This window comes from Haliotis rufescens, unplaced genomic scaffold, assembly GCF_023055435.1.
Source record: "Haliotis rufescens isolate VD_foot unplaced genomic scaffold, xgHalRufe1.0.p SCAF_11, whole genome shotgun sequence".
Lineage (NCBI taxonomy): Eukaryota > Metazoa > Mollusca > Gastropoda > Lepetellida > Haliotidae > Haliotis > Haliotis rufescens.
The window spans coordinates 25,445,662-25,567,557 of record NW_025963791.1 but is presented as its reverse complement, the minus strand read 5'-3'; the positions used below and the strand labels follow the sequence as shown (position 1 = coordinate 25,567,557).

The following is a 121,896-nucleotide window of genomic DNA, read 5'->3' as shown; positions in this document are numbered from 1 at the left end:
AAGAAACTTATGTTTTGGTCTAGGCAGTATGTATGCTTATAAACAACTTGGGTTATAATGAACTAATATTAGTGGTCCCTCTTGAGTTTGTTAAAACCAAAGTTTACTGTACTTGTTTTACTGATCCCCATGTCACTTGTTAGACATTTAACAAAACATAAAATAAAACAATTCCATAAAGGTTTTGTGGATCAAAATCTGAACAAGAAGTAATTAAATTGTTCTGGCCTCATATCAATTTGATCATATAGATTTTATCAGAAACATTACTGTTTTGTTAACAACTTGTTAAATAAAGTATTGATGTGAGAGCAGTAATTAAAGCTAGAAGCTTGGATGTAATAATGTTACAGCAATGGTCTGGTGCAGGTTGATGTCCCTTGTGGAAATGACATTTTTGTGGGAACAAGACACAACCTGTGGTGCTATCTCACTGCCACCCATGATGTAACAAACAAATACACACATTAATCACATGTTTATTTGTTGCAAAAAAACTGCAAAACAAAATAACTTTTGCTACCGGTACATTAAAGTTTGCTGCAAGAGCTAAAAATCTACATAAAATAATATTTGTATTGTACAACACAGTATAACGAATGAAATAAATAACATCAATAACAATTCTAAAATATCCAACATGAATGCTTGGAATAAAATAGACTAATAACTGAATCTTTATACTGTAACATGAAGCATATCACAAGGTTTGAACAATGTTTCGAAACTTGCAAATATTCTGTAGCTATCTCTATGTTGAAGGACTAACAACATAAAGGACAATGTAATATAAACTTATCCTTGAAGAAGGAGGAAAGCCCAAAGTGATGCAGGTCTCAGACATTTACCACTTTGGTGAAACCCACCTGTATGGGTATGGTGCTGACAAACCTAGAAACATAATCAGGGTGAACCGGGATTTGAACCATAGGTTTCTTAGACGACTGGGTCACCCATGCCCCCTACATGCTGCACACATGACAAACATTCAGTCACCATAGCAACATCATTCAGCATTCACTGTGTCAATGAAAAAGTAATGCTTGTAAAATGATTGTACACAGCTTATTCATTGCATGTAGAAACATCAACCACCAGTACCTAGAATACATACAATGGCTTTAAACAATAGCTACAACACCCCTTTTATCACACGAGAGTCATCTTCCAATATCTAGTGCATTATATCTCAATTCTGACCCGCCGCCTCCGTGGTCTTGTGGTAGAGCGTCCGCCCGGAGAGCGGAAGGTCCGGGGTTCGATCCCCGGCCGCGTCATACCAAAAGACGTTAAAAGATGGTACTTGTTGTTACCTTGTCTGGCGCTCGGCATTAAGGGGCTAAAACAAGGACTGGTCGGCTCGGAGTCAGTATACTGTGTCTGAGTGGGGTATTCATGTTAAACTGCGGCATGGTATCTCAGTGAGCTAGCACTATAAATCGGCATCAGTCCGGACTAGTACAAGCAGCAACAAACACACACACACGTGCATGCACATCGCTATATAAGTGCAATAATCTTGGACACGATGTTAAACCCAATTTCACCTCACCTCAATTCTGACCAATTTGCCATTCTGTCTGGGTCTGAGGTCGAATGACATGATACCATTATTAGCTGCCCAATCAACTTCCATGACTGAAACAAGCAGCATTATCACCAATACTTGTATCGTCTTGTTGCGTGCCGCCCCAGATATGCCGAGAAACATCTTGCAGCATAGTATTTACCTCCCCCTGGCTTAACACTCAGGAAAACATTATTTCCAATTAAAAGTTCAAATATAAGTGAGCGTCTGCCTGGAGAGCGGAAGGTCGGGAGTTCAATCCCCAGCCGCATCATACCAAAAGACTTTAGAAATGGTACTTATTGTTACCCTACCTGGTGCTTGGAATTCAGATTATAAAACAGGATTGGTTGGCTCGGAGTCAGTATACTGTTCCTGAGTGGGGTATTCCTGTTAAAACTGCAGCAAGGTATCTCAGTGGGCTACCACTATAAAATCGTCATTAGTCAAGACCAGTACAAGCAGCCACACACACACACACACACACACAGACATGCTTGCACGTCGCTGTGTAGGTGCAATAATCTTGCACTTGACGTTAAACCCATTTCACCTCAACTCAAACAGAAGTCTTCCAGCTCCATTCAACACATGCGGCTGTGATTTTGAATGTAGATCAGTGCTCACATTCAGCAATTTTATTTTGATTGGTTATTTACTTGAAGCTCATGAGAGGGTGATATTCTGTGCTAGGATAGTGATAAGTGAGATTCAAGACTGGTGGTGAATGGGTCGGGGTATATATCCTAACTGAATGAGGATATGATACTCTGGATAATCGAGGATTGTGCCAAAACGTCGTGTATGCCAACATCGGGGTATTGATCATCGTTTTCAGGACGTTAGACTCTTTACATATGGACAACAGAATAGTCATTGGCACTGCCACACCAGATGTATCAAGGATGCAAGAAAATAGTTTCCAACAGTGTTTCACATATACCGGTATCACCACCAGAATACGTCAGTCAAGCAAAAGCAATGCCTGTTGTCCACATTAATCATCAAGGAAGGTGTGCTACTCACTAGGGCTGGGACGGATAACTCGGGTACTCGGGTCGGGTGGGTACTGAGTAGGACCCGGGTAACCAGAGGACAACCCGGACAAGTGGTTAGTCACGTCATATATTGTTTAATGGCAAAAATTATCTCGAACTCTATGTTTACACTATAAGTGACTAATGTTGGCATTTCTTTCTGACTATACACTTATTCCTTCTGACTTTATATATTTGAATAAAGATAAAACTTCAGGCAAATTCAGTGTATGCATGACCAGATCGTTTTATACGAGTATCTAAATACATTTTGCCAGGGCTACGGTCATACTGTTCCCAATTGGACATATGGACCTATCCCTAAGACCTACAGCGGGTAACCGGGATGGGTCAGGTAATAGCGGGTTGGGTACCCTGGTAGTAAATTTGGACTCATCCCAGCCCTACTACTGACATATCATGATCATTACTATCAGGGGAAATCTTTACCAGTGTATCCCGGTAAACTAAGGGACACAACTCACACCTTACTCTTTGTGATATCAAATTTAACCTAGTAAAAGAGTATTATGATATGTACATGTATTAATATTAGGCTGCATATTTTTTTAAATATGTTTTGGTCAGATTTTTCTCAAAAGTGAGGAAGACGGGAAGTAGGACTTTTTCTTAAAAACAAAATTGATGAGGGAGGAAAACCTTCTTTTAAAAACACTTTAGTACAATGTCAGCTGTCAAGCATGGCAGATACATGATGTTGGAACTTTGAATTATTTTACTTTTTTTATTGGCAATAAACATGACTGATGCACACTGGCATGTCAATGCCCCAAAACCATTTATTTTTTTTCAGCCTTAATTTACAAATCATCAAAAGACATTCTGTCGTGACTTTGTGTACCGTACAACCTCAGCCTTTCTATCTCAAAGTCACCTTGTGGAACTCTGCATCATGATGGCCATTTCCAGCTGCCCGAAACCTCCCTGTTCCATCACCACAGACCCCTGTCAAACTTCATCAGGTCACAAAAGAGTGATAAACAGATTCGCACCCCACTCCAATAACAAACCCCCCATCTCCCATCATTTTATCACCCCATATACCTACATATGAACAAATGCACTATGTGCTCCCTTCCTTCTCTGCTGAACTGTAGCATACACAAAAGTCCTAACAAACATTCACGCTTCAAGTAAACCTCATCGGTCTACAGTTAAAGTACACAGATGCCTTGAACAATTGACCTGTTTAAAAAAGTTAAAAATGCACACCACTTCACATTTTGTAAACATTTCAATGAAAGTCTTAAAAAATAATTCATTGTGGCCTGAACATCCACAACGTCAGTCTTGTCTCATGAATGTCATCTGGCCCTATGTGTTGCTTGTTCTTGGCCCCAAGCATCCAACATGTTCTATCCCTCATTGCTCCCTGTAATTGTTGCACAGTTTTTACTCAAAACACACACTTGGGTACCCGGTAAATGGTCACTTCTTTCTTATCCTTTTTAAGCTTCTTCATTGTGCGAAACCCCCCACAGTCAGCCAAAAATAAAAGACCTTCATCTAGTGAGCGAGTGAGTGAGTATGGTTTTATGCCGCTGTTAGCAATATTCCAGCAATATCACGGCAGGGGACACCAGAAATGGGCTTCGCACATTGTACCCATGTCGGGAATCGAACCTGGGCCCTCGGCGTGACGAGCGAACGCTTTAACCACGAGGCTTCCCGACCGTCCCCCCTTCATCGTGTGACCTTGGTGACAAACACAATGTCTTAAAAGAAAAACAGGAGTACAGACATCATTCATCAAAAGATAAAAATGAGCTTTTCTGAATAAATGCAATGTTTTCATACTAACCAGATGCTACACAGTGTTTTAGCTTCCCTACCTTTTACAAACAAACAGTACTGGAACAGAGAGACAGTTGAAACAGGCTATAGTCTGTGCCCCGATACCCATGAGTTATCCGCCTTGGTTCGTACTCCCTCATATTCTTCACTGTAAGACAGCAGGAGCAGCATAGACAGTGGTGCCAGAACGGTAAGGCAGACTTTACCAGGTACCGATGGAGCAGTACCCAGCAACCCAGAATGTTTATAGCGGAGCTGAAACAAGATGTGGTCCTACCTCCTCAGGGCCAGTGGTGCTGAAAGTGGCCTTGTTCCTCTATTAGGGCACGGACAATGGCGTTGGGGTGGGTCAGCTGCTGGGCCAGGACAAACAGTCCGAAGCTGTGAGTCCCCTCGACGTCCTCAACAGAGATGCTGCATAGATAATGGCTGGCAAATACTGACGAACACACCTTCATGATAGTTTGAACAGAAACGTTGGTCATGGAGGGCCATTGTGGAGGACAGTGCATGGATCTTGTTGGCTGACGGAGGTGGCAAGTCAGGACTGGAAACAGGAAGGTACAGCCCCTGGCGCTGTCATTGACGCTGCTGGGACACCTGAAGATATTGACAGAGGGCTGGAACAGGACAGAGGGTGAGTTACACGTCATCATCTGGACCAACGATCTCTTAAATGTTGACCCGGAAGTTGATTCTTAGCGATGAAGTGCCAAGAAATATCAAGGTGACCAGGCCATGCACTGATTGATTCTGACCCGGGTGACATCCAGGGCATGAAGCTCACTAACCCTGGCTGCCTTGCCAATTAAGGCCAGATGGGAACCACAAGCGATCTTCAATACAGAGTTGAGAGCCTCTAGGTACATTGTAATTGTGGAGCAAGCAAGGTGATGGAACTGGTGTAGAAATAACAAGAAGTCAGCCACCTGGGGGTAGGAGTCCCCCACCATAGCTATGTGTCTGGACGTACAGAAGCAAGAACAGAGCTCCACTTGTGACCATAGAGGGAACGAGCCGAGGAACAGTGAGCCTTGGAGGCAGCTCCTCAGCTCAGGCCGTGAACCCCTTAGCCCTCAGTGACTTTGGAGACATGCCAGACATGCAGATTGTAGACATCAGGGTCCGGATTAGGCTGTCAGGGTTGAGCAGCAGATTCAGCCATGCCAGAAGGTGCAACATAGGTTCTCCGTCAAGCTGAAGGACACTTGGAAACCAAACTCTGGCTTGCCAGTAAGGCCCGACCAAAGCAGATTCAAAAGGACTGGTCTTGGCTGTGAATGATCTACAGAAGAAGAACCAAGGGAGGAAAAGCTTTTGCACACAGGGACAGGGAGTCTGAAGATCTGAAGAGGAATTCTGTTGATCAGAAGAAACAGGCGAAAGGCCTGCTCCAGCAGTCTAAAGTAAGATGACTATTCCAAACACGTCTGTCATAAGTCAGACAGAGAAGAATATGAGGGAGTACTGCCAAAGGCGGATAACTCGTGGGTAACGGGGCACTGGCTATAATCTGTTTCAACTGTCTCTCTGTACTAGTACTGTCTGTTTGTAAAGGAAAGGGAGGCTAAAGCACTGTGTAGCGTCAGGTAAGGCAAGGCCTATTCTTATCTCAATTGGCAACGTTTAAAATAGGCTACTAATAAAGGATTTCTGCCCCAAACCTTTGAGTCTAGTAGCCTGAAAATGGCGTTTTAGCATAATTTTTAGTACATTTTGGTGTTATCATATGGACTATTATTAGCTGAGACTTTTACTAGACTTGGACTTTTGAAATGTGTCTAAAGTCACAGACTGCAATCAACAAAATAGTCAAAGATAACATTAATGTTTACAAAATATGATTGTTTAGAAGATGAGATCAAACAGAGCAAATGTCTGATCATTAAATTTCCACCCCACCTAATCATCTGTCACTACAAGTCCAGATTCCAGCTCAGCTTCCATGGAAAGTTCTCCCATCATGTCTCACTACCCCTGCAGGGGCGGTCGGGTAGCCTAGTGGTTAAAGCGTTCGCTCGTCACGCCGAAGACCTGGGTTCGATTCCCGACATGGGTACAATGTGTGTAGCCCATTTCTGGTGTCCCCCGCCGTGATATTGCTGGAATATTGCTAAAAGCGGCATAAAACCATACTCACTCACTCACTCACTACCCCTGCAACCATGGGTCCTACTCTCCAGGGGCCTGGCTGGTGGGAGGCACCGGCTTGTGGTGCTGCAGGATCCACTTGGCAATCATGTCTAGTCCATGTCCAGTCTTGGCGCTCATCTCAAGGACGGACATCTTCTGGCAGTGAGCGAGGATGTCCTGCAGCCGAAACAGAGACTCCAGCTCCCCATGGCTCATCACAGTCGGCAGATCGCTGCAAGCAGAGGTCGGCAACGGTATAAGTTAGCTCTCACACACCAACCTACTGTCTGCTGAGGTCTTCATATGTGATATAATGTGTACAGTTGTCTGCTGTAATATAGATCTCATATTGCTGACTGATGTGTATAAAAACATCCTATCTCTTATGGTTATGAGAAAGCAAAGATGATTTTGCGAGAGTGTCAGTGTTCCAAATACCTGCCTGCCTGCTAGCCAAATGCCAGGGACTTTTAAATTGGGCTAGTAACATTTTGGTAAAGCTGGCCTTACTGTCTAGTTGAAAATTTTAGTCAATACATGATAGGCCTGTGTATTGTCAGATTTTTGTGTTTTCTCATGTCACACTTCAATATATTTTCCATTAATTCCTTGAAATAAAGTTCTTTAATCTGAAACTACTCAATCACAGATTTCATGACTGACTGAATCCGTGGTTGGAAACTAAAACAGGAATTGCTGAAATCCATCAACTGGATACCTACGTCTTATTGAGGATGAGAAGGACGGGCAGCCCCTGGGTATCTGCATGGGACAGCACCGTCAGCAATTGTATACAGGAGGCAGCAATCTGGAACCGGTTTGTCAGGTCCACCATGTACTGGAATCAGATTACACTATACAGAATCACATAAGACAGCAATCTGGAACCGGTTTGTCAGGTCCACCATGTACTGGAATCAGATTACACTTTAGAGAATCACATGACAGCAATCTGGAACCGGTTTGTCAGGTCCACCATGTACTGGAGTCAGATTACACTATAGAGAATCACATAAGACAGCAATCTGGAACCGGTTTGTCAGGTCCACGATGTACTGGAATCAGATTACACTGGAGAATCATATTAAACAGCAATTCTAAAGAACATTTGTAATGAACCATGCTGGGACTTCAGGGACTTCTATGATGACTGAATTTCATGTTTGGGCTAGTATAGTAGCCCACTCAAATGGCTTTAGCACAGGCTCTTGAAAAGGGAAAATATTTTCTATTTTCTCTTCATATTCCAATCTGCTAAATTGTTGTTCGTCCAAATAAAATACCACCTCTATGTCACATCAACTTACACACACCATCTTACTGTCAATCAAAACTGTTTTTCTCTGTCGGCCTGATCTGACTTACGATAATGGAGCCAGCTTCCTTGAAGTAATTGTGCCAGATGGGGACCATGGATCCTCCAAGTTCCCTCAGAGTGATCTCATCTCGTCGCCCCAGTGTTACTGAGGTCAGGTTTGTTCCCACCTGAAAGATTGTCATGCATGATATCCTCCTTTAACAAACTAACAGTGTTTTATATAAATCATGAAAGTGAAGGGGTCCTTCTTATAACCCTAGTATAGTGAGTAGTCATAAAAATGACCTCAAGGTCCCACTTAACACTTTTAAATAGAAAACAGAGTTCCCAAATTACCAAGTCATGCAGAGAAGTGAAATGTGTCCTGTTTTCTTATCCTAATGTTATACAATTTTTACTTCTGATGAGATCAAATAACAATATTTACTTCAGTTTAGAATGAGTCAATATGTCATTGTGTTGAGCTATGATTTCATCCTCACCAAAATATGCCACACTTTAAAAAGTATCATGAGCATATCGTTATTATTTGAATTAAAAAAATATAACATACGTTTAATGATTAACAACAAAAATGTGTGAAATATTTGAAATTGACTCCCCCTGTACTTACTGTTGGTATTGTCATGGGTGATATCTCTATCTCTGTTGTCACCTTCAGAGGGTAATCTACACAACACTAAGGAAAATAGTCATTTCATTCTTAGAGGGACATTCAGACCGTATTTGATTTGCCTAAGTTGGTGTACAACCCTTCACAGTGATGTACGAGTATGAATGTTTGGGCAGGAAAGCAGCTAGAAACAGGAGAGAAATACAGCAATAGGGCACTTATATCTCACCACAGAGTCCTATGTTCACGGTGACTATATCTGAGCATTCCATCATTATATATATATCTCTTGTTTTGTTTGTTTTTTAACAGTGCCCTAAGCAATATTGCAGCAACAAGACAGATATCTGTAAATAATCGAGTCTGGACCTGACAAACCAGTTATTGACATTATAAGCAACACCCCACATTATCGCGGTACCATGACATGCAATCAATCGAGTCATCGAGCATGACTACCTGATCCAAATAGTTGCCTCTTACGAAAAGCATAGCTTGCTGGGGACCAAACCCAGATTCCTAGCATGGCATGCTCAGGTATTTTCTATGTTAGATTTACAGTCTCTTTTCCTATCTAAGAGTTGAGTCATTTTCTGGCTGTGGGTCTATGAAGTTTGCAATTTTACAACTAAGGCAAATCACATCCATGGCATCCTGTGATCCTGGGTGGTGTTATAACCTTGTGATTATTCATTAAAGGTCTTGCTCTGTTAATAGTCAAAGCACAATGTGTGAAATTCCATGGTTAAATATTACGAAAAGCGGCTTAAAATATCATATTCACTCACTCACCAGCACAGCACACTGTGAACATCGAGGTTTGTTTTGTTGTTGTTTAACGTCGCAATCAGCAATATTCCAGCTATATGACGGCGGTCTGTAAATAATTGAGTCTGGACCAGACAATCCAGTGATTGACAGCATGAATGTCAATCCACGCAATTGGGATCGATGACATGTATCAACCAAGTCAGCGAGCCTGGCCACCCGATCCCGTTAGTCGCCTTTTACGACAAGCACAATCGCCTTTTAAGGCAAGTATGGGTTGCTGAAGACCTATTCTATCCCGGAATTTTCACGGGTCTAGAGGTAGTAAAGGATACTTTGTAACCTCTTCAAAAGAAGAGTTTTTCCAACACCCGATGAGCCAATGAGTAGACACATGGCTAGCAACTTTTTAAAACAAATAATTTCTAAAGAAATTGTAAAAACATAATAAATCAAGGTGACAAGCTCAACGAGGCCGTCTCATCACTTCAGAATATTTTACACCGGATGTTTACACCAACCTCGCTTACGAAAAGAAAAAAAAAATCTTTTAGAGTTAAACAGTTGACTATAAAGAATTTGTGAGCAATGCATATTTTGTGTCATGATCTACTAAAACGTTCAAATAATGTGTGAGAATTATTAACTGAACGAATTAAATTAGTTCAGCTTGTGAGCAATGTGTGAAGGTAAGCTCCAAACAGCGAAACTTATCGTTCTAAAGAGCGATCATCGGGAGGTAGCACGCGCTGACAAGGAGCGTGTCAGTGACCTATAACGCATAATACTTCCTTAAAAACTATTTCAAGTTATTTGGTTTTCTAACAAAGTTAAGTATAAAATACATACTCAAAATATCCATTCTTGTCAAATAACACGTGAACTTATCTCATATCGTGATATGAAACAATTGACATTCTAACTCGAGGCAAGTTGGGCCACTGATGATTTATATAAATATCTCAGTAGGATCACTTCTTTCATCTTTTTTGTTTTAAAATAAACTCGGACAGTAGCCTCAAGATATACATGTCTTCCTACTCATGTTACAGAATATAAATATAAATATGGCTCTATACTTTTGCCATCTGCATTTTTTGTGTGGAAGGAGAGTGCAAAGTGAAAGGTAAAACGTACTAACGGACCAATATTTTTAATCGGGGCTAATCCTGATATTTTCTAATATTGCATGTTTGTACACTGCTTTGAACTGCATTTCAGTTATATCACATACATGTCAGTTCACGTGGTAGGAAGCCCAATGTGACGCAGGTGTTATATTGACGTTTACCACTTGGACGAAACACAAGAATGGGTATTGTGCTTACAAACCTAGTATCATATATGATCTTGACAAATTATGGATAAGATCCCATACTCAGTGAATTCTGGGATGCCCAAGGGACGAAACTCTACACAGCGATGTGCGGCGCCCTGGACGGCTGGGCCACCTGTGCCCACACACATCTCACACATCTTGTAGCTAGTAGAATAGATCAAATGGACGCAGATACGATATGAATGCAAAAAACATAATATTAAATATATCACATTTCATATAATCATTAAGACTAACATGTTTATAGTTTTGGAATTAGCTATGTGTTTTATATTAACACCATAGATATGAAAACCACACCCAACCACCTTCCTAAACACTCATCACATATGCGTGAGTGTACATTGGCATATCCCTCAATGTGTACGTGACTTTAGCGTATACATTTTATTTTCTGCCATACGATTTCACCTTATTACAGTGTGTGTGTGTGTGTGTGTGTGTGTGTGTGTGTGTGTGTGTGTGTGTGTGTGTGTGTGTGTGTGTGTGTGTGTGTGTGTGTGTGTGTGTGTGTGTGTGAAGCACAGTCCTGTTCGTTCACATTTACGATACTCTTTCTGCATTTGAGATTATTACAGGCACATTGGCAAATGTGTCTGTTTACCAGCAGAAGCCTTTCAATACAGTCGTGAATAATACAAGTAGGAAGAATACAGTATATGATACAGCTGACCAGACAGACACAGATGACAGTGAGTCAGTGAAGAATATTTCAGGAAAACAAGATGTTCAGCAGCAAATCGGCAATTTTCGATCGAGCTCTTGGTAATTATTGTTACATTCGAATGTTTGTCTTGATCACGAGTGTTTTTATAGCTGTTTCAGCAGGTTCATTATTAGACAAAATCATTGTTCGTTCGGAGAAAGGCCTATTATCATGTTGAATAATGTTATTATTTCCGTCACATCTTCCTGTATGGCGTATCATAAATCTTTATAGAGACGTACAATAATATGTTGTTCAGATTATTATTTAAACTAATCAGTTCGAAAACTGCACCGGACATGTTTTTGACAGTCGTAGTATGAGGTAATGGTCAACCAGAAATATCATTGTCATTGATCAAAACTCATTGCTGCTGTGAATATTCAGAACTCATTATGAATTGTTACTCCAGTAAACTGAGTAAGGTGATATATCTTTATACTGATCTTTGAATGATTTGAAAGCAACTCTGATGATCTTTTTCTGAAGTGGTTGATATGTGATTGATATGACTGACTGACTCTGGTAATAACAAAGAGCTCTTCCTGGTTATAGGCAAGTGTAGGCCTATATAGCCAAAAGCTGTAATTTAGGGGTCTCAACACTGACTCAAAGTTGTTAATAATAATGCTTGAAATGCAGTGTAAAATACCTAATGGTACCTAGAACAAGTCTGTTTTTGGTCGCTCTTGTTTCACAATACCCTTTTCAGGTCATCACCCTTGGTTCAGTGTTTTTAAAATAGGTTTCAATATCTTGAAAGCCATGCATTCAGCATTGAAAATGCTTCATTTACATGTTCTAAGTTACAGGTTAGAAACCATGACATATTTATTTTTGCAGAAAAAGCTACTAGCCAGTTGCTTTTAGAACCAGACTGGGACTCCATATTGCAGCTATGTGATACGGTACGACAGGCAGATGTTACGTAAGAATATTTCTTTTGTTTTATGTAATATATTGGGAGCACCTTTAGAAAACAGTACCACAACTTCTCGTGAGGACGATCTCTGCCGTAGGTCACATGTCTCAAGACAAGCAGCCAGTTTTTGTGAGAATCCGTCGAACGCGAACCCGCGACCTTCGGATTGTTAGCCTGACAGCTAACCGACTGAGCTACATCCACACTGTTAAACTTAGTGCAAATTTACCTAGTCATGCCTATCACGTTACGGAACTGAACGAAAAGGATCGAATAGGTGACGGACACTTACGAAGGTTACGGGTAGGCATGTTGCCTTGTGACTCTAGTCTACGGACACTTACGAATGATCCTGATGCCATTTGGCACACTAGTCCCATTCCGTAATCTACAAGATACCGAGTGGTGAGGAATGAGCCGCTATGCCGCGAACTGAAAATGGCTCCAGATGTCAGACGTCGAACTCGCGAGTACACATGAATGATATGGTATTTAATAATTCGTCGGGTGATTTTTGTGACAGAAAAGTGTGGTAGGGAACACTGTAAGGATAATGTGGATAATAGTAAGGAACGAGGGAGGAATAAGCATGACTAGTGACGACACAACGGTGAGTTTTTTTTGAATCAGTACTGGAAAATGTAGCCGGTGAAAGTGGCTTGTGTGGATGTTCCAGGATAGTTCAGAAGCCAAAATATTCGACACAAAACCATTTCATCCTTTGTACTCGACGTTTTTGTGTGAAGAATATTAGGAGCCGCTATATAATCTATTATAGCCACAAAACGAGTACCTAACACTAATGATCGTAAAGGGGTGATTGATCGTAAAGGGGATCCAAGGGTTAAGGATAGACTTCGGGTAATCTAATAGCCACTAAACGGGTTCCTAACCCTAATGATCGTAAAGGGGTGATTGATCGTAAAGGGGATCCAAGGGCTAGTGATAGAGAGTTCGGGAGTAACCTACCCTAACACTGGCGACATTTGGATGTGTTCAGCGCCAATATCTAATATCCCTAAAAAACTGCATTCTTGAGCATAATAATGAAAATTAATGAACCGAAAAAATAATATATGTATATTAGTTCCCATTTATAACCATTTTATCCACTTCAATTACGAAATTAAAAATATATAAAAAATAAAAGTGCCATCGTAAACTAGCGCTTGCTCTAAAATGTGCAGCCGCAGGCTATAATCAGTAAACAAATACTCAAAACTCTCAACACCGCAGGGCGTATTCTATGACATTGCGTGTAGAGATGATAGAACACTGGGAGGAGCTTATGCACACTGGATGACCCCTGACGTCACAGGGCATTGTTTCGCCGGTGTGACTGGCAACAAAATACTACAAATTACGTCATAGGGTATGATCACGTGTTTGAAAAGTTTGTGGTACTGTATTCAAAAGGTAGGCCATATATTGTTGATATATTTGATCGAAATAAACATAACATGAAAAGTAAGAATAAATGTGTCATTCTGAAATGATATGTCCGCATTCATCAATGCAGTGTGGTATACATGTGTTGGTTACTCTTACAGTCCAAAGTATGCTGCACTTGCCATAAGGAAGAAGATCCAGTTTGATAATCCACATGTGTCCTTGTTTGCTCTACAGGTAAATATAGTAACAGAATCTGTTAAAATGGTTAATATGACAGCCTTAAGAATTCATTCTGCTCTGCGACAAAGAAGTATTGCTGAGGACTATAATATGGCTACTGATGCTGTTCCTCATCCGCTAGTAACATTGTGTTCTCATTGGCTAGTAACATTGTTTTCTCATTGACTAGTAACATTGTTTTGAGTATTTTATAACAAATGTTTTCTACAATGATTTGTTTAGTAAGATTATTGAATGATACTTTGCCAGTCCCTTTTCTTATGATACCATGAAGTTAGGTATATCACTTTGTGATTGATGAATTATTTGTGGGATGGAGGGATGTAAAGGGACACATAAGAGTTGTTTTGTGTATGATGGTAAGGCCTTTACGTCTTTCTTGTAATAATGTTTGATACCAAGGTATGCTTACGCTTGTCACAGTAGGTAACGATATGGATAGGGTGATCAGGCTCAGTGACTTTGGGTGTCTGCCATCATACCCCACCACAACACTGTGGAATGTTGTTCATAATAGCAATGACTGGTTTGGTGCAAACTAGGTTATTTCCACCGTGATATAGCTGCAGGTTTGTTGACTTCAGTGTTCAATGGTTGGAATAGGTGGCCTAGTCGTCTAAGGCTCTGCGATTCGCTGTGCAGAGTTGCGTCCCTTGGGCACGCCAGAAACCTATGATTGTGGGTTCAAATCCCGGTTCGCCCCGATTATGTTTCTAGGTTTGTCAGCACCATACCCGTGATCGTGGCTTTCACCGAAGTAGTAAATGTCTGAGACATGCATCGCTTCAGGCTTTCCTCCCACATCAAGCTGACACGCCGTGATATAACTGGAATACTGTTAAAAGCGGCGTTAAACCCAACTCACTCACACACAGTGTTCAATGACAAAAATAATATGACAAACAGTGGTAAATGCATTTATTTCCCCTTTAGGTCCTGGAGTCTTGTATGAAGAACTGTGGCTCACTTATACATGGAGAAGTGGCCACCAAAGAGTTCATGGAATTCATGAAGGACCAAGCTAAGGTGACAACCTATATTTCTGAATAATATTTTAGTGTGAAGTTTGCACAATATACAGCTTTTCCATTGGATGTGAGGTCGGTCACAAAATTTGATGTTCATACGCTTTTCACGAGACTGTATTCATGAAATGACGTAAACAATGATGGACTTCTTCCACATTCCTGGGGAAGCCCCTGGGAAAACTCTGGCATGAATACATACAAAAACGTTGTTTCCGATCATTTAGAAATATCCTCGTGACGACCAATCTAAGTAAACAATGCAAAGAAGTGCACATCCAAACTATCGTAGTATCAACTTGATCCGTGTCTAGATCTGGTCTAGATCTGGTCTAGATCTGGTCTAGATCTGTAACTGCCACAGGTTCACGGACAACTCCCAAAATCACTCCTGTCACGTTTATCGTGTCGGACATTTCGATGTCTTGTACTTGATGTAAATGTATTATGACGCACTGTAATTATGACTGAATACTGAGATGGTTCTTACAGACCTTTCTCATCCAATGATGACATTATTTGAATAATAGTCTGACATTCATATACTTTGGCCCTCACTCTATGAACATGATGAAGGTTCTTACTTCAGAGAACTCACACAAACTGAAAGTCAATTCTTCAATGACTGTAACAGTCCATTTGTGCATAATTAATTCATACTCCAAAATATGTAAGGTGTTTTTCACAATGTTCAGCACACAGAGACCCAAATGTTCATATCCTTATGACAAACAGTAACTATCATCCTGAAATGTTTGAAATTTGAAATGTTAAGCTGCAATCACATCACATCTATTGTGAAATGCAGTTGAGGGTTAATATTGATCTGTGTATTTGTTGCAGACAAGAAATGATCCTGTGAAGGCCAAGATTCTAGAAATGGTTCAGGTGTGGTCCCATGCATTTCGTAATGAGCCAAGCTACAAAGTTGTGCAGGACACATTTCATCTGATGAAGATGGAAGGTTAGTCACAAGTCAAATAGTTATTCTAGCCTTTAGAAGAATGAATTACAGTCTTAGAAATAAATGTTCCTCTTCACAAAGCATGAAATTGCACTGTTTGTGAACTAGTTACATAACTATGCTCCAGGTATTATTGCTATCAGAGCTGAAGTAACAAAATACCTGAAGAAAGAATGTGATTGTTCGGGTCAAGCCACAAGTCATTCAGATGAAGGCCGCTACATGTACATAAATATATCTTGGCTGGGAAAATGTGGATGCTATTGATGAGAGGTCTACCATATTTTCTTGAGTATAGTGTGCACTTTTTTTCCCCAAAACACAGCTTTGTAGAAGGGGGTGCGCATTATACACGAATTTATGAGTTTTGATGTTTTTCCCACATGGAAAGACATTACCGTGAGCACGTAACACCGGAAATACCATGTTAACAAATTCACACTGAAGTACGCAAATTATTCATGTAATTACACTGTCTGGCTATAAAAAAGTGTTCTTTGTATATCTGGACTTATGTTTGTAACTTATTTCATTAATTTTATTCAAAATTCCTTTTAATATTGTTTTAATTAATGTCGGCGAAATCGTGTGTGAAGCGATCGGAAGATCGCACAACTCACCATTATTAACAGCAACCACGGTCAGATTACTGCTATTGACGCCTTGAAACGAACTTTAGTTGAGAGAATGGATACATATATCATAAATGCCATACTTTGATTCGTTAAAAGTCATATTTGTTTTTGTTGGACGATTCTATCAACACGTAATTCTCGTGATCACGTGCATGGGAGCCTTGACGGTGACTGGTTAGACTGATTCCATGTAAAAAATAATACCAGCGATAGCGATCAGCTGCTTCGCTTAGGGTTATTATTATTTTAAATATGTTTAGTAAAAGCTGCATCTAAATTAACAAGATATTGGAATATATTATTCCTGGTAAAAAAATAGTGTCAGATACAACTTTTGCCGAACCTTGCATTAAAATCCTGTAAAGTTATATCATTTGGTGTGCCTTGACCAAAACACCGGTAGATTCCAAGAGACAACGTGTGTACAGCTGATTGCTGTGTCCGGCTTAGTTTACGAGAAAATACACAAGGTAATCTTAATCCCTGGATGTAAAACAATGCCTAGCTGAACACAAAATACAATTTAAACGGTAAATAAACATGTCTCGTGATTTTTTATCTCAAATTTCGAATTTGTACTGACGAAGTTTCTCATCACTTGTTTGTTTGCCGGACTTCGCTGAAGGGGTACGGTGTAATTTTTTTCTGCACATAATATTCAAGTTTCTTTTTTTCCAAAATTTTGAACCCGCTAGAGGGGGTTGCGCATTATACATGGGTGCGCACTATACTCAAGAAAATACAGTAATTTCAGTGTCTGATTTAGCCTTACAAGATGAGCCAGAAATTAGTCAGTTTTTATGAAAGACAATTTGTTGCAACAAAATTGCTTAAAATTCATGAATCCTGTTACATTTGTTAACACTGGTTAATATAGATGATTTGAAAAATACTGAACAATCTAGGTAAATGAAATTGACTGTCCTGGTACAGGTTAGCAGATCCGGATTATTAAGATTGACTGTGTTGTGGTACAGGTCACATGTTCCAGAATAATGAGATTTACTCTGTCGTGGTACAGGTTACAAGTTCCAGAATAATGAGATTTACTCTGTCGTGGTACAGGTCACAAGTTCCAGAATAATGGGATTTACTGTGTCGTGGTACAGGTTACAAGTTCCAGAATAATGAGATTTACTCTGTCGTGGTACAGGTTACAAGTTCCAGAATAATGAGATTTACTCTGTCGTGGTACAGGTTACAAGTTCCAGAATAATGAGATTTACTCTGTCGTGGTACAGGTCACAAGTTCCAGAATAATGAGATTTACTGTGTCGTGGTACAGGTTACAAGTTCCAGAATAATGAGATTTACTCTGTCGTGGTACAGGTTACAAGTTCCAGAATAATGAGATTTACTCTGTCATTGTACAGGTTACAAGTTCCAGAATAATGAGATTTACTCTGTCGTGGTACAGGTTACAAGTTCCAGAATAATGAGATTTACTCTGTCGTGGTACAGGTCACAAGTTCCAGAATAATGAGATTTACTATGTCGTGGTACAGGTTACAAGTTCCAGAATAATGAGATTTACTATGTCGTGGTACAGGTCACATGTTCCAGAATAATGAGATTTACTGTGTCGTGGTACAGGTTACAAGTTCCAGAATAATGAGATTTACTCTGTCATGGTACAGGTTACAAGTTCAAGAAGGGGCAGTCGGGTAGCCTAGTGGTTAAAGCGTTTGCTCGTCACGCCGAAGACCCGGGTTCGATTCCCGACATGGGTATAATGTGTGAAGCCCATTTCTGGTGTCCCCCGCCGTGATATTGCTGGAATATTGCTAAAAGCGGCGTAAAACCAAACTCACTCACTCACTACAAGTTCCAGAATAATGAGATTTACTCTGTCGTGGTACAGGTTACAAGTTCCAGAATAATGAGATTTACTCTGTCGTGGTACAGGTTACAAGTTCCAGAATAATGAGATTTACTCTGTCGTGGTACAGGTTACAAGTTCCAGAATAATGAGATTTACTCTGTCGTGGTACAGGTTACAAGTTCCAGAATAATGAGATTTACTATGTCGTGGTACAGGTTACAAGTTCCAGAATAATGAGATATACTATGTCGTGGTACAGGTCACAAGTTCCAGAATAATGAGATTTACTTTGTCGTGGTACAGGTTACAAGTTCCAGAATAATGAGATTTACTATGTCGTGGTACAGGTTACAAGTTCCAGAATGATGAGATTTACTATGTCGTGGTACAGGTTACAAGTTCCAGAATGATGAGATTTACTCTGTCGTTGTACAGGTTACAAGTTCCAGATTATTGAGATTTACTCTGTCGTTGTACAGGTTACAAGTTCCCTCAGCTGAAGGAGGCAGATGCCATGTTTGCGGCAGAGAAAGCTCCGGAATGGAAGGATAGTGATGTGTGTACCCGATGCAGAGTGGCTTTTGGCATGGTGCAGAGGAAGGTATGTAAGACAAATCCCTGATTGATTGAGAGGGGAGGTATGTAAGACAAATCTCTGTTGGTTGGGGAGGTATGTGAGACAAGCCCCTGTTGGTTGGGGGATGGTGAGTGAGACAAGCCCCTGTTGGTTGGGGGAGGTATGTAAGACTCCCCACTGTTGGTTGGGGGATGGTGAGTGAGACAAGCACCTGATGGTTGGGGGAGGTATGTAAGACTCCCACCTGTTGGTTGGGGGATGGTGAGTGAGACAAGCCCCTGTTGGTTGGGGGAGGTATGTAAGACTCCCCACTGTTGGTTGGGGGATGGTGAGTGAGACAAGCCCCTGTTGGTTGGGGGAGGTATGTGAGACAAGCACCTGTTGGTTGGGGGGAGGTATGTAAGACTCCCCACTGTTGGTTGGGGGATGGTGAGTGAGACAAGCCCCTGTTGGTTGGGGGAGGTATGTAAGACTCCCCACTGTTGGTTGGGGGATGGTGAGTGAGACAAGCCCCTGTTGGTTGGGGGATGGTGAGTAAGACTCCCCACTGTTGGTTGGGGGATGGTGAGTGAGACAAGCCCCTGTTGGTTGGGGGAGGTATGTGAGACAAGCCCCTGTTGGTTGGGGGATGGTGAGTAAGACAAGCCCCTGTTGGTTGGGGAGGTATGTAAGACTCCCCATTGTTGGTTGGGGGATGGTGAGTGAGACAAGCCCCTGTTGGTTTGGGGAGGTATGTGAGACAAGCCCCGGTTGGTTGGGGGAGGTCTATGAGACAAGCCCCTGTTAGTCCATGTTAGTCAGAGGAGGTATGTGAGACAAGCCCCTGTTTGAGCACCTTTTTGATCCGTCAGTACACGAGTTGGTGAAATCTCCTTGCTTCCTGACTAAACTGTAGGTTTAATGGACAACACATAGGGGAAAGCATAGGTATAATCGACAACACATAGGGAAAAGTATATTTACATACAATGTATTTGCTCAGTGATGCTCTAGAAGAAGAGACAGTAATTTTCCATTTTTGTCTATTCCCTTCACCAATGCAATATGTCTAAATCAGTGCCTATTCATCCCTTCTCCTCCACAGCACCATTGCCGCAATTGTGGTGAGGTGTTCTGCAGCAAGTGCTCCTCGAAGAGTTCCATCATCCCAAGATTTGGAATTGAGCGTGAAGTACGAGTTTGTGATGCTTGCTTTGATAAGCTCAACAAGTAAGTAAACCAATATCTCATGACCAAGAGTTGGTTTTGATCAGTTGTCTGCTTTTGTTTCAGTATTGCATAACGTCACAATAAATAAATCAGTAAATTTTCTGCCAGTATTTTTTACAAAAGACAGTATGATTATGTAGTGTATTTCTTTTATGTAAAATGTTCAATTCATTTGTGTACATTAACTGTTGATAGATAAAATTCACCTGTAGCATGTTTTACTTTGGCTGGACTATGAAATGCACACACCCAATTTTCCTCGTCAAATAGATATTTAGGGACAATAAAATGTATTTGGTATTGAGGCAGGTGGGAATGAAAAATAGATAATTAATTTATCATGCCCTGAGATTTAGACATGATGTTAACTTATTATCAGTATGTGCAAGATGTTGTTTCTGGAGCAGATCTTGAAAACCGTACAGTATTTCTTCACCAAACTGGGTCCAGTGATAGGTCTGGTGGTGAATTGGTGTCTTTTGATTGTTTAAGCTTTTGGAAAAAATTATTTTTTGAGTTTCCATTGCAAAATCTTTGACTTAGTTTGTAATTGGTGGTAGTGCTTGTTTCCGGAGCAGGTCTTGAAAACCGCACAATATTTCTGCACCAAACTTGGCACATACCATATATCGCTGTGTATAAGGCGAGTTTTTCGTACCTAAAATGAGGGGGTTAAGAAGGGGGGTCGTCTTATACACGGAGTCGAAGATCTCACATTTTTTTCCACTGGCGATGTCAACCGGCGTCCGATAGCCAGCCCAGCATTTGACAATAAAACTTCGCATTTCGTCCTTTCGAATAAAGTTTAACAATTTCTGCAAATAAAGTTGAAATGACCCTCCCCTCGATGCAGATTGTCAAACCAGCTGACACGGTAAAACAATCAACATCCGTGAGTAGAGAGCCGGAAGTACTGGTAAGCATTTGCATATTGCACATGTGACCTAACATGTGATAACCAGTGAAGCTGAAATCAATTCCCGCTGTTTTTACAGTTGTATTAACAACTGTTGGAGACAGTGTGAATAAGTGATTGTGGAATAAACACGCTGAATGTGAAGCAAATATAAGCCTAGTTAGTTACAAAATAGTTAATTGGCGATTAAATTACTCACCTTTGTCTCTTATATGTTATTACTTCATAAATGAATTTTATTTTACGGGCACCAATTTGGTGTCGTACCGTGTAAACACAAAATGGCAACATGTGCTGGAGTTACACACACGACCATTCATCGTAGAAAAAACAACGCAAGATAAACAAATTTTTATTGCATATATAAGGTTTGTGTGCGCACTTGTGATGTGCTTCATTCCAGGTCGTCTTATACACGGAGTATAGGATTTTGGGTTGATTTTGAAGGCGTGTACAGGGGGGTCGTCTTATACGTAGGGTCGCCTTATACACAGCGATATACGGTAGATAGGTGTAGTGATGAACTGGTGCCTTTTGATAGTCTTGAGTTTATTTTTGAGTTTCCGTGGCATCAATTTTGACTTAGACTGAAAATGGGTGGGGGTGGAGGTAGTGCTCATTTCTGGAGCAGATTAAAAAATACAATATTTCTTCACCAACTCTTGGCGTATAGATAGGTCTAGTGATGAAGTGGTGCTTTTTTATTGTTTTGGATTTTTTTTATCAATATTTTTCAAGCTTCCATGTTAACAAGTTTCATATAGTTACTTATGACAAGTATTTACCATTGCGGGGGATATCGATGGCTTTGTCCTCTTGTTGCTGAAAATAAGACCACAATGAATTATATTTGAGATTTTCATCACAATCCTTTTCAAAAGTGATGGAGGACATTTTTGTTCGAATTGCCATTTGCAACCATCTTGCAACATATAAATTGACATCACAGTTATCAGTAATGAAAGTGAAGGGGCTGGCATAAATACCTCATGATAAATCCTGTTGTTTTTTTATAACTTTATTACTTATTACAGACCTACAGCAAAAGCTGGCCCTGATGAACTGCCTCCCGAGTACCTGGCAAGTCCCCTGTCCAAACAGCCACAGGTATGGCAAGGGAAGTTCTAGGTGTAAAACAACATACATTTTGATCTTTTAGAGGGGCCTTATTGTTGCAGAAATTAAACTATTATGTTAAAAAAAGAATACAATTAAACAATAATCAACAAATGATATTAATTCAATATTTGTGTTTTTCAATTAAAATAATATTGCATTCCTCTTCTTATAAATTGTTGTATAATGTTTAAGCAGAACCCCACAGTCAAGACTGAGCAGGAACTTCAAGAGGAAGAAGAGCTGCAGCTTGCCCTTGCTCTGTCCAAGAGTGAACATGAGACCAAGGAGAAGGAGGTAAGAGTTGTCTCCCCTTACCAGGAAGTAAGTTGTGACAGGTGGCAGCATATTACTGCCGGTCTGCATGACAGATGTCATTCATGGGACAATAGAGAGAGATGTGTATAGACTCTATGTTCTTTGTCTTTCTAATGACTTAGAGCATCTAATAATGGTGGCTCATGTGACATGATCAGTACCGGTAGGCTTTTACAGTTTTTCTTCCTATTGATTGATTGTGTTCACATCATGCATTTAGAAAATAACAATATTTGTGTTTTTTGAAGAAGTGCTTTTATTTCATATATGATTATATATCTTCATGATTGTGCATTGTTTGCCATTGTCCTGAAGGAATTATTTCACATGACACACATGACACACATGACATATCTGAGCTGGTAGCAGAAAAGTAGGTCACTGATCTATTCTAACCTGCCATATGGCCCTTGTAAAAAATCTTTCACGATAACAGTTTACCTATATTAACATGGGAGTCATGATTTTTATCTCTTTACCTTCTAATCTTGTCCAATGTTCACATCAATCACTAAATGTATTTACTGTTGATCGAAAAGTTCTGAAATTAATTATCCTTAAACAGAAGTGATACTTGCGTTTTCTTTTATGTGAGCTTCATGCTGCATACTTTTGGACTTGAAAATTTGTTAGGTATATTTTCTTGATTGGCTAGATTTGGGTATTCATTGTGATGCAGCAAATACAAGCATCCCAGTAGGCAAGTATTTTAACTTAATTCTGATTGGCTTACCAATTAGGTTATTCTGTTTATAGACATTGGGTTTTCCAGTTTTAAACAAAGCTGATATCAGTCATAGTTTGCCCCTTTCAGATTTGAATATTCCGACAGTATAGTGCAATTAAATTATTAATTTTTATGGACTGAATGGTCTTGGATTGATCCCCAGCCGTGTCATACCAAAAGATGTTAAAAGATTGTACTTGTTGTTACCCTGCACTTGGCATTAAGGGCTAAAACAAGGACTGGTCGGCTCAGAGTCAGTATACTATGTGTGAGTGAAGTATTCATGTTAAACTGCACCATTCGTACAAGCAGCCAAACACACACACACATGCACATAGCTAGATAAGAACAATAATCTTTACTGTGATGTTGAACCCCATTTTACCTCACCTATTATTATCACCAAATAGTTTCACAAATTGTTGATTAAAACATATTGAAATTGATTATGGTTGCAAAATTAATACTCATGTTAGTATCTAACTGAAAAGACTTTTCACCAGTCTGTTTATGTAATATTACATGTATCTCTGCTTCACATTAGGATCAGAAACAAACTAGTGAATGCAGATGTGGTTTGGTTTTTGACACACACCAATGTTTCTCTCCCTGTATGTTGAATAAAAAATAAATTCTTGCCTTTATGACCAAGATCTTGGAGACTATTTGATTATTAAATATTTTGTCAAACATGGTTGTATCAAACTTTGATGTGTAGAAACTTACGGTTGTGTTGAATTAAAAAATTAGTCCCTGCGTTAGACAACGTTTGTGAAGGAGGTTGATGGTCAGTGTTTGGTGTTTTAGAGGGAGCGCCTGCGGCACAACTACTCCCTCTACAGTGGTGACGAGAGATCCTCCTCCCCGCAGTCGGGGAAAAACGCTCAAATGACACAGCCACCGGCGGTCAGTCAGTCAAGTTGACATTTCTTTACATTATTTAAGATCACAAAGTTCAAACAACACACGTTAGTAACAATAATCAACTTTTTCAGAGGGAACAAAAAGGGGTAAAGTGCATGAATATGTTCTAATTTTGATATTACAGAGGGAAAGAAAGTTGATTTAAATCACTTTTTGATGTCAGAAGTTCATATTCAAGATAACTCTTTTACATGATCAAAGTCCAAAGTATGTATCTAATCATGCTAATGTGTGAATGTGTGAAATGATAACTGTAACTCACAACAAGGGGCATGGTGTAAGCCTGTGGTGCATCAGTGACTTGTTCCAGCCTTTATATGCAGTGGTCAGCATGGATGGTTTAGTACTGCAAACATTGGTTTGTAATCTGACTAAATGCTGAGAAGTATGGATACCTTTAGGTCTGACACTTTTTTTATATGTGCACACACTCATTTAGACCTGTTCAGAGGCAGATGTTTGGTACCCAGGTCTGCAGAAAATGACAGTAAATGTCCAGTTAAAATAATTCGGAATCTTTGAAAAAAAAAGAGATTTTGAGCAAAACACATTTGCCTGCCAAAGGAACTTTGTTTGGAATCCTAGATAAACCTGGTGTAGCTAGTGGAATCTGATTCCATGTGTGTTACTGTTCAAATGAGGAGTTCAGTACTTCAACAACAATTAATTAGCTGCAACAAATAATTAGAACCTGATATATCTCAATTGTCAGCCATACCAATTGTTAAACACCCAGTTGTCATTGACAGAGAGATTGGTGACTTATTTGAGACACTCCTGCAACAATGGAACAACCCACACACCTATTGCAATAATAGACCAATCCGTACATAGTTAGATGGACAAGCTTGGGAAGCTGAACCCAAGCTGGTTTGTGGGCATTCTTTAAATTGCCAGTCATTTGTGTTAACAATACAATGATTTTAACCATATTATACTTATACATGTTAAATGTTTGTTTTAGTGTTTACTTAAATTGTCCCAAGCTGTGTAATTTTTTAATACTTTTCTTTATTATATCATATTCAAGTAACATTTCAGAAGGAGAAGTTTTGCAGGTCAACTGTTTTTTGTCTGATATCATGTGCTATCAGGCAGTGGGGCTTATTATTTCATATTTTATCTTTCTTTGTGGAATTAATAAGCTTAATTTGAAACAAGCTCTGATGTTTTAACATATCCAAAGTCTTTTTTTAAAACAGTTCACCTGTAGAAGGAGTGTATGGTATGTAAGAATACAGCTAGTACTGAGCAACTACACAGATAACTTGAATTTAATTCAACAATTCATTTGGCTATTCATCCAGGCTGTGACCTCAATTGACACGAGTGACATGGACCCTGAGTTGGCAAGGTACCTCAACAGGAACTACTGGCAGCAGAAGTCTGAGCATCAAGCTGTCACATCGACTACAACACCCTCTGCCCCCGTTGTCACCACCGAGCCCAAGACATCCACAGTTAAGACACAGGAGGTAAATGTAGAAGCCTGTTGACACACCTTAACTTTTGGCCATAAAATTTACATATTTCACTTTACATTTTAAAGTTTGTTGAATCCTTATATGGATTCTTGTCTAACCATTCACAGTCCCCTTTTGAGATTACAGTAAGGTTTGCAGGTAAGAATTGGTCCCAATTGACCAATATTTTAAAACTTTTCCTATCTCGCATAATGAATTTCTTCTTCTTCGATCCTATGTGGAAATGTGCTTGTACCATGTTTTCAGCTCCTAAAACAAGAAACATTCACCCGAACACCCCAGCATCCCTAAAGTTACTGATCTAACAACTGGGTCAATTACGTGCGTCTGTACATGGTTTTCTTACACGACCTGATCACTTGTGTTTCTCTGCAAACTCATTCTCTTTCGTAGAGCCATCAGGCTAGAGGAACTGAGATGAGGGGATGGTCAGGTGGGCATATGACATGTGAGATAGAATAAGAACATAAATATAAAATTTATACTAAAATGTCCAAATTTTTAAACTTATCCTATCTCACACTATACATTTCACTCCACGGTTGGATGGTTGAATGCGGATATCCTTGCCTATATAGACTACAACCATGAGATGTACACAAGGAAGCTGGAGCTAAACAGTGCAATAAGTAAAATTTAAGACACTGCACTGCCTTGTGTCTGGAGGACATGAACTCATGACAGGGAAAACACGATCAATCGGTGATACAATCCCGATGCGTTTACGAGTGAAACAGCATGAAATTGGGGAAACTTGCCGAACGTGTTTCACATATGTCATCTTTCACGTATGTCATCAAGTTACAGTGTACGAGAGCATATTATTGACCTAGTTATTGGTCAGTAGCTATTGGGATGCTGGGGTGTGTTCGGGAGCGTGTTTTTTGTTTTAGAAGCTGGAAACATGGTTCAAGCACATTTCCACATGGGGTCAAATAAGAAGGAGAAATGCATAATGTGAGACAGGATAAGTATAAACCTATGCCATTTATACTAAAATTTCCAAGTTTGTCATAAGACTTGACTAGAATGGCTTGAGTGGTCATTATCTGGCTTGGCTGATTGCATGTCATTGTGCACTGATGTCAGGGATTGTTCACGCTTGTGCTTTCAGTCACTGGGATGCCTGGTCAAGACTTTTTAGCACGTTGCAAAACAACAGTCACTCACTCACTTGTTAGCTTGCTAATCTTGGAATGGAGGAGACAATTCTATTTTTATTAATGCCAATACCTGTACATATCCAGTTATCATCTAATCACTTTGTGTCACAACCACAAGTGTGTGCGGAATGACAAACCAGCATCAGTTAATGATTGCAAACAGCATTTATTAGTAGACACCACTAGTCTGCAGGTCATTTAGGGCTAGTGGAAATAAGTAGATTTGGGGAGAAAACAAATAGTCCCTCTCGATTTCCACTGTTCTCTGACTAATGGACCACTATCCATCTGATAGAACTGTAACATTTCAGCAAATACAGACGTACCCACCCTACCAGAATGGTGAAACGGATGAGGATCAGGCACAGTTCCTCAATGCCCTCAACAGCAGCATTGAGATTTTCGTCAACCGAATGCGCAGCAACTCTCAGCGTGGTCGCAGCATTGCCAATGACTCATCTGTGCAGTCATTGTTTGCTGTTATAAGCAACATGCACCCTCAACTCATGAAGTACATACAGGAGCAAGAGGACCTTCGAAGTAAGGAAGGATCTTAAGGATGCTTGTGATGTGATGTGAAATTATAGTGTAGGGCTGAGGTCTTTTGGTTCTTGATTTTAGGGTTGACCAAAATTCATTTTGTATGTAGGGTGCATAGAATGCTGATTCGGGTTACTGGTCATGGAAATACCCTCACCATGCCAGTGAGATTGGCATGAAATAATTGTGTTTATAATGAAATTTTTTCCAATTTTTTTGTTGCGAGAAAGAATCTATTTTGTCACTATTCCCAATGATAGAGGTTTACTAGCTTTAGTGAGATACAATCTTATCCCTTTAAAAATCCATCAACATGGGCTTGACATTTCAAATGTTTAATGGAGATGTTATTGACTTACATTAGCATTGAACATAACAGTGATATTGTCTGGGTAAGTATGTTTCCAGATTATTGTATCATGGGCAATGATGGGTGTGCAGTAATGTTTCTGTGATAAAACCATTTGCAACAGTAGTCCTCCCAATGTCCAGACAGGGTTGCACTGTATACCTTGGGCATGAGTGTTCCAATTTGGATACTGAATTGACCTTATGACACTGACTACACCAACACTCTGTGCAGGTCACTATGAGAGTCTTCAGGACAAACTTGCTCAGCTACGAGATGCCCGTGAGGCCCTGGATGCTCTGCGCGAGGAACATCGCGAGAAGCGTAGACGTGAGATGGAGGAGCTGGAGCGTCAGAGACAGATACAGATGGCCCAGAAGTTGGAGATCATGAGACAGAAAAAACATGTAAGTCAACAAGGCTTTTAACTGCAAGTGTCAAACTTCAAGGAGTCTGAAACACTTCAGGGGAGGGTGGTTCAGTGGTGTCACTGGTATCACTGGCAGAGTTTGGTTCTTTTGCTGACATGATCCACTTGTCCTGGATTTATGTTAGTTTGACTGCTGGAAGCCTTCAAGCACTATGACAAGCCAACAAAGGATGATAATAACCATTGATTGGGTAGAGCACTTCTAGAGTGTTTATGGGAAGGTTGAGGGTTTGGTTTGTATCCAGGATGTTTTGTATGGTCATTGATGTAAACACTCAGTAACAGCAGAAATAGGAAAGAATGTTCTATCAACATCAAAGTGTTGTATATCAAGGAGCCTCCAGTGAAGTGCTATATGCATTTAATGACAATAAAGTCTCCTTTAAAATTGTCTTAATGCTGCAAAAATAGAACCTTTTCAAGTAATATTTTTATGTCATCATGTGATCGGAGTGGCGCAGCCATTAGATGAGTTCAACTTGCTATTTAACAACAAAAGACAAATGTTCTATTTTTCCTACTGGTTTTCATGATCTGTGAAAACCTATCGTGTTATTGAGGCAGATCGCAAGTTGTTCCAGGTTAAATAACACTTGTATGTTTATAGATAAATCTATCTGTTCACCAAATACATAAAAATAACAATTATTTCTCTGAAAGAACTTGCTGTATTGGATTGGTTACAGGAATACCTGGAGATGCAGCGACAGTTGGCCTTGCAGCGCCTGCAGGAGCAGGAACGGGAGATGCAGATGCGTTTTGAGCAGCAGAAACACCTGACCCAGATGAGGCAGATGCAGGCATATGGCTACCCCCAGGGCATGCCACAACAGGTAGGGGGCGTGGCTGGCTATGAAATATTGTCATAGCAAACTATGGACTTCCAGGACGAATTAAACTGAGTTTATTATTTTTTAGTTATTATTAATCACACCTTTAGTTGGTCCAGACTTAATTGTTTACAGGCCACACATAATCATCAGGACCACCTGCAGCTATTACAGGGGTCTCATTTATGTACAGAAAAGTGGCATGAGATGCTAGTGTTTTATTTGTAAAGTATGAATGCAACTATTGTGTTTTTTATGACCAGAAATCCATTGAGATGCAGATAATATTTTGACAGTTCATCATTGGTGAATTATGTATGTAATATACTTGAATTCAGTGCCAAAAAATCTACTTGAGTACATTATAGAATAACTAGATTCTGGACTGTTTCAGATGTATGGTCAGATGCCTCCACAGGGGGTCCCAGGCCAGATGCCACCCCAGGGAATGCCACCTCAAGGCCCCCCTCATCTTCAACAACAGGGACCGCCCCATGGTTTCAGCCCTGTGGGGTCCACTGAAGGCTCTCCAGTCCACCAGACTGGTGGCTACAACCAACAGGGGCCCAATATGATGCCACCCGGTGGAGGAGCCCCGCCTGCTCAAGGAATGTACATGCCCCCAAACACTCAACAAGCATACACCCAAGCAGGACCTCCCAACATAGGATATGCTCCGCCACAGGCCAGCATGGCAGGGGGTGGGGCAAATCTTCCTGGGGGAGGGGCAACAATTCCTGGGGGCTACCAGGCCCATTTACCATCTCAAACACAGACAGATGGAGTTCAAATGGCAGGTCCGCCACAGGGTAATTTTGGGCCAGGTCCTGGTGGGGTAGGATATCCTGATCAGGGTCCAGCTAGTATGCCCCCACAGATGCCGCCCTCAGGGGGGCAACAAGCACCTGCTGCCCCGGCCTACGCATCAATGCAACCTAATATGGAATACAACACTTACAACATGCAGAGTGAGTATGCTTCATGTTGTGAAATAATTTATGTCATCTTGTTGGGACAAGCAATAGTAAACAGAATTAAATAGATAATTGGAAGACATTGTTAATTGTAAAACACACCATGACTATATTTTCCATATTTTATTAACAAGACTGACAGGATTGGCTTGACAAATACGGCATTATTGATATTTGTTTTGATGAACTGAATGCAAATCTGTAATGTCTTTTTTATTTTGTTTTGTCCCTACATACTGACTGAGATTTTTCATCTAAACAATTTGTAAACAAAAATTGAAAGAATTCTAACCTGATTAACCTATTAACAACATGTTCCATATAAAGTTGTTTTTTCAAGAAAAACACATGATGATTCCAGTTTAGAATAGGTCCCCAGGAATCTATGTTGGTCGTACAAACCTACCAAATAGATCAGGTGGTCAGGCTCGTTGACTTGGTTGTTAGGTGTTATCGTACCCTGACTCTGTGGATCGTTGGCCACAATATCAATCACTGGATTGTCTAGTCCAGACAATTTTTTACAGGCCCCCATCATCTAGCTGAAATATTGCTGAGTGGTCATAATAAAACAAACACTCAAGAAAATACTTGTAAAGAATTTTGGATGATTGGGATGCGTATGTATTTATGCAAAACAATGTGACACCTAGGGTCAAAGTTTCAGTTTTGTGAAAAGAACAGAAATAAATACTTTTGTGCTCTGTTATTTTGTAAATGCATGGGTATCTTGTCTTCCTTGTTGTAGATGGAATGCCTTCTGTTTCAGACATGTCAGGAGCCCTACCCCAGCAGAACCAAGCTGTATACAACAACCCCCAGCAACCATACATGGGACCTCCTCCCCCACAAGGACAGTTCCAGGGGGGTGCCCCTCCACAGCAGATGCCCCCACAGAACCAGCCCCCTCCCCATCAGGAAAATGAGGCGTCGCTGATATCTTTTGATTAACATATTTGTTGCACTTGTGACATATGAATTGTTTGTTCCTATAGTGATATTGGACATGTGATCTAAGCAGATAAGATAAAGGCTGATCATTTAAGGGTATCTGTATATTTCATTGTTGCTTATGGTTTGTGAAATCTGGAGCAATTTAACAAGTCATAACTTGAACATGTGCAGCGAGTGCATGACTTAACAAGCAAAGTGAACAAATCAGTACATCTCTCTGATGGCAGTACGTCACATCACAGTCTGATAAAGCCGGCCAAATTTCTTTCCTTGATTTAAGGATGAGTTCCTCTCAGTTTGGATGTGTGGAATATTATTTCCTTTAAATATCAAGCAAAGAGCAAAATCAAAAGTTTGATCAGTATGTGATAAGGACTCGGCCGTTTCCTTTCTAATTGTTTCGCCTAAAAGGTGGTGTTATATGGATGTTGACTGTTGTTGACTGCTGTCAATGAAGTCTTCACTTTTGCTGCTGTACATCGCGTTTATGTCATGACAGTTTGTAAAATGAGCTGATTTTTGTTACATGATAATCATATGTTGTCTCCCTGAACAGAGATGTGTACAGCAGCCCTAAAATCGTCACTATTTAATTGGCTTGTACACACTACGTTCCGTGATCACCCTTACTTATGCAGTGAAGCGACAGTGTGTCGAAGGGGAAGGGACCTACGTAAATACTTCGAGTTTTCGGAAGTTCGACACAACCGAAAAATGATGTCTAAAGAAAGAATACAAAGGGATAAGCTTTTACTTCAAAACAACCGAAAGTTTGACACATCAAAGTTGGACACAACAGTGTTTGACTGTATTCGGATGATTGGTGTGTTGTGCTAATTTGTTATCAGTGTCTCTTGGGCACACCAGAAACCTATGATTGTGGGTTCGAATCCCGGTTCGCCCCGATTATGTTTCCAGGTTTGTCAGCACCATACCCGTGCTCGTGGGTTTCACCGAAGTGGTAAACGTCTGAGACCTGCATCACTTCGGGCTTTCCTCTCACATTAAGCTGACACACCTTCATATAACTGAAATACTGTTAAAAGCAGTGTTAAACTCAACTCACTCACTCACTAATCATCAGCTCTACACATTGCTTCAATGGCTGTAAGTGGCTGTAAGGGGGGCACGGGTGGCCCAGTCGTCTAAGGCGCCGTGATTCGCTGTGCAGAGTTGCTTCCCTCGGGCACGCCAGAAACCTATGATTGTGGGTTCGAATCCCGGTTCGCCCCCATTATGTTTCTAGGTTTGTGAGCACCATACCAGTGCTCGTGGGTTTCACCGAAGTGATAAACGTCTAAGACCTGCATCACTTCGGGCTTTCCTCCCACATTAAGCTGACACGCCGCGATATAACTGGAATACTGTTAAAAGCGGTGTTAAACCCAATTCACTCACTCACCCAGTGGCTGTAAGGTGTGCAAGAGGTTCATGGGTAGGGCTCATTGACTGCCGTGAGCAACACAGTTTTGTTGGATGAGCTGGGTGAAACTAGACCTGTCAGCACAGCACCTTATAGCAGCAATGTTTGTTCATGGTTTTGGATAAACGTAGGGTCTACAAGCCTGTGAAGCATTGACATTGGAGCCCAACAAACATCAATGGTGTACACTGATAATTTTTTAAGATAGTTTTGCTTTTAAGCCAACAAAGTCCTTTGGCAAGATAATTTCAGCAATAACAGAACATAATTATTGTTTAATTTATTCATATTTATCATGCTGTGAACACACCTATGTTATGTGACTTTTTTGTCAGGAATATCAAATCAGTTGTATCAAAGAAAATGACAGGTACGCTTCAATATGAATGAGATCTTCTTAACTTACCATCTGCTGTTGAAATTGTGCAATAATCAGTTCAAATCCTCACCGTGATTTATTAAAATCATGTGATAAAGAACATGACATGTACGGTATCTTCTGGGTTTCCATGGTAATCTGAAGGCATCACTGTTCAAAGTGTTTTGTGGTATTTTGATTTATGTTATGGAGTACTGGTATAACTGCTTGTTGCAAAATCATCCGATTAGAAATAATGTATGCGCTGATGTGATGCTGGAGGTACCATCTGCTAATTGTTATTATTGAGGAACAATTTCTTGAAACATTTGCTCCCATGTACATCTTAATTCCTTGTTTGAATAGGTCCACTACTTGTGATTGCCTGTTTGTATTGTAAGCAAGTGTGGCTCTGTATAACTATATGTTAATGAACTATTCCCTGATTCCTGTATCTGCATTTGACAGTCCATACTACTACATTGAAGCATGTACTTGGTAATAAAGCCATAATATGTTGTTAGGATTTTGTGTTGTGTACTGTTTTAGTTCAGTTTTAGTACTTAGAAGTCATGGAAAGAAATGACAACCTCCATCCATACATATGTGGGCAGTAGTGACAGCATACTAAATATTGCTGAAATAGGATCACTCCAGGTGAAAGTGATGGGTTTTTATGGGTCATGAGAAGCCTTAGAAATTTATTTTCTTTTAGTCTAGTCAGGAGGACAAGTGAAAACCTTATTTTACTAGTCCAGAGAATATGTCGCCAGTCCTGATTGAACAAGACAAAAATGTTTCTATGTTTACATTTTCTGACAGTTTTATTCAGTTCCTATTTGTTGCAAACTTGGAGCACTGAGAACTGGTTTGGAATTGTAGCCCTGAAGTGCTACTTGTCAATGAGTTTTACTTGTCCTCAGCACAATTTAGTAGCCATGGGCTAGCAGACTGGTGTCCACCCATGTCACTTAATTGTTTGATAAAAGATAGGTAAAAGTAATTAGGTGATGTGGGTTTACTATGCTTGACTGGATTCTTAAGGGGTTACCAAAAATTTAAATAAATAGAGGATGGCTTTCATGGCTTTTATTGTACAATGTGTCCTTTCATACTGTTACAAATAAATAAAGCACTATCAATCATACACATCTATTTAGAGTCTAGCTATCCCACATGCCAAGAAGTTGGGTAACTCTGTCGATATAGTCCAAAACAGATAAGTGGCCATTGATGAGTCTGTCCTTAGCTCTCAGCAGCCCCTGGTCGACTGCAACATAGGGACGTTTCTACGTGGTTGTCTAGGGTTGGTTTTACCTTGGTTCTGGATTGTTTGTCACTGAATCGGTTTCACAAAATCAAAGATGTTGGGGTGGCAGGTAGTCAAAGAGTGCAGTTTGTTATGCCACCCTTTGATGTTGATGGTCTTATGACCGCTGTGAGCAAAGTGGTTCCTTTTCACTTTATCCCAGTAAACACTCTTCCCAAGTTGTTGTCACATAGTCCATCAACGTAGTGACTATTTGTCCTTGTGGATTGTCGGCAATTGTAGCTAACCAAACATTGTCAATCTGGTACAAGGGGAAGCTTCTTAAATTCTGCATTTTCTCTGTAGAGAGTAACAATTAAGACCTAGATTTTGGATCTTCCTAAACAAGGCCTGTGCATAATTGAAAAAGGAGCCATGTATCTTGACATCTTCAAATACTGCAATAGCAGCATTGGCAGCAGCCTTCTCAAATTCAATCTGGTGGAATGCTAGGGGTTTCAGATTAAAATGATTTTCAGCTTCATTCTTAATTACCTGGAAGGCAGCCGTGTAGGAAGCTTCAGTCTTATTCGGTAGGACGCAGTAAACAAGAGGATACATGATGCCTTGATGTTCAGCATGGGGGGTGTAAACTTAACAGCATGGAGGAGGAGAAAGTACCATCAGCAAATATGGTCTCAGCTTCCCAGATTGTATGGTGTTGTGAAGACGAGAAGTTTGTTGTTGTCTCAGTGATCCGTGATGAGGAAGTTTTAACCAGCATCAGTTGTTTTCCACTGGCCTTCTAGTTTGATGGATGCTCGTGTCGTGGGTAGCTTAGGCTGATTCTTTTCTCTCACTCTGTGAACATAGGCGACCTCATGGTGTCAAAAGTAGGGAAATGCTGAATATCCTGGATTGGGATAATGTCGGAATTCATTCTCAGCACAGACAGTATATCATTGTGTGAAAACAAGAGTGCTCGACCACAGCCGAGGTTGATGGACGTGATATTGGCACCATCTTTGACGGTTATGTCGATGACGTTGCGCCATGATGAAGTGGCCGTATCCCGTAATGATGTAAGCGGTTCCTTACCGTTTTGGTGTGGACACGCCAAAGCCTAGGAATGGTCTGAGCAGTGGTCACTGCAGTCTGGAACCTGTGCCGGAGATGGGTCACTCGCATCCATCGCCGAGTACGTTGTGAATCGTGGAATGATGTTGTGCGGTTCATTAGCCGTTTAATGTTTTGAAGATCAAACGTCAAACAATTAAGCTTCCCAAATTGACAGCAGTTTTTGACATTCATGTGCTCCACGCATTTTATCGATATGCACATGCATAAACTGTTGCACGTGCCCATGCCGAGACCACTGACGTCACGCATGTGTTGAAATATCATTTCTCTTACCAATTACTGTTTTCTCATCTGTATTTGTGTACACATGTTGTTCCAATACATATTTTGGTTTCCTCTTTGCACAGTTTCATTTTATGGGTAGTATATATCATTATTGGAAGGTCAGTAACATTTGCAATCAGTCCTATTCTCAATCAATATACGATTTTATTATATTAGATTAGGTTCATTTTATTCGGAGTCTAGAAACATTCTCAATCAAGATACGATGATATTATAATAGATCAGTTTTATATTATTTGGAGGCCCATGTAGTCAAGATTATACCAGTATATATAGGAAAGCAAAAACAAACTATGCATAACGCAGTCACAGTGCTGGCACCCCTATGTGCTCAATAATGGACACTACCAACGTAAATCAATGTCAGTTTTTAGGTGAAGCGGTATATATATATACGTTCGTAGCATAGTTCTACGGATCGGGGAAGGTCCAGAGAGGTCGGCCAAGCACTCCCGACAGCATGGTGCGTCCCGTAACATTCGGGAAACTCAACCGATTTTGTCTAGTCGGATTACAATCGTGGCTGTGTCGTGACAGATTCTGCTGTATCGGATCAAAATCGTAACAATGTCCTGTGTTGTCTGGCACGTGTCCAGTGGATCGGGACGCTGTCGTGATGAACGGGCATGAATTGTTCATTGTCGTTTCTTGTCGATTGAGTCCAGATTGCGTCCAGGCCAGATCTTGCCGAATGCGAACCGTCTTTGTCGGTTCACTGTCCGGTCACTGTCAGATCTCTGCCGGATCGCATTCGGGAGAATCGGGACGCCGTCGTGACAGATTCGGTCGTTTTTTACCATGCGAAAGATACAAATCGGATCCGATTCGGATTGAGAACGGGAGAATCGGGACGAATTCGGCTGGAAACGGCTGAATCGGGACGCTTCCTGAACAATATCTGATTGTTCGTGAATTTCAGGCCACGAATCACGGGATGTTGATCAGAATTTTGACAAATTTTAATCGGGAATGTTCCTATCAAGGACGGCAGTAAAAATCCTGAATCTGCGACTGAGCCCTTAGTATAATAGGACAAGTTTCTGACCGAGACAAATCAAGGCTTACATCGTCTTCTTTACAATCATTCAGTTCTGTAAAAAAGTCGTACATATTGCTGAGAACTAATCTCACTATAAGCACACCTTTTAGTAAAAGATTTTAAAATACTCAAGAAAGCTTTAGGATTTTTACCTTTTGTTTCACGCAGCTTTTCAGTACATTTTCGTTTAAATTACCGATTTGATTGCTTTTGAATTTTGCTGTACCTGCCGATTATGATAACTTAAAGGGTTTTTTCAAAATTCCTATTGCTTTTATGATATCGTTTGGGAGCTGATTTATATACAGTTTGCATCGAACCATGGTTTGGGATTATTGTTATATCTTCTGGTTAAAGGTTATTAGCAGAAGGTAACTTATCACAGATTATATTTGTAACAGGTTCAACGCTGGATTATGCATTATCTACCTGGATGGAATTAATTTGTTTACATTGATCTTCAACAAAACACATATCTATTTGCTGGAGGAAGATATCACCTTTCTCAGGCTCCAACCTGTTGATTAGCTTTGTTCTATGAAAATTAATGTAAACATCGTGTTCGTCTCCAGTACTATCATTGTTATTGACACACGGAAATGAAAACTGTACACCGCAATGAATATCAGAGAATGCAGGGTCAAAGTCACATACTGTAAAACATTTAGAAAGGGGGAACAGCTCTGCAGTGGCTAAACAGGAGTATAGAACACTTGCATTTTTACAGGCGAGGGTCCCAATGAGGGTCTTCGCCTATATATATAATTAGTGGTTTTACATATATCTAACAGATTATTTTTATATGAATTGGTTAGTGACCCTTGAACTCCTGTCGATACTAAACCCTTTAGATGTGAGGATTTGCACACTTGACTGGAGGATATCTTCATCGATATTAGCACTTTTTTAAAAAGTCGTCAATAATAATGTTATCTGGAAGAGACTTAGTTCTAGCAATCATATCATATCACACAGACATATTTGGTGAGATTACTTACTCCAGAAATTTCCCACTCCAAGTCAGTAAAGTGTTCAGGGGAAGCATGGTTGATGCCTTATAGAGGTAAGTACGAGGGCTGGTCCCAAAGTTCTAAGCCTAACAAACAAAATCAACAATTATGAAAGTGTTTTTGATTTAATGTTTCAACATGATCTCGCTGCTTTTCAATACACTTCTCATATCGATAGTGAAGCTTTTCAATTCCAATCTGGGAGAAGTTTTCTGAAGCCTCCCTGAAAAACCCATTCACGTCATCGTTGTTGTCATAGTGCTTTCCACGAAGGTTTCAGGTTTGAAAATTGGCGGAAATCACTTGGTGCCTGGTCTGGCGAGTAAGGAGGGTGGGGAAGCTCTTCGAACCAACATTGTCGCACAGCAGCCTTTGCAAGTCGAGAGGTCTGACAAGAACTCCAGCAGTCAGCATTCCTCGCGTGACCATAACTTGTTGGTTGGTTGGTTGTTTAAGGCCGCACTCACCAATATTCTAGCTATATGACGGCGGTCTGTAAATGATCGAGTCTCGATTATTTACAGACCTGCGTCATATAACTGGAATATTGCTGAGTGCAGCGTTAAACAACCAACCAACCAACCAGAACTTTCTTCACTGATCTTGAAGACTTGGAGGTGTAATTCTATGGATTGGCGTTTTGACTCGGGATCATAATGGTAGACCCATATTTATCACCAGTTACTAATCTCTTTTTGAATTTGACGAAATCCTCCTCAATTAGCTCTAGATTGTCTCTGACAATGTCAGTTCTTTTTTCCTTTAGATCAGAATTTAGAAGGTTTGGCATCCAACTAGCAGATATCGCATTCATCTGTAAGTGTTCATGAATAATAGTTTCAATGGATCCATGGCTTAGACCTGTGTAATACGTCTACCAGACAGCAAAAGTTTTTTCTATGACCTTGATTGAATCTTCATTGATGGTAGTTGACGTCCAGACCTAGTCATCATCAAGGCTTGTTCTCCCAGCCTTAAATATAGCTGCCTAACGTTAAACAGTGGAATAGATAGGGCACTTATTCCCATACACTTGTGACATGCGGTCATGAATTTCTTGGGGACTTCATGCTTGGTACTCGGTTTTTTTCCATTTCTTGTCCATTTGAACCCCTATCACATTCATCTGGCTGTCACTAATATACAAACGGCCTCAAAAGACCAAATACAATTGCACTGACCTACTCAAACAATGTAGTACATTGACTAGTTCACTTTGTTATGGCCCACAGTTGAAAGTTAGTCAGGCTTAGAACTCACTTTCACATATACGTTTCTTAACTGCAATACTGATTCCGCCGGAAGCACGTTTTTGACCATGGTGCGTTCTGTTGTTAGTATGTATAGTGTAAAACCTGGTATGGGAATGTCAAGCGGGGGCTAGAGAGAGTTGCTCTGCTACTGACCACACCCTTCACAATCATGTATATATTAAGTATTTCTCCCCGTGAACACCCCGGTTAGAATAGGTCTTCAGCCACCCATACTTGCCGTAAGAGCCGACTTTGCTTGTCGTAAGAGGCGATACTTTTATCGTGACATGATAATACGTTTGTAGTCTTTATTTTTTCTGTGTAGCCATTTTGACTTTTTGTTGTTGTGGCCGTTCAAATCTTTCATGGCCGTTTTGACTATAGAGTGTGTCCGTTTTGACTATAGAGTGTGTCCGTTTTGACTTTACCCTTTGAGGCCGTGTTGACATGCTCCCAACCAGATCGCACCTAACAAATACACACATATACATCTACTTTATTTTTCAAAGTTGAAACTAGCCTCATTCTTTCTCATTTTTGTCTTCAACTACTAAGTATAAAACAGTGATCAACCTCAGGTAACAAAACTGTTTCAGGGTTAAGAGGTCTCGTTTGGTTGGACCTGCCAGTCCATTAATCAGAACACCAAATGTCATGGTATGGTAGTCTGTGCCAGACACTTTGGAGTCTTCACAGGGAGTTGATACAGGGGTTAATATGTTGACTATTATTAGTTAAACCTGATTGACTAGACTTTTTCATTGCACTGGTAGCTGAGGTCGCAGACAACACTGTGCTAAGAATAGATAAGTGGCCAAACGGATTTGAAGCTCTAGGCAGCTTCGGATATCATGCTCGAGTAATTTGTTTGCCATATCATGCAAGATAAAAAATAAGATTTCACAAATAAAGAATAATCTGATGTTGTACACCATTTCTCACAAGGGCTGATGCTATTCTGTACAGCAGACGTTTACTATCGCCTTTTAAGTAATTAGGCCAATATTTGTTCTGATAAATGTTCACACGTCAAACATCAGTTTGCAGTCATGAACTTGTTGGTGAAATGATAGGCAAGAACAGAGACTGTTGTAATTCTTGCCAAACGTTGGTGAAACTTCACAAATTTACTTAAACGGTTGTTACAATGTGGCCGTACACATGCCTGCGGTTATGGGCATATGTGCTTCACTGACTGAGTTGTCCAAGTTTGTTTAACGCCACACTCAGAATAGTCCAGCTACATGACGGCGGCCAGGACATGAATGAGACCTAACCAGACAATCCAGTGATTGACATCATGAGCATCGATCTACACAATTGGGATACATTTTCATGCATCATCCAAGTCAACAAGCCTGACCACTCGTTTCCGTTAGTCGCCTATAGGTTTACGGCCAGCATGGGATGCTGGGTGAGGTGAGGTGAAATGGGGTTTAACGTCGCGTCCAAGATGTTTGCACTTATATAGCGACGTGCATGTATACGTGTGTGTGTTTGTGTGGCTGCTTGTACTAGTCCGGACTGATGCCGATTTATAGTGATGGCTCACTGAGATACCATGCCGCAGTTGAACATGAATACCCCACTCAGACACAGTATACCGACTCCGAGCCAACCAGTCCTTGTTTTAGCACCTTAATGCCGAGCGCCAGACAGGGTAACAACAAGTACCTTTTTTAACGTCTTTTGGTATGACGCGGTCGGGGATCGAACCCCGGACCTTCCGCTCTCCGGGCGGATTGGATGCTGGGGATTAGTTCTTGCCCGGACTTTCACGGGGAGAGTTTTCTAAGTGAAGTCAGGATCAGAGCTACCCTGTGTTACATCTTTTGTGTAGCCTCATAGAACTCTTATAAAAGATCTGCAAAGTAGGTTTGATGTGACATGAAGGGGGACGAGGTTCTAGTCTGGTGCACAGTTTCTGCCTCTTTCTGACATTGCAATTAATACCATGAGAGAAATCGAGACGTACACTGTTCTTCTGTAATGAGGATAATCATTAACTGCCAAATGATGTGTATCATACGAGGGACTTTAATCATATTTGTTGGAACTGCCAATTAGCCTGAGCCTTGTTATACAACACATCCTCTCAATCGCTTGATATATTCAGTGGTGATAAAACCCTTTAGAATCATGTTTCAATCACTGTGGAATGAAGAGTACAGTGCCTGAATTTGTCTCTTAAAAATGGTATCAAATTAAAATTGGTGTAAGTATATGACATTGTGATTTAGGTGGGTTTGTCTTTGCAAATTAGCGACTATGCTTGTCGTAAGAGGCGACTAACGGGATCGGGTGGTCAGCCTCGCTGACTTGGTTGATGCATGTCATCGCTCCCAATTGCGTGGATCGATGCTCATGATATCAATCACTGGATTGTCTGGTCCAGACTCGATTATTTACAGACCGCCGTCATATTGCTGGAACATTGCTGAGCACGGCGTAAAACAACCAACCAACCAACAAACAAAGTATTCTCTCAAAGAGAACTAAAATAATGGTCATGGCAAAAGTCGGACATTGCAATCTGATATATTATACACAATAAGAAATGACTTTCTTGGATATATGATTTACCACATATACTGATGTGAAAGAAAACATGTTTTGCACCCAAAGCAGAATTTTAGTGCCTGTAGTTACATAACTGCGGAATAATTTTCAGATTTGTAATTTTCATTAACTGCACTGACTCGGCTTAAGTTTTACAAGATCCAGGTTTGTAGATGAGGTTGCAGATTCAATGATAGCCAAGCCTTGCAACAGAATGATTATCTATGAAATTGTGTATTTTAATGTTTCTCCAGGTGAAGCAAATTGATGATCTTCCTATTTGCTCCAGACAAATATAATAGATATATAAATCTTGGCTGATGGAAATCTCCAAGTGATGGAATCTATTTTACTTCTTAGCTGAAAATTAAAGTGTTTTGATTGATTGTTTGTTGTTTAACGCCGCACTCAGCAATATTTTAGCTATATGACGGCAGTATGTAAATAATCGAGGCCGGACCAGACAATCCAGTGATTGACATCATGAGCATCGATCCACGCAAATGGGATGCGATGACATGCATCAACCAAGTCAGCGAGGCTGACCACCCGATCCCGTAAGTCACCTCTTACGACAAGCATAATCGCCGTTTACGGCAAGCATGGGTTGCTGAAGACCTGTTCTACCCGGGATCTTCACGGGTCGAAAAGTAAAGTGAAGTAACCACTTGGTTGGTTGCTTATAATTTAAAAGACTGGCTATACAGACCCTGAAACAATTAATATCCAATACAGCCCTTGCAAGTCTATAACGTTTGGCAAATCTAGATTAGGCCTACTGCGCATGCTGTATTAGAAAATGAAGAAAGTCTCTGGGCTCCTTTTTATTATATTTTATAACTAAAAAAATATGTTCATTTCAGAGACTAGATGCTGGTCTAGATCGGAGTCGGTATACGGTGTCTGAGTGGGGTATTAATGTTAAACTGCGGCATGGTGTCTAAGTGGGCTACTGGCTAGCGACCAGTTATCGCCGAGGACAAGTTATCGCCAAGTCCCCGTTATAGCACGCACGAGATTGCTCTCGCTTTACTTTTGCTCGTTTTCATTAGAAGAGAGAAATATTTATCCAAATATGATGAACAAAACTGACTCTTGTGGAGAAATATTAAAAAACAAAACAAACTATCACCTTGCACAAATACAACTTTAGAAGAGACACTGATTTTTTTCCAAAGGACATAAATACGCACATATGCTAATAGTACCACACAAATCAAAGTTATTTGCACAGTTAACTTTGTACACAGAATATTTCAGAAATAACATGAAAAATATGCCGATAACTGGTCGGTGAACAGTAACACTATAAAATCGGCATTAGTCAGAACTAGTACAAGAAGACATACACACACAGACACACGGGCATGCACATCGCTAAATAAGTGCATTAATCTTGAACGCCACGTTAAACCTCATGTCACCTGGCCGATAAAAAAGTATATAGATCTAAAACATAACACCAAAACATGCGCCGCCCGGGAATCGAACCCGGGTCGCAAGAATGGGAATCTTGCATGATACCACTACACCAGCGGCGCTTCATGATTATGCGTGCATTTTTAATGATTTTAAACATCGCCTGTATGGCAACTTAATTAAGGGTTGTAATTAACTGAGAATTCATCAGATGTTATTAAAATAGTGATTGCATGGGTCGATTCACAATAAACCCATAAAACATCCACAAATAACGGCATGCATAATGTACCATTTGCACGTGAACATATTCTTAATTATACAGATTTTGTATCATTTTATCTCAATTTATGATTACAGGGGTATATCTACACAGTCATACCTTCATAGTATAAACATATATACTAAAAATGTAATAATTGAAGATGTACTAAAGATGAAGAAGAAGCAAATCTTCGTCTTTACACATGAAACCTGCAGAAGGGAAATAGCATCAACAGCGCAGAATGATGCGCAGACGACAGGCAGACGACAAGGGATGTATGCATTGTCGAGGGGTCCCAGCAAAATTGTTGCGAGTACCCGCAGAGGTAAGATTAAAATTCAGATTCGAGACGTTCTATGGAACGCAATAATGTCAGATATGATTCGTTGAAAAGATTAGCTTTCCGAGAATGTTTTGATCACACTTTTTGACCAATTTCAGGTCCACCGAAGCAACTAGATAGCCTCGAAAGTCGGGATATTTCATCAAAACGTGCTCCTGGAGAGCCCGTTATGAGGTGAGAAATTGAATACCGGAAGTTAATTATTCTGCGCGTTAGTTCATGTTAATACCACCACGTAGAAGAGTCGTTGTATTAAAATTCAAAGCAAAAACACTGCTCGTTCTGACCATCCGACTCAAGGTCGGGTTTTTCAAGTTCAGCGGGGATAAGAGCACGATAACGCGCTAAGTAACTCCACATATTTCACTAGCTTTACAAAAGTAGCATTTGTGCCGACTTTGGCCAATCTGGTGGGATTAGATATTCATAATAAGTACCCAAAGTATTAAAAGCATCATCTCTGAGAAAGCAAAATGGTGTTGGTTGTAAGATGATGATGAAATCACATCAAACCTTGCCATTGGTCACTCCGCGCACCTGGCAGTGTAACCACGCCCATTTTATTGTCGTGAGTTCAAATAGAGTATCAGTTTGAGCAAGTGTCATGAAACATGTATATCTGCTCTATGTAAATATGGTCAAGATAAGACTAGTGTGTAATAAACTAAAACAATAAAAGGCCGTCAGTAAAAAGTTGAAATAGATATGTTGTTTTCAGGATGTATCTCAGTCAACCTTATATTTTGAACCCCCAACGTAAGTGTTGCTTTGAACCTATTTCCTGATAATACTTCTTGGGTTTGATGCAGTTTGAAACATGTATATATGGATTTTTATCAGACCAAAAGGATTTTTACTAGACTCAGGCTTCGGACCAGTGGCTGAAGAGACAGACTGCCATTTAAGTGATATTTTCAAGAATCAGATTTGAAGTTTTTAATGAGAGTCGTACATGAACTTTTGCTGGAAGTGTATAACAACAGGAGCAGCGTTAGTAAGAGCTCATGATTTAATTGTATTTTAAATGCTAAATGACAAAATCTTCAATGTTCAGGAAACATCTCCTCAGGGCATTACATGTCAAAACCTGGAAATGTTACAAAATAAGTATTTTAAAATTGTGTACAATATTAAGCTTCTGATGGATTAATCCCAAAGTTAGAATGTTGATATCTTGATTATATGATCTATCTGCACCTGTTGTTTTCTGTAAAGAAATAGAATGGTGTAAATATGAACAAGCGAATATAGACTTTGATGTCCATTTGAGTTTTTAGTATGGTGCGCTCAACAAGATAACTTATAGATTGGTCTAGAAGTTGGTCAGGGGGTGCTTAATACGGCAAATACAGCACATGGATTAAATGTTGTTTCACAAAGGGGTACGGGTAGCCCAGTTGAAGGTTCCACAATACACTGCGGATTTGCATTCCTTGGGCATGCTTATGATTGTGGGTTCTAATCCCAGTTTGCCCTGAATATGTTTCTGGGTTTGTCAGAACCACACCTAAGCTTGTGGGTTTAGAATACTGTTAAAGGCGGCTTGAACTCACTCATGCAATGTTTTCGTTATGACAAATCCAAGGATGGGTACTATTTGTAAAATTTTAAAGAAAGGCATGCAGTAAAACATCATCTGTATGTGAATGCAAACAGATTACACATGAAATGTCTCATGTGAAAATCTGCATCCAACATGCATCATATATTTTTTCAACTGATAGATATTTCTTCACAAAGTGGATTTTGTTTCGGGTCCTGAAAAACAGGTGACACTTGCAAATGATCAGATTAAGACAACCTGTATCATATCTTTTGTTTAAACAGTATTTACATACATGTGAGTATTTTTAGGAAAATGACCTAACATCACAGCTTGAGGGCTTGAAAATAGGAAACAGGAGGGTATACAGTCAATCTGAACCTTTGGCAGACAATTTCTCATTACTGTTAACATCAGCATCTCTGATATAGTCTATCCACATGATCCAGATAAGGCACAATGTTTCTTGCTCCAAAGTTTGATGAATATTAGTAACTGAGTTAAGGCTATTTTTGATTACCTAGTTGTCTTGGATGTCAGCCTTAGAAATTGGCACTTGTCCTATAGTCCTTGCAAATTTGCCCAATAGGTAAGGTATTAGGACTAGAAGAAATTTGTCATTTTTAAGGGTTTTTCTATATGTTATCGTTATAAGGACTAGTGGACTAAACCTGAGTTTCTATTGCTGGATGTTGAAATAATTAAATTTTAATGAAAATTAAAGTTTAATGCTCTTTTTAATAACCACCGAGCCTGATAATCACAACAAACACAAATCACTGACCTGCCTAAAGCTTGAAACGTAGCAAACGACGAACACTATACACAGCTTCACCACTGCCTTAAGCATTGTATGCATGTCTTTGTTCTATTGTAAAGGCCCTTGGGATTCTGGGTTAGAATAGGGCACATTCCAACGACTAAATAGATCACAGAGCTACAGATAAGCAGCTTATTTGAGTCAAATACCCCCCCCCCCCCCCCCCCCCCCAATATCCAAAACCCAATTACTCAAATGTATAAAAAAACAGCTCGCATAAAAACCAAATAAAGCTTTTTCAGCATGCGTACAAAGGAGCTAATTTCCGAAACAGAATTACGAGCCAATTTACTTTCCGAGTCAAGCCTATATATTTAGAAAAGTAACATACATCTAAAACATTATTTCATATTTTTAACAAATCTTAAAATGTTCACTAATTTTGGGGAAAATCCATTAGAGTGATGAATAGATGAGTGAAAAAATGTTGGTAACCCAATTAGAAATCTAATAACCCAATTAGAATAGAAACCCTAGAGTAAAAACTCAATTGCTCAAAAAGTTATGTGGAGCTCTGGATCAGATGGTCAGACTTTGTGACTTGGTTGATTGTGTGTCATCGTACCCTGCTGTCCTTGATCGTAGCTCACAATATCGATCACTGGATTTTCAGGCCCAGAATCGATTATTTACAACAGGCCGCCATCATTTATACCGATAGCTGGAATACTCCTGAGTGAGGTATCTAACAACATACAAACAAACAATCCCATGTAAAAGCTGCAAGTCTTTTATTATATTCTTGTAACATTTCACAAAATTGACAAATGAAAAATAGAGAATTTGACCCACTGACCCTATTAAAAAACATACACACTCAAAGCAGGGTTAGAAATAGGCACTAGTCCAAAAGTTCTTGCCAAACTGCCCAATAGTTAAGGTATTATAAGGACTAGTAGATATTTGACATTTTTAAGGGCTTTGCTATATATCATCATTATAAGGACTAGTGGACCAAAAACGTTAGTTACTACCGCTGCTTAAAGGACCAAGTTTATTTTCATTTCGATTACCCTCTCAAGGCTTTTACTAGTTTAAGAGAAAAAAACCCTTAAACCAACTAAAAGAAAAAAGGGTTCTTCACTTACTTGGTCAAAATAAAGTTTACTGGACCTGGGCTTTGGACAATTGGAGTTTTATAACACTTTGCTGCTAGTCTAATATTGTGTATGATTTGATGAAAGTCATCTTTAATCATTAACTTGTTATGTTTAATTTCAGAAATTGTTTGGAGCTCTATTTATATGTTTATGAAGTTATTGCCCATCTCATCTTTGATGGTTCATAGTTATTGTGTTGTATTGGACACTTTTCACTGTTACACATACACTATGTTACATATCACTGAGCAGGGATAATACTAGGAGGGGCCCTTCTGCTTTTAGTATTAAGCCCCTAAATTTGAAAAAGGCCCAAATGGGGCATTTTGACATTATGTTGTATAGGCCAGTGTGGGCACAACTGGAGTATTTGAAATTTTCAGTTAATGGGCCCAAGGCATCATTGTCTACTCTACACATGACTCACCAGTTACCGTAAAACAAATTGCTTGAGTAACACTAATTTACTTCTTTTGCAGCTCCCCCAAACCTGTTTTTAATGTTAATGGCAAGCGTGCTCATGTAAATAGGAGCAACAGTGCGCCACAGGAGCCCATCTCTCAACAACATGAAGATATTGTAAAGTACCTAAATGATGGTAAGCATATGTCTTCCTTTTCTCTTTAATTTCTCCACACTTATATCACCCTTTCTGTACCTGAAAGTTAGAACTACAAGGATAGGAATAATGTACAAAATAGGTTTTGGTGGCTACAGGTAAGATAATCTGTGATATGGTTACCATTGGTGAAAAGGTGATCTCCCAGGAATTCGAATTCAAATGAGAGGATGGCCTTGTTGTAGTGGATTATCACTGTGCAGTTTCATCATTATTGTAGTGTGTGGATGATGCGATAGGTTGGTGATGATGTGCAACTTGGTTGATTGTGTGTCATAGTACCGATGGCATGTTTTTTTTGCATGGCAGTAATGAAAATTTCCTCTCATTGCAGCCTGGAACAAAGTTCGACATGAACTTGAAGTAGGCAAGAAATCAGAAAGAGAAAGTAAGGTTTATTCACATATATGATTTTCTTGCTTAATTGTATGATTTCTACACAAATAATGTTTGCACGCAATGTTAATTAAATTATATTTAATTAACTTTCTAAAATCGAGAACACCGCTTTTATTTTACTGTTGATTAGGACACCAGGTAATTTTTCAGCATCAGGGGTACTCTTTATTATTTCAATATAGGAGTACTGGCAAAATGATAGAGTACACTCAGAGTACTGAATGGAATTTAATTTGTATTTCATTTTAGATATGCACCATAGCATTGCTACTCTCGTGTAAAAAGGTCAATAAACAATACTTTTTTAGTTGTACATGTTGTACAGGTCAATAAACAATACTTTTTTCTTTGTACATGTATGTCTATTATATAATGTGCACCCACATCTAGGGGAAAAAATTGACAAATATGAGCAGAAGTTATTTACAATGTATCCCTTCAGCCAAGTCATGTCAACGAACAGGTGATAACAAACTTGGTTAATACAAATTTGAAATTTGAAAAAAAACATCACTAGACAGGACGAATTACCATTTAAGTTGTATTTCCAGTTCTACTACTACTAGGCAATGTTTTATATGTAGAGATTTAGATTACCGTGTGTATTTTCTCGTAAAATTAACCAGAAACAGTACTCAGCTCTACACACGTTTTCACACAATCTACTGGTGATTTGGTCAAAATTTACCCAATGATATAACCAAGAAGATTGGTGCAATGATCTTAAGAATTGTACTTGAAACTATTATTTTATCAGGAATAATACATTCCAATCTTGTGTTATTCTAGTTGCTGTTTTACTATAATTATTTAAAATAATAATAACCATAAGTGTAGCACTACCTTTGGTACAGCTGATTGCTATTGCCGGATATTGTTTATGTAGGGGACAATATAAACACAGTTCAGTCTTCCATGCTCGTGCTTGCGAAAAATCTATGTAGACATATAACAGTCAAACTACAACAAATATGACATTTAATGAGTCAAAGTATGGCATTTATGATATATGTATCCATTCTCTGTCATCTATAATTCATTTCAAGACATCAATAACAGTTATCTGACCGTGGTTGCTGTACATCACAGTATTAAAATAGGTTACGAACATAAGTCCAGATTTGCAATGAACACTTTTTGCTCATTTGTCCGGATTTGTTGACATGGTATTTCCAGTGTTACATGCTCAAGGTATTGTGTATGTAAAACCCCCCATCAAAACTCATTTTAACGAGTATATAATGCACACACCCTTTATACAGCAGTGTTTTTTTGGAAAAAGTGTGCACTATACTTAAAGAAAAAACTCTGCTTAAATTTAAAATCAGAATATAATTTTTTAGAATTACGTCTATAAATGAATGTTAGACATACATGTATGCTGTGATGCGTATGTGATATGTTTTCTAAATTATCCCCAACCATATCGTGCATATTTTGATCCGTACATACCCCAATACAGCCTTTATCTGGAGCCCTGTATCAAGTCAGAAAAATTCCATGAAATCTTCCCTTTTTTGTTTATTTGTATAGTCCTCTCTATTCTTTACTCTAAAAAACTGACTAGGAGTTACTTCCCTTGGTCTATTGAACCTCACTGAAATTTTATGATTTTGAAGTTAATGTTTAGAGTTTATTTAACACTTGTAAATTGCAAAATCTATTAGAATTTAATTTAATCTGTTCAGAATTATATCATGAGGCATCCACTTGGAATGTTATTTGGATATTTTAATGGTTAATTATTTTCAAATTTTGGTGTTCATACCTTGTATACTGAGCTGATGTTTTCTTTTACAGACGCCCCTCTGTGGTACAAAGAGAGGAATCCAAATCCAAGATTGCAAGGTTGGAGTCCTGTCTTGTACTTTTATGTTGGAAAATTTGTTCTAATTATGGATCTTTCATCCAATTTGAAATGATCTTTGCTGTTACAATGAATTTCTGATCTGAGTGTCAGAGGGGTTTCCAGACAGGCATGGTCCCCATTATCGCATGTTTGAATGAGGACTGGTTGTTTACATAGTATGACAAGACTTACCGTATTCGACGTAATAAGCGCCTACAGCGATATTTGCTTATATATTGGCTTGTGAACAATCCCAATTGGCACCCTTCTGATTGATCACTGTACACAAGACTTTTTGTTTCTCGTATAATACTCACTCATGTGTTACATGTCCCCGTAATTATGGGCAATTAAATTCTGAAAAAATATATCTGTCCTACATAAACATTTCAGGCTGTCAGCATAAACCACGAAATTTATCTTTAAACTCTGTTTTTTTTCACCAAAATAATATTCTAATAAGAGCCCTAATTTTGAGAGCGCCCTGGGCGCTTATTACGTCGAATACGGTATTATGTCTTTGCTTATGCTATCGACCACTGGTTTCTCTGGTCCTGCCTCAAATAACTGCATCGTTAAGCAATAATCACTCACTCAAGAGTCAAAAATTGGTTAATCTACAGGCCACCATGACATGGCCGTAATATAACTGTGACATTGAACTGAACTGATTATAGTTGTTTATTTCAAAATACACTTATAACATTCTTTGGAGCATCTTTAGAACACAGTACCACAACTTCTTGTCAGGATGATCTCTGCTGTAGGTCATGTGTCTCAAAGACAAGCAATCAGTTTTGGGTAGAATCTGTCGGACGCGAACTCAAAACCTTCGGATTGTTACCCCTACAGCTAACCAACTGCGCTGTGAAACTAAATGCAAATTTACCTAGTCATTCCTACGCCATTACAGAATTGAACAAAAAGGGTCAAACAGGTGACGGACACTTACGAAGGTTATGGGTGGTCATGGTGTCTCGTGACTTTAGTCTACGGACACTTACGAGTATTCCCGATGCCATTTGGCACACTGAAAACTGAAAAAGGCTCTTGGCGTCAGACGTTGAACTTGTGGGTACGCATGAATGATATGGGATTTAATAATTTCTTTTGTGATATTTGTGACAGGAAAGTGGTTGTAGGGAACACTGTAAGGATAGTGTGGATAATTGTAAGGAATGAGGAGGTATAAGCATGGCTAGTGAGGACACAAGGATGAGTTTGCTTTTGAATCAGTACTGAGTAAATGTAGCGGGTGAAAGTGGCTTGTGTGATTTCCAATAGCCAAAATATTTGACACTAAACTATTTCATCCTTTTTTCTCTCGATGTTGTGTGAAGAATATTAGGAGCAGCTATAGAATCAATAATAGCCACTAAATGGGTACCTAACCCTAATGATAGTAAAGGGGTGATTGATCGTAAAGGGGATCCAAGGGCTAAGGATAGAGTTCGGGGTAATCTAATACCCACTAAACGGGAACCTAACCCTAATGATCCCAAAGGGGTGATTGGTCATAAAGTTTATCCAAGGGCTAAGGATAGAGTTCGGGGTAACCTACCCTAACACCTTCAATACTTGGATGTGTTCAGCGCCAATATAATATTACCTTATAAACTGCATTCCTGTGCATAATAATGAAAATTATAGAATTGAAAAAATAATGTATGTATATTAGTTCGCATTTATCATCATTTTAGTCACTTGTATTATAAAATAAAAAATATATTAAAAATAAAAGTGCTATTAATAACTAGCGTTTGCTATTTAGCAAACTAATATTGAACACTCTCAACATTGCTAGGTGTATTCAATGACATTGCCTGTAGAGATGATAGATCACTGGGAGGAGCTTATGCACACTCGATGACCCCTGACTTCACAGGGCATTGTTTCCCTGGTGTGACTGGCAACAAAATAATACAAATTACCTCATAGGATATTGTCACATATTTTAAAAGTTTGTGGTACTGTATTCTAAAGGTAGGCCCATTCTTTATTACTCACCGCCTCCATGGTCTAGTGGTAGAGAGTCCACCCGGAGAGAGGAAGGTCCGGGGTTTGATCCCCGGCCTCAAAAGACATTAAAAGATGGTACTCGGCATAAAGGGGCTTTAACAAGGACTGGTCTGCTCGGTGTCAGTATACTGTGTCTGAGTGGGATATTCATGTTCAACTGCGGCATGGCATCTCCGTGAGCCTGCGCTATAAATCGGCATCAGTTCGGACTATTACAAGCAGCCACACAAACGTGCATGCACATAGCTTTAAAGTGCAATAATCTTGGACGCGACGTTAAACCCAATTTCACCTCACCTCACCTTTATTACACTGCATGAAGTTTAGTTGTTAAAATTATGTTTGTTACATTTTTTCAGGATTCAAGGCATTTGATCTGGAGGAATTTTGGGGGAAAAGAACACTGGAAAAGCTAGACTTGACAGAATCCAGTTGAAATCTCCACAGCTGTTGTTACAGTATTCAAACAAACTTGGCTGTAGATATTTTTAGCTTTGTCTTTTGACAACTAGTTTCCTCAAACTGTGAAACAGATTTTAACATGTAATTTATATTCTGTAATATAAACTTTTTGACAATTTTAATCCAATGTGTTGTGTTTATTTTAAGTTGTGAAAGATTTGCTGGATGATCAACATAAATATTGTCCATGTTGAAATTGTCATTTTATTCTGACCTGTAAACTGTGACCATTTTGATGACAATAAACACTTCAACATCACCATTCTGAGGGTTTGATTTGTATATCAAAATCAGATGTAATATCAGAGTGACTATGAGAAGTTGTAAAGTACAAAACGGTATATTTCAAAGTTAAAGTTGTATGTTTGTGAGTTAAACTTACAATAAGCATGTAGATTCTTCAACTAAGCAATCGGCTTCACACAATACCCATAAAGGGGATGCAGTGGCAGGAGGATTGTGTCACTGATCTTTTACCAGAATTCAGAGCTATGATGCAACGGTGGACAGTACTTCCATATCATTGTCACACACTTTGCTTTCCACGAATCTGGGTAGGTGTTTATGTACAATTTGTTCTGTTAAGTGGTCAATGAAACAGACCAATCAACGGAGGTTCTCTGTTTCCTACACATCTAAATGTGTCCGTCCTGGTGACTTGGTGTAGGGCTGAAACTTGACTACCAGTTGAGTATGTACATTTTGCGAATGTTCATAGTACAGTTAAAATATGTAATTGTCAAAGGACAAATATTGAGGTACATGAACATTGTACTAAAAATACAGATATTGCCGGAAATTATGTTTACTTGTCATTTGCTGGCAAGTACTGATTAAACATATTTTGTTGACATTATAATCTGGATTGAGGTAAAAATAAAGCACACCTTGCTTACTGGACCCTCTCCAGAAATAGGATGTTCAATGATGTGGCAGATGAGATAACATATTCTTCCATTTGAGCGCTGGAATTCATCACTTTCTTCTTCACTAATGTTGTCCACATTAGTTACGATCGATGCCCTACTCGGAATTGCGTACTGGCACCATGAGACCATATCAGAGTAAAGTAAATCATTAGATCTTTTTGTAGTATATGCAAAATAGCATGACGATTTCAGTACTCTGTTAATATCAGTGTAAATTGGCATGGATGATATATGAACAATGAAAACAAATATGGATATATGATCCTGAAATGAACACCTTAGCCCATCTGGTTTTTAAGTTACCCTCTGGTAATGAAAGTAACCTGTATTTGGGTTAAGTCTAACCTGTTGCCAAGAAAACAGCAAAAGGCACCGTGCAGTTCAACATGTGTTTGATACATATGGAAAGTTTCATTATAACATATGAATGAACGCAACGCGTATTTGAGTCCAGTTGACAAGGAAACACACACACAATTTTTCAGAAAAAAACAAAACAAAACATGGATATCTGCCAGTTCAGCATGTGTTAGATAAATCTGCAAAGTTTCGTAATAAAACATTAAACGGTTTCCGAGTTAAGCTTCGGAAACGAAACGTGACGGAAGGACAACACCCATTCCTATGTCCCCCTCCCACTTCTTGGCGGGGGATTATAATGGGGAGAGCTCCGTGCATAAACACAACCCGACGTAAAATGGAGGCTCGGCGTTTAATCGGGGACTTATGGTATACTGTTTCGAGCTTGTTGCCCTTGTATATATATATATATTTGCGGAAGTTGTGTGTCATTTAGATTTCTCAAATAATAAACCAATTTTATGGATGGCTTTGGCGTTGAAATTGTACAAAAACAGTTATTAATTATTTATGCGTAATCCTTTCATGAACCTTTAGGGCATGACCTTGATACTATTTAATTTCAAATAATTTGATGCAGGTTGTTGCATATATTCTCACACATACAGACGGGCCTCAGCGCCTCTTGATTCTGTCTCTGACAAATTCTGATTTAATTGATGACTGCTCCCCAGGATACCTCAAAGAACTGATTCAGCCCGTGAAGAAGTAAGTAGTGTCTATGCTTGTCGTAAGAGGCAAGTAACGGGATCGGATGGTCAGACTCGCTGACTTGGTTGATGCATGTACAACGTTTCCCAATTGCGTAGATCGATGCTCATGATGTCCATCACTTGGTTGTCTGATCTAGTCTCGATTAATTACTGATCACCGTCATATAGCTGGAATATTGCTGAGTGCGGCGTTGAACAACAAGCAAGCAAGTAAACAAACAAACAACATATTCAGCATAGGAACAACGACTCCTTATCCAGACACCAAAAAATTGGATGAGCGCTCTTCCTCTGTTACAAGTCCAAAGCTCTGGAACTTTATCTGAGTGCGGCGTTAAACAACAAACCAAGCAACCAGAAACAAAAAGACTCTCTTAATTTCTTCAGACGTCAACTTACAACCTTTTTGTTAATTCAATCTTATTGACGTTGACGTGACCTGTATTTTCCATGTCTTTTTGTAAGAACCACTAAGCAGATGTGTAGCTGGACGGTTAGACGATATACAAGTGCATAAAAAGGTTCAAACCATTCCGTCACAGGCGGTTTTATATTCAAGACGTTGACATCGTAGATCCTTTATTTTGTTTAACTTTCACTGCTTACTGCTAAAATGGACACACTTGGAAGATAAACCTACTGTGTTTTGAAACTCTCAAGGCAGATTCGATATCTCTTATTTTAATTTGGAACCGAATCCAATAGGTTTACCCCCATTCTACCACGACAGCGATAACGTTTTAAACCCGATAGACTGCGTAATCACACGTGTGTAAATAGGTATGCTACAGGCCAGAATTCGAGTTTTATCATATTTTAATTGATCAGAATCAAGTATTTGTCAATGTCATAGCAGACTGTCAAGTCACTTTCACTCGATACCAGCCGGTTATGACCTTTTCGCCTGGGTCGACGTAATCTGGCGTGGCATGTCCAGTGAACAATAATGTTTACTTTGTTTTTAAATAGATCTACCACCCGATCAAAGACACATTAACTACACCCTCGTTTGTAGTTTGTCTACCTCAGCCCTCCTCCCATTTGCAAGCTTATTATTTCAATGTAGCAGGAAATAAGTTCTAAACACCGCCCTATTACTATTTTATATTGTTGCATTAACAAAGTGGCACAGTAAGGCCTGGGAAGGCTGTAACTGGGTAACACAACTGGCCAAACTGTGAGTCACATGTTGGCAGAAAGAGCGTAACTGGCTACGTCTCTGGTTTTAGCTTACATTTTGTTTGTTGTTTAACGCCGCACTCAGCAATATTCCAGCTATATGACGGCGGTCTGTAAATAATCGAGTCTGGACCAGACAATCCAGTGATTGACACCATGAGCATCGATGGGCAACGATGACATGCATCAGCCAAGTTACCTCTTACGACAAGCTTAGTCGTCTTTTACGGCAAGCATTGGTTCCCGAAGACCTATTCTACCCGGATCTTCACGGGTCAGTTTACATTTTGTGTACTGTAATACCACTACGTTAGCCCTTTATTGTAGGGTGGGTGTGGGTGTGTTGTGAGATTAAGGGCTGGTGTCTGTGTGTGTGTAGCAATGCAGTCTTAGATATTTGCTCACATTGCAGCCATAATAAAAATGTCATTATGTTTGCATATTTTTATTACCCTTTAACTTTGAAGCACATGTTGCAAGTATTCAACAGACGTTCAGGTGAGCTACGGAGCTTGTGCTTCTTTTTCTCAGCCAATTACCGAGGACGTCTAATTGAGGATAAAACATGTCCGGAACAAAACAACACATTCATGAAATAAACCAGTATGTCGGGGATTTGTCACGCGACAGCAATTCAAAAGACCGAGCACACAAGTTGTATTTGAACAAACTAGATTGCATCAAATAGACAGTTTAAGGACAACATCTTATAGACAGTTTAAGGACAACATCTCAACATATATATATTAAAGAAGTTGTGTCTACTTCATCCGTCAACTTCAAAGAAATGCAAATCAAATACCTCAAGGACATTGTTTTCGTTGTGGAAATCATTTTCTTTTGACCAAGTCAAGCTTAAGAAGTCCCCTTTATATTTCTTTTTACACAGCTTTAAAAGGACAGATTCAGAGAGTTCACAGGTTTGATCTTATCAAAGGAAACCCGCAAACGATTGTTTGCTTGTGGAGGAAGAGCATCTTCGATTGGAAACTGCCCGTGCCCCGCGGAGTTAGTAGTGTAATTCTTTGATTATTATCGACAAACAATCTTATTGGTGTTGGTGAAAACTCCAAGATGGTCGCCAACATGGCTGTAATTTCTGATGATATCTATATATACTCAATATGTCAGGAGTATCTGGTCAATTTATACAGATATCTATAGTATTATATTCAGAATTAATTGCAACAATGCTGCATATAATTCAAACACAGTTTGCAGGCCCCCTGGTGGTAGAAAATCTAAGATGGCCACCAACATGGCTGAAATCTCTAATGATATCAATTTATACTCAATATATCATAGTTAACTGTTCATTGTATACACATTATTACTGTAATGTATCAAGGATAAATCGCAACAATGCTGTATATAATTCAAATCTGGTATGCTGATCCCCTGGTGGTGATGGAAGTACTAGATGGCCGCCAATGTGGTTGAAATCTCTAATGATATCAGACTATACTCATTGTATAATAATTATCTGGTGAATTTATACAAATTATCAAAGGATCATTGGCAATAAATCAAGGACGCTTTTCATTAATATATTGCAAGTGAACCGCATCCAAAATTACCCATAATCATGGGGGAATGGATTCATATCTTAAAAACTGGAATGTATGTTCAAGTTATATTGACATTGTTGCCATGAACCTATGATATCAACTTACTTCCTACTTAAGTATGGCCAGGAATATCAGTTCAATGCACGTGTTTACTGTTACATAACTTTGCTTCACAGCGGCACAGAGCAGTGTACTTTAGACCGACGGTTAACCTTTACAAAGTCTGTGCAAGATGCAGTGTTAGTTAATAACACTTGTGTGCCTGTGCAAGTGTTGTCCACTTGGGTCTCCACGTATCACTACATGTCCTCTCTTGTCCCCATACATGTCCCCCATGATAGGTTACTCGCACTGTGTGCTGTTGTGGAGCTGCCTGTATTGGTGGAATGTTTTCAATTGTAGATTTCATGAAAATAGATTTTGCCTTGCTTAATTGACCTTCCAAATTATCCAGTTGTGTAATACATGAAAACGACACACCGCGAAAGAAGGTGCATTGTGTTGTCAGAGGTATTTGACGGAGAGTCTGCTGATGATGGAAAAGCACCACAGGCACAATATGCAATATTCTTGTAGTGAAACTGGGGTTGAGGCAGCTGACGTCGGTGCACATCAACTTCTCAAAAGATCTTCTTTGTTCACTTCTGTTTCCTTATATTAAACATATGCCTGATGTGGACACATGATGAAGGAATCAGCAACTCGGCTTGAGGCAATTCCAGCAGCACAGATTGCAGTTGTCCATCCACTTCCTTCGGGGCAGTTTTCCACTCTCCACTACGAAGAAACAAGATATATCTAAAATATATATATATAGATGCAATCTACCAAACATGATAATTAAAGGTGCAAATTAGATTCACAGGCACTTGCATAACACATATACCACCAGGATTTACAACGAAATTGATCCGTGAAGATCCGGGGTAGAATAGGCGACTTGGCTTGTCGTAAGAGGCGACTAACGGGATCGGGTGGTCAGGCTCGCTGACTTGGTTGATGCATGTCATGGTATCCCAATTGCGTAGATCGATGCTCATAATGTCCATCACTGGATTGTCAAGTCCGGACTCGATTATTTATAGACCGCCGTCATATTGCTGGAATACTGCTGAGTGCGGCGTTAAACAACAAATACACACACACACACACACACACACACACACACACACACACACACACACACACACACACACACACACACACACACACACACACACACACACACACACACAACGAACTTGGTAAAATATTAACATAAAAATGTCCAAATATAAAACAAGCTAATGGTGACCAGGAAAATTGACACTACAACCTCCTCAGCACAGGTGATGGCGTGACGGACTACAAATCAAGAAGTTGCACGTTCGAGGTTAAATAATCCTTGTAGCCATTAATGTGTTGTTGCTGTATGCCTAAGAGTATTTCGCTCATGTAGGAAGCTGACAATAAAAGTGTAATTTTTACTCCTACTATATGATTACAACTTAAAACGTTTTAGTAATGGCAATACGAACTGATTAGTAAAGTCTACTAACATGTTTTAGTGGAATGGGCAGTGAAATTCACAAAGTTAGTAAACTATTTCTGTTGTCAGAGAGGCATAATAGTTCAGTTCACAACCAGCAACATGAGCAATGTTTTCTTGTTTGCATAGTTATCCGAACTTATAAAGTTGCCGCTCAACAATCTACAAGGTGAGTTTCATGTTTCTATCAAACTGTTTATTAGTGAACACATATGCTAAATAAATTGATTTACTCGCCTAAATCCCATTTAGCCACATTCCCTATGATACTGCTGAGACCGACATCGTGGATAGTCTCATTTCACTTGCGGACGTGTCTGTGATGTACTTCTGGTCTGAAAATGTCCCCTTGCGGTACATGATGATACGTTTGAACTCCATGCGCATTTGTCTGCTAGATATAATGTAGATGATAAAATTAGCGGAGGAGTTGACAATTTCAAGCCAAGCTGCAAGTATCCCGACCAGGTTGTAGACGTTGTTCCGAGTTTTGGGGAAGTTGTATTCGTAGTCAAATAGCTGGCTTAGGATATTGAGGGCACCAGGTGTCATGCAGAAGAAAAACAGAAGAGCCAGACCAAACAATGTCTGAGTGATGCGCTGTTCTGCAGGCGTCTCGTCACGATTCTGACCCGTCATCTGGGAGCGCGCAGACTTGGAGCGGTACAGGCTGACACTGATGGTGATGTTGCAGATGATGACAACAGCGATGGGGATGAAGCGAAGGAGGAACAATCTGACGATATACAGAGTTGCATAAAAGTCACGGTTCTTTCCGAACTCCGACATTTTGAGAACTGTGGTCATTTGTGTCGAATTGGGTATAGGGAAATCAGTAGGCACGAACTCCAGGGCATAGGGAACCAATATGGCTGCAACCAGAAGACTGCAGATGAATATTGAAAGTCCCATTGTCTTCCTTGACCAAAGTGATTTGATTTTCAAAGGGAAAAGGACAGCACATAACCTCTCTAGTGATATTACAACGATTAAAAGATTGGATATTCGACCAAATGCCGATCTTAAGTAGGAACCGAAATATGGAAATGCTTTTCGGGAGATATAAAGTCCGGGTTTATAGTCTAAAGCGATGGTGACTCCGATCAGACAGAAGAGTATCATCGCAATAAGGTGTAGAAAGTCACAGACAGTTATGGAGATGAGAACCATCTTGGTTGTGTCCCGCATCTTGTGACGTAATAAGACCACAAAACTGATGACGTTTCCCACAATTCCAATGAGAGCTGTTACAGGCATGATGGTCGTGTACATTGCAATCCGGAAGTTGACCATGTCTTCAGCAGGGATGACAAAGTAGCCGGCTGGATGTATTGACTTCTGCGTAGTCGTTGTGAAATTGCTAAGTTGAAGTTTGTCGGGTATGTGATTTAGGAAAGTTGACATCTTGATGGTGGCGTTTTCCAGGTTTTCCATGAAAATTGGGTGTTGGTCTTGGTCTGTAATATCAAGCAAGGCATTGTCAGACAGTGTTGTCCTAATGTTTTCGGTTGCAGCTGATAAATGGTTTTGAAACAAACTTTGAATTACGTATAACCATGTACAGTTCTTGCAAACTTCATACAAAACCTGTTCGGCAAGACAGTGTTCATCCATTATAAAACTTATTTGACAATACGTTGTTTACTCTAGATTTTCTAAAATTATATATATAAGTCTTTGAATGGTATTTAGGAGTGATACACATAGGGAAGAGAATTTATGAATGCCAATTTATTTATTATGAGGAACACAACGTTTCGGAGTATATACTCACTCCTTCATCGGGTGAATATGAAGCAGAGAACATATATATGTACCAGTAAACACAACAAAAGTTATAAGATAACAAAGGTGGATACTTAACAAAGGAAGCCAACAGAAATGGCAATATTGCCAGACAAACAAGACATTCATTATGAGAGATCTTAATGTCTCTTGTTTATTAAAAGGCAGCTTTTCGGCAATGTCTTGAAATATCTAGATGCAAGGAAATAGCACCTAAAGAAAAGAGGCACGTAGGGACTTCTCAGTACTAACCCGGAACTATGAATTACATCCATGACATATCCTAATAATTGATATTCTATTCCGTCGGGCACTCACTCACTCAGTATTGAATCGCAAAGTTGCTTAAATACATTAAAAGTGGAATAAAGAAAAATGTCCCACTGATAAAAAAACCCCGAATTGCCATGCAAGGAAATCTAGCATCCGCCATAATCCCCAATCGACCCTACCAAATGGGCAAAACTCACATTAATGTTTGCAGCTCAGAAGACATTGCACGGATATTTTTATATATTTAGTCGAGATCTATAATTTTGAGTTGAAACTGCGTAATTGACAAGTCATGTAGCGTTATGTTTATGTGTATGTTATTATATATTCATGAAGTACACGACGTTGATAGTGGTTGGAGCGGCTTGCTGTGTTAGAGCTGAAATAGGGTTTGAAACAGACAATGTCAGCCACGACTGATTGAGTGTGTGTAGTCAGCAACATTCTACCTATTATCACTGCAGCAGGATAATCTTCAAGACGAGGCCAGCCAACCACCACTACAGACATACATTTATGCTAAGTGATCTGGATATGACTACTTTTGTTCTCTTGTGCTGTTTTTTCTGACTAAAAAAAGAAGAAAATTTCCTTTCATTTTCACATGACGTCTGACAACATATATAATATATATACATTCGAAAATATATAAACTAGTATAAGAGATATGGGCTCAGACACACAGACACAGACACAATCACAGACAGACAGACAGACAGACAGACAGACACAGACAGACAGACACACACACACACACACATACACAGTATAAGATTCACAGGATAAATACACAAGCATTTCAGAGATGTGTCATGTAATCTCCAACAGGGCTGCAGTGAACATGTACAGCTACATGGGGGTGCGATACACGGACCTGTGTGTGCATTACCCACATGAGGCTGTGGAGGTCACACGGGGGAGGTATGTCATGCCTCACATTGCTGTGGAGGACACACGGAGGAGGTATGTCATGCCTCACATTGCTGTGGAGGACACACGGAGGAGGTATGTCATGCCTCATATAGCTGTGGAGGACACACGGGGGAGGTATGTCATGCCTCACATTGCTGTGGAGGACACACGGAGGAGGTATGTCATGCCTCACATTGCTGTGGAGGACACACGGAGGAGGTATGTCATGCCTCACATTGCTGTGGAGGACACACGGATGAGGTATGTCATGACTCATATGGCTGTGGAGGACACACGGAGGAGGTATGTCATGCCTCACATTGCTGTAGAGGACACACGGAGGAGGTATGTCATGCCTCATATAGCTGTGGAGGACACACGGAGGAGGTATGTCATGCCTCATATGGCTGTGGAGGACACACGGATGAGGTATGTCATGCCTCATATAGCTGTGGAGGACACACGGAGGAGGTATGTCATGCCTCATATGGCTGTGGAGGACACACGGATGAGGTATGTCATGCCTCATATGGCTGTGGAGGACACACGGAGGAGGTATGTCATGCCTCACATTGCTGTAGAGGACAAACGGAGGAGGTATGTCATGCCTCATATAGCTGTGGAGGACACACGGGGGAGGTATGTCATGCCTCATATAGTTGTGGAGGACACACGGAGGAGGTATGTCATGCCTCATATAGCTGTGGAGGACACACGGAGGAGGTATGTCATGCCTCATATAGGTGTGGAGGACACACGGAGGAGGTATGTCATGCCTCATATAGCTGTGAAGGACACACGGAGGAGGTATGTCATGCCTCACATTGTTGTGGAGGACACACGGAGGAGGTATGTCATGCCTCATATAGCTGTGAAGGACACACGGAGGAGGTATGTCATGCCACACATTGTTGTGGAGGACACACGGAGGAGGTATGTCATGCCTCACATTGCTGTTAAGGACACACGGGGGAGGTATGTCATGACTCAAATAGCTGTGGAGGACACACGGGGGAGGTATGTCATGCCTCACATTGCTGTGGAGGACACACTGAGGAGGTATGTCATGACTCAAATAGCTGTGGAGGAAACAAGGGGGTGGTATGTCATGCCTCACATTGTTGTGGAGGACACACGTGGGAGGTATGTCATGCCTCATATAGCTGTGGAGGACACACGGAGGAGGTATGTCATGCCTCACATTGCTGTAGAGGACACACGGAGGAGGTATGTCATGACTCATATAGCTGTGAAGGACACACGGAGGAGGTATGTCATGACTCACATTGTTGTGGAGGACACACGGAGGAGGTATGTCATGACTCATATAGCTGTGAAGGACACACGGATGAGGTATGTCATGCCACATATAGCTGTGGAGGACACACGGAGGAGGTATGTCATGCCTCACATTGCTGTGGAGGACACACGGAGGAGGTATGTCATGACTCAAATAGCTGTGGAGGACACACGGGGGTGGTATGTCATGCCTCATATTGCTGTGGAGGACACACGGGTGAGGTATGTCATGCCTCACATTGTTGTGGAGGACACACGGATGAGGTATGTCATGCCTCATATTGCTGTGGAGGACACACGGGTGAGGTATGTCATGCCTCACATTGCTGTGGAGGACACACGGAGGAGGTATGTCATGCCTCATATGGCTGTGGAGGACACACGGAGGAGGTATGTCATGCCTCATATAGCTGTGGAGGACACTCGGAGGAGGTATGTCATGCCTCATATAGTTGTGGAGGACACACGGAGGAGGTATGTCATGCCTCATATAGCTGTGAAGGACACACGGAGGAGGTATGTCATGCCTCACATTGCTGTGAAGGACACACGGAGGAGGTATGTCATGCCTCACATTGCTGTGGAGGATACACGGAGGAGGTATGTTATGACTCACATTGCTGTGGAGGACACTCGGAGGAGGTATGTCATGCCTCATATAGCTGTGGAGGACACTCGGAGGAGGTATGTCATGCCTCATATAGTTGTGGAAGACACACGGAGGAGGTATGTCATGCCTCATATAGCTGTGGAGGACACACGGAGGAGGTATGTTATGCCTCACATTGCTGTGGAGGACACACGGGGAGGTATGTCATGCCTCACATTGCTGTGGAGGACACATGGAGGAGGTATGTAATGCCTCACATTGTTGTGGAGGACACACGGAGGAGGTATGTCATGCCTCACATTGTTGTGGAGGACATACGGGGGAGGTATGTCATGACTCATATAGCTGTGGAGGACACACGGAGGAGGTATGTCATGCCTGATATAGCTGTGGAGGACACACGGAGGAGGTATGTCATGCCTCATATAGCTGTGGAGGACACACGGAGGAGGTATGTCATGCCTCACATTGTTGTGGAGGACACACGGAGGAGGTATGTCATGCCTCATATAGCTGTGAAGGACACACGGAGGAGGTATGTCATGCCTCACATTGTTGTGGAGGACACACGGAGGAGGTATGTCATGCCTCACATTGCTGTGGAGGACACACGGGGGAGGTATGTCATGACTCAAATAGCTGTGGAGGACACACGGAGGAGGTATGTCATGCCTCACATTGCTGTAGAGGACACACGGAGGAGGTATGTCATGCCTGATATGGCTGTGGAGGACACACGGGGGAGGTATGTCATGCCTCACATTGCTGTGGAGGACACACGGAGGAGGTATGTCATGACTCAAATAGCTGTGGAGGAAACACGGGGGTGGTATGTCATGCCTCACATTGTTGTGGAGGACACACGTGGGAGGTATGTCATGCCTCATATAGTTGTAGAGGACACACGGAGGAGGTATGTCATGACTCAAATAGCTGTGGAGGACACACGGAGGTGGTATGTCATGCCTCATATTGCTGTGGAGGACACACGGGTGAGGTATGTCATGCCTCACATTGTTGTGGAGGACACACGGGTGAGGTATGTCATGCCTCACATTGCTGTAGAGGACACACGGAGGAGGTATGTCATGACTCATATAGCTGTGGAGGACACACGGAGGAGGTATGTCATGCCTCACATTGCTGTAGAGGACACACGGAGGAGGTATGTCATGCCTCATATTGCTGTGAAGGACACATTGGGGAGGTATGTCATGACTCACATTGTTGTGGAGGACACACGGAGGAGGTATGTCATGCCTCATATAGCTGTGAAGGACACACGGAGGAGGTATGTCATGCCTCACATTGCTGTAGAGGACACACGGAGGAGGTATGTCATGCCTCATATAGCTGTGAAGGACACACGGAGGAGGTATGTCATGCCTCATATTGCTGTGAAGGACACATTGGGGAGGTATGTCATGACTCACATTGTTGTGGAGGACACACGGAGGAGGTATGTCATGCCTCATATAGCTGTGAAGGACACACGGAGGAGGTATGTCATGCCTCACATTGTTGTGGAGGACACACGGAGGAGGTATGTCATGCCTCACATTGTTGTGGAGGACACACGGAGGAGGTATGTCATGTCTCATATAGCTGTGAAGGACACACGGAGGAGGTATGTCATGCCTCACATTGTTGTGGAGGACACACGGAGGAGGTATGTCATGCCTCACATTGCTGTTAAGGACACACGGGGGAGGTATGTCATGACTCAAATAGCTGTGGAGGACACACGGAGGAGGTATGTCATGCCTCACATTGCTGTAGAGGACACACGGATGAGGTATGTCATGCCTCATATGGCTGTGGAGGACACACGGAGGAGGTATGTCATGCCTCACATTGTTGTGGAGGACACACGGAGGAGGTATGTCATGCCTCATATAGCTGTGAAGGACACACGGAGGAGGTATGTCATGCCTCACATTGTTGTGGAGGACACACGGAGGAGGTATGTCATGCCTCACATTGCTGTTAAGGACACACGGGGGAGGTATGTCATGACTCACATTGTTGTGGAGGACACACGGAGGAGGTATGTCATGTCTCATATAGCTGTGAAGGACACACGGAGGAGGTATGTCATGCCTCACATTGTTGTGGAGGACACACGGAGGAGGTATGTCATGCCTCACATTGCTGTTAAGGACACACGGGGGAGGTATGTCATGACTCAAATAGCTGTGGAGGACACACGGAGGAGGTATGTCATGCCTCACATTGCTGTAGAGGACACACGGATGAGGTATGTCATGCCTCATATGGCTGTGGAGGACACACGGGGGAGGTATGTCATGCCTCACATTGCTGTGGAGGACACACGGAGGAGGTATGTCATGACTCAAATAGCTGTGGAGGAAACACGGGGGTGGTATGTCATGCCTCATATAGTTGTGGAGGACACACGGAGGAGGTATGTCATGCCTCACATTGCTGTAGAGGACACACGGAGGAGGTATGTCATGACTCAAATAGCTGTGGAGGACACACGGGGGGGTATGTCATGCCTCATATTGCTGTGGAGGACACACGGGTGAGGTATGTCATGCCTCACATTGTTGTGGAGGACACAAGGAGGAGGTATGTCATGCCTCATATTGCTGTGGAGGACACACGGGTGAGGTATGTCATGCCTCATATTGCTGTGGAGGACACACGGGTGAGGTATGTCATGCCTCACATTGTTGTGGAGGACACAAGGAGGAGGTATGTCATGCCTCATATGGCTGTGGAGGACACACGGATGAGGTATGTCATGCCACATATTGCTGTGGAGGCCACATGGGGGAGGTATGTCATGCCTCAAATAGCTGTGGAGGACACATGGGGGAAGTATGTCATAGCTCACATTGCTGTGGAGGACACACGGGCCTAGATGTTTCTCCAATAGAAGCTTTTCCACAATTGGAGAAATATTATATTTTATGTATTATATTGGAGAAACATCTTGGCCCCTCAAAACCCGAATAAAAGAACATCAAATATCAGTCTTCAAAGATGACTCTAAATAAGCACTATCAGATCTTATCCGTGACCAACCAAGCCACAGCATCCAGTCGGATAAAGTCAAAACCCTCACCACCAACCTCAAAGACTTAAAAATCAGAAAACTACAAGAAGCCAACAACATCAAAAGACTCCAACTGTCAATCAACCGTGACCCCTGGCGTACCATCAACTCATCAAAGACCCCAGTCAGTCATAATACTTCTGTTTATGTTGCTGACTTCGCCGGTCAATTTACTACCCTTTTTGTGTACATAACAGGCTTCTCCACTCCAGTGTAACTACGTCTGATATCTACTCTACTGAATAAACACCGCCTCCTACCTGTATATATACTTGTCAACCATACTCTGTATATCAGCCTGATGGTCAGTCAGTATTCACTGCTGAATTGGAGGCAATTCATTATGCACTCAAATTCATACCGGAACGTCCGGGTGCAAAGACAGTCGTCTTATGAGACTCCAGGCCAAACACAGTCAACAATATTCTATACGAATATACAAAACTATCGGACCAAGGGCAACAGGTGGAGCTGTGTTGGATCCCCTCTCACATAGATATTCATGGAAATAAAAAAAACCAGACTCACGGACGAAGCTAGCTCTATCAAAGCGGGGATACAGCCTATTCCCTTAAGTAAACTAGAGATAAAAATAAAAATCAAAGCCTCTATAGCCCAAAGATTGCAAGCCCACTGGTAAGATCAGCAGATGGTTATACAAAATTCAACCCAAGATCCAACAAAAGCCAAACTCATACTCAAATGAAAGGAAAGTTGAAATTGCCATTTCACGCCTCAGACTCGGTCACAAAAGCACTATGATAAAGTTTGTTCATCTTGCAATCAGGCTGAATCCATTGCTCACGTGTTACTAGAATGTCAAGACCACGCCCCAGCCCGGGCTCGGTTAAAACAAGAATTGCAGTTAGGTACGCTATCTGTCATAGATTTCCTAAAGCCAAGAGATTCAATAGTGAAGGCAAAACTAACTCTATTTCTGAGAGATGGACAGCTACTCGAACGTATATAAACAGAGCAGCCAAGAATAAAAATGAAATTATATCAATATACGAAAATAGAAATCATATCAATACAAAAACAGAAATTATGTGAATACCAAACTCACAATAGATATGTGTACCCTACTCACACACACACACACACACACACACACAGTTGTTCATCTATAAATCTTATCCTAACTTAGTACTCTAACTTCTAAAGGCCTCTTAAAGAAACGTACGAAACTAGTCTAAGTAAGGATAAGATAAATGGACGAACAACTTAATTACAATTAGGAGCGACGTTTTGGTGTAGGCTCTAACACCGTTATCAAGCAAGTTAGAACCTACGACGAAACGTCGCTCCTGATTGTAATAAAGAAGTTGTTCATCCATATATCTTATCCTTACTTACTACTCCAACTTATAAATGCCTCTCAAAGACGAAATTAGTCTATATCGTGCCAACATCGGTATGATTTCGTTGTGACATCGCACTAATACAGTACCAAACTCGTGTTACATTCGTAAAAAGTTGACCGCCTCCGTGGTCTAGTGGTAGAGCGTCCGCCCGGGGAGCGGAAGGTCCGGGGTTTGATCCCCGGCCGCGTCATACCCCAAAAGACGTTAAAAGATGGTACTTGTTGTTACCGTGTCTGGCGCTCGGCATTAAGGCTAAAACAAGGACTGGTCGGCTCGGAGTCAGTATACTGTGTCTGAGTGGGGTATTCATGTTAAACTGCGGCATGGTATCTCAGTGAGCTAGCACTATAAATCGGCATCAGTCCGGACTAGTACAAGCAGCCACACAAACACACGCACGTCGCTATATAAGTGCAATAATCTTGGACGCGACGTTAAACCCCATTTCACCTCACCCGTAAAAAGTTCGCTATTGCTATCATTATATGACATTATAATCGGTTAACATGTAATTTGGAAGACATGGAAACTCCCTGGAACTATATGTGCAGTGATGCAGAAATAAGTGACGACATGTATATCTCCCATCTTCAATGTCACTTATGTAATCAATGGATGCTCCTAGATAGATGACTCCGTTGGGATTCCAGGTTAAATGATCCCAAGCAATGATTGGCTGATTGCGTATAATAGGACCACGGCGATGTTCACAAAAGCAGTAGATGGTATGTACAGTCAGGATTCGGTTCTTTCCAAGTCGCTGTCAATTAACATAGTGCTGAGGGCGACGTTAAACAACAAACAACAATCCCTAAACAGATTAAAATAACAAACGTGACATGGACGATTTCGTTCCTGTGTTGTGAACATTAAAGCTCACATAACCTTTGTTTCTTGTATTGACGCGCAACGATAACCGCTATTCATCGATACGAGGATGGATCGTACATCTAAACATGATGGCATTATTCATACGAAAGTGAGGTGGCCGTTAAAACAGTAATACGACGGCAATGAGTGGATATGCAAATGGTTTTACTCGCCTACGGGTTACGTACATTCATGTATGCCACAAGGGAGAGACTGTGTCAATAAGCTCATCTATTTATCTGAGAAAGCAATTCGGTCAATGGTGACAGCAACAGGATGCCGACTTGTTTTTGATATTTACTTTGTCCTTATCAGCTTGTAGTTGCAATTGATCATGATGAGGTACTGGACGAAGCATTACTGTTTCAACATCACGACAGTTGCAACTATTTGTTTATCGATTAGATATGAAGAACAATCTCTGAAGCTAAATCGAAATAATGCATAATATTGGGTAACATGCTTCTAGAGGCGACAGCAGAGTGTATTTTATAGATCTTTCTCGGATCTAGAAAGATTAAACACTCTATGAGAAAGGATTGGTTGAAGTCAAAGCAAGCAAGGCCCATCTGTATGCATGTTACAATAAACATACTTTATATGCTTGACTAAATGCCCGGGAGGTCCGTAAACAACTCAGATTAGGTGGTTATAGAGGCGAGTTAGTAAGTGAAAGGACATCATATTTCCATGTTCCATTCAATGCAATAGAAAATGTCCTGGCTTCGAGTTCCAGTTGTCAACAATTTGTAACCAATTAGATTGCTGTCAGCTTTTGCATTTCTTTTGCACTGAAATGATAGGAACTAACGACATCTCAGTGACAAATAAACAGTGACCATCTTGAAGCTTCTCTGTGGTTCATTAGATTCACAACTTCACATATCACTTCATTTACTCAAATCACTTTGTTTTCTACGTTTCTTGCTAACGCTGGCGTTATATAGGTCGCCGTTGCAAGTTTGTGTGTTTGCTGTTTAACGCCGCACTCACCAATATTCCAGCTATATGACGGCGGTCTGTAAATAATCGAGTCTGGACCAGACAATCCAGTGATTGACACAATGAGCATCGATCTACGTAATTGGGATGCGATGACATGCATCAACCAAGTCAGTGAGCCTGACAACCCGATCCCGTTAGTCGCCTCATACGACAAGCATGGGTTGCCGTAGATGTGTGTGTATACACTCCTGACTACGGTGAAACATACAACGTTTCAGTAATCATTAATTCCTTATCGTTATCTGCGGTTCTCTTGCATAAACTCGTATGAGAGGGCACGGGCGGTCCAGTCGCCCATGTTGCCCCAATACAATGTGAAGAGGGGAATCCCTAAGACCAGAATCATATGATCGTGGGTTCAAATTCCAGTTTACCCTGATTATGTTTTGAGGTTTGTCAACACCATACGTGCTCGTGGGTTTCACCAAAGTGGTAAACGTTTAAGACCTGCATCACATAGGGGTTTCCTCCAACTTCAAGCTGACACAGCGTGATATAACTGAAATAGCGTTCAAAGCGGCGTTAAACTAAACTTACTCCCTCTCTAGACCCGTGAAGATCGAGTTAGAACAGGTCTTCAGCAACCCATGCTTGACGTAAAAGGTGACTAACGGGATCGTGTGGTCAGGCTCGCTGACTTGGTTGATGCATGTCATCGCATCCCAGTTGCGTGGCTCGATGATCATGATGTCAGTTACTGGATTGTCTGGTCCAGACTCGATTATTTACAGACCGCCGTCATATTGGTGGAATATTGCTGAGCGTGGCGTAAAGCATCAAACAAACAAACTTACTCCCTCACTAAAATTGTTCAACTTCTCATATAGTAATATTCCTGTCACGCGTGTTCACTTCATACATAAGAGGATCTATCGGGTTTATTGGAATGATCACATATATCAGAAGCTATCAGAAACAGGTATTTGGCAGTGGCTGTTTACTCAGATGAAAAGGCAACAATAGCAACAAAACTAACCACCCCTTATGTGCAAAGATGCCCGATTCGTTTAGTAAATATTATAACCCGGTCACCTTCCGTGATTTGCTTCAGATTTGTCAAGTACGCGGCAATGGGATCAGTCATAGGAGTTAACAATGTTGAAACATGTATGTGTTTTTAAAGAATGGAACAGCATATCTATATCTTTAGGTAACAAAATGTAAATATGTCACCCTCTACTAAGGGCAGGGGCCTCTCAGTTCTCAGTATACAGTTACTTTATATGGGCCGATGGCCCACTACATCAAGAATGAAGATTGAAGTTCATTCATTAACGAAAACGATCCAAAATGTTCCAGAACGATGTATTGTCGGATATGTGTCAATTAGGATAAGTTGATACTTTTAACGCACTCCTTAATTATTTTAACTTTAAGTAATATAATTATGACGGGTATGCCGCATTTCTACCATATCTGTGTATAAGCGTCTATGCATAGTGTCTAGTCGTATGAATACACAATTTAAAAATACGAAACATGCAATGCCCATGGACCTCTCTTGATAATAAAACCTGCCAACGAAAACAGTTAGTAAGTAAATTTTGAAGGATGGATTTGAAAATCAATATAATCATGAATAAACAAATGAAATAATGTTTAAGACTTTCATACCTGTGGCGAACGTTGAAAAATACCAAATCTCTTCAAAATCTCTTCTCTCAGTCCCCTTTTGCCCTTGGGTGTTGTAATACTTCAGTGAACAATGGTCTTTATATCTCACACCATCGCTTCACAAACCAATCAGATCTCTAATCAGGTTCGACTTCACATTACTCACATTCGTCAGTCGTATAATGATACTGTTGCCAAAAACTTCTGACTTTTTGGTTCAATATTTATGCGTTTTTGCTTGCACATTATTTCCATAATTAAGTAGTTATTTCACGATTGATATGGTATTGAAACAAACACTGTTAAGTAGACCAGATGGATCAATATAATACACACCTTGTCCACGGGATCGATGTTGCTGACGGTGGGAGGTCGTTGTTATGATGTTTGTGACAATGTGCAAGAAGTGGAGATTCAACAGCAACATAGCCGTGACGCACATTTCCTTCTGTTCGTCGTCTTCAAGGATAGAGTTAATACTGAAACTGACAAACGCTGACATCTATCAAGTAGAGCTGTTGACTTTGTGGCCAAGCATACTGAGCCATGGAGGTCTGAACATGGGTAGACGGGATGACGGCAGGTGGAAGGAGGGGTGATCTGAACACGGGTAGACGGGATGGCGGCAGGTAGAAGGAGGGGCGATCTGAACATGGGTAGATGGGATGACAGCAGGTGGAAGGAGTGGTGATCTGGACATGGGGAGATGGGATGACAGCAGGTGGAAGGGGTGGTGATCTGAACATGGGTAGACGGGATGACAGCAGGTGGAAGGAGTGGTGATCTGGACATGGGTAGATGGGATGACAGCAGGTGGAAGGGGTGGTGATCTGAACATGGGTAGATGGGATGACAGCAGGTGGAAGGAGTGGTGATCTGAACATGGGTAGATGGGATGACAGCAGGTGGAAGGAGTGGTGATCTGAACATGGGTAGACGGGATGACAGCAGGTGGAAGGAGTGGTGATCTGAACATGGGTAGATGGGATGACGGCAGGTGGAAGGAGTGGTGATCTGAACATGGGTAGATGGGATGACGGCAGGTTGAAGGAGGGATGATCTGAACATGGGTAGACGGGATGACGGCAGGTGGAAGGAGTGGTGATCTGAACATGGGTAGATGGGATGACAGCAGGTGGAAGGAGTGGTGATCGGAACACGGGCAGATGGGATGGCAGCAATGAGGATGACGGCAGGTTGAAGGAGGGATGATCTGAACATGGGTAGACGGGATGACAGCAGGTGGAAGGAGTGGTGATAGGAACACAGGCAGATGGGATGGCAGCAATGAGGATGACGGCAGGTGGAAGGAGTGGTGATCTGGCCATGGGTAGATGGGATGACAGCAGGTGGAAGGAGTGGTGATCTGAACATGGGTAGATGGGATGGCAGCAATGAGGATGACGGCAGGTTGAAGGAGGGATGATCTGAACATGGGTAGACGGGATGACAGCAGGTGGAAGGAGTGGTGAACGGAACACGGGCAGATGGGATGGCAGCAATGAGGATGACGGCAGGTGGAAGGAGGGATGATCTGAACATGGGTAGACGGGATGACAGCAGGTGGAAGGAGTGGTGATCGGAACACGGGCAGATGGGATGGCAGCAATGAGGATGACGGCAGGTGGAAGGAGTGGTGATCTGAACATGGGTAGATGCGATGACAGCAGGTGGAAGGAGTGGTGATCTGAACACGGGTAGATGGGATGACAGCAGGTGGAAGGAGTGGTGATCTGAACATGGGTAGATGGGATGACAGCAGGTGGAAGTAGTGGTGATCTGGACATGGGTAGATAGGATGACAGCAGGTGGAAGGAGTGGTGATCTGGCCATGGGTAGATGGGATGACAGCAGGTGGAAGGAGTGGTGATCTGGACATGGGTAGATGGGATGACAGCAGGTGGAAGGAGTGGTGATCTGAACATGGGTAGATGGGATGACGGCAGGTGGAAGGAGTGGTGATCTGAACATGGGTAGATGGGATGACAGCAGGTGGAAGGAGTGGTGATCTGGACATGGGTAGACGGGATGACGGCAGGTGGAAGGAGTGGTGATCTGAACATGGGTAGATGGGATGACGGCAGGTGGAAGGAGTGGTGATCTGAACATGGGTAGACGGGATGACGGCAGGTGGAAGGAGTGGTGATCTGAACATGGGTAGACGGGATGACGGCAGGTGGAAGGAGTGGTGATCTGGACATGGGTAGACGGGATGACGGCAGGTGGAAGGAGTGGTGATCTGAACATGGGTAGATGGGATGACGGCAGGTGGAAGGAGTGGTGATCTGGACATGGGTAGACGGGATGACGGCAGGTGGAAGGAGTGGTGATCTGAACATGGGTAGATGGGATGACGGCAGGTGGAAGGAGTGGTGATCTGGACATGGGTAGACGGGATGACGGCAGGTGGAAGGAGTGGTGATCTGAACATGGGTAGATGGGATGACAGCAGGTGGAAGGAGTGGTGATCTGAACATGGGTAGATGGGATGACAGCAATGAGGATGACGAAAGGTGGAAGGAGTGGTGATCTGGACATGGGTAGATGGGATGACAGCAATGAGGATGACGGCAGGTGGAAGGAGTGGTGATCTGAACATGGGTAAACGGGATGGCAGCAGGTGGAAGCAGTGGTGATCTGAACATGGGTAGATGCGATGACAGCAGGTGGATGGAGTGGTGATCTAGCCATTGGGAGATGGGATGACAGCAGGTGGAAGGAGTGGTGATCTGGCCATGGGTAGATGGGATGACAGCAATGAGGATAACGGCAGGTGGAAGGAGAGGTGATCGGAACACGGTCAGATGGGATGACGGCAGGTGGAAGGAGTGGTGATCTGGCCATGGGTAGATGGGATGACGGCAGGTGGAAGGAGTGGTGATCTGAACATGGGTAGATGGGATGACGGCAGGTGGAAGGAGTGGTGATCTGGACATGGGTAGATGGGATGACGGCAGGTGGAAGGAGTGGTGATCTGAACATGGGTAGATGGGATGACAGCAGGTGGAAGGAGTGGTGATCTGGACATGGGTAGACGGGATGACGGCAGGTGGAAGGAGTGGTGATCTGGACATGGGTAGACGGGATGACGGCAGGTGGAAGGAGTGGTGATCTGGACATGGGTAGATGGGATGACGGCAGGTGGAAGGAGTGGTGATCTGGCCATGGGTAGACGGGATGACGGCAGGTGGAAGGAGTGGTGATCTGAACATGGGTAGATGGGATGACGGCAGGTGGAAGTAGTGATGATCTGGACATGGGTAGATGGGATGACGGCAGGTGGAAGGAGTGGTGATCTGGCCATGGGTAGACGGGATGACAGCAGGTGGAAGGAGTGGTGATCTGGACATGGGTAGATGGGATGACGAAAGGTGGAAGGAGTGGTGATTTGTACATGGGTAGACGGGATGACGGCAGGTGGAAGGAGTAGTGATCGGAACACGGTCAGATGGGATGACAGCAATGAGGATGACGGCAGGTGGAAGGAGGGGTGATCTGGACATGGGTAGACGGGATGACAGCAGGTGGAAGGAGGCGTTATCTAAACACGGTAGACGGGATGACGGCAGGTGGAAGGAGTGGTGATCTGAACATGGGTAGATGCGATGACGGCAGGTGGAAGGAGTGGTGATCCGAACACGGGCAGATGGGATGACAGCAATGAGGATGACGGCAGGTTGAAGGAGGGATGATCTGAACATGGGTAGACGAGATGACGGCAGATGGAGGGGTAGGGTGTGGATCTGAACATGGGTAGATGCGATGACGGCAGATGGAGGAGTAGGGGGTGGATCTGAACACGGGCAGACGGGATGACGGCAGTTGGAAGGAGGGGTGATCTGAACATGGGTAGACGAGATGACGGCAGATGGAGGGGTAGGGGGTGGATCTGAACACGGGCAGATGGGATGACGGCAGGTGGAAGGAGGGGTGATTTTTAAGTTGGTTTTTCAAGTAACTTCAAGCGTTAGCAGATAAGAGCTACTATTCCGACAAACAGGTTAATTGATTCACAAGAAAAACGCAAATAATGACAACTGAGTTGATGAGAAAAAATGACTAAATCGAAAATATGTTTGCCGTAAAATGCTCGATAAATAAGAGAAATCACTGGGGAGATCAGTCATCATATTTACAGAAAGAGCATCTGCATATGGGGCCCGATCAGTTCCGAAGAAGCCTAAAGAATACACTATATGATTTAACTTTTCGAAAATAATTCTCCAGACAATTCCAGACACTGTAGGCCTCATAGGTCAGTTAATTCCTGCCTGTAAGAAGATTGCTTTAAACGTATCACATTTTGTTAACAACGTTGAATGTCAACAGAATCAATGTTTATATCTCCAAAAGTAAAATTATTTATAGCAGAGCGACTTTTCTTCCCTTCCTACTTTCTTTGTTTAATAAGATATGTAACAGTGGATGTTTTCCAGACTTATGCACTAAGACAATTATTATCCCGTTGCATAAAAACTACGACATAAATAATCCCGAAAATTACAGAGGAATGTCATTACTACGTTCGCTAGGAAAGATTATATACGTGCATTATATGATAGACTTACAAAATCGGCAGGTGTTATGAGTAAAATTTCTAAAAATCAATCAGGTTTTCGCCAAAGTTATTCGACTATGGATAATATTTTTTACCTTATGTGCAATTATTGAAAAATGTTTAAGTAAAAAAGAAGAAGAAATTGTATGTAGCTTTTATTGATTTTAAAAAGGCCTTTGATTGTGTCAATCGAGCAAAGCTATGGAATTTATTGTCTTCCTATGGCTTAAATGGTAAAATGCTGAGGTCATTACAAAGTGAATACCGATCGTTTTAAGCATGTGTAAGATGTAATACAGATTTCACAGATAAGTTTGATTTGGTTTAAGACAAGGATGTATGCTAAGCCTTATGCTATTCTCATTATTTAAAAATAAATTATCTACAGATGTTATGGGACACGGAACTCATTGGATTCGACTCTTTCCAGATATAGTAGAAGTATTAATGTTGTTATTTGCTGATGGTGTATATATGGCTCCTGATACTATATGTGGTTTACAGCGTCAGATAAATATTCTAGATTCATATGCAGGTAATGGGGAATGGTTGTTACTTGCACAAATCAAATGCTGTTGTTTTTAGAAGTGGAGGAAACGTATCAGTTGAAGAAGTGTGGTATTATAGAGGACACGTTTTAGAAGTTGTTGATACTTAGATATCTAGGAGTAGTCTTCACAGGTAAGTTCAGCCTAAGTAAATCTGTTGCTGATCTAGCCCTACGTGCCTAAAAGGCTTTATTTGAGTTACTCACTACAACTAGAAAAATATCTATTACTGCCCCAAAGTGTTCTTTAAGTTATTTGACTGCCAGATTCTTTTGTATGCATCTGAAATTTTGGGGAGCAATAAATTTGAAAGTATAGAGAAAATCCTCCTACAACTTCTTACAAATAGGACCACGAACAACAAATGCTATAGTTTATGGTGGCCGACATCCAATGTATATCAACTCACTTGTTCGTAGTGTGAAATATTAATGCACCAGGACCGCCTCCCCCAAAAAGCGTACAACATGTTATTTATGTAGATAATGTAGGGCATAAAAACTGAGCTTCAAATATTAGATGTCTACTATTTTCTCATGGTTTTGGTTTTATTTGGCTGTCACAAACAGTTAGAGTTAAAAAAACGACGTTTGATAAGTATGTTGAAGGATTGCGCTATTAATATGTTTCATCAAAATTGGATATCTACTATTAATAGCTGTTCAAGATACAAACCTCTATTGAGAATGTAAAAAGTTTGTTAGAACCAGAACGGTATCTTTATGCAATAAGCGAATTAAAGCTTCGAAATATTTTTGGGAAATTTAGTGACAGAGTTGGGTTTAACGTCGCTTTTTAAAGTTTTCCAGTTATATCGCGGCGTGTCAGCCTAATGTGGGAGGAAAGCCCAAAGTAATGCAGCTCTCGAACGTTTACCAGTTCGGTGAAACCAACGAGCACGGGTATGGTGCTGACAAACCTAGAAACATAACTGAGGCGAATCGGGATTCGAACCCACAACCATAGGTTTATGGCGTGCCCAAGCGAATCGCGGCGCCTTACTCGACTGGGCCACCCGTGCCCCCTGTGAAGTTTAGAGGGAACTATTACGGTTGAGAAACAATGAAGGTAGGTGGCAAAAAATCGACATATGCATGAGAAACTGTCCTTTATGTGATCGAGGTATAGAGGACGAATATCATTTTCTACTTGTATGTGCTACTATTGATGCTATTAGAATTAAATATCTACCAAAGCCTTGTATAACTAATGTAAATATGCATACTTTTAAAAAGATAATTGCCACAAATGTCACAGAACAAAAAAAATCACTATGCCTGTTTATTTATCATGCGTATGAAAGAAGAAAGTATTTGTTAAACAATGTTTAAAATTATGTATTTTTCCTCTACCATACTTGTAAACTGTTATTTGTATATGGGCCTATGGCCTTCATACTGAATAAAGTTTTGATTGATTGACAGAGACGAATTTGACAGTCTCACTCTGAGAGCAGTACAATGTATTGTCATCTGCATAATTATATAAGAAAGACTCACCAGAGAACATCATCACCATTCATAGAAGAAATAGTATATAGAACAGGGCCTAAATTGACCTGTGGTGCATCCTTAACAATATGGACCCGGCAAAAGTGACTTTTATTATACAGTAATCCCACAGGTGAGGTGAAATGCTCATGACATCAATCACTGGATTGTCTGGCCCATCCTCGATTATTTACAGAAAGCCGTCATGTAGCTGAAGTATTGCCGAATGTGGCGTTAAACAACAAACAAACAAAAACAAACATTCCGTTGCCTCTTACGACAAGCATAGGTTGCTCGGGACCTATTCTAACCCGCCATCCGGGGTTTATAGCCTGTTGTTATTCACTGACTATGAAACGCTTCAATGGCGATATATATGCGATCAATGACGATGCATCAATACACATCAATCAAACTTTTGCCTGGTCTGTTAACTAATTTCAGATCGACCTGAAATACTTATACGAGATTACATTCAATAAAAATGTCACCCAAGGTAATTGCAATTAATTGCATGATCGGACAGAGAAAATTCATAATTCATTGCATAAAGGTTAGGTCGATCCAAGACATCAAGGTTAACTTATTACTGGCTGATTACACCAATATAGACGACTATTCCTACATCGTAATGATGCAACGTACACACGATAATTAATGAGAAATCAGAAATACCTGGTAGCCCGGCCGAACCCGACTTTTCTTGGCCCTTGGCAATCTTCGAAAAAGTGCCTGAAATGTCGGTTCAGTTGAGGTATATGAGCGTAGGCGATCGATGTCTAACTAACTTTAATCAGGATGAGGCTTTTGAAGGTAGGGGTTAATGAACCGATGAAATATAGACTTTAGAAATATAGGGCGGTTAAAATGACAGATTTATGACAAACTTGTTCCTTAAATATCTTCATTGAAATACACATGAATCCAGTCTGACTGTGTGAGAAAAACACATAATTATTACTGTGTCATGTCTGCGTCATTGATGAATGATGTGTGATGTTTCTCTGCTTTCTCTTCGTGGTCCTTTTCTATCCTTTGTATCACTCCAGACGATGTGGTCAATTATTTAAAGGCTTATTGCAAACAATTCAATGTTTATGGGTTGTTTATTCGACACATTCATACTTAATATGTCCAATGTAATATATTAAATATATTTATTACTTTAAAGTAGTGTTGTCATGATATATCTATACCTATTTCCACGTGCATGGTCTTTATAGTCATATATCCCCACGTCACACGTTTTCGAGCCCCTAAACAATACGTGACCACGCGCATTATGACGTAATCAAGGTTATGACGCTTCAAACCCAAAAGAAGACAAGAAAGTGTTCGCCAGTTGCAGCTAAGTTATGTCGCGAATTAAGATACATGAGAAAGATATCCAATAAGTAATGAAAACTTACTTTTTCACTAAAGCACATTTTTATCAAACTCGATCTGATTATAATTTTGTATCAGAACAATTGTATGCACCGACGGTGTATCGTCTGCTGTTTGTAGACTTCCTGTCTATAATGTCATGTGACTGATCATGTTTTGCACCTATTTTTAACTTGACTAATGAAAGGGGACGAAATCATGTGGCGCCTGATCGACTCTTCTCGCCCGGCAAGGCATTATCGCTTAAAATTAACAAGACATGGTCATTTGATCATCCAAGTGTTAACAGAAATAAATGTTCTCAAAGTAAGACTTAATGTTAGTGTATTTTTTATTAGACATATGATCACAAATACTTCTTACGGGCTCGAAAACCCATAACATGAGGATATAGTACTAAAAGAAGTAAAAAAGCACACCCGATTTGTTCATATGACTTTAACAGTTAATCTAATAACTATGTCTATGTAACGGTTCTGAGTGAAAATATGTTGTTGTATGGAGTCTTGATGAACCAGATATTTTTTTCATTCAAACAGTGATCCAAAATATGGTTTTTAAAACACTTTGCTGCAAGGCAATCCAAGCATTGATATATCTTTGTTACAAAATGAACAGCTCTCTCTATAAAAATCTCTTTGAATTCAGCAATGTGTTTCTTGTTTGATCTGTATATATTGTTGACAATGAAATTGCCTTAAATATCCGTGAGATAACTTCTATATCTCTGTCGACTGACGATAACTTATATTGCCATTCTCAAGATTGGCAAGATGGAAACAAGAGAAACAGAGAAAAAAAAGATTGAACAAACACTGAACACAATCTGAACAAAGGTTGATTAAATACTGAACTTAACACTGGACAAAGATTGAATTCCTTACACTTTTTGTGAATAAAATATTTTTATACCAAACCAAGATTGAACACATCTATTTCTAGTTAACTACATCAATATCCTCATATGCATTTCCGCATGAAGTTGCAATAATATGTTGACGGAAATTGTTGATGCAATGTGATGGACAATAGCCGAAGCTGGTTTCCGTATGAAATCGCCCAAGTGTGTATTTGCTGTGTAATAAAAGAAACACATTCTGGCTAATCCTGATTCATAGTGAACTCTTTCAGCTTATCTCGGCAATCAGCTCGCCAATAAATCACTTTGTCAATACATGGACTCCCAAGCAGTACTTCTGTAACTGGCGCACCTGCACCGCGGACTTGTTATTGAATAAAGTATGCGTGATGGAGCGATTTGGTTGACAAATACCAAGGCCACGTTTGTTCCTGCGTAGAATACAATTCCTGGCAAATCATAACCAATTTACATGTACGGTACACATTTCCACCATACAAATACAATATATATAGCCCCGTTCATATGCTGGGTACAATGTGTGAAGCCCATTTCTGGTGTCCCCTGCCGTGATATTGCTGGAATATTGCTAAAAGCGGCGTAAAACCATACTCACTCACTCACCCGTTCATATGCACAATAATACATATGTACGTAATTATACCATAGGTGTAAATTTACTCATGTGTGTAAATAGTATACTAGTAATTTCGTCCTCATGCACAGACGCATCGTGTGTAATTTTAATCATTTCACATTTGACCATCAACATGGAAACACTTGTAGCACTTCATAGAAGGAAACACAGATATTTTTCATATATCGTATCAACGGCAACAGCTCTTGGTTTTGATAGAGCACGGCAAATATATCGAACATAGAGGAGTGAGTGATTACGAAAGGAACATTTGATTAACTTTGTCAAGAGTTCCAAGACTTTCTTGGAAAGACATCAAGTATGCCAACCCGTGGATGTTGATCATTAAGTTGGAGCAGCAAAATACAAGTTAGCGTCATCAGTAGAGTAGAGAACAGCCGTAATGCCTTTCCCAAGTCATTACCATCAAACTGCTCACATAAGTAATTTTGCTTTGGGTTCATATGATCTAAATACACACGAGACAAATATAAATATGTACTGTTATATGAAAGTGTAATTTATTGTTGAAATTGTATTACATTGTTACTGTTAAGATTCAGTCGAAATTTATCAATAATTAGTTGTCGGGAATGTATTAATATCTAATTTAAGCAGTGGTGTGGAAGTTACTATATTTGGATGCTTTTTGGAGTCAAATGTAATATGGTTGGTTGGTTTGTTTGTTGTTTAACGCCGCATTTAGCAATATTGCAGGTATATGACGGCGGTCTGTAAATAATCGAGTCTGGACCAGACAATCCAGTGATTGATATTATGAGCATCGATCCACGCAATTGGGATCGATGTCATGAATCAACCAAGTCGGCGAGCCTGACCACCCGATCCCGTTAGCCGCCTTTTACGACAAGCATATTCGCCTTTTACGTCAAGCATGGGTTGCTGAAGACCTATTCTACCCCGGATCTTCATGGGTCAAGTGTGATATGGAATCTGCTTGAACAGTTAGACTAATCAAGCATGTTATAGAACCTTGTAGAAGGTATTTAGTGAGGTGAAATGGGGATAATTGGACTTACATAGCGGCGTGCATTCACGTGTGTGTGTGGCTGCTTGTACTAGTCCGAACTGATACCGATTTATAGTGCTAGCTCACTGAGATACCATGCCGCAGTTTGACATGAATACCCCACTCAGACACAGTATACTGACTCCGAGCCGACCAGTCCTTGCTTTTGCCCCTCAATGCCGAGCGTCAGACAGGGTAACAACAAATACATTTTTTTACGTCTTTTGGTATGACGCGGCCGGGGATCGAACCCCGGGCCTTCCGCTCTCTGGGCGGACGCTCTACCACAAGACCACGGAGGCGATCAGAAGGTTTTTAGGCTATATAAGGGAGCAAGTGCCTGGATCTCACATTACATAAAGACCAGCGGTTGTGTGAAGATCACTTTTCACCCTGGATATCCAGCCAAAAGTCCTATTTTGAAAACTTGACCACTGTAGCTGCTAGGTGAAGATTATTATCACTGACATTTTGCTACTACCGCTGCTATTATATTTAAAACAGAATACTGCCCTTGTTATTTTGCTGTCATTGAATTTGGTACTGCCTCTTTAGTGTGCACAGCCATTGTAATTACTTTGCAGTAAGTTGTAATGATTTGGAAACTTAATACAATTTTTAATTGTATGACATTTTTGGGGGTTGGTTTCAAGGTTTGTCAGCACCATACCCGTGCTCGTGGGTTTCACCGAAGTGGTAAGCGTCTGAGACCTGCATCATTTCGGGCTGACACGCCGTGATATAACTGTAATACTGTTAAAAGCAGCGTTAAACCCAACCCACTCGCTATTTACATACTTGTATAATGTTTCATACCTCAATGTTTGTACAAATACGAATATTTTATGTTAAATTTTGGTTTTAATGTCAACAATGTGGATATAAATTATTTACAATGTGATGAAAGAAATGATGGCAATAACACCCCCCCCCCCCCCAAGTTTTTTTTCTAATAAATTTTGTCTAATAAATTTTATTAACAGGGCTCAGTCTCCAATTGCAAAGAAGTAATATTGTTTAGTTATTTCAGTTTAATTGTTTCGAGAAAATGTTATTTTGTGTAATATAATGTCCAGAGAATGTTTCTAAATTTGGCCTAAAAATGTATCAAAATATATACCTAGTGGTAGCGAATGATAAGTAGAAGTGTCCTAGACCTTGACCCATGATCGTATTTATAGACATCATTAACCTTTCTCAGCCAATCAGAACACATGTTGGATGGCTTTCATATCACAAACATGGCATAGGTAGTGTCATTTCTGACACAAGTAAGTGATTACAAAATGTACTTGTCTTGTCCTGTTTGTCCGAATACAATTAGGACACAGTATATTGCCTTACACCTTTCAAACAATTACAATATTCTGTAGTATGGGCTTTGAATGACGGACAAGATGTAATACTGTTATACATAGATTGAATAAATCTGAAATATTTACTTTCATAATTTCATATTCAGTCAACTTATTCCATGAACCAATTCTTCATATACAATCAAACGCCTTTGCAATCTCAATAAAATAACAAAACATCTTTTTCTTTGCTTCTTCAACAAATGTACAATACCATATAGTGTAAATATGTGGTCGCATGTTGAATACCCCTTTCTAGGTCCAGTTTGAATTTCTGACAAGGTATGAGACGATTCTAGGTATGCAGTTAATCTGTTATCAACAGAGGTAAATAATTCACTTATGCAACACAGTAATGTAATAGGTCTGTAATGTTTCGGATCAGTGTAGTCACCTTATAGATGGGTCTTACAATCCCTGGCAGCCATGTAGCAGGGTAATATTCCGTATCAAGCATTCTATTAAACAATTTTATGTACACATGAATCATTGGTATATAGAGCATTTAATATATTCATAGATGACGTTATCTATACCACTAGACTTAATAGGTTATAAATGCTTAACATTTTCAGACATAATAGGTCTATCCTGAATCTCATTGGGTTATTTTAAATCGATATGTACAATTTTATCAAAACCATCATCTTCATTCATTTCCTCATACAGTAAACTACACAAATGGGCATCTAATTTTAGTTCGTTAGAACCGTAGTTCGTTAAAAGCATATGTACGGCATATTGGCCGGCATAAAAAAAATACATATCAGTCAGTTCGTTGTAAGCGTGTTCGTTTTAAACGTAGTTTACTGTGATAATAAATTATCAATTTAAATTTATTCTGCGGTGCCACACGCGCACTGACACTTGTGATTATTAACGAACTTGTGTTGACAAGTCTGGAGTACACAACAAAGACATAGTGATTTTACTTGCACATGGGAGATTAAACCAGAGGATAATTCATACTCTTAAAAAAGTAGGGGTCATAAAATATAAATGTTGATATCAAGTATCAGAACTACAATCACATACAAAAACGTTTGTCCGTAAACTAATAAGCTAATCTCCATGCTCGACGGCCACGTGTTGTGCCGCTAATTACAAATCGTCATATTACCAACAGACCTCCCGATTCACTTTGCAATTCCTTTTTAGGCGTGGTCGTGTCTGGCACATCGAAATGAACGCGAAGCCATTGTCAAACTGAGACCTCATGACATTTCATTTTGTGGAAGCCGCAGTGGTTGAGTGGGTGAGATCGTTGACTTTGTGTGCTGGCAATAAGGTGCCTTACTCTGGCAGTGTGGGGGTAGAATCGCGGATGGGACTCAAACCCCAAAAGTACTAGAATCTGTACATTAAAAAAAAAAGTGTTTTCCTTAATATAACATTTGTTACATTTGACCACTTTCTAAATGACATTGAGTGTTCATAGTTTTCGGCCATGGGAGCCGTGCCAATTTACACTTATCAGAGGGATCTAGACTCACGGTTGTCGGACTTTCATTTTGTGGAAGCCTCTGACGCAGAGTGGGTTAGATCGCTGACTTTGTGTGCTGGCGATTAGGTGCCTTGCTCTGGCAGTGTAAGGTGGAGTCCCGGATGGGACTATAACATTTGACACATTTGACCACTTTCTAAATGGCATTGTGTTCACATACTGACACCATGGACGAATCAGCAATGCCCATCTCTAGCAGCACAACATCAATAGAATGACATTGCCAGCAATGGACACAGATCTTTCTCACATGAAACACGTCATGATAGGGAGACATGTGCGTCAACGACATAGGCCGCCGATCACGTTGGCTAAACTTGGTCAGGCGCTGCGTGAGGAGTGGGACAGACTCTCTCAAATCACCCTTGGGCGACTCATACGCAGTATGTCTCGTCGAGTTTGACAAATCCAAAAACGTACTCCAATACCGTTGTCAATACCGTTTTTTGTGTTCCTAATTCGTTCACTAGTATCATAGCACATCTAGAAACTAATATCTCTTACAATTTTGGAAATTTCCAGAAATTTACGAGTATCCCCTACTTTTTAAAGTGTATATCTATGGTCTTGTTACAGTACTACATATGTTAGATGACTAGGGGTGGTTGGTTAGGGTTGGTTCCATGGTCGCACGTAATCAATGATGCTGATTATGAATCTTCTCGACAGTCAAGTCAAAAGACAAAACTAAAAATATATTGATTCTAAATTCGGTTCCGCAGCAAATACTCTGTATGTATGATGATGATGGCAACTATGTGAGGGGTTGTGCAAAATCCACCTCGCGAAAATTTGTGGATAAAAAAGAATTGGTGAGGAAAAGTTGGTGTGGGTGTCTCTTCTTCTCCAATTTTATATCGTAAACCGAAATAAAGTATAATACGATGCTTCGTTAGCTTCCGGAAGTAATCAAGCCTTTTAACGCAATCTCGTGCATGTGCGAGAAAACACAGCGACATGTCGTCCTCATATATCCTGGCTTCCACATAGAGAACACACAAATTGACAAAGTAGACATAATTTATGGATAACAACTTCTTCAAAACTGTAAAAAGCGACGTTTTGGTATAGATTCTCATACCGTTGTCAAGCAAGACTGAATGAAATATATGTAGTAGGTGGAGGAGTAACAGTAGAGGATTAACAGTAACAACAATTGCATACATGTGTGGGATAAGATGAGTAAATAATGACAACAGAAGGATAATACTGTCACAACATGATGGATAGAGATCACGTAGGTAGAAGCCAATGGGACATGAAGCCAATTAAACAGGACAAGTGATTATTGCTTAATGAGTTCATAGTAGGCGTATGGGATGAAATAGCCTTGATCTCTGTTGATTGATGGCTTGTGGCGGCGAATGTGGACTGCTTCTGTTAATTTTCTTTTAGTGAAATCATGGAGGTTGTTGGAGAGGACTTGGACGTTGTCCCAGTTGATGTTGCGATTAGGACAGTTGTAGATATGGTCCGAGATGACTGATTTACTGTCTGATTTGATGGTTGAGGTTTTGTGCTCTCTGGAAGGGCGCTGATTCGGGTTTAAGGGTCGCAGATCTGGGTGTGGGATGGAGTATAGAAGAGATGACTTCGTCGACGAGATTAGGTGGATAATTGTTGAGGTGGGTGAAGACTTGGCGGTGGTGTTCGATCTCAGGTTTGGGGTCAGCAGAAGAAACGTTGATGGGGCTCGTTTGGTGAGGGTGCCAGTCTTTTTTCTGAGGGGATGGTTGGAGTTGAAGTGGATGTACTGGTCGGTGTGGGTGATCTTCCGGTAGACACTGGTTTGGATTCTGTTTGTTAGAGTTCTGGAGACGAGGACATCTAGGAAGGGTAGTTTGTTATTCTTTTCTATTTCTATGGTGAACTGTACTCGGGGGTGTTGTTGGTTAAGATGTTGAAGTAGCAGGGTTGGGTTTGGGTCTTGTTTTAGGATGACTTTCCTATACCAGCTAATAGGTTGGATGGGTGAAGTATGTCATGTAGATTTCAGCTAGGATAGGAGAGAGTGGGGATTCCATGGGTAGGCCGTGTATCTGTTCTTAGTACTCGTCGCTCCAGGTGAAGTGGGTAGAGGAGATACAGGCGGTGGTGAGGGCGATGATAGATTCTGTGGATAGGCTGGTTTCAAGAGGAGTTTCAGTGATGCGACGGCGGAGAGTGTCATCTATGGGTACGTTGGTGAAGGGGTCTACTACGTCGTAACTGATGATTTGATCTGGATCGGTGATGTTCTTGCGTTTGGAGCAGAAGTCCGTGCAGTCAGAGATGAAGTAGTCGGCTGTTTTTTCTAAAGGGGCAATGATTCTGGTGAGGTGTTGGGCCGTTTTGTAGAAGACAGTATCTCGCGGACACACAAGTAGACGGGCTTCAGGAGGGTTCTTGTGGATTTTGATAGTGGCTTTGGCATAGGGTGGTTGGGGTTGATTGACGGAGAGTGGGTGGTGAACTACAGTCAAGTCTCGTTAATCCAACACGCGTTAATCACACAATCAGCTTTATCTGACACTAATGATGGGAACCGATTTATCAGTGCTATTTAGACCCGTTAATCCGACAGTCTCATAGACATAGACATAGTTTATTCCATAACTAACCACACTCGCACTCCGACTCCGACACACCCAATTTGCAACGAATTAACGAAATCACTCATTAATCAGTCTACTTAATCCGACACAGTGATCAGCGTACTCCGTGGTCATCTGCCCGCGAGTACACAGTCCGTGTTTTGTAGCTCGTATCACAACGGTTGCAGAGATAAACTTGCTTAACAATAAATGCTGTAAAATAAAGAAAACAGGATTAATCACATGCTTTGATTACCTCATTCTCATTAATACCAGATGCAAATTCTCGCTATCGCCGAGGACATCCCATTACAGGTCACGTCAGAACAACCTTTCGCGAACTATGACCGACCAATGAAATGACTAACAGGAAGTCAACGTTAGCCACTTAGAAAGCATCTTTCTTAAGCTTTGCGGTACCAGTTTCAAAATTGCGACTTCCATTCCAGACAATGCTTTTTAAATGAATTGGAAGAAGTCATACAATCCGTAACAGTTGTTGTGTGTTGAGCTTTAGAGGTTGCATGATTAGAAAACATATTCCGCTAACAATGTAACACAACAATATGAATATTTCATTTTTATATTTTTATTACTTGTTTGTAATTACGGGCTTTAGGGGGGTTCTTGTGGATTTTGAAGCTGGCTCTGGCATAGGGTGGTTTGGGGTGATTGACGGAGAGTTGGTGGTGAAATACATGTACTTGCAATTGTATAATTTCAAAGTTGTCTTTTAGTTGTTTGAGGAGGGTTTTATGTTGGCGAAGGAGTTTGGCAGTTTGGTCCTTCTTGATCTTGGAGTAGATGGTGGCGTCTTGGAGGATGTTGTTTACTAGCTCATGGAAGTGGACAGTGACCATGAAGACTGTGGCCTAGTCAGCAGGGGCAATCTCGACGCTTCCACCCATGTGTTCTCTATCCATCATGTTGTTACAGTATTATCCCCTCTGTTGTCATTACGTACTGATGTTATCCCACTCATGTATGCAATTGTTGTTACTGTTAATCCTCCACCTACTATATATATTCTGTACAATGTCCCTCATTCAGTCTTGCTTGGCAGTGGTATGAGGATCTATACCAAAACGTCGCTTTTTACAGTATTTAAGAAGTAGTTATCCATAAATTGTGTTTACTTTGTCATCCGTCAACTACTAAGTAATACCTATCAAACAATTCAACACACAAATTATCAAGACAAGAAAAAAAGGAGAAGTTCATTTCGCCCCAGAGGAGGAAGGTGTTTAGAGACTATCACCCCTTCGTGGTGGGCCCTCATTTAATTTCAGAAACGGGGACTGATTTAGAGGCCACTCACATTCAAGAGTGACGTTCACAGGACGTGTCCACTCCAGCCCGAGGTGAAGAGGACAGTCCAGTGGAATCTCAACCAAAAGGTACGTACGATTTGTTGATAGTTTGGAAGACAAATTAGTCTGTACTTTATCAACTTTAGTAGAAACCAACTTTATTTCAGAGAGCAGTCTTTCAAAGTCAGATCTGCCAAACCCGTTGACTTCCTTTGTTTTGCCCCACTGTTTGTTCTTGTCTCAGGACCAGGATTAGGTTCTATGCCAGAACATAATAACAGTATCTGCACAACACATTTTAGACACTTCTGGGTCAAGTTCAAGTTGAAGAAAAGGTATCGCAAGATGATTCTGCATGTAGAGTTAAACTTCTGTCTGCTAAGGGTTTGTCAGTATATGATTGAGTAGTTCGTACAAATATATCATCACATGTCCTTCCACAGAGATGGTTGAGGATGTGTCTCCTGTTTTCGTTGTATGTAAACACTTGTAACTTGTAACAAATCCAGACATTTTGCCGACACTAAAAGCTTCAAACGTATCACAGAAAGAGTGAGTGAGTTAATTATTGGTTAACATCGGCAGTATTTCAGTCGTGACGAAAAGTTACACATTAATAATACATATATTTCGACTAAATAAAAAGCTGTCGACAATGGACAGTACAATAACTAGAATATCACAGATTCGATTTAAAACTAGTTGAGAATTAAAAATTAGAAATCAGTAAGTATTAGTGAACAACACAATATAAAAATGGGCTAGAGATCGTCAGTCACTGAAGGGTGATCACCATACTAGGGACCATTGGGACATATAGTACCTTTGCTTCCTGCATGGACCCCAGCAAGATTCCAAGATTCATATCATCCTTCAGTCACTGGCGATAGTTTATCAATTAAGTCTTAGATTAAAATGACGAAAATACTACGTTTAAGAGTCTGGCATGCATAAAAATACTTTGAATGATGTTGAACTTACATACCCTCCAATAATTTTACGCTACTTCACCCCCGCCTCGAGGGTACAGCCACTAACGATCTAAGTTATTATTTTTGGCACTACCATTATATAAAAAACCTCATCATTATGTACATCAAATTTAATCCTATTTCCTTTAAAAAGCACAATATTGAATGAGAATTTACATGACAAAAAATATTTATCACCAAAGTAAGTATGGCTTCTAGTCAGATTAATCAGAAGAAAAATAATCTGAGTGTCATCGTCGGGTTCGGAAAAAAGAGAATTTGGTTAACAATATACAAAGATAATGAAATCCCCCGAGATGAAACTTTTGTTTGTAAAACTTCTCTTCTTGTAAGTTGATTTAATGACACACTTGTCAAGACCATCTACCAACATCCTGAAAACCAAACAAAATAAATCAGATCATATGGGTCAAAACGCATCCCCGGGCTCCTTTTGCCTCAATAACAGTACCATTGGATAAGTAAACAACACGTTATTACTGGGTCTCGAACTGTCGCATTTCAACTCCCAAAAGATACATGATGCCAACATGTTTTGTAAGTGCACAAATGTTTTGGATATAATCTTACGTTTTCTCACAATATACGCATTGAAATAGATCAATGTATATATATATTCCTTACAGCAGAATCACAGTTTTTCATATTTTTAGAAACGTAGCCTCACTAATCGTACATATGGCGTCAGCCAGGTTTTTGGCGCTTTTTGACTTCTGCTCCCATTGGATGATCATTTAAAATCACGCCATCTGACGGCAGATAAGGGGCGGTAACGCTTTCTCGCTTTGCCTCTTAGGCGCGCTTTTCCAATAGCGGATCTACTGTCATCACCGGACGGGAAGATACACCCACTGATAGAACAAAACACACGCACACTAGCGGCATGGAACGTATCAGGCCACGATATTTACCAAACGGAAGTTCTGAGTCAGCAGCAACGTTATTGTCGAAATGTAGACGACAAGGTACTAGACAAGCTTATAACAGCTTTTGGAATAAGTGGAGTGGTTGGCGTAATGAAAGGTAAATTAATCCATTTCAAACCGCTGTGGCAGATGTAGTTAAATTTCTGAGTGACATGTGTGATGAAGGCTAGTCATACAGTGCTATTAATGGATTTCGTTCGGCCATTTTATCAAGTCATCCACGAATAAATGACACACTGTGGGTCATAACCCAGACGCAATATTAAATGATAAACCACCAGTTCCAAAATACAGTGAATAATGGGATGTGAGTATGTGAGTTTAAATTTAACGTCGCATCGGCATTAATTCAGACATGGGATGTGAACAAAGTTTTAGAACATATTACCAGTCTAGACGCTAACGAAACTTTGCCAGACAAAGCACTGACACACAGGTAAAGCTAGCAATGCTGTTTGCTCCACCGAATTCTAGTCGAAATCCATAGGTAAGGTGAAATGGGGTTTAATGTCGCGTCCAAGATTATTGCACTTATATAGCGACGTGCATGTGCGTGCGTGCGTGCGTGCGCGCGCGCGCGCGCGCGCGTGTGTGTGTGTGTGTGTGTGTGTGTGTGTGTGTGTGTGTCTGCTTGTACTGTCTGATGCCGATTTATAGTGCTAGCACACTGAGATACCATGTCGGAGTTTAACATGAATACCCCACTCAGACACCGTATACTGACTCCGAGCCGGCCAGTCCTTGTGTTAGCCCCTTAATGCCGAGCGCCAGACAGGGTAACAACAAGTACCATCTTTTAACGTCTTTTGGTACGAGGCGGCCGGGGATTAAACCCCGGGCCTTCCGCTCCCCGGGCGGACGCTCTACCACAAGACCACGGAGGCGGTCTCAGAAATCCATAACATCCATAACAAGCGAATGGATGAATCTCAGAAACACCAACTGTTCATTAGTTACACTAAACCACACAAACAAGTAGTCACACGTACAACTAGTTAAAGTCACTCTAACTAGTAAAAGAACATCAGGGATGAAGCGGGAATAAACGCAGAGAAATTCCAAGCACACCCCACCAGAGCAGAGAGTACATCCAAAGCTAAGTAACATGGAGGAAATTTTGAAATGTGCAATTTGGTCAAAAGCACCTGATTTTCAGAAGTTCTTCTATAAGACTGTTAAAGACCACTCACAAACATATGCGAAGAGGGTTTAACACAAATAGATTGGAAACATCGTATTTATACCTTATATAAGTTTTCAATATAAAATAGGGAATTATATTAGCGTACGTAGCACGCGAAATGAAATGATAATGTTATGAGTAAACTGAAATAAGGTATACCCGTGTTGAGAATATAGTCAATAGAGCTATCTACAAATGTAAAGAGAACTTCAATTTTATTTCAGATGATATTATGTCAAGAAGACTGACCCAACTCCGAAGATTGATTTGGGATGGTGTGTGGCCACTGACTTTAGTTGGTTCATTTTATTCGTGATGTGACGTTATGCATAAATTGACGCTGAGATCAGTTTTGACGAAGGAAATCAGATCGTCAGTGAGATTAAGTATTTGGGAAAAGAACTGATAAATGTTCACTATGCGTGTTAGATGAGCTCACACTGACAATTATCTGATGTTACACTTTTGATCACTTATGTAAATGATGTGCGTTTATAAGACAAAAACATGGGAAATGTTTATTCCACCCCACACAAACCCACCCACTCCCAACACCAGCGTCAAGCCACTAACGTTACTGTTCTGTCACAGGTTTGAGTGGAGGAAGTAGCACGTGATGAAAAAAACCGTTTGTTTGAAAGCGTTTTGTGAATATTTTATGTCCGTTTCCTTTACATTAAAAAGTAAAGGTAAATAATTGTTTATTCGACCGGTGTGTAATGTTATAAGCGTAGTACGCCCCTCTGATTGATGAATTCCATTGATCCTGTGAGGCATCTTCCAACGTGGCTGGGGCACGGAGTAATCCTTTGAAGGAGAACATTTCAAGATGCTCCCCCGGATGCAATTCTGGGGAACGTGCTGGACAATACTCAATACATGCTTACTCGCGTGTTGACAATTCAAGGATCAAAGTCAAGGGGGCGGTCGGGTAGCCTAGTGGTTAAAGCGTTCGCACACCGTCACACCGATTCCCGACATAAATACAATGTGTGAAGCCCATTTCTGGTGTCCCCCGTCGTGATATTGCTGGAATATTGCTAAAATCGGCGTAAAACCATACACACTCACTCAAAATCAGGGCCATTCTTGGATTCAAACGATATAAGGTGAGCAATTCTCCACAGCGAATTGCGTCGCCTTGGACTATTGGGTTATTTTCAGTATATTTGAGGGAATGTTTACTGCACATTTAACAATATTTCAATATCGATACTAGAGTCTGGATCAAACATAAGTAACCTACCACACAATCTGGTACAATTCCTTACAATCAACAAAATCACAGAAGCGGACACACAGTCACCAATTTAATTGCTCTTTCGACAACTATTCAGACCTGAGTAGGTCTTGTGATTTCAGAGATAATGTCGAAAATTGCAAAACTAATCGACGAACGGACGACGGACGAAGCGCCGTGCAATCATTGCCTTGAACTATTTTAGTTTGCATGAAGTTTACGTGAACATAATTACCGTATTCATGTATGGCCTGTTTAAGTTATTTTTACAATTTCAAGGTGATACTTGTTTGACGTTGTACATTAACTCACTGAGGCGGCATGTGCAATGTAATTAAAATCAAATCTTAGTTTTCGCTACCGCTAAAGAAAGTTCTGAGGACATCCCATTACGGGTCACGCCAGAACGACCTTTCGCGAATTTTGCCCGACAAATGAAATGACTGACAAGAAATCGACATTGGCCAATCAGAAGGCAGCTTTCTCGAACACTAGTTTCAAACTGGCGACTACGCTTCGAAACATATTTTGACCTATTCTCGATTAAATTTTTTAAAGCTGATAAGAAGAACATTCTGGAATGACGTATAGGTGGCCTAGATTGTATGGATATAACCATAAAACCCGTAACTGTCGGTCGGAATACCGCTAAACAAAGATCTGAGGACATCCCATTAGGGGGTCACGTCAGAACGACCTTTCATCCGACCAATCAGACCGTCGCTTACCAGATCATGAAAGTGACAGTCGGAATGTGATTTCTGATCGTGCAACCTCGAAAACGTTAACACGGGGTATTCCGAACGATAGTTACGGGCTTAACGACTGAATCCATACAACCTAGGCCATCTATTAGCCATTCCAGAATGTTCTTATGTTCAGGTTTCAAATTATTAATCGAGAATATGTTTCGAAGCATAGTCGCCAATTTGAAATTAGCGCCGTAAAGCTCGAGAAAGCTGTTTTCTGATTGGCTAATGTCGACTCCCTGTGACGGATATTTGTGTTTTTTGTGGGTGTTCTTTTGTTAAAATCGAAATTTTAGAATTGAGTTAATAAAGAAGCCGGATCGTTTTTGAAAAGTGACATCTGGTCATGATTGGCTCAAGAATCCATGAAGTATGCAACGTAATCGTTACACATACTAGTATTTACATAGAAAAGTCTCCCACATATAATCCTCAACGACAAGCACCAATATAACAAGATAACAAATTAGAACACCTTCAGATACACATGTGTATGAAGCACCAGATTCTTTCCAAAGAAAACCTCGGTGATTACAATAATCAGACATAATGATTATATATGGGTTAAAAAAATATACCATTTCTAGGTCAGACGATAAGCAGTGCTTTAGTGACAGTCCAATCCTTAGCTGTCAGTACGTATAGCACTGCCTTGGTCTTCAAGACGTTCTGCCAAGAAACCGCACCCAGCTTGTTTGTCCACGTTGATCAATGAAGACTATGAGATGTACTTCTGGGCACCGGAACATTAACGATTTTATGACATCTTATTGACATTGTAACACAAAAATAAAAACACGAAATATTAAATGATTGCTAATCGAAACCGCAGAAGATTTTATTCTATTGGAAGGCAAAGAGAGAACACATTTAATACCAATTAGCACTGACACCATGGAATCTGGGTATGTTGTGATACCATTCTTGTCCGAGAGAAGATCAAGGTGTTAGGGCTTCTTTATCAATTCATTATTTGCTAATGAAGCCTTCATTACTGTCATATTTACCCAGTCTTGAATTTGGATGTTTCTACTTAAATAGATGAAATTAATCCGGACATCCTGACCAAGATTCTACCGTTGACATTGACGAGACGACAATGACATATTATTCCACTCAACCACTTGACAGTATGAATTTCACACATAATTAGTCCAATCATGATTTGATAACCGTCAACATGTTATTATTATATACGTCGGAATTTCAGTTTTCATAAAATGGCAAGATAATGTGATCTAAACGATTTGAAGTTCCTAAAAATGTTTATTGAAATCTTGTATTTTCCTAAACAATTATTGATGGTAGGGGCGCAGGGGGAGAAACTGCACGGCCAATGCTTCGTTGGCGTATTGTGACGAATGAGTCCCTATAATCTCATGAAAACAGTTTTCTAACGGCAAGATCCCATTATATAATTTGAAGATTAATACACCGTTGTTTCTATTGTGGAGCATTGACCACATTGACCACAGCTTCAACCCTACGCCTCATACTCATTACAAGTCGTTGAATGCTTCTCTGAGGCAAACGGATCCATTCTTCATGAAGTGCGGCTTCAAGTCCAGCGAGATTTTGAACTGGGGGATCACGATGTCTGATTTTCCGGCCAAGAATGTCCCAGAGATGCTCAAACGGATTAAGATCCGGACTACAGACCGGCCAAGGAAGAGTGGCAATAGCTTCTTGACGCAAATAAGCCAAAACTTCCCGAGATCTGTGTGGTCTTGCATTGTCGTCCATGTAAACAGGTCTTGTCTGAAGAGGATGGTTGTCAAAATGAGGGACTACCACTGGACGAAGAACGGCATCTTGGTATTGTTGGCCATTCAGGTTTCCACGAATTGTCACCAGCGGAAGTTTGCAGCCGAAGGAAACACAACCCCATATCATGACAGACCCCCGCCACATGCTAAGGTCTTCTGGATGTTCCTTGGTGCAAAACGAGTGTTACGTTGCTTCCAAACACGTATTCGACCATCAACAGTTCCTAGCAGCATTCGACACTCGTCAGACCAATGGATCCTTCTCCAGTTGGCCAAGTTCCATCGACTACGGGCACGACACCATATCAGACGATTCCGCATGTACCTCTCAGTCAGTTGAGGACGTTTTACTGGTCTTCTGGCGTTATCTGTTGAACTGGCAAATGGATTTCGTCTGACTATCCTGAAAAGACGTCTATCCTCTCTCTTAGAGGTCTTTCTTGGCCTACCCGACCTATGCCTCCCATTGACATCATTGGTTTGACCATGTTTGACAATCAAACGAGTGATAACACTGTGATGACGACCCATTTGTCTTGCAATGGCCCTGCATGACATGCCAGCATTTTTCATGCCTACTACTTGCCATCTTTCAGCGTTCGCTAACTTTCTCCTCACCATGGCTGATTTTCAACCTCTATTGGAAGGGGAATCTCACACAGGAGCAAAATGCAACCACGTGCCTGAAACTTGAATTTCACTATTTATAGGGTAGGGGAACTGCAGCAACACGTAAAGCACGCTTTCCTTGTGGTATCTGGACAAATTTGGGTTCATGAAACTATGGAAGCCTAATTCAGTCATACATCATCATATTTCGTATTTCCGATTCCCACACGTGAAATCAAGAGACTATGAATATGGTGGCGCTTAACTTTTGTGCATGTGTATAGATAAGGCCAGATTTGTCCTGTTGTCAATTCTGCCCCAAAAGAAAAAAATTATAGTGAAGATGTATATATACTGAAACGTAAAAGAAACGTCACCCAAAGTAACATTGCATGAAAAGTTGTCATTTAAATATCTGGGTATTTTTTGTCAAAGTTTCTGAAATTTAACATTGCCTTGTCCGCAAAAATGAAATTTGATGATGAAAAAACAAAACAGATGACAATAAAACCGATCGCCCGAAAGATCTTGCCCTATAAAAAATCCACCCAGATCGGATAACATTCATTCGTTATTGAATTGCTACCACATGCCAAGATTGACAAGAAATCAGTGACACCAAGCCCTTGGGCGAGTGTAAGCTGGACAAACCGCCCGGGAAGAAGACAGTGCATTTCAAGTCCACGTAAAGATCATATATAGGCTCCAGCAACGGTACCAGACCACCAACACTACAGATGACCGACCACGTAGTGGAAGACCAAGGGTCACCACCCGACGTCAGGATCGTCAGATTGTGCAACAGCATCTTCAAAATCGCTTTGTTACTGCTGCGGAAACTGCTCGACAGACCATGGGGACATACCAGCCACACATTAGTGCGGACGCCGTGCGACGACGATTGACGAGCAGACACCTCCACTGTCAAAGGCCACGCCGAGGACCCATGCTGACACCATGTCATCGCCGGGACCGTCTTCAGTGGGCAACACAGCACCAGAGAGAGAGAGAGAGAGAGAGAGAGAGAGAGAGAGAGAGAGAGAGAGAGAGAGAGAGAGAGAGAGAGAGAGAGAGAGAGAGAGAGAGAGAGAGAGAGAGAGAGGGGACGCCGCGCGGGGGACGTAATTGGAAGGCTTGTGTTGTTGAGATAGACTCTTTGGGTGGTCCGAGCATCATGGGGTGGGGTGGAATTGGTCTTGCACAGAGGGTCGGCCCTGTGGTTTTCAGAACATCGGTCCAGGAAGGGGCAATGGTTTCACAGCAGCACTATACATTGATCAAGTCTTGAGACCACACGCCATACCTCATTTGGCACGTCGCCGCAACCACGAGTTTCAGCAAGATAACGCCCGTGCCCACACTGCGAGAGCAAGAAGAGACTTCCATCATCAGAATGGCATCAGAATCATTCAGTGGCCTTCCCTCAGTCCCGATTTAAATCCCATTGAGCACTTGTGGGACGGCTGAATGACGACCGACCAAGGCCGACAACTGAAGCTGAACTGCGTCAGTTGCTCCTCAGTGTGCAGGATCAAGTGCCTGTGGCCTTCATCAACCGCCTCATCCATTCAATGTATAGACGTTGCACGGCAGTCATCAATGCACATGGCGGACACACGAGATACTGACTTGTGATGTCACTTTCTCAGAGACTAGTGTTGTGTTTCACTTTAAGAACATTTGTCACTTTAATTCAACCTTGATGATCAGTTTTACCAAGTTTTATCTTTTTAATATGTCTCAAAGTATGTTAACAGTGTTTGGACAAATAAGGTTTATCATATATCTATCGATGGTGACGTTTCTTTTGCGGTTCAGAATATATAGAGACTTTCTTTTCTCTTCATTGTATAACATATGTAGGGGTGTACTTTTCGTCCCTCATAATGTTTTTCTTATGCGCGTTAAGTGGATGTTTTCAATAATATTTAAGCTTTCAAATCACCATAATTCTAAGCCGTAAGTTAAGATTTGCGTTACTACAGCGTCGCATAGCTTTAGCTGTTAGTTAATTGACAAAGCATAATACGTAGATCTTGATAAAATAAAATTCATGGCTTTCGTACCCTTTTCAAACAAAGTGAGTGAGTGAGTGGCGTTTTACGCCGCTTTTAGCAATATTCCCGCATTATCATGGCGGGCTTCACCCATGTCGGGAATCGAACCCGGGTCTTCGGCGTGACAAGCGAACGCTTTAACCACTAGGCTACCCGACCGCCCCCTTACAAACTTCAAACTACAAAGAATTTCTTGTAGAAGTACATTTCTTATTGGATACAACACCAAGGTATGTGTATTCATTTACCTTTTAATAAGCAAACGTCTGATAATACAAATGTGTAACTACATTATCGTTTGCTACCATTAAATATGAGGACTTTTTTCAACATTAGGGGCGGTCGGGTAGCCTAGTGGATAAAGCGTTCGCTCGTGACACCGAAGACCCGGGTTCGATTCCCGACATGGGTACAATATTTGAAGCCCATTTCTGGTGCCCCCCGCCGAGATATTGCTGGAATATTGCCAATCTCATTAAAATCAGATCTCAGTTCTCGCTATCGCTAAACAAAGATCTGAGGACATCCCATTACGGGTCACGTCAGAACGACTATTCATCCAACCAATTAGAGTGAAAGTGACAGTCGGAATGTTTTTTCTAATCATTCAACGACGATATATTTAACACGGGGTATTCCGAACGACAGTTACGGGTTTTATGATTATATCCATACAATCTAGGCCATCTATAAGCCATATGAAATATATTATGAAAAATGCATTATAGTTTTACGTCAACACGGTTCTTAAAACCTTGAAGTTTAATAAAACTTTAAGTCATTTGTCATATTTGTCCTCACTGAACTTGCTGAAGTTTCCATTTGTGATGAGAGGTGCTAGCAAACCGCACAAATGACATAATTGATTGAATACTTTGTTACTGTAATTCCTTTATCCATTCAGTCTCAATTTCTGATGTGGGGTGGTTGCAAATTGCTCAAGCAACAACAAACGTCAAATACAGAGAGTCCAGAATGCAGCTGAAAGATTGATCACCAGAGTCAAATAGACTGAACACATCACTCGTGTCAGAAAAACCTCTTCACTTGCTTCCCATCAAATTCAGAATCCAGTACAAAACCCTTCTCTTTGTTTTCAAGAGAGTCAAAGGACAAGCACCAAAATATCTGTCTAACCTTCCAAATCCTAATTAGCCAACTCGATCTCTTCGCTCCGGTGACAAGTCTCTACTACATATTCCTCGCACAAGAACAAAATCATTTGTTGACAGGTTTTCCCTATATATGGACCTTTCCTTTAGAATAAAAACTGCCACTTGGCCTTCGATCTCGAGAAGAACTCTCGGCTTCTAAAATTCAACTTAAAACTCGCCTTTTCACCACAGCTTATGCTTAAGAGGAAAAGTGGACACAGTGAGCGCTTTTGAGCCAATTCATCGGATATAAGCGCTGCATAACATTTTGTATTATGTATATCAATTATTTGTTACATGTGAACAAACAGGTTTATGTCCTTGGGAGCAATTTAGAAGTTGGAACTATATTGTGTTTATGTGTATCAGACAGACAAACAGACAGACAGACAGACAGACATACAGCCATTTTATTCGTATTTTTGGCCAAGGGGCCAAAAGTACAGTGACAGTTTTACAAAAAGTGTGTACTGGGCGCATGTTAGGATCAGTTAAATTCAACTCTATACGGTTGTTGACAATTTATATTAATCTTTTGGCACTTTATTTACAAATATAGCGAGTCATTGAATTATTTTTGTATTTTGAGTTTCTAGAAGATGTACAATGTTTTGTTGGTTTGGGTTGCTGATATAGAAATTAGGAATATATTTCTTTCTTTCTTCTGCATACAAAGGACATTCAAATAAAATATGAAATTCATCTTCCTGCAAGTTCAAACAATACTGACACATAACTATACTAATATCGTCAACTTTTGATCTTCTTAGCAGTCGCGACTATTGAACTTTGTAATGGATCATCATAGTTACGGAGATGATACGGCTTGTAGATATACTCGGGTGCAATGTTAGAGTTATATGTCGATTATGTGTGCAAAACCACATGGTAGCAACCTAAATTATTACCAATATGTGAAGCGCCATCCGAGCATAATCAGATCGCTGTGGAGCAGAGGAGCCCGTTTGATCGGAAGGTCGCCTTTCGTGGCGATCGGCGGTGCTCTGAGGTGATAACGGTAGTGCGATCAAGTAGCCATCTGACGGCTTTCTTGTGCAGGGAAGTCGACAGACGGCGACCTTGACGATCATGGAGATCAGTTAGAGATCAGATAATGATCCATATGTGCTTTTGGAGATCTTAGCGTTCTATATGACAATCTATGGCGTATAAGGGGCTGCTCGACGCTTGTGGAGTGCCTTACTCTCTGACTTCTTGAAGCAACGTTCTTCATTTAAACCAAAAGCAATGTCGTCTCCCTCCAGTTCCGCGACTACGGCCCAACCAGACAGGGATCTATCAGCTAATCTAATATGCTTGTTTCGCTTGTGGATCTCTCAAGCAAAACTCTCAAGGGAATCTTTCAACTATGGTGAAATGTACAATGTAATACATTGTTTGAGTCGTTCATTGCAAATGTGTTTGGTCTGTTGAGGGCGTTTATATATTTGTGTGTTTGACTTTAGAGAAAAGTACTCCCCAAGAAATTCATGACCGCAAATTCAAAAAGAGTAACGGGTGAAAAATGGGTCTACCAAATTGATCTCGAGCCAAAACGTCAGTCCATGGAATGGCACCATTCCAATTCTCCAGCACCAAAGAAATTCCAGTCTTCAGGATAAGTGAAGAAAGTTTGGCCCCTGTATTCCTGGATGCGAAGGGTGTGATATTTTTTGAAAGTCAAAAGACGTTTACCGGTGCCTAGTATGGCACTTAGCTTTATCGCCTGAGAGATTTTATCCAAGAAAAACCGCGAGGAATGGTGACTGCTCGAGTTCTACCTTTTCATTTTAGTACCTCTTCTCACGCATCTCGACTTGCAAAGGCTTTTGTGCGACAATGTGGGTTCGAAGAGCTTCCTCACCCTTCATAGTCGCCACACCTCGCACCAAGTGATTTCCACATGTTTCCTAAACTGAAAGAACACTTTCGTGGAAATCGCTATGACGACAACGATGACCCCAAAACTGCTGTTGATGTTTTTTTCAAGGTGGCTTCAGAAAACACCTCCCTGACTGGAATTGAAAAGCTTCACTATCAATATGAGGAGTTTATTGAAAAGCAGGGAGATAAATAAAATTTAAAACCCTTTCACAATTGTTTGTTTTGTTTGTTAGACTTAGAACGTTTTGACCAGCCCTCGTACCTAACACTCGAAGATCCGGGGTAGAATAGGCCTCCAGCAACCAATGCTTGCCTTAAAAGGCGACTATGCTATGGGATCGGGTGGTCAGGCTCGCTGACTTTGTTGATGCATGTAATCGTATCCCAATTACGTGGATCGATGCTCATGATGTCAACCACTGCATTGTCTGGTCCAGACTCGATTATTTACAGACAGCCGTCATAAAACTGGAATATTGCTGAGTTCGGCGTTAAACAACAAACAAAAAAACCTAACACTCTGACTCATAATCATCTATAGTTGAAGGTCGCTGGTTCAACTCCTGGCGATTTCACACCAAAGGACGGTAAACGATAACACCTATTGTTACCCTGTATGGCGGTCGGCATTAAGGATATAAAACAAGGACTGGTCGGCTGTCCTTGTCTGTGTGGGATATATTGTTAAACTTTGACATGCAGTGTATCCTAGAGGCCTAGTATTTTGGATCTGATCTATGGCCCCGAAAATCCAGTGACAGGGCAAGCCGATTTTTGATGAAGGTAGCAAAGTGCCATAGGAAACCACAATTAGGTGTTTAGAGTTGCATGCCTTAGTCAATCCAGGGCGATTGGGTTGCCTAGTGGTTAAAGCGTTCGCTCGTCAAACTGAAGACCCGGGTTCGATTCCCCACATGGGCACACTGTGTGAAGAACATTTCTGGTGTGCCCCGCCGTGATATTGCTGGAATATTGCTTAAGGCATAAGTATAATAAGCTTAAGTATAATAATCATTGCATTCAAGTACAGGACTTGTTGGTGAATATTCAACATCGCCTTTATCACAAAATTTTAAAGCAATCTTTAAGTTTTGTCAACGTCGAAGACAGGGGTTTTACAATTTGTGTATTGGCTCATTGTCATCGTGCCCCGAATGCGTGGATCTTTTGCTATGCTATTAGCAACTAGTCTTCTCGCCCGGATTATATATTGGCAACCATGACTTAACTTTAATATTGCTGATTGGGGAGTAAAACAATATTTAAGCATATTTCACTGGATGGTAGGACGATGCATCGGACATTAGTATATTCTCTTCGCCTTCTTCTTGGGAATTTTCCCGTGGACACGCCAGAAACCTATGATTGTGGGTTCGAATCCCGGTTCGCCCCGATTACGTTTCCAGGTTTGTCAGCACTATACCCGTGCTCGTGGGTTTCACCGAAGTGATAAACGTCTGAGACCTGCATCACTTCGGGCTTTCCTCCCACATTAAGCTGACACGCCGCAATATAACTGGAATACTGTTAAAAGCGGCGTTAAACACAACTCACTCACTCACTCTGGGGAATTTAATGTGTCATGCCCAAAACGTATGGACTAAATCAAACACATTCTTGACTTATTTACCGATACAAGAATTGCAAAGCACATAGAATCACGGTGCTTATCTAACGATTACGCCGCCTACGCCCGAGACAGACCGACTGACCGATAACTTGAAGGCGCACATCCAAGGATAAATTAACTGAAGTTTAAGCATTTATTGACAGAAGACAATAACAACCTAGCTACATCATTGAAGCTTAAATTGAGCAATTAACAATAAGACTCACACAGCGTGAAGATGTCTGAACAGGTGAGTACACACAAGCTGGCAGTATTGAATGTAACAAGTCACTTCTAATACACATCCGATCCAATCTAAATACACAGAGAATATTACAAATCTACACAGGTATACGTTGCCATAACGCCAGTCTAATCAGATTAACGGACATCGCTGGGACCATCTGTTATGTAACCCGCTTCCATATAAACATCTGGACAGAAACTCCTTTCGTTGGGGGAACCAACGCGACTGTGCGAACTCATGTTCGGGATTTTCTTGCAGAGGAAACATAGCGTTAAGCTTATATAGCTTGAGGGGAGAAAAGTGCAGGCGTCGGAGTAGTAACTCCAGCTCGGGTGGTCCTCCATGTACATATTTGAAATGACATTCAGATTAATCCAACCGCGACAGACAGATGTGATCTACAGTCATCAACGTCGAAAAAAGGCCAAGGACATTTAAGCAACTGTCACAGTTTAACAGTTTGACACCGAATATATACGGTGTACGCCAACAACATATTATATATAGGTCTAAGCCAGGATGTATAGTTCACAACACAGGGCATATGCAGTCTGGACCAACGTGTATGATTAACAATACGGGGTGTATACAGTCTGAGCCAGAACGTATTGTTGACAACAAAGTCAACATCACGTCAACTTTCGGTCTTAGGCAGAGTGCAAAGTTGAAAGCACATGGTGTATATACGGCCTAAGACACAACGTGGCCTATTCGGTGTAAAACAGCACATATCATTGACAACACAGGGTGTGTAGGTCTTTGTTAGAACGTAAAGTTGACATAACAGTGTATGAGCCACTAAGCCAGACTTTCATTACGTTATTGGTGCAAAAAGTACGTATTCTGTTTATGCGATATGGGTTGAGGCGTCATGGCGTCTTGCCGCTGCATGACACACCCAAAACACTTACGAACTTACGAAACTGTCGCAATAGACAACGTGGATACCTTAGTGTCACTTGCGCTTGTGTCTCCAGTGTACTTCCGGCTTGTTCGTTTCTTTATTGGACAGCATGTAATGACACGCCTGAATTCTTCACGCAACGGCTGACTGGCCACGATGTAGATGATGAAGTTAGCGGAGGAGTTGACAATTTCAAGCCAAGTTGACATTATTCCGACGACCTTGTAAATATTGTTCCGAGTTCTAGGGAAGCTGTATTCGTAGTCAAAGAGTTGTATGAGGATTAAAAGTGCACCTGGTGTCATGCAGAAGAAGAACAGGAGAGCCAGACCCAACAATGTCTGAGTGATGCGCTGTTCTGCTGACGTCTCGTCGCGATTCTGATCCGTCATCTGGGAGCGCGTTGACTTGGAGCGGTACAGTCCCACAATGATGGCGATGTTGCAGATGATGACGACGGCGATGGGGGTGAAGCGAAGGAGGGACGTTCTGAGGATATAAAGCGCAGAATAGAAGTCAAAGTTCTTTCCTACCTCCGACACTTTGAGAACTGTGGCCATTTGTGTCGAATTGGGTATAGGGACCTCAGTAGGCACGTACTCCAGGGAACTCGGAAGATATAAGGCTACAACCAGAAGACTGCAGATGAATATTGAAACTCCCATTGTCTTCCTTGTCCAAAGTGATTTAACTTTTAAAGGTAACAACACAGCACACAACCTCTCCAGCGTCATAACTACGATCAGTAAATTTGATGTACTACCGAAAACTGACATAAGAAAAGATCCAAAATATGGAAATGCTTTTCGTGAGATATAAAGTCCAGGTTTATAGTCTAAAGCGATGGAGATTCCGATCAGAGAGAAGAGTATCGTTCCAATGAGGTGTAGAAAGTCATAGACAGTTAGAGAGAGGAGAACCATCTTGGTTGTGTCCCGCATCTTGTGACGTAATAAGACCACAAAACTGATTGCGTTTCCAACAAGACCAATGAGGGCTGTTACCGGCATGATGGACGTGTACATTACCATCCTGTAGATAAACACGGCTTCAGCTGGGATGACGAAGTAGCCGGGTGGATAAAATGATTTAATCGTAGTGGCTGGTTCAGTGACATTCAAGTCATCTTCTGTTCGATTTGGTAGAGTAGTGATCTCCATGGTAAAGTTTTCCATTTTAGCTGGATCTGTAAATGGGATGAGAACAATTGTCAATGTTGATATTTTACATTTGACAGTTGTTGTATAAAGCCTAAATTCTGTATTAATTTATCAAATTGACTTGTATATCCTTTGTGTAGGAGGTTGTCATGGTTATAAAACTAACACCTTATCATGCTTAAAGAGTAAGCTATTGTTTGAAGTCAGTTACCGCAGTTTTGATATCGGTCGTATGTATTCAGGTGCTACGGAGGAACATAGTGTTTACAATCTCGTGAAGTATCGACGATGCATTTAGCTAAGACTCACGACCGATCGATAACGATTACGATTACGATTACGATTGAGATATAATGAAGTTAGGTGGGGAAAAATCGTTGTATGTATGATAAAGTGTCCTTTATATGATCCAGGTGTAGAGGATGTATATTGTTTTACCTGTATGTGCCAATTGTTATCACTAATGTAAATATGCATACATTTAAAACTATAATTGCCACAAACGGTCCTGAACAAATCAAATCATTATGCTTGTTTGTTTATGATGCTTATGAAAGAAGGTTGTTTAGAATCATGTGTATTACCGCTACTGCACTTGTAAATTGTCATTTGTATCTTTACATCTGACCTTCATACTGAATAAAGTAATGGTTGATTGATTAGTTCTGCAATTCATTTTCAATATATATTAATATTTATATAAGTTATCAGTATTGTTTCATGTGCATATTATATGTATCTCTTAATGTGTTTTTTGACGCGTGATGATCGGGGGTAGAACAGGTCTTCGGCAACCCATACATAAAAGGCGACCTTGCTTGTCGTAAGAGGCAACTAACGGGATCGGGTGCTCAGGCTTTCTGACTTGGTTGATACATGTCATCGTATCCCAATTGTGTGGATCGATGCTCATGATGTCAATCACTGCATTGTCTGTTCCAGACTCGATTATTTACAATATATTTAAAATCTTGCTGAATTCGGCGTTAAATACCAAACAAACAAACAAACAAACAAAACATGATGTGTTTTGTGTATATTGTACCTGATATATTGTATTTCAAGGACTTTCAAATGTATTAAGAATTCCCTTGCTGCTAATTTAGTATTGTCATTGTCATGTTTCTCTCAATGATGTCCAAGCTAACCCGTGAGATTAGGATCACCCGAGTAAGAGTGAACACTATATCCATAGCCGTGTACATTTGGTAAGTGCACCAAGCATTAAGCCATTTTGTGGGCTGGCTGGGATCCTGGAATGAACACCCTCTATGCTTTAAAGACCCCTCATATATTTTGCCTAATGTTCTACTAAATAATTTCAGATATTTTGAAATAAATTTGATAAATTGTTATTGTTTTAGAATCATCACGTTTTTGTTAAAAAGTTACGTATCAGCTCGACTGTTCGTTGAAACCACAACAAGTCTCAAAATGGGTTTGGGTTTTAAGTAAAGAATATTTTCTGTTGTGATATAAACTGTAGTAATGGCTTTTTCGCAGATGAATGTTATAGCAACTATATGCTAATATATGCCTTAAGCGGAATTACACGATTACATTATTATTTGTGCAAAATTAATTTGCAATAACTTAAACAAATTACCACGGGATGATGGTCTGTTGCAAACGACAAAACACAAACACTGGTTTATGAAGGTACTAAGAGGCGATTGCCCTAAGTTGTCATACAGAGCTACAAATTCTTTTTAATAAGCGGATATTTCACCAATAAATTCAAATAAAGATAAAATATGAAGATACCACTGAAAAACAAACATTAAACAATAACACATCACGAGACAATCGTAAAAAGAACAGGAATATGGTCGTAAGACGTTAACACATACCTGTAGGGCAAAGTAGTCTCTTCAAAGACAGATGGGGAAGTGACAGCGAGTTATTAGTGAATCAAAGTAACATAACATCTCCTAATGGGCCAAATGGATTTGTAACCATCACGATGTTTTCCGCACTGATCAATTTTCACTTGCCTAACGTTAATTATCACCGCTGCCAGAAAGGTGGTTTGTATTAATGCGTTCTTTGTGTTGCTTTTGGTCATCACGAGGTGCTTGTCAAGAATCGTCTGAATGTTGATCCAATCGCTGTCAGCTTGTCGACATTGAAATTGAAGGTGAAAATGATATGCAGTGATTGTATTGGCTGCATAAGACATTTCATCCTAATACGATGATTGTTTTAGTCAGAAATTATTTAAATAAAAAAAGAATTCACTAAATAAAAGTGACAAAATCCTTTCCATATTCATATGAAATCTCTGCCAAAAGCAGAGTCAATTGTACGATTCCGACTGTATCATGAGCATGTGTTTATAAGTCACTATCGAACACTGATGATGCCAGGTGTTCCCCAAAAGGTGAGCGTATCCTGCCCCACCGGTGGCACACGTCACAAATACACGCAATTGCAAATCAATTTTTCACTTAAAAAAATACGGGAACATATGGTACATGTCAAAATAGGGAAGTGCATGTACATCATGCTTGTAAATGATGCGCGCGTCACATTTGGACATTTCATCCGCATGTCTACCATTAAACCTTTTGAAAACTTTCCTGAGGCCTTGAATGTTGTAACCTTGAATTAGCAATTTCGTATGAGGCTCTGAGTGAGTGAGTAAAAATTTAACGTCACATCGGCATTATTTCAGCCATATCGTGACGAAAAAAAGTATTATATTAAAAATAGTTATATTTAGACTGTATACAAACCTGTCGTCGAAGGACAGTAAAATAACTAGATTTATCACAGATTTTATTTACAACTAGTCGATAACCATAAAAATATAACGATACAAGATAGAAATGAGCAATAGATCGCCAGCCACTGAAGAGAGATCACCATGCCAGGGTCCATGGGGACTTACAGTACTTTTGCTACCTGCATGGACCCCAGCTGGATTTACATCATCCCTTCAGCTGTTGGCGATTATTGACAAATTTAGCCAAACATTAAAACAACACATATGCTACGATTGAAAACGTGGTAGAAAAACAATATACTTTGAAAGACGTGATTCTACATACCCTCTCAGGGGGACAATAATTATACACTCCTTTAACCCCCTTCGAGAATACAATCTCAGTTACTGATTTATATTACCTATTGTAAATGTGAATTTATTTATTTACATAACATCATAATCAACATTTATGAAACAATTCAATTTCCTTAAAAAACAACAAAAATAAACGAGAACTTACCTGATGAAAACAATCCTTGATTCCTGAAACTTTGAAATATTGATCCCTCGTGATGGAAAAATCAATACAGTCAAGCAGGACATGCTTGATCGTGATTCTTTCATCACAAGGGATGCAGAATGGAGGATCCTCACCTTTTAGTAAATATTCATGAGTATATCGTGAATGGCCAATACGACATCGTCTCAATACGACCTCTTCAAATCTGGACTGACAACCCAAGTAGGTATAACCGATATTTGTTTTTATTGGATGTAATTTATTTATACCCATTTGGGTGTCCCACTTCTTCTGCATTAGATCTCTGATGTAACATATAATGACAGGTTTTTAATCACCTATAGGAAGTGGTGTCACAGACTTGTTAAGTGCTGCCTTTGGTGCAGCATCAGCCAAAATGTTACCAACGATCCCAACATGCTGGGTAACCAACAAAAGACGATGTCGTTTTGGCCATTTGCGAGATTATCGTGTAATTCAATTATTTCAAGTAATATTGGATGCTGACACGACATATTTTTCATTGCTTGAAGACAGGACAACGAGTCTGAAAAATGATAAATTCATTGTGTTTAGACTGGCTATTTATATAGTTTAGAGCAGTTAATATGGCCTTTGATTCTGCTGTAAAAATTGAAGAGCCATCCGGTAATCTAGTTGATATAGAGTCGGATCCAATGATGGTAGCGCTGGCAACAGCAACTCCATCCTTGGGTCCATCTGTAAATATTGATTTGTAAGTGTTATATTCGCTTCTTAACTGATTATATTCTTGTAGATATTGTAGTTGATTAGTGTCAGATTTCTTTTGTTTAGATAATTGTAAGATCCACCTGTGGCTTTCCCAATTGCCAAGGAGGAGAAGAAAGCAGGCGGAAAGGATATATATTTTCGAGTTCATTTTTGCAGCAGAAATGAAAGTTTGATTCTGATTGCTAGTGGTGGAATAAATGATGATCTTTTATTGAAAAGATCCCCATAAAGAGGATTAAAAACGCAGTTGTAAGCTGAATTAGACTTATTTGAATATAGTTTAGTTATGTATAATTGTAAAGACAGTTTAATACGGCGCTGTTTAAGAGAAGGTTCATCGGACTCAATGTACAAACGGTCAATAGGAGATGCTCTAAAAGATCCAGGGCAGAGTCTTAGACCTTGATGGTGGATGGAAACTAAAAGTTTAAGATTGCTTTTACAGGGCCCACCATAGATGATGGAGCCATAGTCGAGTTTAGAACGGACAAGTGATCTATATAAGTGAAGTAAGGTCGTCTGATCTCCTCCCGAATGGAATAAGAAACGACCTTTAATAAATCCAGTGCCTTCAGACATTTAGCTTTCAAATATTTAATATGTGGTAAGAAAGTAAGGTGATGATAAAAAATTATTCCTAAAAAATTAGCTTTTTTCATTGGATTTTAATTGGACTTCCAGCTATATGTAATTCTGGGTCCCTATGTGGTTTATATTTTCGACAGAAATGGATACAATTAGTTTTAGATTTAGAAAACTTAAAGCCGTTCTGCTCTGCCCAAACATTGATTTTATTCAAACAAAGTTGCAACTGTCTTTCAATCAATCGTGTGCATATTTTTACCTCGAAATGATACATTAAAATCGTCAATAAATAACGACCCTTTAACAGAGTCAGGTGGATCCCACATGTACCTGGAAAAGCCTATCTGTCCGTATCGCGTGTGTCCACCATGTGCATTGATGACTGCCGTGCAACGTCGATACATGGAATGGATGAGGCAGTTGATGAAGGCCACAGGCACTAGATGCCACACACTGAGGAACGTCTGACGCAGTTCTGAAGCCATTCTGCTCGAGGAAGTCTGTTGTTGCTCTCTCAGTATGGACACGGGCGTTATCATACTGAAACTCGTGGATGCGGCGACGTGCCAAATGAGGTATGGCATGTGGTGTCAAGACTTGATCAATGTACCGAGCTGCTGTGACACCATTGCCTCTCCCTGGACCGATGTTCTGGAAGAACACAGGGCCGACCCTCTGTGCAGGACCAATTCCACCCCACACCATGATGCTCGGACCACCCCACGAGTCTCTCTCAACAACACAAGCATCCGAATAACGTTCCCCGCGGCGTCGCCAGACTCTCTGCCATCTGCTGTTGAGATACAGTAACGGCTCTCGTCTGAGAAGAGGACTCTTCTCAACTGCTGGTGGCACCAATGCTGGTGCTGTGTTGCCCACTGAAGACGGTCCCGGCGATGACGTGGTGTCAGCATTGATCCTCGGTGTGGCCTGTGACAGTGGATGTGTCGACGCACGGATCCGCACTAATGTGTCGCTGGTGTGTCCCCATGATCTGTCGAGCAGTTTCCGCAGCAGTAACAAAGTGATCTTGAAGATGCTGTCGCCAAAACCGAATAACCAAAACCATCATCCAGCAACTACGATGCTAATGGAGTGCTTTCTCCAGTACTTGACCAATGGGCGAACACACTTCGTGAAGATGTAAGGGGCTGACGTGAGACTAAGGAAGAACTGCGAAACAGTAATACTTTCCAACACCTTGGCGTTTCCAAGTATGTTGACTAGGATGGATGTCAATGTGATGCCAACCTGACTTTAAACCAATATTGGGACCTGAGTTTTCGAAAAAGTCTAGTGCGACTTTATAGCCTTCAAAAACAATTTTATCTTTCGTGACAAACTGATTCACCTATCTCAGGTCTCTTTTTGCCTGAACGCTGAACAGACACTATAAGAGGATAACAACACGAGGAAGAGTATAACTTCAACAATGCATTCGTTTTTCAACAGTTCCTTAATAGACTCTGAAACAAACTTTCGATTTCTTTACAGCAGAGCTATTGTTTTTACTGTGTGCACGAGGTGGGCTGTCAGCTAAGGGTAACCTTCCTGAATAGTTTTGAGAATATATTCTGATGCATCAATGTAACTCCAAACTGAAATACACCTCCTTAAACTACCTTTCGCAATTGCAGAAAATAGTGACTCAATTTCAAATTGATCAATCATAAATATGTCTGAACATCCAGAGTCTTGATCTGTACCTCGGAGAGTTGAGACATCAGAATCGCCTGTGCGTGTGTTTCCCAAACTGTGTTTATTGGGAATTCAGCATCTGTCCCGTGTGAAGTTTTCCGACAAGAATCTGAAAAGGGTACCTTGTCGTCAATCACAAAGATAGAAGCGTAGGCTGTCTGATAGACGTATTGCCTTTGCTGAGCTTGAGGAAGATACAGATCTCGGCCATGAATCCATTATGAAAGTATTATTTATGAACATTTACAGATGAAAAAGATATCTGCTCGTTGGGTGCCAAAGTTTCCAAATGATCTTAAGGAAAAAAGAACTGGCATAGCCAGAGAAAATTGAGAGCTGATTGAGGAAGATTTTGTCTAATTCTAAAAGAGATTCGTAACGGGTGATGAAACATGGGTCTACCACTATGATCCCGAGTCAAAACGTCAATCCATGGAATGGCGCCATTCCACTTCCAAAGGAATTCAAGTCTTGAAGATCAGTGAAGAAAGTTATGGCCGTTGCATTCTGGGATGCAAAGGGTGTGATCCTTTTTAAAAGTGAAAAGAGTTCTTTTTTTATATTTCAGTACCCCTTCGCACACCTCTCGACTTGCAAAGGCTGCTGTGCGACAATGTTGGTTCGAAGAGGTTCCTCACCCTTCATACTCGCCAGACCTGGCACCGTTTCCACCTGTTTCCTAGACTGAAAGAACACCTTCATTGAAATCGCTATGATGACAACGATGACTTCAAAGCTGTTGTGAATGTTTTTTTCAGGATGTCTTTAGAAAACACCTTCCTGACTGGAATTGAAAAGTTTCACTATCGATATGAAGAGTGTATTGAAAAGCAGGGAAATTATCAGGTCTTTGAGAGGCATTTAGAAGTGATACACACAAGGAAGAGAATATACGGATGTTTCAGAGTATATGCTTACTCAAAATTACTATGTAGCTAATTACTGTAAAGTTTTGGCTTCCATTGTCTATTGCTAATCACCTATCAGCGCCAATCATCTGTTGGCTTCCCTTGTTAGTTTCTACCCTTTGTTTTTTCCACCTTTTGTTATCTTATTTTGTTGTTGTCCTTACTGTACACATATATGCTATCTGCCTCTTGGCATTCATTCACCAGATGAAGGAGTAAGCATGTACTCTGACACGTTGTATTCCTCATAATAAAGAAGTTGACATCCATATAATCTCTTCCTCAGGGAAATTATGATGTAAAAGTAAAATTAAAAAACACTTTCGAAATTGTTGGTTTTGTTTGTTAAGGTTCGAACTTTTTTACCAGCCCTCGCACCTAATACTCATTCATAATCGTCTAGAGTTGAAGATCGCTAGTTCACAACAAAGGACGTTAAACGATGACACTTTTTATTACCTTGTCTGGCGGTCGGCATTAAGGGTAAAAAACAAGGACTGGTTGACTGGTTTACTGACACAAGAAGTGCAAAGCACATAAGCACATACGATTGAGTAACGCCTCACAAACAGAGGAACCGAAACGTTTTAGCGAACGTAAATACACCCACGTGATGTTAAAAATACATCAATAGACAAACCGATGGCATTATGGCGCAGAGACAAGGATAAAACAAACTGAAGTTTGAACATTTATTGACACAAAACAATAATAACCAAGCTAAAATTATTGAGGCTTTACGTGAGCAATTAACAGTAAGACTCACACAGCGTGAGCATGTCTGAACAGGCGAGTATACACAAGCTAGCAGTACTGAATGTAACAAGTCACTTCTAGTACACATCCGATCCGATCTAAATACACAGAGAATTTTACAAATCTACACAGGTATACGTTGCCATGACGCCAATCTAAGCAGATTAACGGACATCAATGGGCTCCAACCACCTGTTGTAACCAGCTTCTATATGCAAATCTTGACAGTAACTACTGTCATTGGAGGAACCAGCACGACTGTGCGAACTCATGTTCGGGATTTTCTTGCAGAGGAAACATAGCGTTAAGCTTATGTAGCTTGAGGGGCGAAAAGCCTAGAAGTCGGAAGAGGAAACTCCGCTCGGGTGGTCTTTCACCCCTAGCGGCTATCCAAGGCTGTTGAGTGAGTTTTCTATGAAACTATAATCCGAAACTACGGATTGGCATTTAAACTAACATAAGTAGTACGACAATCATGATGTTGTGCAGCAATTGAACTTTAAGAAGATTTATTTATACAATCAAGACCTAAGAGGTCTTTTAATTAATGAAAAATCCGATGGAATTAAACATTTAATCTACATAAGCAATAACAATACAAGGGAACGGCTCCACAATCTGAACTTTGTCACACAGAGCAAGACGTCAATGTTCATATTTGAAATTACACTCAGATTGATCAAACGATGACAGACTGATGTTATCTTAAATCATCAACGTGAAAAAAACCCCTCAACAGGTCAAGGACATTTAAGCAACTGTCACATATTTACAGTTTGACACCGAATACATTCAAAGTTTATATAGGTTTAAGACAGAATGTTTAGTTCATAACCCATCGTATATAGGTCTGCGACAGAACGTACAGTTCACAACACAGAGCATGTGCAGCCTGGACCAACGTGTATGATTAACAACACGGGGTGTATACAGTCTAAGCCAGAACGTGTAGTTGACAACATAGTCAACATCCGGTCTTAGGCAGAGTGCAAAGTTGAAAGAAAACTTTGTATAAATGGGTCTAAGACAGAACGTAAAGTTGACAACATAGTGTATATATGGTATGAATCAGCGGTCAAAAACATAACGTATCACTGACAACACAAGGTATGTAGGTCTTTGTTAGAACGTAAAGTTGACATTACAGTGTATGAGCCACTAAGCCAGACTTTCATTACATTATTGGTGCAAAAAGTACCTATTCAGTTTATGCAATATGGGTTGAGGCGTCATGGCGTCTTGCCGCTGCATGTCACACCAAAAACATCCTCCGGTGCATTTGAACTTATGAAACTGTCGCAATAGACAACGTGGATACCTTAGTGTCACTTGCGCTTGTGTCTCCAGTGTACTTCCGGCTTGTTCGTTTCTTTATTGGACAGCATGTAATGACACGCTTGAATTCTTCACGCAACGGCTGACTGGCCACGATGTAGATGATGAAGTTAGCGGAGGAGTTGACAATTTCAAGCCAAGTTGACATTATTCCGACCAGGTTGTAAACATTATTCCGAGTTTTAGGGAAGTTGTATTCGTAGTCAAAGATTTGTAGGAGGAGAAAAAGTGCACCAGGTGTCATGCAGAAGAAGAACAGAAGAGCCAGACCAAACAATGTCTGAGTGATGCGCTGTTCTGCTGGCGTCTCGTCACGATTCTGATTAGTCATCTGGGAGCGCGCAGACTTGGAGCGGTACAGGCTGACACTGATGGCGATGTTGCATATGATGACGACAGCGATAGGGATGAAGCGAAGGAGGGACATTCTGACGATGTACAGCGTAGCAAAAAAGTCTCGGTTCTTTCCGAACTCCGACAGTTTGAGAACTGTGGCCATTTGTGTCGAATTGGGTATAGGGAAATCAGTAGGCACGAACTCCAGGGAATAGGGGAGAAACAAAGCTACAACCAGAAGACTGCAGATGAATATTGAAACTCCCATTGTCTTCCTTGTCCAAAGTGATTTGACCTTTAAAGGTAACACCACAGCGCACAACCTCTCCAGTGAGATAACGACTATCAGTAGGTTTGATATACGACCGAAAACTGACATAAAAAATGATCCAAAATATGGAAATGCTTTTCGGGAGATATAAAGTCCAGGTTTATAGTCTAAAGCAATGGTGACTCCGATCAGAGAGAAGAGTATCGTCGCAATAAGGTGTAGAAAGTCACTGACAGTTATGGAGAGGAGAACTATCTTGGTTGTGTCCCGCATCTTGTGACGTAATAAGACCACAAAACTGATGACGTTTCCAACAAGACCAACGAGAGCTGTTACAGGCATGATGGACGTGTACATTACCAACCGGTAGATAAACATGTCTTCAACAGGGATGACGAAGTAGCCGGGTGGATAAAATGATTTAATCGTAGTGGTTGGTTCAGTGACATTCAAGTCGTCTCCTGTTCGATTTGGGAAGGAAGCGGTCTCCGTGGTAAAGTTTTCCATTGTAGCTGGATCTGTATGTAGGATGAGAACAATTGTCATTATTGATATTGTACATGTAAGAAATGTTGGACATTGATTTATTAAATTGACGTATATTACCATTGTGCAGATAGCTGTCATGGTGTTAAAATTAACTGCTTTTCGTATTTGGAGATTAAACAATTTTTTTGCATTTTAAAATATTGTATCGCAGATTTGATATTGGTTGTATGCATGCACGTGTGAAGGATGAACAAAGTGTTTACAATCGCGTGAAGTATTAATGATGCATGAAAATAAGGATCACGACAGATCCCAGATTGTGATGTGTATTTTCCTATACCTTCTGGTAGGCTATATCAAACGCCACGTCCCCAACAAATCCCAATTCGGCACATTGCAAAAATATTGTCAATACACGCAATGGCCAATATAGATAACTCTTCCATTTCTTTGGTTTATTTACATCTGCCCTTTTATCTCAAGATACTTTTTCAAAAGTAGTAACCAAGTTATATTCACTGTGAGAACTAACGAACATAAACCGAGCCATGACCCTTTACCATAGAACTATTGGGCATCCCGGATTTTGTCACAGTGCCAGGTAGGGGCCCCTCAGTGACTGGTGCATGCGTTATGGGGTTTACAAACCTAGCTGTGACTAGAGGATTCACTCGCACCACTGAGCCCCTCACAACAAGTAAGGCAAAGAACAAATATAATATATGTCAGACTACATGCATCTACTCGGAGATGATAACAGAAATGCCAACTAAAGTACTATTGACACTTCACTGAATAAAGACCATAATTTTAATAATGGTCCTACCAACAAATATACTCAATAAACTAACTGACCCAGATATCAGTATATAATAGCACGCAACGTAGTTTAACAAATAATAATTAACTGTGACAAGTTAAAATGTCAACATGAGATCTAAGTAAGAAGAACCTTGGAACTAACCAAGCTTCCCCCATGTATAGCATCAGAGAGGTCCGGGTCAGCAGTGGTGTGAGTCCTCCATGGGGACTGGCCCATGGAAGGACATCACAATTATTTATTACCCTGGAACGGACCTTAGAGGAAGCACTGGCAAGACGTTGGTACTAAATACTTGTAGACAGGCACTTTGGGCCAAAATGTGTTTGTGTAAATTTGATTTATCAAATTTAAACAAATGCCAGTTAAATTAACTTTAGTAGTTTTGACACTATTTCCATGTGCAGAATCTGGCCAATTATAACATCTACCAATTAAAATCATAGCAAACTAAAACGAAATGATTAAAAATTATCAGTATCATTTCAAAATAGTAAATTTAGTATATTATAAAAACGTTTGAAAATCATAAAGAAATCACTTCACATGTTGTTAACGTATTATTTAAGGCACATGTAAGTTATGTTGATAACACTGTGTATCGTGAAACATATGTTCTGTCTCGTCACAATGTACAGAGAAGCGATTGTCATACAGAACTACATCTACTCTCAACAGCGGGTATTTTACTTGAAACAATGACACAGCAATATACAGTCATAAAATTAACAGGAATATGTACTGATAGAGAACAATTTTGTCAACAAACAGTTTCAAAAGGACACACATACCTGGAGAGCGATGTATTCTCTTCAAAGATGATAGGGGAAATGACAGACATCAGCAAGTTCAAATAATATAGCATCTACTCGGAAGATGGATTCTAAGCCATCACTAATTTATTCGCATTGATTTATTATCTGTTTTGAATTGCCGATCATTATCGCCATGGCGGGGAGAGGACAACCGTAGGTTGTCTTGATGTTTTCTTTGTCGGACCATTGGTCTAAATATCTAATACCGTCCAAATGTTAAACCAATCCCCGTCAGTTTATCGACATTGACCAATGTTTTTGTTTGGGCTACCCAGACGGGACTTCATTCATTAACATCAGAATATTTCTTCCCAATACGACGATTGTTGTTTCAGAAAATACTAAAATGAAAAAGTACCACAAAGCCATGTTCCTAAGATTCATACCAGTTCCTATCTTTGCGTTATACTTAATCCATTCTTGTTCCATTCCCAACCCAAACACATAGTCACATATCCATTGCTAACCCTACCATCCTTCCATTGGTGGGGATCTGAACATGGGTAGATTCCCATCCATTACTCTACATGCAGTCATCTCATCCACATTATTTCAGATATCCAAGACCGCCTCCGGAAGGTCGGGGACTTTGAACCCCGGCCGCGTCATGCCAAAATACGTTAAAGGATGATACATGTTGTTACCATGTCTGACGCTCGGCATTAAGGGTTAAAACAAGGAATGGTCGACTCGGAGTCAGTGAACTGTGTTTGAGTGGGATATTCTTGTTAAACTTCGGCATGGTATCACTGTTGGCTGGCTCTGTAAAATCGGTATTAGTCCAGACTAGTACAAGCAGCAACACACACGTCGCTATATAACTGCAACGATCTTGAACGCTACGCTAAACATCATTACACCTCACCCCATCCCATCTACCTATGTTCAGATCCCAACCTATCACTCCACCTGTCGTCTGTGACTTAAAATTTTAACTCACTCACTCACTCCACCTGTCGTCATCTCATCTTCCCACGTTCAGATCTCCACATATCACTCCACCTGTCGTCATCTCATCTTCCCACGTTCAGATCTCCACATATCACTCTACCTGTCGTCATCTCATCTTCCCACGTTCAGATCTCCACATATCACTCTACCTGTCGTCATCTCATCTTCCCACGTTCAGATCTCCACATATCACTCTACCTGTCGTCATCTCATCTTCCCACGTTCAGATCTCCACATATCACTCTACCTGTCGTCATCTCATCTTCCCACGTTCAGATCTCCACATATCACTCTACCTGTCGTCATCTCATCTTCCCACGTTCAGATCTCCACATATCACTCTACCTGTCGTCATCTCATCTTCCCACGTTCAGATCTCCACATATCACTCTACCAGTCGTCATCTCATCTTTCCACGTTCAGATCTCCACCTATCACTCCACCTGTCGTCATCTCATCTACCAACGTTCAGATTGCTACCTGTCACTCCACCTGTCGTCATCTCATCTACCCACGTTCAGATCCCCACCTATCACTTCACCTGCCTTCATCTCATCTACCCCAGTTCAGATCGCTATATCACTCCACCTGTCGTCATCTCATCTTCCCACGTTCAGATCTCCACATGTCACTCCACCTGTCGTCATCTCATCTACCCACGTTCAGCTCTCCACATATCACTCTACCTGTCGTCATGTTATCTACCCACGTTCAGATCCTCACCTATCACTCAACCTGTCGTCAGCTCATCTACCCACGTTCAGATCTCCACCTATCACTCCACCTGTCATCAACTCATCTACCCACGTTCAGATCTCAGTCACGTCAAAGGTATGTATGCATGTAAGGCCTCCAGCTTAAGTAGTTTTACATATTCAGATACATCTTAATATTTAACAATTCGCTTCTGAGAGAAACTGCATTTTTGACATATATAGCAAGTTTTAAAATGACAGCACCATCTTTTGAAGAGAGGAGAGAACTAAAAGTAGGTACAGGATAATTTGACAGATAGCGATAATGTGTTAACTTGTTTCTTAGATAACAACGATAAGGACATACACAAGTAAAATGAGTTTCATTTCCTATAGTTGAATGACATAATGGAAAGAAACCTCTTCGATTTATCAGTGTACATTTTCTTTCTTCATTTATCATAAGATTTAACAAACCAAGCCTAAGTTCCATACAAGTCATACCTTGAACTGTTTTCTAGTGTGGAATGCCATGGTCCTAGTAAGACATTTATAGATTGTTCATGAAATTGCTTCAAAAAGAGTTTAACATCACCTACTGTTTGGTTTAACCATGAGAAGCCGTAGTCACGAGAAAACAAAAGGTTTCTAATATGTTATGCTCATGTAACTTTGCCCATGACATCTTAATGTACAAGCATATTATAAGCCTTTCATCCAACCTGCCGTCAGCTTATCTCCGTTTGTTCAGATCTCCAACTTTTTCTTTTGGCAAAAACCGATACCAGAAACACCAACTTATCAACCTAGTTCCGTTCATACACGCCGTTACTACACCTAATTAAAAAAGGTTGGATTCATTAAGCGTGTAAGTACAGCATTTAACTTAATGTTCGTGTAGAACGTTGTTGCTTTCGTGGTTACTTATGTGTAGTTTTATCTTGGCGAATGCAGTGTTTATGGGGGTGATGGGACTTTCAACGGCCCAAAAATTGAGAGCCACAGAAGGTTCTGAGTCTCAGAAACACACTGTTGACACACGTCCGCACGTTTACCTACATGCATAGAACACACACCCTGGGCGCATTATCGTACTGCCATTCTTATCACAGAGCAGATCAAAGGGGCTTCGGTGCCAAGTCATTGTTTGTTAATGAGGCCTTCATTACTGGTATTATATTTATCCAAAAATGAGATGGTTCCCCTAAAATCGATGTACAATGACTACAATGACTACAATTCTGACACTTCTGACACTACAGCTGTCACATAGGTTGAGATAATGATGGTGTTTTCATGTTATTCCACTTATTGACGATACGTAGTTCACATATAATCAGTCCAATCTTGACTTGACAAGATTTTCCGTGTTGTCAATGTCTAATTCCTTTGGAGGATTGATTTCTTGTTACCGTATGTGAATGTTATGTGAACGTTCTAAAGAACTAAACAAATGTGTAATGAATCTTGCAGTGGGGAAACTCAGTGAATGTCATTCTCTGGGGTGGAAATGATGGTAGACAACACCCTGTTTGTCTCCGGTCTTTTGTGCCCTGTTTTAGAAAATTAATCTCATGAAAACAGTTTGTTATTTTTTTTTTCTGAATTGATAAACAAACCTTTTTTTTTAATGTGTAGATATGCATGTATGTGTTACCTCCATTTGAAACTAAATTGAATCTCGAACCGAAAGCGCATCTGTTTAGTGTAGATCTATAAAACATAAATAATTTTTTTTGGCGAAATCCTTGAAATAACAGTGGTATTTTCGACGTCCTTCCAGGGCAAATAGGTAAAATAGGTGTTTGAAGGTGTTTCAAGTGGAGCAAGGAATAATTCTTCTTTGTGTTCTAGATCCACATATATTTGGTTAATAAGATGAGTCGGAAGAAGTGGATGGAAAGAAGTGCCGTGAAAATAATATGTTTTCCCTTTGGATAATGCGTGCAGCCCACATCGTCTTTACAAAATATCATTTCATGCTCCCTGTATTACTGACTTGTATAGGTCTTCAGCAACCCATGCTTGCCGTAAAAGGCAACTATACTTGTCGTAAGGGGCGACTAACGGGATCGGGTGGTCAGGCTAGCTGACTTGGTTTATGCATGTAATCAATCCCAATTGCTCATGATGTCAATCACTGGATTGTCTGGTCCAGACTCAATTATCTACAGACCGCCGTCATATAGCTGGAATATTGCGGCGTTAAACACCAAACCAAAAAAAACAAACAAAAAAAACTGACTTGTAATTTTCATTCTGGTTAAATCGCCCATTGTGAAAAGGGAATACTTCCTTTAGTGAAAAGCCAAGAACCATAAGATAGATCTTCCGGATGTGACAATGAGGTGCGAAGCAATGTCAGTGTCAGTAGGACAGGGCTTGTCAGTGGGGCAGTGTAATGGACATTCATACACGAGTACAAATTGTGTGCTCACTGTCCAGCGTCGTCATTGGTGGGTAGAGTTAGAGTCGGTTCATGTTCTATTGGGCAAATCCATTTGAAAGAGGATGTTAGTCATTGTAAATCTGTTTGACATCAGTTTTTTTTTTTTTTTAATTTAATTAGTTTGATAGGATTTAGCCCCCATTTGGCGACATAATTTGGAGGTGTGTTTTCTTTATATATATAACTTTGAAATTTGTATTTGTTTGTCTGTTTCACCCAAAAAATGACACAAACAAGCGCTAATTAGTTTACTTACTGGCCCTGTTAAACATAATCAAACTATGTTACACGCTGTCAACTGTGATGACATTAAGTTCCTTTGATTCGATTTCAGCGGTACGTATATAATTTAATTGTGAAATCAATAAAAAAAAACACGACAAGTAAGTAAATACATAACACATTGTATTGAAACACAAAGGAATAGTTTTACAATCACAAACGTCAATAGGTGAAAAATCGTTTGTGCCAACAGCAGTGCAATAACAGACCCTATTGTAAGTCAGTGCACTCACCGGATCAAGAAGCTGTCAAAGTCGATTGTCTTCATTGTATCTGCAAGGCACGTGTTTTCAGATAGGTACCCTGTCCGCACTGTATTGCTGCTATATAGTGACATCGGCAGTATTGCAGCCATATTGGAATATCAGCAGTGTTGTAACAATACATGTATAGCGACATCGGCAGTATTGCAGCCATATAGCAACATCGTCAGTATAGTAGTCATATGGTAACATCGGCAGTATTGCAACCATTTAGTGACGAAAGTAAACACAAATGTGTGGCGTCACCGGGATGTTTTACATCACAGTGGTAACTAAGTTCGATGACATCACAATCGCAGCATATCTCTCACACATACATCAATCTTATTGGAACAGTACAATGGACATATTTCGTGTGATAGGTTGATAGTCCGCTTTTAGTTATTACATGCAAATTAACTTTGGTTGGTATTAGCCAATGAGTGATCTAAAAGTGCGCTGTTAATACTGGACTCGTGGTCATAATCCTCAGTACTAATAT

At 40.7% G+C, this 121,896-nt stretch overlaps 6 protein-coding genes and 1 non-coding gene across 8 annotated transcripts; 2 read left to right on the top strand and 5 right to left on the bottom strand.

Annotated features, from left to right (window-relative positions):
* Positions 1 to 463: 463 nt before the first annotated feature.
* On the bottom strand, positions 464 to 9,998 carry LOC124132773 (ADP-ribosylation factor-like protein 16). The gene is made up of 5 exons (XM_046496892.2): positions 9,587 to 9,998; positions 8,484 to 8,539; positions 7,918 to 8,037; positions 7,275 to 7,390; positions 464 to 6,784 (listed from the first exon to the last, which is right to left on the bottom strand). Exons 1-5 carry the CDS (start codon positions 9,645 to 9,647, stop codon positions 6,592 to 6,594), a joined length of 546 nt encoding a protein of 181 aa, XP_046352848.2. The 5' UTR covers positions 9,648 to 9,998; the 3' UTR covers positions 464 to 6,591.
* Positions 9,999 to 11,247: 1,249 nt separating this feature from the next.
* LOC124132774 (hepatocyte growth factor-regulated tyrosine kinase substrate-like) lies at positions 11,248 to 30,951 on the top strand. Of its 2 annotated transcripts, none has more exons than XM_046496893.2 (16): positions 11,248 to 11,355; positions 12,140 to 12,224; positions 13,769 to 13,844; positions 14,784 to 14,876; positions 15,719 to 15,839; positions 18,776 to 18,897; positions 19,958 to 20,082; positions 22,033 to 22,105; positions 22,310 to 22,411; positions 23,967 to 24,065; positions 25,391 to 25,558; positions 27,042 to 27,270; positions 27,854 to 28,026; positions 28,736 to 28,882; positions 29,274 to 29,847; positions 30,623 to 30,951. In XM_046496893.2, exons 1-16 carry the CDS (start codon positions 11,316 to 11,318, stop codon positions 30,802 to 30,804), a joined length of 2,409 nt encoding a protein of 802 aa, XP_046352849.2. In that variant the 5' UTR covers positions 11,248 to 11,315; the 3' UTR covers positions 30,805 to 30,951. The 2 variants fall into 2 exon arrangements, with proteins under 2 accessions (XP_046352849.2, XP_046352851.2); XM_046496895.2 differs by having other exon boundaries at positions 11,258 to 11,355; positions 22,313 to 22,411.
* Positions 30,952 to 42,593: 11,642 nt separating this feature from the next.
* Trnag-ccc lies at positions 42,594 to 42,664 on the bottom strand. The gene has a single exon. It is a non-coding gene; the product is annotated as a tRNA-Gly (tRNA).
* Positions 42,665 to 42,953: 289 nt separating this feature from the next.
* Positions 42,954 to 52,223, top strand: LOC124132775 (MAPK regulated corepressor interacting protein 2-like). The gene is made up of 6 exons (XM_046496896.1): positions 42,954 to 43,132; positions 43,249 to 43,324; positions 47,093 to 47,211; positions 47,567 to 47,620; positions 49,432 to 49,479; positions 51,859 to 52,223. Exons 1-6 carry the CDS (start codon positions 42,979 to 42,981, stop codon positions 51,933 to 51,935), a joined length of 528 nt encoding a protein of 175 aa, XP_046352852.1. The 5' UTR covers positions 42,954 to 42,978; the 3' UTR covers positions 51,936 to 52,223.
* A 6,197-nt stretch (positions 52,224 to 58,420) lies between these two features.
* LOC124132827 (probable G-protein coupled receptor B0563.6) lies at positions 58,421 to 59,682 on the bottom strand. Its single transcript, XM_046496969.2, has one exon. The coding sequence runs from the start codon at positions 59,670 to 59,672 to the stop codon at positions 58,500 to 58,502; it is 1,173 nt and encodes a 390-aa protein (XP_046352925.2). The 5' UTR covers positions 59,673 to 59,682; the 3' UTR covers positions 58,421 to 58,499.
* A 43,951-nt stretch (positions 59,683 to 103,633) lies between these two features.
* Positions 103,634 to 104,797, bottom strand: LOC124132828 (FMRFamide receptor-like). The gene has a single exon (XM_046496970.2). The coding sequence runs from the start codon at positions 104,795 to 104,797 to the stop codon at positions 103,634 to 103,636; it is 1,164 nt and encodes a 387-aa protein (XP_046352926.2).
* A 9,133-nt stretch (positions 104,798 to 113,930) lies between these two features.
* On the bottom strand, positions 113,931 to 114,543 carry LOC124132829 (tachykinin-like peptides receptor 86C). Its single transcript, XM_046496971.2, has one exon. It carries the CDS (start codon positions 114,541 to 114,543, stop codon positions 113,995 to 113,997), a length of 549 nt encoding a protein of 182 aa, XP_046352927.2. The 3' UTR covers positions 113,931 to 113,994.
* Between the last annotated feature and the right edge of the window lie 7,353 nt (positions 114,544 to 121,896).

Excerpts from the sequence above, each read along its gene's own strand:
- LOC124132773 (XM_046496892.2), bottom strand. The coding sequence starts at position 9,647 with ATGTGTCTACTCATTGGCTCATCGGGTGTTGGAAAAACTCTTCTTTTG. Across the intron at positions 8,540-9,586 it reads TCTTTTGAAGAGGTTACAAA|ATTACCCTCTGAAGGTGACA; the intron begins GTATCCTTTACT and ends AGTGTTGTGTAG. Across the intron at positions 6,785-7,274 it reads CTTCTCATCCTCAATAAGAC|CGATCTGCCGACTGTGATGA; the intron begins GTAGGTATCCAG and ends CTCTGCTTGCAG.
- LOC124132774 (XM_046496893.2), top strand. The coding sequence starts at position 11,316 with ATGTTCAGCAGCAAATCGGCAATTTTCGATCGAGCTCTTG. Across the intron at positions 14,877-15,718 it reads TCATGAAGGACCAAGCTAAG|ACAAGAAATGATCCTGTGAA; the intron begins GTGACAACCTAT and ends TATTTGTTGCAG. Across the intron at positions 22,412-23,966 it reads ATGAGACCAAGGAGAAGGAG|AGGGAGCGCCTGCGGCACAA; the intron begins GTAAGAGTTGTC and ends TTGGTGTTTTAG.
- LOC124132775 (XM_046496896.1), top strand. The coding sequence starts at position 42,979 with ATGAAGAAGAAGCAAATCTTCGTCTTTACACATGAAACCTGCAGAAGG. Across the intron at positions 47,621-49,431 it reads CAAGAAATCAGAAAGAGAAA|ACGCCCCTCTGTGGTACAAA; the intron begins GTAAGGTTTATT and ends TTTCTTTTACAG. Across the intron at positions 49,480-51,858 it reads TCCAAATCCAAGATTGCAAG|GATTCAAGGCATTTGATCTG; the intron begins GTTGGAGTCCTG and ends ACATTTTTTCAG.
- LOC124132827 (XM_046496969.2), bottom strand. The coding sequence starts at position 59,672 with ATGGAAAACCTGGAAAACGCCACCATCAAGATGTCAACTTTCCTAAAT.
- LOC124132828 (XM_046496970.2), bottom strand. The coding sequence starts at position 104,797 with ATGGAAAACTTTACCATGGAGATCACTACTCTACCAAATCGAACAGAA.
- LOC124132829 (XM_046496971.2), bottom strand. The coding sequence starts at position 114,543 with ATGGCCACAGTTCTCAAACTGTCGGAGTTCGGAAAGAACCGAGACTTT.